This window comes from Eretmochelys imbricata, chromosome 3 (genome assembly GCF_965152235.1).
Source record: "Eretmochelys imbricata isolate rEreImb1 chromosome 3, rEreImb1.hap1, whole genome shotgun sequence".
Taxonomy (NCBI): domain Eukaryota; kingdom Metazoa; phylum Chordata; order Testudines; family Cheloniidae; genus Eretmochelys; species Eretmochelys imbricata.
The window spans coordinates 129,334,221-129,478,399 of record NC_135574.1 but is presented as its reverse complement, the minus strand read 5'-3'; the positions used below and the strand labels follow the sequence as shown (position 1 = coordinate 129,478,399).

Below are 144,179 nucleotides of genomic sequence, written 5' to 3'. Positions count from 1 at the left end.
TGGTCCACCAATGCACTTTGGGACTACATATGGACTATCTAGATCTGGTCTGGCTGCGTAGGGCTCATCATGGGTTACACCATGTTCAGAACTGGTTCCCTTCTCCTGTGGTAGGCACAAGAGTCACAGCACCTTATACACCTCTAGGTATCTGTTCTGACAGGATCTGTGCAGATTTGGGGTTCTGCCATCTTGTTCTTTTCATCATGCCCTCTTGTGGATATGGCATTGCTTTTCACATGGCCTGCTGTGCAGTTATTTCTGCTAGTGCATCTTAATATGCTTCTTGGCAGGATCCTTCCCCTCTCCCCCAAATGGCATCATACAGCTAACAGAAATTAGAGAGATAAAAGACCTGTTGGATTAATCTCCCTGTCAGGGTAAATTGTTGCCTGGAGAATATTTCCAAATGTTTTGTCCAGTCTAATTTTAAAATGATGCAAAAGACAGGACTTCACCTCTGCCCTTGGAAGACTGTTCCACAGCCTAGTAGTCCTAAGCAGACAACAGCTGAATATAATAAGAGCAGCATTAGATTCAAAGACTCATAAGGCCAGAAGAGACCATTAGATCATCTAATCTGACCTCCTCTATATCACAGGTCAGAGAATTTCACCCAGTTACTCCTGTACTTAGGTTTTAGTCAAACATTAGTTATTGGCTATCTTCCAGAGTTTATAATGATGATAAGCCATGTATTGTTATCATGGTTTAGTGAACCAATTTTGTCTGACCATCTCCTCTAAGATGCTTACACTTTAGCACCTCAAATCCCTGAGTGCACCTCATGTGTATGTTTCTGATCCAACTGAAGAGAAAACATTTCATGAAGAATCAGTCTGTGTAAGAGGCAAGTTGTCTTCTGTAGTAAGGAAACCTGATTTCAATTAACTGCCTACGTATTGCAGTATAAATGCTCAGCATTTTGGGAAGACAAAGGAGACAAACAGGCTGATGAGTGACTAAAATTTTTCTCGTAGAACTGCAGCTCTATAAGTTACCCTATTACTTCTACTATTTGTATTACGGTAGCGCTGAGAGGCCACCACTGAGATCAGAGCCCCATTGTGCCAGGTGCTGTACAAACACACAGAAAGACAGACAGTCCCATCCTCATACAGGTTACAGTCTAAGTAGACAAGACAGACAAAGGTGGGAGAAGGAAGGCTTAGGATCTCTGTTTTACAGATGGGGGGATGGAGGCACATTGATTTCAATTGGAGGTAGGCACCTAAATAACTTTGAGGATGAGGGCATAAGTGACTTGCCCAAGGTCACACAGGAAGCTTGTAGCAGAACTGGGAGTTGAGCCCAGATTTTCTGAACGCCAATTCAGTGCCTTAACCACAAAACCAGAGGCAATGCTGGGAGGAGGGAGAGAATGCACTTGGCTTGTACTGAGCATGTTCTGAAACATCTGCTGAAGCCGCTGCCCTCACTCTGCCCCCTCCCCCAATATTGGTGGGTAGGGTTGTCGTCTCTGCACAAAACTATACTATAAAACTCTAAGTAGCATAAATGTGCCTAGGGCTGTTGTGGGGAGGCCAGGGGAAGGGGAAATATGTGGGTATATGTGGAATGTTATACCTACCTTTTAATTTTCAAAACGAACATGTGCCTGCTTTTTTTATTCCTGCATGTGAATATCCACTGCCTTGATTTTACAGCAGGCTGCCTAGCCCATCAGCGAAGCATTTACCACAACTCCATAAGGAAACCCTCTGGCCAAGTCAGGAGTAGTGTTTGTGTGATGCAGTGGGTACAGCTTACAGCCTTCCTCAGCGAGAGGAATGGCTGGCACAAGAGAGGGCATTCCAAAGGTGGAAAGTTATTGGGGGCAATAACCAATCTCTCAGGGCTCAGGTGCACCCTCTCTTCCCTCCAAAAAAGTTTGCTGGATAACATTCTGTGTACGCCCAGTAGACGATTTTTAACTTCAGCATCTCAACCCTTTTTAAATGAATTAAAGTAAAACAGCAGAAGAGATTAGACCATATTAAGGGTTTATTATCTGGCCAAATTGCATTTTTGAAATTGAATCATCTGCAGAGTTACACAAGGGAAAAACAGGAGCAGTCAGAAACAGCTGAGTGATTTTGGCCAAAGGATTCATCCCCGACTCTGGTCTAAGATCTTGCGCATACCAGTCACTCTACCCTACCTGATACAGCTCATGAGGGTCTTGGAACATCAGCTACTGGGCTTGTGCGTGCATGGGGAGTAGCTTATGTTCCATGATAGTAACAGAGTGGAGCCAATTATAATGGTCACAATTCTGCACAAACTCCTGAGACACAGGGGACCTAATGAATGTGCTGAGAATCCAAGCTGGACTACAGAATCAGAGGTCAGTAGTTGTTTTGCTATTGATTTCAATGGGAGCATAATTGTCCAAGTAACTCAGGTAGCTGATTAAAAAAACCATTCAGGGCACAGCTTATCCCATTAGTTACTTGCATTCAAGTTTCACTACAGTCAGCAAGAGTCACATGTGTAAAACTGATGGGATAACTGGGCCTCAGGAATGCATCCTACTTGCAACACTCTTAAGAAGGCTTCTTTACTTCCTCTGAAGCACAAAGCATGGGCCATGGCTGAAGGGATAACATCAGACTCCATTATCCAGTGGTCTGAACTGGTACAGCCAATCCTACTTAGTCTGCATTTCATCCCCTTTTTTTCAGCACCACTGGTTAGTGTTTGATATGCAAGGCACTGGGATAATTATCACTGCATCTGTTTTCTCTGTTACAGCAGCATGTTTAGCCATGTTTATGATCATTTACAATAGGATAGAGGATTCTCAGACATTTAGTGAGAGGCATCTGTTTCATTTTAGCTTGAAATAATCATCATCATCCTAAAAAAGAAGTCAACATTGGAAAAAGGTCAAAATCAGATCGTTACCCAGGTGGGACTGGGAAATGCTAACATGAGGGCAGTGCACTAAATGGTCTACTACCCAATCAACTAAATTTTTAATATATAATTGTAAAAATGAAAATCTGCTTGCCTCACATATACCAGACATAACCAGATTTCATGAGCATCTTTGGCAACACTGCAAAGGAATTGATGCCAACCAAGAATCAAATGGAGCCCAATTTAATTCTCCAGCACAAAACCAGACTCTACTTTGCCATTTTGTATTAAGTAGTTGCGTCTAATGGAGCACACGAAATAAGGTTCTTCATCAAAATCCAACCAAGTTCCAGGAATGCTGGACATAAAGTAAAAAGTCTGCTAGCCAGACAATGCTTTATTTGATTACTTCTTGTTAAAAAAATAAATACTTAAAAAGAACATTCACATAACCCCGTGTCCATTTCAGAGTCTGTGGTTTTCTAAAATGAACTAAAAATACAAAACTTGGCTAAGGGAATTCCCACTATCTATCTGTAAGTCTTGTTCTTTTAAGAACAAAGAAGATTTGTTGAAGAAAGAAGAATGAATCTTTATAAGAGTCTATGATAAGGTACTTTATATTTGTAGGGAGAGAGACCATATAATCTAACACCTTTTCCATCTCTAACAGTTGTGTTTTTATGCTAACAAGCAAAGGAATACTCTTATACATGATGGAGTTTTTTTCCCTCAAAGAGCAACTTCACAGTAGGTAAAATTTACGCATCAGTATAGGTTTCCAGGCTGTGGAACCTGGTGGATCTGCTGTTGGAGGGAAGGTGTGACTTCACAACTCCTTTGTGGGTCAGAACATTGCTCTGTGTCAATGCCCCAGAGATGGTAGGGTTAAGGGTATGTAGCCACTGTATCTACAGCTTGAAGGATCACGTACCTACAAACCTTTGCATAGGAAGTATGCAGAGATTATGGTCCCGATTCCAGCTGAGTGCTCTAACAGCTGCTGTGGAGGATTTATGGAGCTTGTGATGCAACTGGATATGCTCTATAATAATTCATGAATACTGTATGTTCACCTGGTTATAGGGATGTTTACCATATGAATATGCTGACTTAGTTTAATTGGGGGCTGTATGGAAAAGCAAGCAGGAAGGAAAAAGAATGACTCAAAATAAGACACTTCTTGGCAACCACTTGAGGGTTGTTAAGAGAAAATGCCAGGAAAGGAAAAGGCCTGGGAAACAGAAGATCAAACGGACTTTCTGTCAAGAGAGATGGGAGTTGTTCGGGGGAATCAGACTAAAAGGCAGGCATCCACTGGCTGGGCTGAAGTAGACAGATTATCGTCAGGGTAAAATGCCTTTAGGTAATATAGACATGTATGTAGACTGTTGTTTTAAAATCCCTTTTTCTATCAAAGCTTTGTTCCTACTGCAAAATAACCAATACTTTGGTTTAAGAAGGCTGTCTGATCCCTGGTCACAGACTGCTGAAGGAAAGGACCACAGAGGTTGAACCCATTTTGACCTCTTGGATAAGCACAGTTGATATACAGGGTGTTGTAGCCCAGAGCTCAGCCTAGGAGTGGGAGAACTACAGAATTCTGCCTTGCAAAGGCTTGAGGCCTGATATCAGATGAATGCACTCAGAGAGGCCAGAAAGGGGACTGAGGTGAAGCTAGTCCTGTAACCATGAGCTCTCCTATGGGTTTGAATTGGGGGAAGAATCCACTCGGAGGTAGTTCTCCCATGCCCTGTTCAATCTTTGTAAGACTAGCTTTGTGGGTGGTTGGGGAAAGTGAGGGGTGAAGCAGAGTTTCACTATAACTGGAATTACAATTTGCACATTGAAATGCAGTGAAATCGGGGATCTCAGACTGGGGGTTGGGACCCCTCAGGGGGTTGTGAGGTTACTACATGGGTGGTCACGAGCTGTCAAGCCTCCACCCCAAACCCCGCTTTGCCTCCAGCATTTATAATGGTGTTCAATATATAAAAAAGTGGTTTTAATGTATGAGGGGGGATTGCACTCGGAGGCTTGCTATGTGAAAGGAGTCACCAGTACAAAAGTTTGAGAATCACTGATAAATGGAGTTCCACTATACCTGAGTTAATTATAAATGGGTTTCACTGTACTTACATAGTATTGCTAGGGGAAATTCCAGTCGACACTTTTAAAATCCTTCAGCTTGCCTCTGTTGGTTTTGCTTGGAGAACCAATATTATAACCTCCAGAATCAGCAGTGTGACTCTTGCTTTCTAGGTACATAAGAAGTCTTTGTACCTATCTGGTAGAGGGCAGGGCTGTGAGAGGACTCAGGATGGAGGCTCTTCCAGGGTGAAAGGCACATTCTGCTTTCTCTTTCATGGAGATTTTACATTCATTCATTTTTGGTTTTGTTGTTTTCCTTAATCTAAAGTAAAAGTCACATATCCAGGTTGAATGTGCTTGTTTTGCTTGTTGTGAATGGACAACGTAACACATAGCCCTAAGAACTTATAAATCACACTGTCCTGTTCAAAAACCTTGCTGGCCAACTGGGCTCAGGCTGAAAACATCCACATAGAATGTCCACTAGTGACACTGTTCATACATAGAGCACCAGGCACTACTTATTCAGTTAGGATTTTTGATCTTGGGATCAAGTGCTTCTTTCCACACTTGCCCCCCAGATGTGAAATGCATTTAAAAACAAAACCAGTTTCTGATTAGTAACAATTTGCCCCATCGAGCAGTTGTTTTGCAAAAGCCAATGGGCGTTTTGTGATTGATGACAGGATTTGGAGATATTTATCTCTCTCTAGATCAAGATATAATACATAATGAAACATTATATTCTATTCAAACACTGCTTCATGTTTACTTATACTATTAAAAATAACAGTATGGGGTGAGATTTAAATAACAGCACGTTTCTACTTCACAAAAATGACCAGCAGGGTTGACTTGTTTGACGCTCTCTCAGCTGGCTGCCTGTCAGTGTGAAAAACTCAGCACTTCCATCATCTAATGCCATGTAAATTATACCACTGTGTTGTGATACATCAATTAAGTTCTTTGAATAAATTAATCAGAAAATTTTGTTTCTTTGCTTTCAAAAAACATAAACACAAACACAAACCCAGGTTTTGTGTCTATCTGGTGGTTTGTTTTCCTCTGGAGTTAATTCATGGGTTGAAAATCTTTCATGCATATACATTCTCATATGTAAATAAGGAATAAAAAGCTTTGCATTCTGTGTGAAAGCCTCAAAACACTTCTCATAATTTAATTTAATAGACTTTAGCAAAATGCCAGCTAAATAAAGTGCCTCACACACATTTAGATGAAACATCAGCTTTGCAGCTGACTGACTACTGCTCCATTATTTCTACTAATTACATATTCATCTGCCTTAAGGAGCAGTTTTACTACTGATTCAACTGGAAACTGTTTGCATAAAGCCAAATATAAAAGCAATATTATGAAACTCAACTTTTAAGTGCAAATATGGGACCAAATTCAGCCATGGAGTAAAGGAGGTGTTGCTTTCATGAAGTCAATGGGAGTTGTGCCTGCTTGCTCCAGGGCTGAATTTGGCCCATATGCAGTATTAAATTAGCACAATATTAGCTAGAAAGCGAAGATCAGTCTAGCTTACATTTACTATGGTGCTCTGTGTGTTTATAGATGTACAAACAAATGTGCTAAACAAAAGCCCATAAGAGTCAGATCCTCAACTGGTATAAATCAGCAAAGTTCCACTGGGAGCTCTCCCAATTTACACCAGTTGAGGATCTGGCCCTATATTTCAAAATGAATCAATTTTTTCAAAGAGTAGTAGATTTTCCCCTCTGCCTTGGAAAGTTAAAACCCACTTAGTGCATACAGAGTGAGCTGCAAGAGGGGCTCAGTAAGAGAAATTCTTGCTTTTGCCTAAGTACATTTTTAGTAGCACAGCCTCAGTGACGATACTGACCATGGTAAAAGGTTAACACCTTCCCTATTTCAGCTTTGGTTGCTGCATTTAGATTAAATCGTATTAATTTTTAATTCCTATGGCTTTTCAGGAGAAGCTTTGACTCCTTGAATCAAAGAGTGTAATCTTTACATCCTGCTCTAAGCATCACTCTTTATGGGATGGTTTTCTTTTTCACTTTCAGATGTCACCTGCCTCCACGTATTATATTAAAGGTGGCCAGAAAGAAGAGTACACAGGCTCTCATGGGAATGGCTTGGGAAAATACACCATTTGACATTGTGAGCCTCATCCCCTGCTGGTGTAAACCAAAGTTTTTCCACTGAAGTCAATGGAGCTACACTGATTTACATCAGCTGAGAATCTAGCCTTTTCATGGTTGTAAACACAATTATGGTAAAGAAAATAGATCCAAAATATTCTCTAAAATTTGAAACCAAGCAACTGAGCATCACTCAAATAAAACAGGGTAAAGTGGATGTCCTGCCAGAGCTAATTTCATTTTACAGGCTTTCCTGCAGTAGAATGGGAAGCTGCATTGGGAGTTGGTTGATTTTTTCTTATTTGGTTCTTCATTTGTTTTGTCTTTAGTAATATTCTTACTATTCAGGTTTTCTTTATCAAAGGTCTGGCAGCCCTTACATTTCTCAATCTGTGTGAAACTACATATGGGTATTTTAAGGCTTCATTTTACGATACAAAACTATTGCTAGAATCCTTGATTGCTATCTATATCAATATATATGCGGGGTGGGGTGGGGTGGGGGAAATCTATAGATATAGATAATACCTAGCTCTTATATAGTGCTTTTCAACCATAGGTCTCAAAGCACTTTCCAAAGGAGGTCAGTATCATTCTGTAAATAAATACACAGATTCTTCCTTTTGGAAAAATCAATGCAAAATTAATTGCTAAAATAACAAGAATGAAAGGTTCTCTCCAGCAAAACAGAGGATGGTCTGTAACACATTTTGGCAAATAATAGGCATTAATGCTCTGAAACAATGTGTGTTTGAAGAAAAGGATTGCAGGGGGAGGGAGAGTTGTAAATATTGCCCACAAATTATTCAATACTCCTTTCACGGTTCAGTATTAAAGACAGGCTAAATTAGCAGCTCCCCTCCCCCGACACAAGTCATGTCTGTTTACCCTCGGTAATGACAAAATGTAGACAACTGTCTGCTAGGACTGTGGTGACATTGGCACAGAAATACCAGACAAGCAGAATGTTGTGGGAAACAGAGATTGAAGCATCTTGCTATTCGAGAAATAATTATCATGGGAATTGTTGTTTCGCAGTGCAACAGCTATAATAAATAGTTGCCATATGCTAAGCACAGATGCCTTCTTGAAAAGCAGCCCTGTGATAGTTGAGTCCACGTTCTCCAGAGTCTGGGGCTGTAATTAAATGATTGGCTCATTGCAATCTGAGCTACTGCCCCAAGGAAAAAGAAAAGGAGGACTTGTGGCACCATAGAGACTAACCAATTTATCTGAGCATAAGCTTTCGTGAGCTACAGCTCACTTCGTCGGATCTCACACTGCTAAAAGATTAGAGAAGAAGGGAGTCAGTAACAGCTCTGTTTTATTTGATTGGTTTTTCACGGAAAGGCAGTGCTGGACTGCTTGCTTCTTTGTGTTGGCATTGTGAGATGTTTTCAGTGCATTTGGGGGTTTCAGGCTCCATTTGATTTTGGGACTTGGGAGCGGGCTGATATACTGAAAAAGACCAAAGGATAGATTCACAAAGAAACTTAACTGTGTCAGCACTGATTCTCACCACGCTCAACTTTTAGGTGCCTAAAGAATCATTGGAATTCACAAAGTCTGGGTTAGGAATTTAGGCTCTCTACACAATGAATGGAGAGAGATAGGTATCTCACAATGGGATTCACAAAAGCCAGCATGCTAAGTGGCTTCCTGCCTAGGGGCTAGTCTACATTAGAAGTGCTACATCGGCACAGCTACACTGATGTAGCTGTGCCACTAGAGTGCCCCCATTGGCATAATAAATCCACCTCCGCGAGACATAGTGCTATCCACACTGGTGCTTAGGTCAGTGTAACTTACATCACTCAGGGGGTGGCTTATTCACAGTCCTGAGTGACGTAAGTTATACTGAAGTAACTGGTAGTGTAGACTTGGCCTAAGTTAGCTAATGAAACATGCCAAGGCAAGGGGTATATGCTATGCCCTGCCCCTTTCTCAGAGATAGGTGCCTTCTCTCTCACACACTCTGTTTGTTGCTCATCTTTTTAGGCCTGGTCTACACTGGAGAGGGGCGGGGGGAGAGCTTAGTATGTCTAAGTTACGCAACTTCAGCTACGAAAATAGCATAGCTGAAGTCAACGTACTTAGAGCTACTTACCGCCGTGTCTACACTGTGGTAGGTCGACTGCTGACACTCCCCTATTGACTCTGTCTACGCTTCTAGCTCCAGTGAGTACCGGAGTTGACATTAGAGCGCTCGGCGGTCGATTTATCGCGTCTTCACTAGACGCGATAAATCGACCCCCACTGGATTGATCGCTCTGGAGGTAAGTGTAGACATGCCCTGAGATCCCCAGCTCTTTAATGCAGGGACCTTATTATCCCCAAATTCATTTACATATATCCACAGTCTCTATCACCTTTTGTATGATAGTGTCCATAAATCATGTCAGCTGTATTGTGCCATAAGATGTTACATCATATACGACACTTATTAAGCTTAATAAATATCCTACATGACGTAACATCTTATGGCAAAATGGTAATACAATTGTAAAAATACACTTTTAAAAAAGTTGCTAACCAAACTAATAAAATGTGTTAGTAAAAACACCAGTTTGGATTGCTTTCCCTTTCTCATATGGTTAATATATGACAGTGATTTTTAAGAACAAAAAGAAATTTCCCAATCAAATTATTTAAATTTTCATTCAGACCATCACTTTTCACTGGAAACTTTTTCTTACCTAAATCTCAGTTGTGTCCTCTGTCATGACTCATAATAACAACTTTACTTAGTAACTTCTTTAATTACCCAACCCTCATTTAGGCAGATATTTTTGATGTTCCCCAAGATAATTTGAGATGTATGGTAGGAAGAAGTAAGACTATTATGATACTAAACTCTGCCACGTGACCTCTGTGCGTTTCAAATAGCTCTCTTGTGTATGTTTTCTGCATTCTTATTATATGAGCCTTTCACTAGGTAAATAATAAATCTGCATCTAGAGTATGTTATTAACCAAAAAACTAGACACAGACAGACAGTGCTGACCAGTTGGCTTTTTTGAACTCTTGTTCCATTTGCAATGACATTTACAAGGTAGCTTCATAAGAGACAAATTCCCAAGTGTGTAAGATTCTTCTTCAGCATATTAAAATCTTATGGGCTTGATGCCTAGGAATCCTCAGAAGTTTCTCTGTCTCCAGTGTCTTTTGGGACTTTTACTGACATCTCTCAAAACAAAAGAAAGAATTGTAAAAATTGATTTATTGGTCATTAATAATCACTGGTGTTGTTACTAGCCTATTAAAGTTGTATCCAGTAGTGACACACATAGTCATTTTTGCAGACAGAACAGGATGATGATAATAAATGGAATCCTTTAAAAGGGTCCACTATATAGCCCCTTTTACCAAGAAAGACTTACAAACTCAAACCCCAATTCTGGATATGGCTCTACACAGACAGACACTTTCACCCACATGGAGGCTAACTAAAGTCAATAAAGTTCTGTACCGGCACAAGCATCCACTGCATGGATCCAGTTCCAGGATCGAGGCCCTCGGGCCAAATTCTGCAGTTCTTACTCAAGTCTTCTTAGGCAAAACTCCCATTGAACTCAAGGGGAGTTATGGCCTGCATACCCACTGCAGGATTTGGCCCATAAACTGACAGTCAATCTGTATATGCTACACTCACCATTGAGATGTGGCCATCTCTGTCCAGAATGACACAGGGTAGCAATTCAATAGCAATATTACTCAACAGGTTAGAACAGGAAGTGAAGGAGGGATTTAAACTGCTGTGGGAATATAGGGGAGTAAATTCTAATGACCTGAAGTTGAAATTTGACTATGACACCAGAGCTAACACCTTGACAGTTGTGAAAAGTGCCATGCAGCCTTTAATAATATCAAATGGTCAGGATCTTTGCTTTCCTGAAGAATTAGTCAGAGAGGGACACTGCGGATCAATAATAACCATTCCTAAGCTGAAACACATACACAGTTATCAGGGGAGAAACAAGTTATGGGAATCAAAAGTCTAGACCGCCTCTGCTTACTAAGTAGGGTAACCAGATAGCAAATGTGAAAAATCGGGACGGGGGTGGGAGGTAATAGGCGCCTATATAAGAAAATACCCTGAATATCGGGACTGTCTCTATAAAATCGGGACATCTGGTCACCCTATTCCTGAGTCTATGTGCATAGATGGGTGAGGAGGCTCATTTCAGGTACAGAACATGCACTGGTTTGATGCAAGGGGCTCCCAGGAGTCCCTTGTTAAAATTCTGCCCCCCAGTAAATGTTGGTGAAATTGTGGTGAAAGAGGAGATTTTATGCACATCTGGTGGATGTTAGAGGGTATTGGAATGCGGTCCGTAACCAAATATCACAAATGCTTAGATATTTATTACCAAATCATCCTTTGGTAATCCTCCCACTGTTTCCTAGTGGAAATGGTCACACAAAAGGAGATGAAGAATCAATCTCTCATCTGCTAGTAGCTGCTTGGCTATTGGTAGCCACTCTTTAGAAAAAGGAAAACAGCCCAACCATAGAGGAATGGTTCAGAAAAATAGGGGATGTTGTGGTTATGGAAAAATTGACACACCAATTACTTACCCAGCAAAATAGACAGAAGACGGATAGATAGATATTTGGTTACCTTTTATTCAATACTCAAAGTACATTCACCCACCACAAACTCAGCACACCTGTCCAATTTTTTAAAATAATAACATTTGAAAGACATGCCTGGTCTGTTAAATGTGGATATCGAGATTTCCCTGAATTTAATAAAATCACTAGAAATGACATAGGTGTTGTAATGATGCTTATTCTATAATATGGTAATGGCCTGTGAAATAGAAAGATCTGATAACTATAATCCTGTATAATATCTCTTTAAACAAAAGGTAACTGTTGTAATGATTGTTTTGTTTCTGATATTTACAGGGCAAGGATTTGTAAACTTGTTAAAACTTCCTAAGTAAACAGTTAATAAAAAAAAATCTGCCCCCCAGCTCAAGGGAAAGTTGTGATCATCTAGTTCTGATGATGTTCAGCCAGCCTCCCAAATAATATGAAATCATCTGAGCATCAGATGAGTTACAAGAAGAACCCTGTTTTGCCTATCAAATGGGCAAGATTGCACTGAATGCCAGATATTTTCAAAAAATTCCCAGGGATATAATATGTCTTGTCAATCCCTCCCTCCAGGGTCTTCATTCCAACCCCCTTTTTCAGATTACATAAACTGGCCACAGTGCTGCACTACCAATATATCAGTATATTTTTCAGGACCAAAGTGTACACATTTCCAGCAAGGGGCTTCATATAGGTTTATCACCTCCTCCCCTTGATTGTGGTTATGAGAAGGCATAACCAAAAACTGGGAATGAGTGACAGGGAATGGATCACTTGATGATTACTTGTTCTGTTCATTCCCTTTGGGGCACCTGACATTGGCCCCTGTCAGAAGATTAGGTTAGATGGACCTTTGGTCTGACCTAGTATGGCCATTGTTATGTTCTTGTGTCCCAATGGGAAAACAATCACTACTTCTCCCCTCTCCCCACCTGCAAGCACATGCACCTCTAGAACAAGGAGATTCTCACAGGTTGAGACCTTTCATAAGGTATTAACAGCACATCATTGACAAAGCCAGGGAGTCCCAGAAGCCAGAGTATGGGACAGCAAATGTGAATACCTTGAATGGTTGACAACCTAAGTGCAAAGTGGAAAGCAATAAATTGAAGGGCAACAAAATGTGTGTGAACAACATCTAGCACAATGGGACCCTGATCCCAGCCTGGGGCCTCTAGATGCTACTACAATACAAACAAACAGATAAATAAATAAAAATAATTAATAATAAATACATTAAACACAGGACTAGGAGAGACAGTTTGGCTGAGCAACTATACTGACCTGGGGTTTTTATCTTTGCCTTAGTTACTCTTTACTGTTGCCATAGCCTCTTTTCAAAGTTCAATATCTCAGGCACTTTATCCACTTATTTTTAAATACTCAAGGCAACTTGTTTTCAGTGCTGTTTGTATTCTCCATTGGCAGACAAAATCTCATATGCGGAGGTGCAAGTCACTGGTGGTAGATGTCCTATAGCTGCTGTTCCCGTTTGGGAGCATCATGACTGATAATCTACATAGCCACAGGTGAATACATCCCTTACTCATTTCACTCACTGCGATTGCTGGATCCAGACGGGGGTGGTATTTGTAGTTCATCTCCTGGGCATTGGAACTGTTATTAACCTGTGTGCTAGGCAGTTCTGCTCTCTGATGGCAACTGTAATTGATTTATAGGACAATCTCCTAAAGGCTGTGTCTATATCCAGGTACAGGGGCCTTCATCTGATCTCTATACTGGATTCCATGGTCCTAGTACTTTTTTGTCCTTGTCCCTGTGCTTAAGCTTTGTCCCTTTGGGTTGGTATTCCAGCTAAATTATCAGTTGCAACGCAACCACTAAGAGTTAGGTAATTACTTCAAGTATTTACTTACACCTAGCAATTTTCCACAGCAATTTCATAGATTCTTTTAGCTCTTCTTTCCATTGGTCTGTGTAGTCAGCTGGACTAATTACCCTGGTTGTTCTGTACAAAGTGAAAAAAAGGTTATCTGTGCGTGAATTTGAAGATGGCCTATGCAGCAGGAAAACTGGAGACTATTGGTTTCCTGATTGGTGCAGTTGTAAGCATGCACTACGTGGTTTAAATAGCTTCTTCAATTTGACTTTTGTTCCTCAGTCAGTGTTCATAACATAGCTGATCGTGGTCTGCTGAATCTTTCAGCTGGGTTTCCTTGCAGATGGTAGGGATTAGTACAGAACTTTGCATCTCACTATATTCACAAAGGCCAAGATGTTAAAAAATGGGTATCTAAAAATTAGGTTACTAAATTAATATTTAGGAATATAAATCAGTAGCCAGATTTTCAAAAGCATTGAAGACAAAATTCTCACCCTGAAGTCAATGAGAGTTCCTGAATACTTAGTACTTGGACTTAAGACCCTTACTTTTGGCACCCATTTTTTAAAATCTTGGACAAATTCTCTTGAGCAGTTGATTCTCAGATTCCCTACCCTGGTCATGATGGAGCATTTTAGAAAATCCAAAGCAGAGAATAAATTCTCTGAATATTTTATCAGCAGCTGATCTGCTGTTTTACTGGTTGTTGGGTAGAGCTGTGAAAAGCTAGTGAAGTGGTCTATTTCCACTACTAAAACATATTCACAGCCCTTCCCTCCCACTGTCTAAATGCAAGTGATCACTCAGATGCATGGGTCATGGTAGTAATGTTCTACAAGGGTGATTAATTTCTGAATAGTAGGTCTATTTCATTTAACACACAGACAAACACTGCTGACTGGAGCAGAAATGAAATTTCACTTAAATATGCCATTTTGTCAAAGCTGAAATGTTTCACTGAGACATACTGATTTTGACAAAATCTTCATTGTGAAGGTTCTTTTTGGTTCAGGGCTCTCTGCTCAGTTCTGATTAGTGAGGGTGTGGGTTACGAATAAAAAAATCTCAATTTTTTAATATGAAAATAGATGCTTTGACACAATTCCATTTACTGAAAACATTTGAATGATTGTGGTTTTGTTCCAAGGAATGAAAACAAATTTTGAAAGCTTGAAAGTTGCTGTGAAATGAAATGTCGTCTTCCAGCCAGCTCCGTTCCTGAGAGAATGATCATTTTCCTTCTTCATTTGCAGCCAACAGAATCTCTTTTGTGCCAAATGAAATGTCCATTTGGGCCTGAAGGAAGCAAGGTGCTCATGTACTTATTGGTAAATCAATGATTTATATGGGTCAGGTTACACAAATTGTTTTTTGAATTTTACTTGTCTATAGAGGAGTCCTTCTCTGTGTCCTACTGAGCTGTTTATTTCTGCCCTCCATCTCAAATTACTCACCTGATCCTTAGAGAGACAAGATGGGGAGGTAATATCTTTTATTGAACCAATTTCTATTTGTGAAAGAGACAAGCTTTCAAGCTTACACAGAGCTCTTCTTCAGGTGATCTTGTTCACCTGACCCGTGTTCTTTTAGCTTTCTCTTGGCTAACAGGAGGCTGGGGTAGCATGAGGAATACCTGCCCTTCCTCTCCCATTACTGTTTGGGTACTTGCTAAAGAAGGTTTCAGAGTAACAGCCATGTTAGCCTGTATTCACAAAAACAAAAGGAGTACTTGTGGCGCCTTAGAGACTAACCAATTTATTTGAGCATGAGCTTTCGTGAGCATCCGATGAAGTGAGCTGTAGCTCACGAAAGCTTATGCTCAAATAAATTGGTTGGTCTCTAAGGTGCCACAAGTACTCCTTTTCTTTTTGCTAAAGAAGGGATGCAGAATACTTTCCCCTCTGACTGGACAACAGCACTCATTTGTACTGTGCAGGGACTGCCTGAGTGCCCCATCTTTTGCTGATGTTCCGTCTCATTACTAAAGGCAGCTTCGTAGTCTCAGGCAAGGTCTCCTGACTGACTCTGAGATCATCCAAACATTTCTTCATTTCAGCTTAAATATTATCACTCCATAGCCTGCCTAGAGCTGGTTGAAAGTTTTCCACTCAAAAATACAGTTTGATTGAAATCTAAACGTTTCACAGGATCATGTTGATTCCGACAACATTTTTGATGGGAATAAGTTTTATTTTATCTTTCTTGTTTCATTCTGATAAGGTAAAATGTTTTGTTTCAACATTATCATTTTGATTAATTTAAATTCAACTTGTTTAATAATTGAAACAAAATTAATTGACTTTAAATGAAACATTTTGACATTATCACAATTAAATGATTTGATAGCTCAGAATGAAAGTTTTTGAGAATTTCTATTCTGCAGGAAATTTCAAAATGTCTTTTTTTTTTTTTTTGGTTCCAACTGAAATTTATGGAATTTCCTGCAGAATGGAAATTCCAGTTTTAGATCAGCTCTAGTACTGCCTCTAAAAATTGGCTCTGGACCAACTGAGTGATACTTCAGACCTGATGAGCCTCAGTCAGTTTATATCAGGCTGATCCACCAGATGAACTAAACCTTCCAAAGGGTTTATCTGGGCTCTTGTTCCTTTTATAAAGATTCTGCTTTTCACTTCCTTATAAAACCTAATGATGGGCCCAAGTTTTTAAACTGTGAGGGCAAATTCAGTGTTTGGACTCGTGTCGAAATCCAGATCTGGGACTACATCCTCTGATGGTGTAAGTCAGCATTGCTCTACTGAAGTCAATGAAGTGATGCTGATTTACACCAGCTGAGAATTTGGTCTCAGATCGGGATTTGGATCCAAGTCCAAACTCTCCCATAGTTTGGGGGTGTTGAAATGTGGGATTCCAGCTCAAGCCAATTCAGATCTGAATCTAAACCTGCCCAAAGTTCAGGAGAGGAGAGGGAGCACTGTTTTGATGGGTGCTTGTGTTTCTGTCCCTTCTTTAGTTAAAAAACTAAACAAAAGCAAAACCGTCCCAAACAGCAAATGCCAAACTGCACCCTTTGTTATGCTGATCGAAAGCCCTCTGGAGCCTGGAAGGTGCTCTGTATTTTCTCCAAGCAGATTCATCAACATCTTTTATGTGAACACATAATAATGCTACTGACTCCACCAAAACTAAACTTTACTCTTATCAGGGAGCAAGGCAGGTAACATAAACCCCTCTGAGCCCTCCACGAGAACCCTCTCCCCGATGGGAGCGAATGTGAAACATTTTGTGGAAGTGACATATGTCTAATTGGCTGAAAGGTAATATTCAAAAGAGACACAGGCCCGCTGCTTCTCGCTGAACTCAGGGACTGCAGCTGGCAGAGTGTTAAATCAGTTAACAGTTGGGCCCGTTACTGTGCTGCTGCTACTGCTGCTGCGGTTCCTGGGGCTGTTGCTGAGTCTAGCTCAATGAGCTCTATAGTCAATGGAGAAGGCATCTCTATTGTGCACCTCAAAGCATGCTCACAGCCCCTGAAAAAGAAGCAGGCCCCAAACTACTGGCGCAGATCATATGACAGGATTACTTGCTTGTTGCTCCTCTTTTTTTTTTAAGGGACTTCTATTGGCACATAGGAGGGAATTACGTGAGGGGAGACCGTATTACATCGTGACAGCTGGAAAACTGGGGACTGAAGAATTGTAAAAGAGAGCTGGGTTCTTTTATGCCTCCTGCACACCTACCCAAAGTACCTTCTAATTAATTTGTGTGTTGGGGGAAGCTCCAATATATAGGCAGTATGGGGCAAACCCTGGTTTCATTGAAGTTCGTGGTAAATTCCCATGGACTGCAGGGAGGCCAGGATTATTCCACAAAAGCATACACAATAGCCATACTTTATAAATATTGCTTATTTGCTCTTATGCTTCTTGTGGGTTGTGTATTTTTTAAAGGCTCCAACTATACCAGTTCAGGAATTGTTTTAAAACTACATTTAAATATAGCTCCAACTAACCCAGCCTCGAAGGCCCCACCTTCACTAGAAGCCAGATTCTTAGCTCATGTAAAACAGTGCTTCCCCAATGGAGCTAATACAGCAATGCTGACTTACAAAGCTACGGATCTGGCCCCACAAGTACAAGTGTATTTTTGTAACCAGGTTGTGACACTCTCATCTGATCCAGTTAACAATGAACATCATTGATTTATGTCCACCCAGCAGCTTTATACAACCATCAGCTAAGTCTGTTTCCACACCTCCCACATCACCTTTGTATGAGTATGTTCTGAGAAAATCTGTGCAGCTTAACCTACAGTTCTTCAGAGGGCCACCATGCCCAGAGGACATGGCTAGAGAGCAACACCAGCATATGGTGGTGGTGACAACCATTTTAATGATGCTGATCAATGCAGGGAGGATAATGCTGCACAAAGCTTTGATGCCACCCTGCATAAACTGCCAGATGCTCCCAGAAATGTCCAATCAAAACAAGTTTCTGATAATCCGCATATAGAGGCTTCATCTAGTGTTAAGAAAGTTTTGTAGTCCAAGTTTCTGATAATCCGCATATAGAGGCTTCATCTAGTGTTAAGAAAGTTTTGTAGTCCAAGTTTCTGATAATCCACATATAGAGGCTTCATCTAATGTTAAGAAAGTTTTGTAGTCTCACCAAAACTTCTAATCAACAATTCCTTTAGTTCAAATGCCATTCGTTAATTCCATTCTGTGTTTTCTTTCAATGACTTTGGATAATTTAACATTTCAACCAAATGAAGAGGTCAGTACAAGTGTTTAATTTAGGTCTCATGCAAGGCATGGAGTCCTGTGCGCAAAACTCTGCGTTTTCAATTTTGTCCTGCAAATCTTCCCTTTGGTTTGGGTACAAGTTGATACTCACACTAAGTTTTACTTCATATTTTTGATCCAATTGAACCCTAACTCTCAAAGCAAAATGTTGAGTTTTGCACAATTGTGACTTGAAACCATAAACTGGCCCAAGTCTGCAAAATCCTGTATGAACCCAGGCTGAAAGTAAAGTGTGTAGTGAAACAAAGCAAGTTTATGAGCACAATCTTCAAGTAGCGCAGTTAGGAAATACGCACCAAATTCGGGCTCAGTATTGCAGGCATAACTCGATTGTATTTGTTTGCTGGGGCTGAATTTGACTTTCTATCTTTTGTGCCTACAGAGCTGGTGGTGAAGAAGATGGTGAAGGTTGAAATCATGGTCTGAGAGAGAGAGAGAACTATAGCTTGAACCAGGGTTTTAGTGGCAGAAATAAATGGAAGAGTTGAAGTTTAGAAATGTGTTACAGGGAGAAGTGACAAGATTTGGTGGGAACCTGGAAGTGTGGAGAGAAGAAAAGGTGCCCAATGAGAGTTAAGCCCAAGGTTTTGAGTACGGCTGACCGGGAGGATAGCGGAGCTGTCAGCTGTCGTGGAGGAAATAGGAAGGACAGAAGTTCACCTGTAGCAATCTGTAGATTGAAAAAGCAAGGGGACATCCAGGAGGAGATAATGGAAAAACAGGAAGAGATGCAAGTCTGGACACAGGGGGAGAGGCCAGGGGTGGAGAGAGACATTGAGATGCATCTGTATAAAGGTGGTACGAGAGCAAATTAAGTCAGCCATGGGCAAAAGAGGAAGGGTGGAAAGGGAAGGGACTGAAGGCCCTGAGGAACATCAACACAGAGGGTGAACTTTGAGTATCTGCTTCTTACAGAAGGCCCTGGATACCTCAGAGATTCATGGAGCATAAGGCCAGAAGGGACCATTAGAGCATCTAGTGTGACCACATGTATATCACAGGCCCTTAAAGTTCACTCAGTTATCCATGTATTGAGCACAACAGCCACCACACATTAACAGCTAAGCCTCATTAATCAGACACATCTCTCTCTTCTCACATGGACTGTCTTTTTGTTCTGTGTTTGTGCAGCACCCAGCACAATGGATTCCAGGTCCATGACTGACGCTCCTAGGCACTACGGTAATACAAACACAGAATACATAATAATAATAATAAGAAAGTAACTACAGGACATAGTCTAATCAACATCATTCAGTGTGTGCAACTCCTGTTGGTGTCAGTGGGGGCTCTCCAGGTGAGGAGGGGGAGATGTGGTCTTGTGATTTCAGCACAGGTCTTTGCAGGTGGGAAGCAAGGAACTTTTTGGTTCTAATCCAAGCTCTGACACCGACTCTCTCTGCAGTTGTGGGCAGATGTAACCGCCTCAGTTTCTCAGCCTGTAAAATGTGAATAATACCTGCCAACCTGATGGGGAAGTTGACTGATGAATGTTTGTTGAGAGTTTTAAAGAGAGAAAGTTCTGCACAAGAGATACACTATTATCGTTACTATTGCTTGAAATCGCCATCATTCCACAAGTGAATATAAAAAGGTAGAGAATAATTAAGTGAAATAAATAATTTAACTGTCCCTGAAATGTTTGCGATTGACCAGATCTTCCTTCCCCAAGATATAGTGACTACCGGAAAAATTAATCTCTTCTAGAGGGAAGGCTGCCCTCTTCTAAGCCCTGCCCCAACTTCAAAAATGTCCCTCTAGTTTTGTAGCACTACAACCCCACTGCCACCGTTGATAATCTGAACTCTTGCCTATGACTGAGAGTGTCCATCCTTAGATCGTAGAAGCCAGCCTTTTAATTTGGACAGTTTAACATGGCTATCACGCGCCCATTAACAAGGCTACAGTCTTTTACATTTGGCCTAAGATTTGTAACGTGAATTCTCACCATAACCACTTTGACCTGAAAGCTCAAAGAAAGGCTCTGGCAGCCTAACCCACACCACCCCTGGGCTGCCATTCCAGAGCACAGATAAAAGTGAAATTTGAGCAGAAAACGTTTGTGGTGCCACTGGCAATCAAGGTTTCCGTTGCCACAGTAACAGGAACACTTCATCAGCTCAGCTAACAGATGGCTAGTGAGCAACAGGCAGCATATGTTCCAATAAGCACTGACATCAGCACAGATGGAGGGTGGGCAGGAGGCTGGCCCTGAAACATAACCTGACATTTCCTTCTCATTTGGTGCTGCATTGTTATAGCTCACACAGGAAGATTAGCAGGGAAAAGTGAATAGCATTAGGGAATCTGCTCAAGAACCGATTACTAACACTTCACTGCAGTTTTAGATTTTTACTTAACCAGAGTGCAACATTGTTAACAACATTCAGTGGCACAAAGGGAAAATGCAGTGGGTTTTAACGACAGGGGCTTTATTTTCATCACAGGCAGGTTTTCCCAAGAACACTAATTAACAGGGATTGCCACCTTCTAGGTGTCTAGATCTCCAGTTCTACTGATTATTTCAGCTTTAAAAAAAAACCCCAAAAAAACCCCAAGTGCAACCAAAACCCCCACAGGATTACACAAAACCCCACAAACACATTGTGAGAAGGATATAACTTTACTCACCACACAAATACAGTTTAAAGATTGCTACAAAAGACAAAAAGCCTATTGTCACAGAAGAAAATCATGCACATATCCCTGCTGGTGAGAGCTCAGGCAAAGCTGGGCTTCTAGTGGGACTAAAGTACTCAAGAATCAGTAAGTAAATAAGTTATAGGCAGGGATCCCATTTTATATTTATGTACTTATGCCTGGGTCAGCTGGCAGGTTGTGTGAGGATGCCCCCTTCTGCCTTCATCCTTAGCTCCCAAACACCTTTGCATGACAGATGGCAAGGTGGTGACTAGATTGTACCTCATGAAGAGGAGAGTTTTGTATACAGATGGCTAAAATGTGTACAAATAATAAATACATAAACTGATCATGAACAGAAGTCTTCTGATATGTCATAATAGCTTTAGGGAGCCCTTCTTCCACTGATGTGTGGGAGATTTTCACAGGCGCCTCCCTTTAATGCTAATAGGACTTGTCTGTACATCCATCTCTTGTGTCAGTAGGAGAATAGACCCTTCAGTGCAGCCATTCTTCACCTGTGGATTGCAAACCCCAAGTGGGCTGCCAAGCTGTTTTAGGGATGTCGTGTCCCACCAGCCTGTTCCCAGTTGCAGGTCTTTTGCTGAAGTATATTTGCTCAGGCACTGGTAACTGTCCCCCTCAGATGCCAAGACAGCCCCAGAAACCCCAATATCAAGTCCTGTGGCAGCTCCTTTGAAGCTTTACGGGAGTAAATCAAAATACTTAGCATTACTACAGCACTTTTCATCTGAGGCTCCTCAAGCCTCTTTTTCAACATTAATTAATTCTCACAACACCTCTCGGAGGTAGACATTGCTGAATCCCATTTTACAGATGAGGAGAGAGCAGCTCAGGGAGTCTAAGGCTCACATTTTCAAAAGTGGCCTCTAATTTTGTTGTCTCAATATTTTAATCTCAGTTTTAGACTGCTATTGTTATTTTGTATATTACAGTGATAACTAGATGCCCAAACTGAGAGCAGGAGCCTATTGTGCCAGGCACTGTACAAACACCTAGTGAGAGACAGTCCCTGCCCCAAGAGCTTACAGTATAAATAGACAAGAATGGCAAAGGGTGTAAGAGGAAGCTGAAGCCCAAGGAAATGAGGTGACTTCCCCAAGGTCACACAGCAGGTCACTGGCAGAGCTGCGAATAAAACTCAGGTTTCCTGACTTCTAGTCCAGTGCCCCTATGCACTGGACCACCACCCAGGCAGGGCCAGATTTACACTTTATGCGCCTCTAAGCACAGCATCTTCAGCGCCCTGCCTACCTGCCGCTGACTTTCATGTTTTCCATAAAAAATGAAACAAAAATAAATATAAACACAGCTTCCCCTGGAAGGCACAAGACCCTCTGCCACGCACGGTGCTCCCAGCCTGAGCCAGGGCACAGCCCACCAGCCCCAGGAGAGGCATACGGGGGGGACTGTACCTTTCCCCACAAAGAGCTGTCCCCGGGTGTCTTCTGTCCCTCCTGAAGCCCATGCAGCAGCTGTGCTCCAGCTCTGCCTGGGCAAGTGAATGGGGTGCTGGCCACGCCCCTTCTTCTCCCTCTCTAGCAAGAGACAGAGGCAGCAGGGCGACCGAGATTGGGAAGGGGCTGGGACGCTCCCAGCACCTTCAGCAGCCGTCCTGCCCAGCCACAGCCCACAGCACCCCCAGGCGGGCTGACTTGGACGCTCACCCTGCTTCAGCCCCACAAGCTGGCCAGCCACCAACCTGCAACAGGAGCCCGGTCACCCACAGGGGAGCTGTAGGTATTAACTTTTTAACTTTTAACCCACTTTTAGGCACCCCTAGAACACCAGCACCCCCAGGCACGTGCCTACTGTGCCGAATTGGAAATCCAGCCCTATACCCAGTGGGCCTTGTTTTTAGAAGTGCTGAGTTCCTGCAGTCCCCCTGGACTCCAAGTGGAGTTATTAGTGCTCACTGAAAATGAGACCCTTAGCCCTGGTCTACACTATGGGGTTAGGTCGAATTTAGCTGGGTTAGGTCAATTTTAAAATGAATGCATCTACACAACCAACCCCATTCCGTCGACCTAAAGGGCTCTTAAAATCGACTTCTGTACTCCTCCCTGGCGAGGGGAGTAGCACTAAAATTGACCTTGCTGGGTAGAATTTGGGGTAGTGCAGATGCAATTTGACGGTATTGGCCTCCAGGAGCTATCCCAGAGTGCTCCAATGTGACCGCTCTCGACAGCACTTTGAACTCTGATGCACTAGCCAGGTACACAGGAAAAGCCCCGGGAACTTTTGAATTTAATTTCCTGTTTGGTCAGCATGGCGAGCTCAGCAGAACAGGTGACCATGCAGTCCCCCCAGAATCGCAAACAAGCTCCAGCATGGACCGAAAGGGAGACACTGGATCTGATTGCTGTATGGGGAGAAGAATCTGTGCAGGCTGAACTCCAATCAAAAAGAAGAAATGCTAATATATATGCCAAAATCGCACAGGGCAAGGTGGAGAGAGGCTACACCAGGGACACACAGCAGTGCCACATGAAAGTCAAGGAGCTTAGGCAAGCCTACCAAAAGACGAAGGAGGCAAACGGTTGCTCCGGGTCAGAGCCCCATACATGCCGCTTCTATGATCAGCTGCATGGCATTCTAGCGGGGGACCCTACCACTACACCACCAGTGTCCATCGACACCTGCAAGGGGGGAGTCTCACACAACAGGGAGGAGGATTTTGTGGATGAGGAAGAGGAGGAGGACGAGCAGGAGAATGCGCAGCAGGCAAGTGGTGGATCCGTTCTCCCTGGCAGCCAGGACCTTTTCATCACCTTGGAGCCAATACCCTCCGAAGGCGGGATCCCTGACCCTGAAGCCGGAGAAGGCAGCTCTGGTGAGTATACATGTGTAACTACAGTACAGGGTTTAAAAGCAATAGTGTTTAATGTTTGATTTGCCCTGAAGAATTGGGATTCATTTGCAGCCAATACAGCTACTGGAAACGTCTGTTAACGTGTCTGGGGATGGAGCGGGAATCCTCCAGGGACATCTCCATGAAGCTCTCCTGGAGGTAGTCTGAAAGCCTTTGCAGAAGGTTTCTGGGGAGGGCTGCCTTATTTTGTCCTCCATGGTAGGACACTTTACCAAGCCAATTCAGTAGCAAGCAGTCTGGAATCATTGCAGCACAAAGCATGGCAGCGAATGGTCCTGGGTTTTGGTCGCATTCAAGCAACATTTGGTCTTTATCTTGTGTTAGCCTCAGGAGAGTGATGTCATTCATGGTCACCTCGTTGAAATAGGGGAATTTTTGTAAGGGAACAGTAAAAGGACCCCGTTCATGCTGGGTTGTTTGCGCTTGGCTAAAAGGGATCATCCCGGAGAATAGCCATGCAGTGGGGTGGGGGGAAGTGTGTGCTGCACATCCACCCAAAAACCGCAGCCCCTCCTTTTAAATGTGAAACCCAAGCGGCATTGCTCGCTATGGGAAAGGATGGTGCTGCAGTTTGAAACCATTCCCACATGTTATGAAGGCGGAAGAAGCCAACCCCATGTACCAAAAGGCTTACCATGGCTGCCTGGAAACCAAATTCTGTTGCCCAGCCATATGTGATGTGTCACCATACTGGTAGGCACTCAATACAAAAGGCAAAATGCGACCTTGTACCTAAAGCACATGTGCTGTCTGCTGTGAATTGCTTGATTCATTGTGAAAGAGTCTCCCTTTTGTTCTCAGAAATGTATCATCTTAAATTTTACTCTCCCTTTTTATCTCCCTCCAGGTGCAAATGTTTCTATGCTCTCCCTATCATCTCCGTCCCTGAGGTTATCGCAGATTAGAAGGTGAAAAAAACGCACTCGCAATAACATTTTCTGAGCTCATGCAGTCCTCCCGCACTGATAGAGCACAGCTTAATGCATGGAGGCATTCAGTGGCAGAGGCCAGAAAAGCATTAAGTGAGTGCGAAGAGCAGAGGCAGGAGGTGATGCAGAGACTAATGGGGGAGCAAACGGACATGAAGCGTCTGTGGGAGCTGCAGAAAAGCCAACAAGAGCATAGATCCCCGCTGCATCCATTGTATAACCGCCTGCCCTCCTCCCCAAGTTCCATATTCTCCTCACCCAGATGCCCAAGAAAGCAATGGGGGGGGGGGGGCAAGGCTCCGGGCACCCAGCTGCTCCACTCCAGAGGATGGCCCAAGCAACAGAAGGCTGTCATTCAGTTTTGATTTGTAGTGTGGCTACAGTAAGCAATGTGGCCTTGTCCTTTCCTCCTCCAGCACCCCACCCCACCCAGTCTACCTTGTCAGTTATCTCACTTTTTTTTTTAATTAATAAAGAAAGAATGCATGGTTTCAAAACAATAGTTACTTTATTTCCTTTGCCAGCTGTGATCGAAGTGGGGAGGGTGGTTGGCTTACAGGGAATTAAAATCAACAAAGGGGGCAGGTTTGCAGCAAGGAGAAACACACCCAGCTGTCACACCATAGCCTGACCAATCATGAAACTGGTTTTCAAAGCCTCTCTGATGCGCGGCGTGCCTAGCTGTGCTCTTCTAATCGCCCTGGTGTCTGGCTGCTCAAAATCGGCAGCCAGACGATTTGCCTCAACCTCCCACCCCACCATAAACGTCTCCCCCTTACTCTCACAGATATTATGGAGCACACAGCAAGCAGCAATAACAATGGGAATGTTGGTTGCACTGAGGTGTAACCTAGTCAGCAAACAGCGCCAGTGAGCTTTTAAATGTCCAAAGGCACATTCTACCACCATTCTGCACTTGCTCAGCCTATAGTTGAACTGCTCCTTACTGCTGTCCAGGGTGCCTGTGTACGGCTTCATGAGCCAAGGGAGCAAGGGATAGGCTGGGTCCCCAAGGATAACTATTGGCATTTCAACATCCCCAACGGTAAATTTCTGGTCTGGGAAGTAAGTCCCTTCTTGCAACTGCTCAAACAGCCCGGAGTTCCTAAATACGCGAGCGTCATGCACCTTTCCCAGCCATCCCACGTTGATGTTGGTGAAACATCCCTTGTGATCCACCAGTGCTTGCAGCACCATTGAGAAGTACCCCTTGTGGTTTATGTACTGGTTGGTAAGGTGGTCCGGTGCCAAGATAGGGATATGTGTTCCATCTATTGCCCCACCACAGTTAGGGAACACCATTGCAGCAAAGCCATTCAGTATGACCTGCACATTTCCCAGAGTCACTACCCTTGATAGCAGAATGTCAGTGATTGCATTGGCTACTTGGATCAGAGCAGACCCCACAGTACACTTGCCCACTCCAAATTGATTCCTGACTGACCGGTAGCAGTCAGGTGTTGCAAGCTTCCACAGAGCTATCGCCAATCGCTTCTTAACTGTCAGGGCAGCTCTCATCTTGGTATTCCTGCGCTTCAGGGCAGGGGAAGGCAACTCACAAAGTTCAAGGAAAGTGGCCTTATGCATACGAAAGCTTCACAGCCACTGTGAATCATCCCATACCTGCAACACTATGCGGTCCCACCAGTCTGTGCTTGTTTGCCAGGCCCAGAATCGGCGTTCCACTGTATGAACCAGCCCCACTGCTGCCATGATGTCCCAATTGCCACAGCCCGTGCTTTCAGGAACATCTGTGTCTATGTCCTCATCACAATCGTCCTCGTGCTGGCGTCTCTTAGCCCAGTTCTGCACATACTCCAGGATAATGTGCGAGGTGTAACAGCAGCAGTGAGCTGAGCGGGCTCCATGCTTGCCGTGATATGGCGTCTGCACAGGTAACCCAGGAAAAAAGGCACAAAACGATTGTCTCCCGTTGCTTTCACGGAGGGAGGGGCGACTGACGACATGTACCCAAAACCACCCTCGACAATGTTTTTGCCCCATCAGGCATTGGGAGCTTAACCCAGAATTCCAATGGGCAGCAAAGACTGTGGGAACTGTGGGATAGCTACCCACAGTGCACCACTCCATAAGTCGATGCTAGCCACGATATTGAGGACACACTCTGCCAACTTAATGCACTTAGTGGGGACATATACAATCGACTGTATAAAATCTATTTCTAAAAATTGACTTCTATAAAATCGACCTAATTTCATAGTGTAGACATACCCTAAGTGTCTCAAGTTGAGCACCTAATCACTGGGCCAACCCAAATTTGTGGACATTTTATAATTTTGGGGCCTTAAGTGCCCAACTTTAGGCATTCAAGTTCGAAAACTTTTCCCTCCGGGACTTGTCTGAGGTTAACTTCAAATCAGTGGCACAGCCTGAATCCCAGGACTCCCACGCCATTGCTCTAACTGCTAGACCACACATGCAAGCATTAGAATGAGAGGAAAGACTTCTGGGGACACAGCAGCGGAGAACTGCTTGTGCGTGGCTGAATTATTTATGATTTATTTTGACTTATAAATTGATGTCAATCACTTAAAAAGTGCCCAGTCCATGCTCTGGGCTTCCTGACAATTTTTTAACATTGCATTCTCCTCTTCAAACATTTACGGAACAGGGAACTATGGCCTGAACCATTTAGGACTTGAAGGGGATGTCTACACTGCAGCTGGGAGTGAGCCTTCTAGCCCAAGGATGGAGACAGACTTGCACTAATTCTGCTGCAGCTAGCGTGCTAAAAATAGCAGTGTGGACACTGTGGCTTGGGCGGCAGCTCAGATTCTCAGGCCCATGCAACCCCCTGAGCCTGAGCTCAGGTGGGTAGCCAGAGCCACACTATCCACACTATTTTTAGCATCCTAGCTTGAGGAAAGCTAGCATGTGTCTATCTACCCAGGCTGGGAGGCCCGCTCCCAGCTGCAATGTAGACACACCCTTAAGGTTAAAACCAATACCTTGAATTTTACCCAGAAACATAAAGTGAACATGGGGACACATGTAAGGAACTGCCTCCTTCAGTGTTAATCTTTGGGGCTTTAGAATTCAAGCCTTTCCTCCAGTCATTAGAGACATCTTTCTCCTTTCCACCAATGTCCATGTAACAATCAATGAACAGTTACGAGCAAACCCTCTGTGGAAATACGCTTTCTGTACAGAACATGCATTGTAGCTGCACCGATTATACACCGATTATGCTGATTGGTATATGCTTAAAGCTGCATCACATTAAACCCTGTGGGTCAAATTATCACCTGATGTAAATCAGTGTTGCTCCATTGCCATCAAAGTAGCTGTGTTGGTAGACACCAGCTGAGGATCTCGTCCCTTTTGTTTTCAGGCATTTCAAGCTCAGCAATAATGATTTGAAATTAAAAATTGAAGGGCTGGATTACTATAACAACAAAGTGAATTTGCCTATAAAACAGCTGCTGTCTATATGCAGTAGGCATCTTTCAGTCAAACACATTTCATAGCGATGTCTACTAGGCAGACTCCTTAGCGCCCAAGAGAACTGGTCTAGCCTATTGGTTTTGTATAATGTACGCTGTATCTGAAAAACATCTTTTGTGTGCATATTTGCACAATTTGTGTACCAAATACTTATTTTCATAGGAGACAAGCTAGCCAGTGGGACAAGCAGTGAGCCTTAAATCTGAACAGAGATGGACTTCTTCAATGGAATCTACAGTAAGTATCTTGAAGCTGGTGCATAGTTTTCCATCAGATTATCATATCCATACTTAACAGTATTATGTGCAGTACTAATTACTTTAACTGGCCTAATTTCAATATTTCCTTCATTTCCTAGGGAGCGGAATAAATGATTCTTTCTTCTCTTTCTTCCCTTCTTTCTCCCCCGATTCCCTCCCCAGATCAGCCATGTGCTATGACCTATCCAAGCAATCTTCCTCCTTCTATCCCGTCCCTACCCCACAAACCTGACTTCCAGTTCCTCACTGTGAAAGCAGAAAACAAGCACATGCATCTTTGCCAAAAGCCAAAATGATTTCCCTGACCCTCTTCTCATATTAGTCACCGCTGGTTGGTTTGTTTTTGTTTTTTACAGTCATCCCTCCGGCTCTTAGCACAAGTCACCCCATTAACAAAAATTAATCTTCTTTCCCTAGGTACACATGGATTTGGGATAAATGGTATAAAGCAGCTTTGCAAAATGGTAATTTTATCATCATCATTCATAGGCCTTGTCTATACTACGAAATTAGGTTGAATTTATAGAAGTCGGTTTTGTAGAAAGCGTTTTTATACAGTCGATTGTGTGTGTCCCCACACAAATGCTCTAAGTGCATGTAGTCAGCGGAGTGTGTCCACAGTACCGAGGCAACCATCGACTTCCGGAGCGTTGCACTGTGGGTGGCTATCCCACAGTTCCCGCAGTCTCCACCACCCATTTGAATTTTGGGTAGAAATCCCAATGCCTGATGGGGCTAAAACATTGTCACGGGTGGTTCTGGGTACATATCATCAGGCCTCCCTTCCCTCCCTCCCTCCGTGAAAGCAATGGCAGACAATTGTTTCGTGCCTTTTTTCCTGGGTTACCCGTGCAGACGCCATACCACGGCAAGCATGGAGCCCGCTCAGCTCACTATCACCATATGTCTCCTGGATGCTGGCAGATGCGCTACTGCATTGCTACGCAGCAGCAGCTTATTGCCTTTTGGCAGCAGACAGTGCAGTATGACTGGTAGCCATCGTCGACGTAGTCCAGGGTGCTCTTTTAACCGACCTCGATGAGGTCAGGGGTACCTGGGCAAACATGGGAGTGACTCAGCCAGGTCATTTCCCTTTTAAGTTTTGTCTCATGGTGATTCAGTCCTACCGGCAAGGAGAAGATGATGGCCAGCAGTCATACTGCATCGTCTTCTGCCGAGCACCCAGGAGATGATGATGGCTAGCAGTCGTACTGGACAGTCTGCTGCCAGCAAGATGTATAAAGATAGATGAAGTGGATCAAAACAAGAAATAGACCAGATTTGTTTTGTATTCATTTTCTCCTCCCTCCCCCTGTGAAATCAAGGCCTGCTAAACCCAGTTTTGAGTTCTATCCTTGAGGTTTTGAGTTCTATCCTTGAGGGGGCCATTCTGTTTCTCGCAAAGCCACCCCCTTTGCTGATTTTAATTCCCTGTAAGTCACCTGTAAGCCATGTTGTCGGTCGCCCCAACCTCTGTCAGAGCAGCGTCAAACAATCGTTTCTCGCCCTTTTCCCTGGATTGCCCGAGCAGGAGCAGACGCCATAGCACAGCAAGCATGGAGCCCATTCAGCTCACCACAGCAGTTATGACCATTGTAAATACCTCGCGCATTATTGCGCAGTATAGGCAGAACCAGCACCTGAAAAACCAGGCGAGGAGGTGACGACAGTGCGGTGATGAGGACATAAATACACTTTTCTCTAAAACCGCGTTCCCCCGCAATTTGGAGATCATGGTGTTAATGAGGGAGGCTCATGCTGTGGAACGCAGATTCTGGGCTCGGGAAACAAGCACAGACTGGTGGGACCGCATAGTGTTGCAGGTCTGGGATGATTCCCAGTGGCTGCAAAACTTTTGCATGCTCAAGGGCACTTTCATGGAACTTTGTGACTTGCTTTCCCCTGCCCTGTAGCGCAAGAATAGCAAGATGAGAGCAGCCCTCACAGTTCACAAGCGAGTGGCAATAGCCTTGTGGAATGCCAGACAGCTACTGGTCAGTCAGTAATCAAATTGGAGTGGGCAAATCTACTGTGGGGGTTGCTGTGATGCAAGTAGCCAACGCAATCATTGAGCTGCTGCTATCAAAGGTAGTGACTCTGGGAAATGTGCAGGTCATAGTGGATGGCTTTGCTGCAATGGGACTCCCTAACTGTGGTTGGGCAATAGACGGAACGCATATCCCTATCTTGGGACCGGACCACCAGGGCAGCCAGTACATAAACCACAAGGGGTACTTTTCAATGGTGCTGCAAGCACTGTGGATCACAAGGGACGTTTCACCAACATCAACGTGGGATGGCTGGGAAAGGTTCATGACGCTCACGTCTTCAGGAACTCTGGTCTGTTTAAACGGCTGCAGGAAGGGATTTACTTCCCAGACCAGAAAATAACTGTTAGGGTTGTTGAAATGCCTATAGTTATCCTTGGGGACCCAGCCTACCCCTTAATGCCCTGGCTCATGAAGCCGTACACAGGCACCTGGACAGTAGTAAGGAGCTCAACTATAGGCTGAGCAAATGCAGAATGGTGGTAGAGTGTGCATTTGGATGTTTAAAGGGTCGCTGGCGCAGTTTACAGACTCGCTCAGACCTCAGCGAAACCAATATTCCCATTGTTATTGCTCCTTGCTGTGTGCTTCACAATCTCTATGAGAGTAAGGGGGAGACGTTTATGGTGGGTTGGGAGGTTGATGCAAATCGCCTGGCCTCTGGTTACGCGCAGCCAGACAACAAGGCAGTTAGAAGAGCACAGCAGGAAGCACTGCGCATCAGAGAAGCTTTGAAAACCAGTTTCATGACTGGCCAGGGTACTGTGTGACACTTCTCTTTGTTTCTCCTTGATGAAAACCCACCCCCTTGGTTGCCTCTAAATGCCCTGTAAGCCACCGGCCCTCTCCCCTTTGATCACAGCTTGCTTGCAAAGGAAATAAAGTCACTATTGTTTAAAAAACATGTATTCTTTATTAATTGATTATAAAAATAGGGAGATAACTCACAAGGTAGCCCGGGTGGGGTGTGGGAAGTGGGTAGGAGGGAAGGAAAAGGCGACTTTAAAACTTGTTGAATGCCAGCCTTCTGTTGCTGGGGCTCTCCACTGGGGTGGAGTCGTTGGGTGCCCGGAGCCTCCCACCCCGCGTTCTTGGGCGTCTGGGTGGGGAGGCTATGGAACTTGGGGAGGAGGGAGGGCAGTTAAGCAGGGGCTGCAGCTGCATCTGTGATCCTGCTGCCGTTCATGAACCTCCACCAGACGCCGGAGCACGTCCGTTTGATCCCGCAGTAGCCCCAGCGTTTCCTCATGCCTCCTCTGATCTTCCTGCCACCCCTCGGCTACTGTCCTGTACTCTGCTATTGTGTCCCTCCACACAGCTCTGTCAGTGCTGGATGACTGCATGAGCTCAGAGAGTATGTCATTGCGCATGCGTTTTTTTCGCCACCTTATCTGAGATAGCCTATGGGATGGAGGAGGGAGGCTTGAAACATTTGCAGCTGCTGGAAGAAAAAAAGGGAGTGAAGTATTTAAAAAGATACATTTTACAGAACAAGGGCTATACTCTTTCACAGTGAACAACACTATTCACATTACATAGCACATGTGATTTCGGTACAAGGTCGCATTTTACATCTTATAGTGAGTGCCGGCGGCTTTGGAGTTAGAGATCACACACGCAGGGCCGGGCAGCAGAATTCGGCTTGCAGGCAGCCATGGTAAGCCACTAGTCTTTCGGCTTCTGCAATCTTCATAACCTTTCCCATACCAAGCAAAGCCCGTTGAGTTGGCCATTTACTGCTGCAGTTTTCCTGTTAACATGCAGCAGCAGAAACCAAACTAACCCCCCCACCACCCAATTCTCTGGGATGATCGATTTTCCCCTCCCCCCACCGCCTGACTGGTATCAGGGAAGATCCCTGCTAGCCAGATGTGAACAGCTCAGCGCCAATGCCCCCCCCACTCCCCGCGTGGCTAACTGCGGGGAGGATTTCTTTTCAGCCACAGGCAAACAGCCCAGTAGGAATGGGCACCTCTGAATGTCCCCGTAATTAAATTCCCCTATTTCAACCATGATACCATGAACAATATCACTCTCCTGAGGCTAACACAGAGAGATAAAGAATGGATGTTGCTTGAATGCCAGCAAACACTGGGACCATACGCTGCCAGGCTTTGTCATACAATGATACCAGATTACTTGCTACTAGCATGGCATGGTAAAGTGTCCTACCATGAAGGACGGAATAAGGCTGCTCGCCCCAGAAACCTTCTGCAAAGGCTTTTAGAGTACCTCCAGGAGAGCTTCATGGAGATGTCCCTGGAGGATTTCTGCTCCATCCCGAGACACGTTAACAGACATTTCCAGTAGCTGTACTGGCCACAAATGCATCCCAAGTCCTCAGGGCTACTTAATCATTAAAAACGCTTGCTTTTATAACATGTATTATATTAAAAAGGTACACTCACCAGAGGGCCCTTCTCCGGCTTTGGTGGGTTGGGAGGGTTTTTCAATCAGGGTGATAAAAAGATCCTGGCTGTCGGGGAGAACGGTGTATTGTGTGCACTCCCCAAGCTCGTCCTCCTCCTCCTCATCTTCCCCATCCGCAAAATCCTCAGGCATGGCGGAGAGTACCCCATCATCGGAGTCCACAGACAGAGGTGGGGTAGTGGTGGCGGCCCCCCCTAGAATTGCATGCAGCTCAGCGTAGAAGCGGCATATCTGGGGCTCTGTTCCAGAGCGTCTCTTTGATTCTTTGGTTTTCTGGTACGCTCGTCTGAGCTCCTTAAGTTTCACGCGGCACTGTGTTGTGTCCCTGATGTAGCCTCTGTCCCTCCTGGCCTCTGAGATTTTTTGAAATGTTTTGGTCTTTTGGAACGTAGTTCTGATAGCACGGATTCCTCTCCCCATACAGCGATCAGATCCAGTACCTCCCGTTCAGTCCATGCTGGAGCTCTTTTTCGATTCTGGGACTTCATGGTGACCTGTGCTGATGAGCTCGCCTGGCCAAACAGGAAATGAGATTCAAAAGTTCCCAGGGCTTTTCCTGTACACCTGGCCAGTGCATCCGAATTCAGAGTGCTGTCCGGAGGTCACAATGGTGCACTGTGGGATAGCTCCCAGAGGCCAATACTTTCAAATTGCGTCCACACTAATCCTAATTCGAAATGGTGATGTCGATTTCAGCACTAAGCCCCTCGTTGGGGAGGAGTACAGATATCGGTTTTAAGAGCCCTTTATGTAGAAAAAATGGTTTTGTGGTGTGGATGGGTGCAGGGTTAATTCGGATTTAACGTTGCTAAATCCCACATAAACTCGTAGTGTAGACCAGGCCATAGTAAAGAACAGGCAAGGAGATTTGTGTCCAGGCTGATACATTTTCATGACCATTTTCCAAGCTTTGTTTAAACCACAGGGGAGTTTGAAGGTTCCAATAAACATTTATCTTTTAAACAGCAGCCTTCCTCACACTCCACAGCTTCATGTTCAGCCACACACATATTGCTTTTGTGGTCTAGCGCAGTGTGGTCCACAGATCTCTGGGGGTCCGCAGACTATGTCTGAGATTTCCAAAGGGGCCTGCACTTCCATTTGAAATTTTTTAAAGGTCCACAAATGAAAAAAGGTTGAAAACCACTGGTGTAGAAGGAACTGATGGGTAAGGCTAAGATTTAGTCATGGGTATTTTTAGTAAAAGTCATGGACAGGTCACGGGCAGTAAACAAAAATTCGCAGCTGTGACCTGTCCATGACTTGTACTATATACCCCTGATTGAATCTTGGGTGCTATGCAGGGTGGGCTCCGGGGGTGCTATGGGTGCTCTGGAGGGGGACCTCTGAGGGCACCGTGAGTGCTCTGAGGCAAAGGGCAGCCTGGGGGCACCGCTGGAGTGGCAGTGGCGCATGGCCCAGGACTGCAGCTGGTGCTGGGGGAGGGAGGTAGGTGGTGCATGGCTAGGGTTGTCAACTGTCTAATCACACAAACGCAAACACCCTTACCCCACCTCTGTTCTTCCCTTTTTCCGAGGCCCTGCCCCACTCATTCCATCCCCCCACCCACACTCACTTTCACCGGGCTGGGGCAGGGGGTTGGGGTGCAGGCTCTGGGCTGAGGTGTTTGGAGTATGGGAGGAGGCTCCAGGCTCAGCCTGTGGCAGGGAGTTGAGGTGCAGGAGGGGGTGTGGGGTGCAAATTCTGGGAGGGAGTTTGGATGCTAGAGGGGGCTCAGGGCTGGGACAGAGGGTTGGGGTGTTGGAGGGGGTGTGGGCTCTGGGAGTTGGCTCAGGGCTGGGGCAAGGCATTGGGGTGCGGGAGGGGGTGAGGGGTGCAGGCTCTGGGAGGGAGATTGGGTGCAGGAGGGGACTCAGGACTGGGGTAGGGGGTTGGGATGCAGGAGGGGTTGTGGGCTCTGAGAGGGAGATTGGGTGTGGGACGGGGCTCAGGCTGGGGCAGGGGGTTGGGGCAAAGGAGGGGGTAAGGGGTGCGGGCTCTGGCAAGGCAGCATTTACCTCAGGCAGTGGCGCAGCAGGGCTAAGACAGGCTCCCTGCCTGCCCTGGCCCTATGCCACTCCCAGAAGCAGCCAGCACATCCCTGCGGCCCCTGGGTAGGGGAGGGGCTCCACGTACTGCCCCTGCCTGCAGGCACCGCCCCTGCAGCTCCCATTGGCTGCAGTGATCCTGAACTGTGTTTTGTATCTTAGGTCCACGTCTGCTCACTGTGGGGGTATCTTGAGCTACCAGGTCAGGGGGAGGAGGGGACTCTTTCCTATGGTTCCAACTCTGAGAAACTAAGATTTATCCCTCCAAAATGCAATAAGCTACTTCATGATATGTTATGGCTGACACACAAAAATGTCAGGAAATACAAAGTTATAGTTCTCACAACACATTTGCTTGGGCCCACCTTACATATATATATGAACCATTCATATTAGCAGAGCTTGAAGGGAGCCGGTAGAGCTGGCACACCACCTTTTCCACTTCTGCAAATCTGACCAATATTCGTGCACTCCCACCAGCCACTGCTGTGCTAGCATGTTGTGGGACATGTGATTGAGGCACCGATTCTACATTTCTCAGCACATCTATTCAGTGTGGGGCTTATAGGAAATTTTGCACAGTATTGTGGGATTAGAAGAGTGTTCTGTGAGATGGCTGTGAATATCCTAGAATCCCCCAGGAATTGCCACCATTTTACATGACGTTGGGCAGGTCATGTCACCACTGTCCCTCAGTTTCCCCATCTGTAAAATGGGGATAATGATACTGAATTCCTTTGTAAAGCACTCCGAGATCTACTAATGAAACCAAATATCTGACTGAATCCCTGGCCTCACAGAATCAGTGAAGGGAATGGGCAAAGTTCAGTATATATTAAAGGGGTGTCTGTCCTCACTGAGACTCTGGAAATAATTGAGTAGGAAACACCTCCCTCATCTGCCCCAGAGGCTGTGTCTATACACCAATAGTGATGAAAATCAGTTCAATGTGTTGTTCCAGTGTTCTGCTTGTTTGTAGAGTGAGTGCAGAAGGGAACATATTAGCAAACAGAAACTTTCGGGGTCCAGTATATCTCAGCTGCTGCCACTACTAGGTAAGCTAGCATTAGCAGCATGCCCTCTGCTATTACTTTGCCAATGATGCAGCTGGCAATGGCAATGCTGACAATGATGACCCTGCCGACTGACTCTGTATGCTGGCAAATAGTGCTTCGTTCACGTTTGGAGGGTTATCTCAACGATCTCATGGAAATTGATGTCGGTGACCGGGAGACACAGGCCTTGTTTGCAGAAGGATTGTAGCCAGTGCAGCTGAACTGATGTACAGACCTTGCGTAGACATGATTTACATCAGGCAGAACAATTTACACCAGTGCAGCTACACCATGGGATAAAATCCCAGCACAGATACAGCCATAATTAGTAAAGACAATTCAGGGACTTCCTGAGCATTTGCCCCATGGGCTTCTAAGGGCAGAGGGTAGAAAACAGAGTGGGATCCTTGTTCAGAGCAGTTCCTGAAGCACGACAGGACCAAGCTGGGAGAGCTCACTGCATTGGTGCAGCTGCCTTGCCTGCAACCCCTATCACTATTACAGCTGTAATGGTATTAATCGAACTCCTGTGAGTGGGGGCACTGTCAAGATGTGCTTGGACACAGCACAATCATAATGGAACTAGGGATGCACATGCAACATTAGGAGCACAAGGTAGCCTTCCACCATATCAAGAGGAGGAAGCTGGATGGGGGTAGGGGGAATGCTCTGCAACTGCAGGGCCTATTTCTGATCCTCCCTCAAGTTACATCTCCGGGCAGAGTTCCTCTGGGCCATGTCCACTGCTTCCCTATAAAGAAAAGGAGTACTAGTGGCACCTTAGAGACTAACCAATTTATTTGAGCATAAGCTTTCATGAGCTACAGCTCACTTCATCGGATGCATTCCCTGTACACTTTCGAGGGCAGTGGGCACTGTCCAGGATTCTCTGCTCAGTGTCCCGCTCTGAATCCCTTGACTTTACACCTGTGACCCTCACTCCCGTCCCTGTTTTTCATTTGTTGTCCCCTGAAATTATTAGGAGCACATTTGTGCATGGAGATGGAGAGTTTTATAAGCAATTGCAGGTGCCTGGCCCAGTGCTGACAACTGCTTTTTTCCCCTCTAGTGTAGGCAGGGCTTGTGAGCATGAGAGAGATTGAATGCTTTGTAATGAAGGTATATTGTAACATTTCTCTCCAGGTGGCACTTTGTTAACAACAATCAGATCCTGATTGATCTTTGAAGGGCTAATTCTTATGTGGCTTGCAAGGATCCTAGAAGAAGCAAGTGTTGAGTAGGGGTACTTTAAAAGTATCAGTGAAAAAAAGAATAGTGGCATAAGAAATTTGCAATACAATGCCTGTGTCTCCTTCGCACCCCACAGTAATTTGTTCTTATTCCTGTTATTATCCCCTCAGGCACTAATGGTCACTTTATTAATTAGTTGAAAATTGCATTCTAGGTCAAATGGTAGCCCCTCCCACCATTGTTGCAAATTGCTACTGGTAGGGCCCAGTAAATGGCAGTGTTACTGCAAAATGGGAATGATCCTTTGCTTTTCAAAATAAAGCCCAAGGGCCAGCTGCACTTTCCAGGGCTGCAAAAGGGATTTTAGAATTTCTAAGCAGAGCACTTCCCCAGGCCTGCTTTTAAGCAGTCAGAAATTAACAGGTCATTGTTAAGATTTCTAATCACAGCTGATTATGTTACTGTATGTGCTGATTTTTAAAGCCTGCTTTCTAAGGTGCACTGCTTCAGCACCTCCCTGAAAACTGGGGCTGAGGTTTTCAAAAGGCACTAGTAACTTTGGGTTGCTCAATTTTTGGGTGCCCAACTTGAAATGCTTTAAAGGTGCCTGATTTTCAGGGGGCAGATGCTCAGCAATTTTTAAGAACTACGACCCCCTTTTAAGGCATCTCAGTTTAGGTACCCAAAATCACAACTCAATTCAAAAAACTTGGCCTGGTGTCACTTGAAAGATATTTATGCTGAATGTAGGAATGAAGCAACATACATTTCAGAAAACAAGTGTAGAAATATAGGAATCTCTCAAGTCTTTAGAAAGGGAAACTCCTAGGGTTGCCAAAACTGTATTTAAAATAGAAGGGACTCTTTTCTTAGAACTCCCATCCCACCCCACCTCCCATTATTATTAATTATTATTATTATTAATAATAATACACAGTACCGACCTACAGTTGCCAGGGATATTTATTGCAGCTTTTTGCAGCACTCAACTCCTCCCAATCTTGTTGTACAGAGTCATAGGGGTGCTGGAAGAATTTTTATAGTGGGGGTGCTGAGAGCCATTGAACTCAACTGTAAACCCTGTATATGATGGAAACCACTTCAAGCCAGGGGGCGTGGCAGCACCCTTAGTTCCAGCACCTATGTGCAGAGATGAAAAAATAAGGGACGTTCCTTGTAGTAAGGGACTGTTGGAAACCCTATATGGAAGTCGTAGGTGTTTGGCCTGTGCAGGAAGTAAAGGAGCAGAGGAGGTGAACATCAGAGGTCAAGCAAAAGATTTTCCATTAATCATTTTCTGCTGCCTAGTGTGCTAGATACATTGTGTCAGGACATCTGTGGTCTGGCAGGTAGGGAACTGACTGGAAGTCAGGAGGCCTGGGTTCATTTTCTAGCTCCTCATTGCTAGTATGAAGGAAGTGGTTAACATTAGAGTTTTGCAGATAACTCCCCTACCATCGTGCAAAATATAGAGCTCCTGATTTCTATTTTCTATATGACCATGGCCCTATGTCCTCTCATTCCCTTTCTTGCATAACAATTGAAACGCTTTTCCAACTGATTTCTATTCCGCACGAATTTACTGAAGCTCAAGTTGCCTTTCTTGCTTTCCCAAAGGCCACTGAAGTCAACAAAAAGACTCCCTTGGGCTTTAGATGAGACCATAAAATATCAGAGAAGATGGAGATGAAGATGATCACAAGACAGGGAGAGAGAGAGGTACATTCAGAAAGCAGTAAAATATTCATATCTATAAATCCATGACCACAAATTGGTGAATATTTTTCTGTTCTCACTTAGCCAGTTTTATGAAACTCACGATGGCTCTTATAAGTACTTAATATTTTTTCTCTTTGATTTTTTTTTTAAACTTACCAGAAGCAGTAGTTTCACACCACCATATCCAAAGCCAGAAACTGATACATCACTCAATGATGGAACGCAATAGAAGCCTGTCTGAGCCTTGCTAAGCCTGGTGAATTTGGAGGATTTTATTTCCCTCATGTTCTAAAAATGCTCCAATAGTTTGTTTGTTTGTTTGGCCATCTGTAGAAATAATCAAAATGTAACTTCAGTGAAAAGTGTAAACTAAAGCAGCCACTTTAGGAAAGCAAGCAAAACTTAGCAAAGGAGTTAAACACATAATATCATTTAATGTTCTAGTTTTACTTGTGAAATCATATTTAATAAACCTAAGGGTCAACACAGAAAGAATAATTGGAGCAAATATATTGTAAAATTTCTGATAGTCAGTAGATCTTGAAAGATTCCTGAATTATTTTTGAAATATGGAAACCTTGGCCTAAGCTTATTATTTATCTGTCTTAAAGTTGTATACTGCTGCTCATCACCATACTATCTGAGTGCCTTCCATATAAAATAAATACAATAACAAAGTTCCTAGTGGATTTCAGAGTCTCTGGCACTGCTTTATGGGATGAAAACTCTGCGTAGGCTGGGGGGGATTTTTTGGGGAGGCAGGTAGGGAGTAAAAGGAGTGTTTGAATTGCAAGTGTCACTCAGGGTGGAAAGGCTTTCTCAGAGGGGAAGGCCATGCTAACATTTCCTCAAGATGGTCAGACTGTGTCAGTCTTATTATTGTGCTCAGCAAGCTGTATAATTATACCTGATGTTTTTTCTGTATAAATATACAATGTAGGTACAGTTGTAATATAGGCATACCTCAAACACTGAATAAACTTTACAAAAAACAACACCTCCCCCCCACCCAGAGTGGAATGTAGATCAGATGATAAAGAAAGGAATCAATGGGCAATTAAACCAGAAGGCAACGATGAATATCAAAAGACATCATCGTCTACATTTAAATCCTACTAGATGAGCTGCATCTTAAACACAAATGAAAATTAAATGTCCTCAATGTAAATACAGAGCCAGCTGGGACTCCTGAATAAAAGGAGTTCAGATCTGATAAACTTAACTCCCCCCTGGTTACTTTGAGTTCAACCATCAGTGTTCAAAAGGGGATAAAGAGCAGCAACATTTCATAGCAGAGTTTTAAAAATTAGGGATGATTTTACCAAAACATTAAGATATTATGCAGTGCTGAGCCACCTATAACATAATATTTTAAAGTCACAACTGGGGGTAACGCTGCTTTTACATTCCAGTTTTGATCTCCTAGTAAAAGAGTCAAAAGGTCAGTCAGCAGTTGGATGCTGGGTGCTGCCTCCATAATCTTCTAGACATCCAAAAGCGTTTGATCACTGTGCATTGCCAAATGGCATGTATCCAAGCTGCTTTTTGTGTTTTACATTTTTCACAAGCCAGAGGGGTGTTTCCTGTGTAACCTAGCAGAGAGAAATGGAGATCCATACATTTTAAATATCAACTTTGACTGAAGTTCAAATGGCTGGTCTGGAAATGAAACCAAATGTATTTTATGTGATGATTCACACCTATTCAGTACTAACATACTGAATCAGACTCCCTTAAAATGGTATTTTATTTGCTCTGCTCCTTTGTGAGCAGTTTTCAGAGTAACAGCCGTGTTAGTCTGTATTCGCAAAAAGAAAAGGAGTACTTGTGGCACCTTAGAGACTAACCAATTTATTTGAGCACAAGCTTTCGTGAGCTACAGCTCACTTCATCGGATGTAGTACTGATAGCTTTAATACAAAATCAGCCAATTAATGGGGTAATTGCTAATTATGGGCAGATGGAAATAACTGACAACAATACAAAAGAGGAAATGTACATAAAAATTGTATGTATCCCTACCCTCATCCCCTTTGAATTCCTCTTTTCTCTTTAAACTGTATGCTCTTCAGATCAGGGACCATATCCTTCTATATGTGTACAGGCCTAGCACAATGAGTCTCCAGCCCTGATGGCACCTTCAGGTGGTACTGCAAAACAAGTATTATATGCTAATAGTAAAAGAGGAGATGAGATTTTATTGATGATGTTTATACAAAACACATCTTGCCGACTAGTGAAACGTGACTAATACCAAACCTAAATAGTCAGTTTAGGTTCCAGCTTTACCATCAGAGATACTCAATCCTGTACAGGGGAACACACTATCTTCCCATTTCCTGCAATGTTTGTAGCATATTGATATAAATAAAGCATAAAACAGAAGTTAAGATTACTACAATTGAGGTCCTTTCCACACTACAACTGCAATCATGTTAGAGTACCTAGTCATAACACTGTTGTGCTCTAACCATGTTATAACACAGACTCTACTCTCGCAATGAGTTCTGTGCAGGCAGATCCCTGCACTCATGTGGAGGTTACTGCAGGATCAGAGCAAGCATCTGGTTTTACCTGTGTAAACTAGACAAAGATATATTTATTGCTCATTCATTTACTTTGATGTATACTCTCATTTCATAAAAAGAAACCACCTGTCCTTTACTCTGGGTATTCCTTCACTCATTAAAAAATAATTAAAAAATAGTTATAAAATACAGTTATAATTAAAAAATTAAAAAATACAGTTATAAAAACAAATTACTCCAATAACAGCACTTTGCTCAATTATTTACAGAGAGCAAAATGCGTACTGAAGATCTTTATGGCCTCTCACCAGAGTCCTCATAATCCCACACAGCCAGGGAAAACAAACAGGCCTTGCAATATGCCCTGAAAGTCAGTAAGGCAGGACTATTTCACACCAGCAGGGAGCGAGTTACAAAGCTCACAGATTTCAGAGTAGCAGCCGTGCTAATCTGTACTCGCAAAAAGAAAAGGAGTACTTGTGGCACCTTAGAGACTAACCAATTTAGTCTCTAAAGCTCACAGAGAATGTCCTGGTAGCGGCCACCCTCTCTTATACAAGTGGGACTCCAGCACACATCCCCCTGCTGATAATAATTGTGGCAGTAGGGTCCAGGAAGACAGGTGGTCTTCTAGATAAGTAGGTTCCAGGCTGTTTAGGGATATAGGTCAAAACCAACACCTTATGTTCTACCTGTGTTCTGGTCAACACTACCAACTTAGGTCGATGTAAGCTGCCTTGCATTGACCTAGTTATGCATGTATCTACACTTAAATTTGACGTAAGCTCTCCACTACACTGACATAGGAACACCGCTTCCCAGAGCGGCATTGAGCCATGGTTGATGTACTGAGGTCAACATTGAGGTGCAAATGTAGAAGATCCTACCTATGGCTACCTTAACAGCAGCTGTCCCACAATGCCGGACAGTGACAGCTCTGGTCACAATTGTGAATTCCACTGCCCATGGGTCACGGAGACAGGAAACAAACCCCAACTTTAAAACCTCCTGTGAATTTTTGAAATGCTTTTTCCCAGATTGATAGAGCCAGAAGAGTTCCCAGAAGTTACCTACTACAGGACAGGCCTAACAAAGAAAATAACAGAACGCCACTAGCTGTCACCTTCAGCCCCCAACTAAAACCCCTCCAACGCATTATTAAGGATCTACAACCTACCCTAAAGGATGACCCAACACTCTCACAAATCTTGGGAGACAGGCCAGTCCTTGCCTACAGACAGCCCCGCAACCTGAAGCAAATACTCACCAACAACCACATACCACACAACAGAACCAGTAACCCAGGAACTTATCCTTGCAACAAAGCCCGTTGCCAATTGTGCCCACATATCTATTCAGGGGACACCATCACAGGGCCTAATAACATCAGCCACACTATCAGAGGCTCGTTCACCTGCACATCCACCAATGTGATTTATGCCATCATGTGCCAGCAATGCCCCTCTGCCATGTACATTGGTCAAACTGGACAGTCTCTACGTAAAAGAATAAATGGACACAAATCAGATGTCAAGAATTATAACACTCATAAACCAGTCGGAGAACACTTCAATCTCTCTGGTCACGCAATCACAGACATGAAGGTCGCTATCTTAAAACAAAAAAACTTCAAATCCAGACTCCAGCGAGAAACTGCTGAATTGGAATTCATTTGCAAATTGGATACTATTAATTTAGGCTTAAATAGAGACTGGGAGTGGCTAAGTCATTATGCAAGGTAGCCTATTTCCTCTTGTTTTTTCCTACCCCCCCCCCCCAAGATGTTCTGGTTTAACTTGGATTTAAACTTGGAGAGTGGTCAGTTTGGATGAGCTATTACCAGCAGGAGAGTGAGTTTGTGTGTGTATGGGGGTGGGTTTTTGGAGGGGGGTGAGGGAGTGAGAGAACCTGGATTTGTGCAGGAAATGGCCTAACTTGATTATCATGCACATTGTGTAAAGAGTTGTCACTTTGGATGGGCTATCACCAGCAGGAGAGTGAATTTGTGTGGGGGGGTGGAGGGTGAGAAAACCTGGATTTGTGCTGGAAATGGCCTAACCTGATGATTACTTTAGATAAGCTATTACCAGCAGGACAGTGGGGTGGGAGGAGGTATTGTTTCATATTCTCTGTGTATATATAAAGTCTGCTGCAGTTTCCACGGTATGCATCTGATGAAGTGAGCTGTAGCTCACGAAAGCTCATGCTCAAATAAATTGGTTAGTCTCTAAGGTGCCACAAGTACTCCTTTTCTTTTTCCTGATTGTCCATGTTGGGGAGCACACCTAGCAGCTCTCCACTGTTGTGTACAACTACCCAGCTCACCATGGTGGCTACATGTTCCAGACGCTCTCCAGCCTGGACAGGACATATTGGATCTCCTGGGCCTGTGGGGAGAAGAGGCAGTGCAAGAGCAGCTATGGATCAGCCACAGCAACATGGGTATCTGTGAGCAGATTGCACAGAGTATGCAGGAGAAGGGGTATGACAGGGATCAGCAGCAGTGCCGCATAAAAGCAAAGAAGGCCAGGGAGGCCAACGGTCGATCCACTGCCAAGCCGCAGACCTGCCGCTGTTACAAACAGCTGCATACCGTACTTGGCAGAGGCCCCACCACCCCACAGACCACCATCGATACCTCTGAGGAGTCAGAGTCTCAGGCCCCTGCCGTGAACAGCAAGGAGGAGGATGGGGGACATGCGACTGTGGACTGCAGCTATGCCATGATCCCAGACTTGTTTGAGATTCCAGTGCAGTCCAGTCAGTCCCAGTTGTCGAGCATGGGAGAGCCTGATGCAGGGGAAGGTCCCTCTGGTAAGTGTGTTATTGTATTTCCCATTACAGTGATGTACTGATGATGCCTGCACGACAGTTTTCATTACTTTACTTGTACTAGAAGAGGTAGCTGTACAACAAAGAGAGGTAGTGTTATCTGCTTTTCATTCCCCTGTGGAGTTAGGCTGGAGGGGGCAGGGTGGGGGGCGGACGGGCATATGGAGCAGTATATTTATGTACACAGGGCTGTCCCTTGAATGCTTCTGAGAGATCTTGATGAAACTTTCATGGAAGTACTCTGTAGTCCTCTCCCAAAGGTTTCTATGGATGACAGCCTTATTTCTTCCTCTGTGGTAAGACAATTTCCCATGCCAGTCAGCAATAACTTCAGCAGGTACCATTACAGTACCCAGGCTAGCAAGATATGGGCCTGGGCAGCTTTGGTTCAGAACTCCAATCTTGTGAGTAAACAACGCCAGCAGCATCCCTTCAATCTATCAAAAGCACATTCAACTGTCATTCTGCACCTGCTCAGACAGTAGTTGAATCTTTCCTTGGTGCTGTCGAGCTGATTGTTGTACGGCTTCATGAGCCAAGGGAGCAAGGGGTAGGCTGGGTGCCCCAGGGTCACTACTGGCATGTCAACATTGCCAGTGGTAATCTGCCGGCTGGGAAAGAAAGTCCCTGCTTGCAGCTTTCTAAACAGTCCTGTGTTCTTAAAGATGCACGTCATGCACTTTCCCTGAGCAGCCAACACTGATGTTGGCCAGCATTCCCTCTGAGTCACCAACGCTTCACAAATATAGAAAAGTAGTTATTTCTGTTGACGTACTCTGTGGCGAGGTGGTCTGGTGCCAAAATAGAGCTATGCGTGCTATCTATTGCTCCACCATATCTTAGGAACCCCATTGCTGCAAATCTATCCATTATGTTCGGCACATTGCTGAGAGTCACAAGTCCTGCATAACAGGAAACGATTACTGACCCTGCACACTTGCATGATAATGACTCCCACAGTGGATTTTTCAACTCCAAAATAACCAGTAGCAATCTGGTGTTGCAAGTTTCCACAGTATAATTGCCACTTGCTTTTCCACTGTCATGCAATCATGCAGCAATCATTTTGTTGTCCCTGTGCTGGAGGGCTAGGGAGAGCTACGTACACAGATCCAGGAACATGGCTTTGTGCATCCAAAAGTTCTGCATACACTGCTCGTCATCCCAGCCTTGCATGACAATGTGATCCCACCACTCAGTGGTCATTTCCCGGGCCCAGAAGCAGAGCTCTACCATTTGCAGCTGCTCCGGAAACACCACCAACAACTTGAATTGTTTCTCCCTATGTCCCACAGCAATCTCCCTCCAGGAAATCGTCATATTCCCCGCGGCTCTTCTTGCAGCTCTGCACATACTAGAGGACTGTGTGTCCTGTGCTTGCAATGCTCATGACAATAATGCATAGCTGTGTGGGTTCCATGCTTTTGTCAGAGATGGCAGACAGCAACATGTCTTGCATGAGTTCATGGGATTTTAAAAATAGGTGCAAAAATTATGGGGTAGGGATGGCATTATGGGGTGGAGAAAGTTGCATGATGGGAACTTGACCTCACAGTCCCAGCACGACTCATTTCTGCCCCATCACACATTGCCAAAATTTCCAAAAAGGCAATATGCTGGATGGTGATGAGTTGCACACTGGGATACTTATCCATGGTGCACTGCACTGTGCATCAAAACAAGCACTACTGGTACAGCACCAAAGCAAAGAACAAAGTATACACGCGCACACGTGACATACTCACTGTGGAGGTTTTATGCCCATGTAACTTGTGTCTGCAAAGTCCGTAGTGTAGACATATCCTGAAAGTATGTCTATGCTACTGCATCACAGCTACAGCATTACAACCACGTTATTGTAGCACAGAGGCTGGAACTAGGGGTACTGGGGGTGCAGCAGCACCTCCTGGCTTGAAGTGGTTTCCATCATATACAGGATTTACTGTTTGGTTCAATGGCTTTCAGCACACCCCTACTATATAAATTGTTCCAGCACCCCTGTACTGTAGTGTAGATGCTTGCTACAGTGCTGGAAAGGGGTTTTCCATTGCTGTAGTTAATCCATCCCCTCAAGAGGTTGTAGCTAAGTCGACGGAAGAATTCTCTGATAGACCTAGTGGTGCCTACACCCCAGCTTAGGTCGGTTTAACCACATCTCTCGAGGGGTGTGAGTGTGAATTTGACGTAGTTAGGTTGACCTAAGTTTTAGGTGTAGAGCAGGCCTGAGAATTAATAGGCAGCCAGTACAGAACCAAAAGCACTAGTTTAATGGTATCTCCAAAAGATGTACCCTGTAACATTTCAGTTCCTTCAGTTTCTCGATAGATTTAAAGTGTAACCCCACATAGAGTGCACTTCAGTAGCCTAATCTGGAGGTGACAAAGATGTGGATGACAGCTGCACACTCCATATCTGAAAGAGATAAATGCAATCTCCTGGCCATACAGAGAGGAAAAAAAACTGATCTATCTGTAGCTGCGAGTCCAACCAGTCTCTTAGATTGCACATCTGCTCCACCAATGGCAGGGAAGCTCATTCCAAACACAGGGAGTGATATTAGAGAGCAAGAGAAAAGTTTGTCTTATTCAAAGAAATCTTATTTATATAAAATTGAATAAATCCAAGAGTTTAGAGACAGTCATAGTTAACAGGTTCAATTGCAGTGAGATTTAGATGCAATGGAACAGCACTGTATCTTTCTAAACATAATTTTTGAAATTAGGACTGTCAAACAATTTTAAAAAATTACAATTAGTCACAAGTTAATCACAATTAATGGCCATTTTAATCGCACTGTTAAACAATAATAGAATACCATTTATTTAAATATTTTTGGATGTTTTCTCCATTTTCAAATATATTGATTTCAGTTACAACACAGAATATAAAGTGTACAGTGTTCACTTTATATTATTTTTATTACAAATATTTTGACTGTAAAAAGATAAACAAAAGAAATAGTATTTTTCAATTCACCTCATACAAGTACTGTAGTGTAATCTCTTTATCATGAAAGTGAAAATTACAATTGTAGAATTATTAATTTTTTTTATATAACTGCACTCAAAGAGCCTACAAGTCCACTCAGTCCTACTTCTTGTTCAGCCAATTACTAAGACAACCAAGTTTGTTTACATTTGCAGGAGATAATGCTGCCCTCTTCTTATTTACGTCACTTGAAAGTGAAAACAGGTGTTCGCACAGCACTGTTGTAGCTGGTGTTGCAAGATATTTACGTGCCAGATATGCTAAACATTTGTATGTCACTTCATGCTTCGACCACCATTCCAGAGGACATGCATCCATGCTGATGACGGGTTCTGCTTGATAACGATCCAAAGCAGTGCGGACCGACGCACGTTCATTTTTAACATCTGGGTCAGATGCCACCAACAGATGATTTTCTTTTTTGGTGGTTTAGGTTCTGTAGTTTCTGCATCAGAGTATTGCTCTTTTAAGACTTCTGACAGCATGTTCCAAACCTCGTCCCTCTCAGATTTTGGAAGGCACTTCAGATTCTTAAACCTTGGGTCAAGTGCTGTAGCAATCTTTAGAAATCTCATATTGGTACCTTCTTTGCATTTTGTCAAATCTGCAGTGAAAATGTTCTTAAATTGAACAACATGTGCTGGATCGTCATCTGAGACTGTCCTAACACAAAATACATGGCAGAATGTGGGTAAAACCACAGAGCAGGAGACACAGAATTTTCCCCCAAGGAGTTCAGTCACAAATGTAATTAACATATTATTTTTTAAACGAGCGTCATCAGCATGTCCTCTGGAATGGCGGATGAAGCATGAAGGGGCATATGAATGTTTAGCCAGGACTGGCTACAGGCGTTGTCTTTGGTGTAAGATCGGGGGCAAAAATTGGGGATTGGTCCTTCTTTGAGCAGGGGGTTGGACTAGATGACCTCCTGAGGTCCCTTCCAACCCTGATATTCTATGATGCTAAGAACTATGGCACCAATTGATCTGGGATAAGTAAACTGATCTCTTGGGACTGGAAGCAACCTGAATATTTTGTGATTTTTGGTGTAAGGGACCATTTGTCACTAAGTACAGCTTGCCTGGGTAGCAAGATAGACTGGAGAATCTAAGGGAACTGTCTGTGACTCCATGGTAAGACTGTTATAGTGATCCAGGAGTTCACATTGTTATTGGCTTGGTGAAATCTAATTACAGTACATACCACCAGTTTGGGGTGTCTGGCATGTTTCTTATAGTCTGCCCTGAGGTACGCACTCACTGTCATAAAGCCATTCCAGACAATTGGTGTAGCCTTGGCAGGATTCACATGACTCACGGTCAGTTGGGTTTATACTGCATAACCCCAGAGCTGTTAAAGTAGAGATTTGATAGTGAACGTTTTTAAGGGTTAAATGTTAGTCCCAATGAGTGAATCACAGTCATATGAGGGTCTTGATACAAAAGACCTGGAGCATTTGTGCTCACACAGGGGACTATCCTTTAAAAGGCAAACCCCAGATCAGGAACTGAGAGCTTTGCTCATAAGCTTTGACCAAGCATCCAAAGGCCCTGCAGCCCCAGACATTGCAAGGAAACTGGCCAGACTGGAACACCTGGAAGCCCAGAAAGAATGTGAACGTGAAATAATGATGGTGCAGCTGTGGTTCTGGGAACTGAGGCTGAGGAGAGAGCCAACCAATGATGCATGGAACATATGGCAGCAGTCAAAGCCAAGGCTGACATGGAGGAGAAAGCCCACAGCACTAAAGATGCATGGAACAACTAGTGGCTGATGAGAGAAATCACGCATTGCAGCTCAAATACTGCAGCAGCCTCAACCAGTGAGTCCACCCCTACCCAGCACAAGGGAGTGGGGAGAAAGCTTGCCCCATTTATCAAGAGACTGATTGTATTGTAAGAGACCTTTGAGAGACCATGTGGGGGCTACAAGATTCCAGAGGATAAGTGGATGTGAATCCTTCTGACCAGATTAACTGGGAAGGCAAGACAAGTTTTTAATGATATGGTGGAGAGTGATGCTAACGTGTACAAGATAGTTAAAGGAAATGTACTGAAAAGGTTTAAGATTACCCAAGTCCTATTGATTGAAGTATAAAAATCTTAAGAAGTTTGACAAAATCACTCTTGTTGAATATGTGCATAAGATGTATAATTTTATGAGTAAATGACTAATAGGGGTGGGGCTGAAGATAACTATGAAAAACTGCTTGATATGAAGGTGCAAGAACACTTGCTGTGGATAGTAACTGATGAGGTACGAGTGGCCATCTGTGACAAAAAACCTTCCATGGTTTTAGAGGCAGCAGAAATTGTTGATGAATAAATAGAGAGACAGCATGACAGTAGTATCTAGCTCTTCTATAGTGTTTTCATCCATCAATCTCAAAGTGCTTTACAAAGGTGGACAGATTCATTATCCCCATTTTACAGATGGGGAAACAGGCACCAGGAGGAAAGTGACTTGCCTAAGGTCATCCAGCAAAGTAGTGGCAGAGCCAGGAATTGAACCCAAATCTCCTGAGTCACAGCCTAGTGCCCTATCTACTAGGCAACACTGCCTTAAAGAAGGCGAACCTACCCAGCAAAACCAGGGCTCTTACTGTGCAATTGAAATAGCACTAGTGCAGCAGTCCACACACATGCTATCGGTTGCAGAATTGGGTCCTAAATGCCTACTCTCCTTATACCTAATGGACCCAAGTCACCACTGGGTTAGACCATTTTTATGCTGGTATAACTCCTCTGACCTGGTATAAAACTGGAGAAAAGCTTTGGTGCATCAGGCCCAATCTATCCAATTTGCTACACAGAGGAGTGAGAGAGAGGAGTAGGAAGCCTTACAGATCACAGAATCTTCATTATGATGAAAAAAATCTTAAACTGCTTGAAGTCAAGATGAAAAATTAATTTTAAAAATGGACCCTTCTCAATAACATGTTGCCAGGGCTGGCATTAGACTTGCGGGCACCTGGGGCCAAAACCGAAGCCCCACAACCAGGGCTGAAGCCGAAGCCCAAGCCACACTGACTGGGGCCAGAGCCCAAGGGCTTCAGACCTGGGTGGCAGGGCTCAGGTTACAGGCCCCCTGCCTAGAGCTGAAGCCCTTAGGCTTCAGCTTTGCCCCCCCCTGCCCAGGGCAGTGGGGCTTGGGCACCCGCTGGCCCAGGGTAGCTGGGCTCAGGCGCCCCCAGGCCCAGGGTAGTGGGGCTCAGGCTTCGATCCCCCCCTCCCGGGGTTGTGTAGTAATTTTTGTTGTCAAAAGGGGGTCGCAGTGCAATGAAGTTTGAGAACCCCTGACACACAAATAAACTGGGTGCCATCTGCTGGTGCTTAAGAGTATTCAAATGCCAATAGTTTATGATGGGCCACCAACAAACAAAAGCTTTTAAAATGCTTGTATTTTGAGTGAAGGTAAATTATGGTAACTATTTAGTTATTTACCTCCTTAACAGCAGTAATGTTAAAAAGTTGAGCAACCTCAAGTTAAGATGAACTTGGTGCTGAATTGTGTGACTGGGAATCAGATCTGGGTCTATTCTTAGCTCTTTTCCAGTGTTACCATAGGTGCTTCATATCTCTGAGTGGGAGTTTCACAATTTGTAAAATGGACAATGGTGGGGTGAGGGCTAACTCAATGTTTTACAACACTCAGATTCCTACTTTGACGGTGCTATACATGTGCAAAGTAATGTAATAAAATAGAAATCACCTAGGTAAAGTAAGCGATGGCCAATGAATTCATGACAGTTTGTCTGTCTGTCATTATCAATGACAAGACCTCCTCTCTATTAAAGATTACACAGGTACAAGCTGACTCAATCACTGATGATCAGTAGTATATTCTTCTCCCATTTACCACTAAAAGTACAGTAGACATATAAGAAAACAATATCAGTGAATGATTTGTTTATTTCTTAAAATACAGCTGCATATTTTAGACTTGTTGAAGTAATTAGCAATTTAACAGTTTGTGGAATAAGAATTTTTTTCCTTATATTTTTCTCCTCCAGAATTACGCCTCCTCAATTCCAGCTCAAAACTGCTATGTCAGGGATGGTCTAGACAATATTTAGTCTTGTGTCAGGGCAGGGCACTGGATTAGATGACCTACTGAGGTCCCTTCCAGTCCTATATTTCTTCGATTCTATGTCTTTCACCTGTGGTACAGCTCCTTCTTCCTCCCAAGGCTCAAGGCATCCCAGGTGGGGCAACACTGTCAGGTTACAAAATCTGTCTTCCAGGCACTGAGGGGCCCAGTCAAATGTGCATCTTCAGGAAGGCCATTTTTTCCTTGTGTGATTACCTTTTCTTGTCCATAGGCCTCACATAGCTATGACTAGCCTTGGCCAGGAGGACAGAAACAAAGCACTCTAACACAAGCTAATACTCTTTGGACAGGAGCACAGCACCTGCATGGAACTCCTGATCCAAACCCATGATTTCTAAGGAGAAAATAATTTTTTGCTTAGAAGTCTGGATAATTAGCAGCTTCTGGCTATGGTCCAGCATAAGAAGAAAAATGTCTGACCTAAATATCTATGAACCTATGAAAAATGTCAACAGAGAGTGCCTTTACATCTCATTGGCAATTCTTAAAAAGTGCCCAATCCTAGCACAGCAAAAGCTCCCACTAAATTCATATTTAATTTTAGTTTACTACCACTTCATGTATTGAGGCCACGAGAAGTCCCGGAAGACCCTGATGTAAGACAAGCTACAAAATGCTGATGCACAATTAGAATTTTTTTAAAGCACCATTGCATATAATGAGGTTTCTGAAACTAGTGGTCTTTGAATAAGCCCACATTTCTACGTTCTCCCAAAAAGTTTGAAAAAATAGCAGCTAGTACATTTACACATAAAGTGAATAGCTGGTAGGAAAATATGGCAGGACTACCCCACCCATACTCGTATCATCCTCAGAAAGCAAATCAGACAAAAATAGTGTCCTATTTAAACAAAGTGAAATCAGCACCAGTTTTTTTTTTAATAGAATTAAAAATGCTGGGCTACTGTCAATTATTTATTTAGCTGCGTTGTAGCTTTGTATTTATGTCACAGTACATGTATTGTATTTCAGACAATAAAAATACATATGAGAAAATCATAGTACCACATTATGTACAAATGACAGCATGTTTATGTTTAGAGAATTCAGAGATTAGATGGGAAAAACTCGATGGATAGTTGGCTCAAAAGTGGACATCTGCACAAGACCTAAGGCGTGAGAGCAACCGAGCTAACTAGTACCAGAATTAATGAAAAACTAGCAACTACTAATATGTAATCATTGTACCATAACGATAAATCAAGCTTCTACAGTGGCTATGGAATTCATTTGTTAATAATCCTTAACATTAGAAATAAACCTATTCTTTGAGATACAAGAAGAATTTATGTATTTTCTTCATGCCAAAAATTTGTACACACAGATTTAATCTACAATATATGCCCACACATTCTATACACACTACCCTACATGTAATAGGGAAATCCGTATGACAAATTGTAGGCCTGTGAGAAATTAATTTATGGTACATGATTGGTTGCCACACCTGTGCACTGTCCACTAATCTGTATCATTTTGAGCATTCTACACACATGGTACAATCATTTCAACTGTTGTGCTTCAAATTGCTGACAAAAAAAATGAATTTATGAGAGAAATATTTGTTTTGTCCCCTTACCCCCATTTGGAATGTCCCCCCAAACTACAGAGGCCCAAGGCCCAGGATGAGCAATATTTTCTTCTCAGCCAATGACCGGTTTAAGGTTTGATGTATAATACTGCAAAGGGCTAGAAATGGGACCATTACACTACTGAAAAGGGAAATACTAGGTTTCCCAATAGGGAACACAGCTCTCCTTTTGCTCTGGAAGATCTAAGAATGAGACTTTAAAGCTGTGAGCAGTTTTGCGTCTAGAAAAAACATAAGTGAGCTTAAGGGTATTTTTAAAGATTTCTAAAATGTTTTAGCTATACTTTTCTTCTTCCTTTGAGCCTTGCATAGATGGTCTCATGTAACTAAGCCACCTGACTTTACAGGTAGATAGATACTTAAAAAACACAGCTTTTGTATTTAAAGCTATCTGAAATACTTCTAAAATACTTTTTCTGTAAAAGATGTGGCATTACATAGAATGTGTGTATATGTGGCATAAAGGTTTATCCGCACTTGATTGGGATGACTTCTTAGGGTATGTCTACACTGCAATTAAAACCCCACAGCTGGCCCGTGCCAGGTGATGTGGGCTCACAAGGCTTGGGCTAAGGGCTGTTTAATAGCAGTGTGGACGTTCGGGCTTGGGATTGAGCCTGTGAGGTAGAAGTCCACATGTCTAGAGCACAGTTAAACAGCCCTTAGCCCATGCCCAAGTCAGCTGGCAAAGGCCAGCTGCAGGTGTCTAACTGCAGTGTAGACATACTCTTAAGCTCACTCACGTCTTTACCACTTTAGATTTCCTCTATCTCCTTCACCACATAAAAGTGTCCTCTGTTTCTGTACACATTTCCTTTACTATTAGATTTCATAACTGTCTGCCTTAGGCTTTTGTAAAGTGCCATCACTGTGGTAAATAATTCAAAATTTGCCTCAGAACAAACACATACTCTTATAAACATTACATTAGCAATGAAAAAGAAGTATCAGAGGTACAAAATGAAATGGGATTGGAAATACCGAGTGAAGTCAGGGTAATGTATTTGTAACTAAATCCTTCCCACCACCAATTTTAAAATGTGTATTCAATTTGACATTTTCTTGATGGTACAATAGAAATACTGAAGTGATTTTTATTATATTCAATGTATAGTACTTTATAAAAACATATCTTGTCTTCTTATCACTTTTCATTCAGTTCCAGTCAAGGACAAAGTCATCTGGGCCATCTAAAATACAAACAGCCTGTGATGAGCTAAGCAAGACACTCAAGTATCAACATGTAAACAATTTCAAATAATAAAAATCCCTGTGAAAAGATATAGCAGACAAATGGCTCCTGTGGCCATACAAAATGAATAAAAGTGTGTTTAAAACTTCAAAGAGTATTTAGGGTAAATTTTTCAAAAAGGCTTAGGAGCTCAAGGCCTGGTCTATACAAGAAAATTAGGTAGTTTAACTAAGTCAGTCATGGGTATGAAAAACCCACCCCACTGAGTTGCGTTGTTAAGCCAACCTAAATCCACGTGTAGCCAGGGCTAGGTTGACTGAAGACTTCTTTCACCGACCTACCTATCACCTCTCTGTCAATGGGAGAATCCCTCTCATTGGCATAGGTAGTGTCTACAGTGAAGCGCTACAGTGGCACAGCTGTAGCATAAAGGGTTTTGGACCCAGATTTTCAAAGGTACTTAGGTGCTTAAAGAAGCATATAGGATTTAAAAATCCCACTAGTGCAGTGGTTCTCAACTGTTACCTGGGCCGCAGGTTGAAAACCACAGCACGTTCCCCTCTAACTCCCCCCCCGCTGCTCCCCAGACCCTTATACCCAACACCTCCCACCCAGAAACCCCTCCATAGAGTGGGCCCAGGCGCAGAGCTCTGGATAGGTGACTGGGTGGCCTTTAGCACGCAGCTGGGCCGTTTCCTTTAAATACCATCTACAGTATTTACAGACTGGAGTGGATGAATGTAAGATTCCTTGTGGCAGTTTTTACTGACATCTATGATAGAATCATTAGTCTGACTATGAGTTTAATATTTTTACTCATCCTTCAGTGATGACATTATATAGAGAGGTTTTCATAAAAGAAGATGACAAGGCCACATGTAATCAGAAAAGCATCTAATGGCTGAATAGTATTTACCTTGATTCCCTCAAACTGTTTTAAATAAACTAGTATATTTGGAGAAAGGAAAAGAGAAGCATAAGTCTCTCCAGTACCAACAAGCATTATATGACTAATGTAAAAGTCATGTTAGGTAATCAGTTTTATGGAATTATTGCCTGGATTTTAGTGACAGTCTATGGGACTTAAAATATAAATAATATTATTAACAACAACAACAACAAAGGATTCAGGATGTTCTATAACTTTCCAAAGATTTTTCAAACATCCGTAGGAAAATGTTGCTCTCATTGCTATCATACTTGCTGGATATTATCATTTCTTTTGCTTTAAAACAGACCCGTTGAAAGTCTCTGGGTCAAGATAAAAGGGGGAAAAAATGGGGGCAATGTCATGGTAGGGGGGTCCACTGCAGACCATCCAATCAGGAGGTGGCCGAGGCATTTCTAGAACAAGTAACAGAAATATCCAAAACACAAGACCTTGTAGTAATGGAGAATTTTGACTAACCAGAGTTCTGTTGGAAAACATACAGTAATACACGAATTTTTGGAATGTGCTGGGGACAACGTCATGTTTTAGAAGAGTGAGGAAGTAACTGGGGGGCAGCCATTTTAGACTTGATTCTGTCTAACAGAGGAATTGGTAGAGGATCTGATGATTGAAGGCCATTTGGCTGAAAGTGATCATGAAACTACAGATTTTATTATTCTAAAGAAATGAAGGAGTGAGAGCAGTAGAATAAGTACAATGAACTTCAAAAAAACAGTCTTTAACAAATTCAGAGAACTGGTAGGTAAGGTCCTATGGGAAGAAAATCTAAGGGGAAAAGGAGTTCAGGCAGCTTCTCAAGAGACATTAGTAAAGACACAACAGCAAACTATCCCAAAGCAAAGGAAAGATGGGAAGAAGAGGCCAATATAGATCTATCAGTAGCTCTTTAATGACCTGAAAATGAAAAAGGAATCCTATAAAAATTGAAGACATGGACAAATTGCTAAAGATGAGGAAAAAAGAACACAAAAGGACAAAATCAGAAAGGTTAAGGTACAAAATGAGTTGCACCTGGCAAGGGACATAAAAGGCAATCTGAAGAGGTTCTTTAAGTACATAAGGAGCAAAAAAAAGATAAAGGAAAGTGAAGGAGCATTATTTAGTGGAAGGAGAGCTAACAAATCCAAGGAGGTTGAGGTGTTTAAAGCCTATTTTGCTTCAATGTTTACTAAAAAAGTTAATTGTGACCGGACGCCTAACACAATTAACAACAACAATGGGGAAGGAACACAAGCCAGAACAGGGAAAGAACACTTTAGAGAATATTTTAATAAGTTAGATCTCAGAAATACTTAGGAGGGAGACATGATAAGATTTAGAAATAGCCTCGATGTGCAGAGTTATTCCCCTCCTAAACTGCAATGAAGTGCTGTTGGCACTTATAAATCAGCACTGCATTCCAGCAGGGAAGTACCAATGTTTCACTGGTAAGTGAAGTTTAAAAAAAGTGATGTCATCTTCCAATTTTTTCATCAGGCTACAGTAAGAAGAGTATGGCATAACCAACAGTAGCCTCCTAATTCAAGAACTGACACAGCATATGTACTGTACACTGTTTTTAATGGGCACACTAAGTTCTCGTCTGCAATGTAAAACAATATTGGGAAGTTCTAGTTACATTATATGAGTGCTCTAGCACCGTTAAAACTTGATTTGGACTTTCCTGTATAAATGGGAATGTGTGTTTTTTTAACCATAACTGGATAGTGCCAAGCAGTAACCAGATCCCCCGACACTGGTTTTACAGCAGTTAGTGAAACCATTCTCCACATAAAGTTAGCTCAATCTTAGTGTGGAAAGGACATAATGGGCTGAGCACCAACAGCTCTGCATGAAATAATTGGAAGCTGCGGGTGCTCAGCCACTCTGTAAAGCCCCTTGACAAGAGTGGCAAGTTGTATGGGCCTGTGGTGCCCACGCTCCAGGAATATTCAGGGCCTGGGGGCCCAGCTCCACCAATGTTTGGGGCCGGTCTCTCCCATAGCCCTGCCTGCCGCCCCCCCACACCTCCACTGAGTGTTCCTCCTGCCCCCACGCACCTCCCCAGCCTGCTGGAGCAGAGGGACCCTGCCTCTCCCCTGCAGCTCCACGCTGACTCCCGCTCTGCTGGCTTTCAGCATCAACTGCCGCTGCAGGGTCCTAGTGCCCCAACCATTACTGCCAGGGCAGGCTGCCCTGACCCTGCCCTTCCCCCTCAGACCCTTCCCTTTTCCAGCAGGATCCTCCACCAGCACAGGGGCCCCCCACCCGCAGTCACCGCTCCTGCCCCACGCTGGGCAAGGGGCAGCCCATCCCCCACCCCCAGTGAGGCTACAGTGAGGGGCAGCAGCAGGGGAGGAGGCACGCATCTGATGGAGCCCCCCCTCTCCCAGCACCCACCGCAGGGCAGGTGAGGGGGCTTCCTGGACCTGAGAGGGGCCCTAGGAGCACATGGAGTGACAGTGGTGGGGGTGAGTATGCTGCCGGGGCGAGAAGGGGGCCTTTCCCCCAGAACTCACTGCTGCCAGCGGGGAGAGGGCTGGGGGGAGTCCTCCTCTCTAGCCCCAGCCCCGGGGCAGCCTGCCTGCACCCCACACTCCTCATCCCCAGTCCCACCCCACCCCAGATCCTGCACCCCCAGCCTCCCCCCTCCCACACACCAAACCCCTCATCCTCCATTCCACAGCCCTCACCCCTGCACCCCCTCCCATCCCCAAACTCCCTCCCAGAGCCTAGACCCCCTCCCTCTTCCCACACACCACCTCCCACCCCCAAACTCCCTCCCAGAGCCCAACCTCTCACCCCTTCTGCACCCAAACTCCCTCCCCGAGCCTGCACCCCTCCTCAACCCCAATCCCCTGCCCCAGCCCAGGGCCTGCACCCCAGACCTCCTCCCCTCACCCAAACTCCCTCCCAGAGTCTTAGGCAGGTGGGGGGCGGAATTGTGGGGTAGAGTTTGGGAGGGGGAGGGTTCTGGGCACCACCAAAATTTCTACAAACTTGCCACCCCTGCCCCTTGAATCCTGGCTTTTGTAAGTAAAGATGCTATCTGTGGGAGGAATATTATCCTTTCATTCAAACCCATTATAGTCCTTCTGTAATCTTTGTAGTTCTATTATTTACCGGGGAGCAAGCTGGAACCTTCTCCTCTGGCCTTGATGTCTCCTCTGGTCTCGATGTCCTTTACCTGGAGTGTGGAAGGGGAAATAAAATATTTTCCTCTTAACATTCAAACAGGAAAATAACTTATTGATGATAGTATTTAAGAAACAACTCACTGAGGTGTATTTTGAAAAAAGAACATTTCCCCCTTTGTTACTGCCACAACCCCTCACTATTTCTTATTCTACATCCATTTCAAAATAATTCAGTTGGTATTCAATGAAGGCCAATATTTTTTAAATTTAGGTGGCTAAAGTTAATGGTGGATTGCTCTTCTTAAAGACACTACGCCAGCTATCTGCATAAATCTTCACTTTTAATACTAGTACAGCCAATTACTTGCAACTGATGGACATACAGTATGGTCCGCAGACCAGGTTGTACCAGTTAGGGAAAGGACAATGTGATACTTAGGACTTATCTACACTGTTTTTCGTATTCCTTTAATCTACATCTTAATTTTATCCTAAATGTGAGTAATAGTGACATAAGAAGCACCCTTATATCAGTACAACTGCATTCACTGTAGGGGATTGTACTGCTTTAACTATATAGGTTTCTATAGGCAAAACAGTATAAAAACAATGTGAAGACCAGCCCTTACTTCAATAATGAAGCATAATCAGATCTGGTCAACACTACAGTTCAACCTGTGTTAGCCAGAACAATGTTTAAATAATTCTTGTGAGCAAGACATTACCATGGTGGTGGCCTTGGCTAGTGTTGACAAGATCTAAATATGTCATAAAACATTTTACAAAATCATGCTATAAACTAAGGCCCTGCAGTACAGCTGTTGCATGTTCTGGAATGTGATTTGTTGAGTTTGCACAGGTGAGTGTCTTAACTACCAGGCTATAGACTCATTCTCACTCTTTTTCCCTGGCCCAATGACGATCCACTGTCGTTCACAGTAACAATTCAGTCATTCACCTAGGATGTGGTAGACCCAAGTTCAAGTCCCTGCTCCAAAGACTACTTAATTATTTATAAAAAGTGGAACAGCTTCAAGAGGAGAGAATGAGAAAGGTCCATGCCAGAATATCCCATAGCTCAGTGGTTACAACATTCTCCTACAATGGGGAAAGACCCAAGTTCAAATTCCTTCTCCACAGCAGGCAGAGGGGGGAACTGTACCTGGGTCTCCCACATCCCAGGTGAGTGCTGGTTAATAACCACTGGGCTAAAGCTTATGAGGGAAGTGGGCACTTCCTCATTTTGTGATCCTTGGCTTGCTTTTGTCAAAACATCTGACAGTCACAGCAAAATTTTTCAACATTAACAAAAAGTTTTGATGTTTTTGGTTAGGTCAAAACTATTTGATGAACTTAAGACAAATTTGCAAAGAATTCCTTTGGTTGACCTGAAACTACATTTTTCAGAGAATAAACTATTGAGGCGAAAAATGTTGCCCAGCTCTACTCTCAATTCCCTTTCCCACATCTTTGGCTCACTGAGGCACTGGCCTTTTCTGTTTCTTTAGACAAGCTTCCCAATACCAGCGCAAGAGTCACTATACATAATGAAATTGTATAGTCAGGGCCAGACACAAACAACACAGAAAACTGTTGTGACTGCATAAAAGATCAGACTGTGTATAACCCTCATATGAATAAAAGGAAGCTATTGAAGATTTTATATGCTGTTATAAAAGAGTTGAGTAATGGACGGATAAGTTTGATTTAGATTTTGTTAATTGTGTTTTGCACAGGGATAGAATTAAGGTTGTTTGGAAAGTGGTTTGTATACTGATCAATGAGAATTTTTCTGTTTATTAGTGTGAGTACTGAGGTTAGTGACAGAATTGTTGATGTATCCTTCGCTTGTGATTTCTATAGTTCTCAGTGTTTTGTTTATTTTTAGTGATGTGTGGAAAGGTACAGCGTGTCCTGTTTTGAATCACATTTGCAATCTTAACAATTAATGAAGTTTTGTTTGGAAATATGCCATGTGGTCCTGTCTACATAAAGCTAGCAACTCTGTTACCTAAACTGGTTTATGCTAACTTAGTTGAATGGGGTCAAACTATGTTTAAAGAAAATTTAGCAACAGCTTCAGTTTTAAATGGTGTGTTTTTTAAACAGTAAACAACAACAACAAAACAATATAGGTAGCACAATTCCCAACCGAGAGTAGATGGAGACCATATCTAGGGTGCCCAAGATTTGTTCAACTAAGTACTGCTTTGTGTACACCTTGGGAGCCTGGAGCTCACACCAAATATGTGAAAAACCTGTGGCTGACTTTAGTATGGAGGTGTGACCCACCGAGACTATTACTACCATCGTGCAACATTCTGTCTTAATCTGAGTGATTGCCCTCAGATCAGGCTGGCGCATTGCTTGCTGGGACCCATAGTCTCCATTAGCTACATCCCTAAATTAAAGAGGAGGCTAGAAAGCTACCTTCAGTTCAGGACTCTATGGGTATGTCTACACTGCAATTAGACACCGGCTGCTGGCCCATGTCAGCTAACTTGGGCTTGTGGGACTGAGGCTGTGGGGCTGTTTCATTGCTGTGTAACCTTTGGGCTCTGACTAGAGCAGAGGCTATAGGATCCTTTGAGGTCGGACGGTCCCAGAGCTTGGGCTCCAGCCCAGGCACAGAAGTCTACACAGCAATGAAACATCTCTGAAGCCCAAGTCCTGTGATCCTGAGTCAGCTGGCACAGTCCAACTGCGGATGCTTAATTGCTGTGTAGACATACCCTGTGAGATGCACCTGAATTATACATATTGTATAACTGTATGGCCAAAACAAATTTGCAAATATGGGATTTAAAACTAGACTGGACAATACAACAGAACATGTACTGCAGGGAAAACCCCTACACGTGTAGGAAGAGAGCCTGAATGGATTCATTAGGTATTATATAGAGGAAAGATGGTACTGTGGTTTGGGTGCTAGCCTGTGCCTTTGGGAGATCTGGGTTCAAACCCAGGCTCCATGGTAATGGGAGGTGAAAAGACTGGAAGGGAGGGGGAGATATGGACTCAGATACAGAGCTTGAAGAGGAAGACTAGAACTGGCTAGGCAAAAAGACAGGGAAAAGAACCTGAGGACTGGGACTGGGTAGGTAAGGCGAATGGGACAAGCAGCCTGGATGGAGAAGGAACAGGAGCACTCTCCCTTCCCTCCAGAGCCTGGAATGGCACCCAACACTCTTGAGTCTCACCATTTCCCTGCTGTCAGCAAACATCTGTGAAACCCACTGGCAAAATGTATACCTCATCCCCCTAGTGCTGTTCCACACAGAGAATGACAACTTCCTCTTGCTATCAGATATGCCATTAGCTCAAGAGGCAGAGGTGTGAGTGGTGGAACTAAAGGTTCCAACTCTGCTGATGACCCATGTGGGTGTCTATATGATGCCACATGATGGAATTTTTGTTGTTTGCAGTTTTTTAAAAAAACTATGACATGACACACACACATACACACACTCCAAAAGAACTTTATCAAGTTGCAAACTTGAAAGTCAGGAAATATGCAACCTTAATTCTGCTCCCACCACCCCACCTTTGAACATGCATTTTGAGTCTTTATTTACATGATCTCAAACCATTTTTTCCATAGGACCCCTCACTCATTTCTCTAGTAAACCTATTTTATATATACATAGGAAATTTGATCACACTGGAAAATCATGTTATTACAGTCTCCTGGGAGTGTTAGAACATGGTTTGGTTTCACCTCTATAGAAAAGGCCAAACTGGGTTTTAATAACACTACTGCATCATGTTTTTACATGACCCAGTGCTGTTATTAAGAATACATTTTGCAATAAGATCTCTGTGGGGCTGGACCCTGAATTACATGCTTCCTAGAACAGAATCATTAAGACAGAGGGTCAGTTTTGACTCTGTTTATAACCAAGTTACTCAGCAAGGTCGTATGTTTTGGCCTCATCCACACAGGCCATGCCAAACAATTTTACTCGAGGGTCTAATAATAGGTATCACATTGTCTATCCTGTGCCCACAGGAGACCAACTATATTTAAACGTTCTTGTTTTTTTTTAAACCAATCACTTCACCAAACTTCTTTAGAAAGCAAAACTAAAAATGTAGAAGAAACTCAGGGTTACATTGCTGTACTGCAGCCCCAAGAAAATATTTAGTCTGTTTTGGATGATTCTCCTTCTTCTTATGCTTGGTTCCTCTAAACTCCACACAGATGCCTCCTGACCCTGGCAACATTTTCCCTCCTTCTTGTAATGTCACCACAACCTGTTTCCTACCAGGGGCATTGACCTTAGCTTCCTTTAAATGTCTCTTCTGTTCTACCAACAGGTGTTGCTGGTGAGTGATTTATGGTCAACTCTCACCAAGAAAGAGCACAGCTTGCCTTTAAATCTTAACATTAAGCATGTGCTCAAGTGCTTTTCTCGATTGTGGTATGAGTTAGGATCTGAAACTAAAGGCATTAGCTAGACATTTCTATGCTACTGTGGTAATTGAAAACTACTAAAACTTTCTAAAACTATTCAACTGAGACCAAAATGAGAATTTTCAGACCCACCGAAGAATTTTTCCAAAAGTTACAAATGAGTGAAAACACTGGGTCATAATGGAACTATATGTAACTTGCAGGTTTAGCTTCAGCTAATACTAATACACAAATCTCACTGATGCAATGGAGTTTTGCCATTTATGACTATGGGTGCAAGATCATAACCATAATGTACAAATACATGATGTACGTTCAGGCACAGACACAGTCATATACCTTTGGCAGTGTCAAATCTATTTTTTTATATTGATTTTTTACCTGAAGGTTGTGCTTCAGACCCATAAAAGTAAGGTTGAGAGCCTCTCCACTGGAATCCCCTGTTCTGACTATGATATGGTGGAACAAAAGAAGTTGTGTATGCTTGCTGGAAGCTACGTTCCCTTCCTCCTTCTTGCATTTCTAAGGAACAATATTTATCAGTTGATATTGATTATATACACAATTTTATGAACAAAAGATAAATCATATTCTGCATTTTTTGGAAATAACATTTTATAAGACAAGTGCCACAGTATTCATGTGTGACTTTGATTCCTCCAAATGAATTAGCACCCTCCCTCTCCCAGGTAACATAATTAACTACGGTTCTGTGCATGTGCTTATAGCTCAGTTTCTATCCACACTCATCATGGTTACAAGCCGTATAAGAGTGCTTAGAAACCATGCTGAAACTCTATTATGGTGGTAGTCAATGGTACAGTTTTGGTTAACACAGCTATGTTTAAAAAAAAAATCTTTGTCCACATTGGAGCCTTAAATCATACTGGAAACAGTTAAACATGAATCCACAAGTCATGGTAGATGCTAATGTGGTTTGATGTGCCATTGATGAGAGGATCTTATAGGGACACCTTACTCCATTTTCATGCATCTTTTTTTGTATATCTAGTATCAGGTCTCCAAAAAGCATGTACCCCCAAATGCCAAACAATGTGGCAATGGAAAAAAGAGATGTACCAATAAAAAAACCAAAGCACCCAATACAGAGGACATGACATATATCTTAAGACTCCATACACTTATCAAGGTTATCAAGAAGCTTCCATCCACTTATATAAACAGCACAAAACAAAGAGTGGGGAGGGAAAGAAAGGATTCTTCTTACATTCGTGTATAAATATGATCAAAAGCCTGAGACTTGATTAAATCTTTCCTCTTGCTGTCTGGATAACATATAAGATTAAGAGAACCATGCCCATTTCTATTATCTGCATTTCATCAACAAATAGGCACAAAGGCTAAGTAATTGTGCAGTAACAGTATTTTAAAATGCATCAATTGTCATTAGAACTCATGCTGACTCAAGCTTTAAATTGAGAATAATTACAAAGGATTTTGAAGCATCAGCATTCACAGACTGAGCTGTGAAAAAATATAAATGTGTGTTCAAACCCCTTCAATGTTGTTAACCCTGAAGAACACTTCCTGAAAGCAGAATGGGAAATCCTGAGTCATCTAATTGCTAAGGAACAAAAATAGCTTTAGTCACTAAGTGCAAGAAGAGTTATTAGTCTGACAGTAATCATGATTGTATTTATTGCATACATACATTTTATTAGCTGCGCAACTGGAGGGAAATATTATTTCACCTAAGTTTGGGAAATCATGAAATTTTCTAAAATCAGGAAGCTTTGACTCAAATTCTTCCTTCAGTTAGTGTCAGCAAGTTCTCCCAGGATTTACTTAATTGACAAATTCCCTGGGGGAATTGTTGAAAGGTAATAGATATCATCAATATAGTGGCTTTACTGTAAAATTAACATGATGCCAACCTGTGATAAATCCGTTCCCTCGCCGTCTGCTCTGAATTGTTCTTTTCTTTACCATGCAAGCCTCGCAAATGAATGACTTCAGATTCTGGAACTGCATGTGCAAAGATCCCTGCAGACAGTGGGCTTAAATCAATGACTGTTGTACGTTCTTTTTCTCTTTTCAAGAGTAGCACCACTATAACACCTAAATAGCAATCAAAAGAATTTGGCAAGTCCTGCCTCATAGTATCTTTTGGTTTGTCTTCCTCAAGACCCAAAGCTAAAAATATTCCATAATGAAAGAGGATTCGGGGGGGAGGAGGGGAGAGGAGGGGGGGAGATGGGGTATTTGTTCCTCCTCCTTTCTTGATAAAGTTTGCTTTTCTTGCTCCATTCATCTCTGTAAATTGCTTTGCACCCCTTGCTTTCTATTACACTGACCTGCCGCTACAAACAGATCTGACTAGACCTACCTAACCATTACCTTAGGCAATGATGGCTAAGGCAACTTGATAAGGACTGATGCATAGATGCCTGTGTTTATTACAGTATTACAGTGATGGAAACTGAATCAGTGAGAAACAAGTCTGCACATTTTACTTCATATACCCCAAGAAACACTTGGCAGAATAACTTCAGCCATATTTTAGATATTTGTTGATTGACAGAATATAACCTAGACTAAAGATGAAAGGAGGGATATAAGACAAAAGACTTGATTTGTTTTGATCCTATGGAATCCTGTTTTGATGGAAAAATCCAGTTGTCCAGAGGACAAATAGAACTAATTTAACTAAGGTCCCAATACAGCAAGGTGCTGCATTTCCTGAACTTCCACTGATTCAAATGGGATTTGCAGACACTAATTACCTTGACATGATCAGGTCCCAATAACTTATCCATTTTTTTTTATTTTTGGAATGCTGGTAGAGGTTAGGCGAGTATTCAAGGCTGGGGATTCTCTGCCTGACTACAAGCTAGTCTGCTGATTTTCACAAAGCCGAACTGATTTTCATTGGGACAACAATTCCATCAGTATCTAAGAGGAGACCCAAATGGCTACTTGATAAGGTTGAAAGGTTGACAAGATAGCCACTAACTAACTAGAGAGGTTTAACTAGCTCCTGGTGGAGTTCAACTCACTCAAAGTTTCAGTGAATTTTCCTAACAAAGTTTCTAATTTGGCAAACCTGATTATCAATACAGTTTTGTTCACAATTTGTAGCTTTATTTTTCTATCTATGCTGACAAGTTTCTGTGGATAGATCCCATTAATACTAAAATACTCCCCTTGCATTCTTGGGAGAAGACGCTCAGAAAGTACTTATGAAGAAGACAGATTGAAAGGCAGCAATACAAAAGAGGACAAAACATATAATTTACGTTGAGTCTGTCAGTTAACTTATTTTTAATTTAAAAATAAAGCATGAACATATTTTATTAGTGAGAGAAACAATAAGAAGTCAATTAAATGATAATATCATCGCTTCTCTGTTTTATGAAGTTATTATATCCAGTTTCTGTGTGGATAAACAAACTAACTGGATTACTGCTAAAGAAAACAGAGGCCCAACATAAGTTTAATTTATAAAAAAAATCAATAACTGTTTTCATCTGTAACAGAAGCCCAAGTCTTGTCCTTCCATTGCTATCCATAGTGGCTGTTGATATCATTTACAGCTGGTCTACACAAAATTGCACTAAAATAACTAAACTGGTTTTAATTCCTACCTTTTTCTGTTTTGGTGCACGTCTCTGTGTGGACTGGCCCTTAGAATGTGCAGAAAGTTGCTAACCTGTGCTATGACTGGACCAGATAAAGTACCTCTATTATAGTTTACTTAAAGCTGTTTCTTGTACTTAATTATATCTTTATGATTAAAACAACTCTGAGACTGCATCTCCTAACTCACTGAAGTTACATGGACCCACTCCAAAGCACCAGTAGAGAAGTGATACCTAAGAGTGTAGAGATAGAGAGCAACAGTGAAAAGAGCAATTTTTTCAACTTTTCAATAGCAGATCATCATCCATAGAGTAACTTTTCTGACTACAATACGGTAGCTCTCAGTAGATCATATTTACGATGTTTATAGGAAGACTGCTAAGAAATAAATACTGAAAGATCTTGGCTCCCAGCACTACATCAAGTTGTGCCAGGAAATAAGTACCAATTGTATCTATAAAGCTAACTTTATAATAACAGCAACAACCAATCACATAAGTTTGTTGCGTTGCCAATGTCCGCAGCTAAACTGGCATCTCTAGGGAATGCATCTGAAAACAGATCCTTGCCTTTCAAACTGAAAAGTTGGAAAACTATTTCATTAGTCTGGGAGCTCTTTCTGCCATATATGTAGCATAAAACCCTAACTAAAAAAAGAAGAAGATATTCAAACTACTCTAAATATTCAAGAGTCTAGACTGACTATTTTTCTACAACAGAACTGTTCACTTAGGGAAGGTTTAGACTATGATAAAGGGTGGCTTAAAAAAAAAAAAGCCCTACTGTAGATATGTTAGTTGGCCAAGGTGAACCTTGAACTCCCTTCTCGGGTTGACTCAGTTAAACACTTGTTAAAATACAACTTGCCCTATCTACACTAGGGGTTTACCTAACATGTTACCTAACATGTTTTAAAAACACAAAACAAAACCCCAACCCTTTATCCTAGTCTAGATATTGTTTGCAAGAGTCATCAGAAACTTGGAATCTACTAAGTTTCCCAAAAGAAAAACATTAGTTAACAAGTAGTTTCAGATCCACCACCTGTCTGTGACCTCTTGCCAATTTTTTGTGGTTTTAAATTAAACAGGAAAATATAAATGTATTTTTTTAATCTCCCCTGTTGCTGTGGGAAAGGTGCATGCAAACAACAGGAGAAACTATCAGCCTAATCCAAAACCCATTGAAATAAAAAGAACAATTCTCATTGACTTCAGTGGCCGATTTGGATAAGGCTGTGTAGACCCAACCTGCAACTGACTCAGCTTGGGCAAATCCCTACGCCTGTATGGGATCATGCCCATGGGGGTCCACCCACATAATAAATTCCAGGATTGGGGCCTAATTGGCTACAAAGGAAAAACAATGAAACCAATTGGGCCAAAAGAAATCTGATGAGGTTCAATAAAGATAAGTGCAGGGTCCTGCACTTAGCACGGAAGAACCCAATGCACAGCTACAGACTAGGGACCGAATGGCTAGGCAGCAGTTCTGCGGAAAAGGACCTAGGGGTGACAGTGGACGAGAAGCTGGATATGAGTCAGCAGTGTGCCCTTGTTGCCAAGAAGGCCAATGGCATTTTGGGATGTATAAATAGGGGCATAGCGAGCAGATCGAGGGACGTGATCATCCCCCTCTATTCGACATTGGTGAGGCCTCATCTGGAGTACTGTGTCCAGTTTTGGGCCCCACACTACAAGAAGGATGTGGGTAAATTGGAAGGAGTCCAGCGAAGGGCAACAAAAATGATTAGGGGTCTGGAACACATGACTTATGAGGAGAGGCTGAGGGAACTGGGATTGTTTAATCTGCAGAAGAGAAGAATGAGGGGGGATTTGATAGCTGCTTTCAACTACCTGAGAGGTGGTTCCAGAGAGGATGGTTCTAGACTATTCTCAGTGGTAGAAGAGGACAGGACAAGGAGTAATGGTCTCAAGTTGCAGTGGGGGAGGTTTAGGTTGGATATTAGGAAAAACTTTTTCACTAGGAGGGTGGTGAAACACTGGAATGCGTTGCCTAGGGAGGTGGTGGAATCTCCTTCCTTAGAAGTTTTTAAGGTCAGGCTTGACAAAGCCCTGGCTGGGATGATTTAATTGGGGATGGGTCCTGCTTTTGAGCAGGGGGTTGGACTAGATGACCTCCTGAGGTCCCTTCCAACCCTGATATTCTATGATTCTATGAATTATACACAAAATCCTGTCAAATGTACTAAGTCAGCAAACTGAAAAAGCAGTAAAATAATTTCTCTAATATCTTTTAGTTATTGTGATCTTACGTGATACTTGCAATAACATCAGGTAAAACATTTCAAATAGAAGTGTGATTTTTAAGTGGATGATGAGTAATATTTTCAAAAGCTCCTAAGTGATTTAGAAATGTAAGTCCCACATTCAAAAGTGACAGGCAATTAGGAGCCTAAATTACACTAACTTACACTGAGACAGCCTCCCAAGTGCCCAAATCACTTCTGAAAATGTGATTTGGGCTCTTAAATTACTTAGGGTCAGATTTACAATGTGCCTAAAGATGCAGATAGGCACCTACTGGGATTTTCAAAAGCACCTGGTGTCTAACTCCCATGGATTTCAATGGAAGTTGGGTGCCTAGATGCCTTTTGGAAATCCTACTAGATGCCTATCTGCATCTTTAGGCACCTAAATACCTTTAAAAATCTGGCCAAAAGGCGTTTTCAAAATTTTATCCACTATGTTACTTTAAGGAACCTTTATGAATTCCTCTGAAATGTTTATGGCAGAAGTTCTCAGAAACACTTTAATATTAGAAACGGCAACACATTTTGTAATTCTCATTTTTTTTAAACAGATGACCAATTTTGTATTTGTTATTGTTTTTGAAGCAGCAAAAAACTATAACAGTAAAACTGTAACCTCCCCAATAGCCTCAACATTAATTTTACTTGTATGGGGGGCCACAGGCAGGGGAGGTCAGCTGGGGAAGGGAGGGGCAGGGAAAAGGATGAAATGAGACCAGTGAAACCCTCTATTTTAAAATAAAACAATGTTTGTAGTTGATGGTTACAGTTTTTCAGGTAAGAATGTATGACTTTTGCAAGGGATGTATATACTCACATTGCCCTCCAAAAGCTCCTCCAAAGAACAGCCTCTGTGTGACTGCTGATATTTCTCTTGAAAAAGTTTTCCATCAAACACCTTCCAGGGCATCAAATCATTCATATTCATTGGAAAACCAAGGGAACTATTGGCCATAATCAAAGTTGTAAGCCCACGAATGAAGAGAGAACCAAGCTGTACAGCTCTGGAATCAACCTGGGCAAGCTGTTGAAATTAAAAACACAGACAACAGAGGATCCAAATGAACTTCTGAGTGATGATTCCACCATAACACAGACTATACCAGGCAGAGGCCACTTCTGCACCAAACAATAACAATGACTCTTGATGCTGGCTCTAGGCCAGGGGAACTCTGATATTGCGGTCCTCTACCCCCACAGGTGCTAAAGAGCTTTGTAGCATCATCATGTTTATTAGTATATTGAGGTTTTAATTCACTGAAATAAAGGAATTTGTGAGATTTGTTTACAAGAAATTAGGAGTTTAAAAACTTGATACACTTAAAACTAAAAATTGGCTCAGTGAAAGACCAAAGAATGAGTAAAGTTAATTATAATCTCTACAATACTCCTTAAATACTAGCAGATCCCCCAGGGATTCTTTTAGTGTAATTTAAAACTTTAACTGAAATGATTAATTGATTCATAAATTTTTCATAATTGGGTCAAATGAGAAATGTTACCACACTTGATGGAGACCATACAAGCTATAAGATTTGAAGGAACAGGGTTAATTGTGTTCAAACTGTAGAAATATTGTAAACACTGTAAGACTTCCTCTGCCAGCAGTCAAAAGATCAAATAATTTCTCTTCAATGTGGATTTATTCAGAAGAAATACTGGAATGGTAGCGACATCATCTAAGAAATACAAAATTAACCTAAAACCTTGCAGCCAGGATAAAGTTGTGGTGAGGGATTTAACCAGCTGCTGTGCCAGAGTACAAAAGCCATAAAAGTTCTGGAGCCAGCAAGGGGACAATTTCCCTGACGTAGGCGTTGCATGGGCAGGTGGATGCTGCCTTCTGAGTAATGCCACCTCCACAGGCCCTGGCACAGGAGTCTGCCAGGGGCAGGAGGGCTTCATTCTTGGCAATGCCACCATTGACAGAACAGCCCCTGGAGGTTGCCATAACTTAAAGCAATTGCCCCGGCTGCGTAAGTTAAATCAGGGGCTGCACTGGCTCTGAGAGTAGCCCATATTACGGAGGGCAGAAAGGTGGCTTAAAGCCCCTTTTGTCTACCTTCTATTCCACATGGCTGCGAGTTCTCTGCTTAAGGTGCAACACAGAATCTCAGTCATTATCACTAACAATAACAGCAGCTTACAGCTTGAAGGATCCCAAAGACTAGAGATTCAGAAACTATGTACATACAACACCTCTGAAAAACACCTACAGAGTGAAGAAAACAGTATACAGCACACTGAACCACATTCGATTTTTGCCAAGGGACAGCATAGCAAAACCAAAGAGGCATGGACTCTTTACCGGTCACTTGGGGCAAACCAGGCCTCAGATTTTAAGGTCTCATCCAAAGGATCAACACACAGTAAATTATAAGGAACATAATGTATCTAGCTCCCTAGGGCGAAGGATTTCTAAGTAATCCCTATTATTATTCTTCACTAAACTGAAGGATGTTGTGTAATTCATTTAGATGAAATAGAAGTTTACCCCATTCTAATACCGTACTCAAGATGAAGAAAAACAAACAAACATACAAACAAACCTGTATCATTTAGAACTAAAGTTGTCTCAGTGACATGCCAAGGAAATGAGTATAGCTCCTTGTAATTTTTTTGAATGATATATACAGTAATTGTACTTAATAAGATGCATCTTGTCATCTTCAAAATGAAATCTGCTTGGTTTGTGATTATGAAATAAGATTTAGTAAGAGGGAGTACAAACAGAGCAAAAACATTGATGGGAATCTTCAGAACTCCCTCTGGGGTCAACATAATTCCTGCTGGGGGAACCTTTCAGAATTCTACCATCCTTCAACAAGCTTTTAAGCCCCTTAAATACAATTATTTTGTATTACAGTATGCGATGTGTGAGCATAAATCAAGTTCCTAGCATCCGAGTTATAAACAGAATGGGAATATTGAACCAAATTAGCAGAATCCCAAAGGCTAACATTGTAATACACTATACTCCAACCAACTACAATAGCATTACCAAAATTTATAATGACGCATGCCCTTCACTGTTGTTCTATTAATTTTAGATTAATGAGGGGAAAAAAAAAAAAAAAGACAGTATATTTCAGACAGATTCTGAAATGCCATCTTCCTAGAGGACTTCCCAGTACTAATGTTCAGGAATTTAATTGTAGAACACATGAAAATAGCCTTCAATAAACTAAACAGATCAAAGAAGTAAACTTCTTGTTTAGACCCAAGCAGGACAGGTTTAACTTGGCTCAACTCAAAATAATAATAGTAAACACTGTCATATGTGAGGGACAATCTGTCATCTTCTTACTCAACAGATCTGCTCCTGTGTGGATTCTGATTAATATCTGCTTAATTTACTTATCAAAATATACTGTTATTGATTTTTACTCCTATTAGCACTGAAGAGCTAGAACAGCTACTAGGGAATATTATTAGTACAGTGTGAGAGCTGGATTCCATTTTGGCTCATGTTTAAAGAATCATAGAATATCAAGGTTGGAAGGGACCTCAGGAGGTCATCTAGTCCAACCCCTGCTCAAAGCAGGACCAATCCCCAATTTTTGCCCCAGATCCCTAAATGGCCCCCTCAAGGATTGAACTCACAACCCTGGGTTTAGCAGGCCAATGCTCAAACCACTGAGCTATCACAGAATACATATTTAAGGTCTTGATCCCACAAAGTTTTATGCATGTGTTATCTTTTAGGCATGTGGGAGTTCAATGTAACTACCTATGTGACTAAAAGTTAAGCACATGTTTAAGTGTTTGCAGGATTGGAGCATAAACTTAAATTGGAGATTCTTTATGACTGTTGATGATGCACAAGTCAGAAAGAGCACAGACTGACTTTGAGGTCCCAGGCTGAGTTTTTAGCACTCACTGTTAGAATAAAAATCTTCACCCCACAATTCTGTGTGTATGTATGTTCATTTTCCAGAGTATAACCACACTTTTGTAATCAAGAATTGGGGATCTGTCCCCACCATCACTGGTACACAAATTTCACCATACCAAAAGCAGAACTGATCTACAATTTGCCCATTGTTCTCACCCCTGGCCCTGCCCCTTCTGCCTGAGGCCCCGCCCCTCCCACCAAAGCCCAGAAGCCTCAGAGTGCTGGGCATGGCTCTCCTCCCCTAGCTCCACGTGGGTGAGTGGGTGGTGTGCCCTGGAGCATCGAGCAGGCTCCACCCCAAGTGTGCCGGGTGGGCAGCACAACCCCTTTCCCCCGAGCAGTGGGTGCGCAGGCAGTGTAGGCTCGCCCTCCCACAACTGCAGGCTGGCCCCCATTAGCCCCAGCCCCAGCCTGGGGCCCCAGGCCATAGAACCTCACCTACCCACTCCTGTAATAGACCCCCTAACCTCTGGCTGAGTTACTGAAGTCCTCAAATCTTGATTTTAAAACTTTATATTACACAGAATCCACCATTTATTCATGTTCAAATCAGCAAGTGACCAATGCCTTATGCTGCAGAGGAAGGCAAAAAACCCCTAGGACCTCTGCCAATCTGATTTGGGGAAAATTCCTTCTTGACCCCAAATATGGCAATCAGTTAGATCCTGAGCATGTGGGCAAGACCCACCAGCCAGACACCTGGGAAACTCAGAGCCCTCCCCAGTTAGTGTTCCATCTCTGGCCATTGGATAGATTTGCTAAGTCACTGATAGGCCATATGCCATAGAAGACAATCTCATCACACCATCCCCTCCATAAACTTAACAAGGTCAGTCTTAAAATAAGTTAGGTTTTTCACCCCCACTGCTCCCCTTGGAAGGCTGTTCCAGAACTTCACTCCTCTGATGGCTAGAAACCGTCATCTAATTTCAAGTCTAAACTTATTGATGACCAATTTGTATCCATTTCTTCTTGTGCCTACACTGTCCTTAACTTAAATAACTCCTCTCGCTCCCTGGTGTTTTCCCCCTCTGATGTACTTATAGAAAGCAATCATCTCTCCCCTCATCCTTCATTTTGTTAGGTGAAACAAGTCAAGCTCCTTGTGTCTCCTCTCGTACTGTAGGTTCTGATCATCCTCGTTGCCGTTCTCCCATTCCAGTTTGAATTAATCTTTCTTAAAATGGGGGACTGGAACTGCACTCAATATTCCAAATGAGATCTCACCAGTGCCTTGTAAAATGGTAGTAAAACTTCCATATCTCTACTGGAAATACCTCAGCTGATGCATCCTAGGATTGCATTAGCCTTTTACATGGCCACATCACATTTGCAGTTCACAGACATCTTGTGATCAACCAACACACTTAGGTCTTTCTCCTCTTCTGTCACTTCCAACTGATATGTTCCCAGTTTATAACAAAAATTCTTCTTGTTAGTCCCTAAGTGCATGACCTTGCACTTGGCACTATTAAATTCCATCCCATTTCTGTAACTCGTTTTTAAGGTTGCACAAATCGTCTTGTATAATATTCCAGTCTTTCTCCATAGTAGCAGTACCTCCCAACTTTATGCCATCCACAAATTTTATTAGCACACTCCCACTTTTTGTACCAAGATCATTAATGAAAACGTTAAATAAGACTGGTCCCAAGACTGATTCTTAAGAAATTCTACTAATAATCTCCCTTCAGCCTGACAGTTCATCCTTCAGCATGACCCATTGAAGTTTCCCCATTAACCAGTTCCTTACCCATCTTTCAGTTCATTTATTAATCCTCACTTTCTCCAATTTAACTAACAATTTTTCATGTGGAACTGTATCAAATTCTTTACTGAAATCCAGGTCGACTATATTGACTGCATTTCCTTTTTCGAGAAAATCGGTTATCGTCTCAAAGGAAGAGATCAGGAGGAAAAATCTGCCTTTTGTAAAACCATGTTGTATTTTATTCTAATTATTGTTTACCTCTATGTCCTCAACTACTTTCTCTTTCAAAACTTGTTCTAAGACCTTGAATACAGCAGAGGTCAAATTAATGGAGTCAAACTGTAGGTCAAACTGTACTTTCTTGGATCACCTTTTTTCCCTCCATTCTTAAATACAGGTATTATATTTGCAATTCTCCAGTTCATAGGGTACAACCCTCAAGTTTATGGATTCATTAAAAATCCTTGCCAGTGGGCTTGCAATTTCATGTGCTAGTTCTTAAGATTTTTAGATGGAGATTATCCAGGCTTGTTGATTTGGTCCCATTAAGCTGTTTGACTTTGGCTTCCACCTTCTATTTCCATATCCTTCTTCCCATTAGCTACCCTACCAATGACCCCAGGCTCATCATTACCCTTCTTAACAACTGAGGCAAAGCATTCATTTACATGTTGGGCCATATCTAGATTATCTTTAATCTCCATCCATCCTCAATGCTTAGTGGTCCCACTTCTTCTTTCTTTGTTTTATTTTTATTTATATGGATAAAGAACCTTTTACCATTAGTTTCAATTTCCTTTGGAAGATCCAATTCTGCTTGGCTTTTGGCAATTCTCACTTTTCCCCCTATGCTTTCTGACCTCAAAGAGGTAGCATTCCTTGCTGATCCATCCCTTCTTCCATTCCTTGTAGGCTTTCTCCTTTCTCTTCATAACCTGTTTGAGATGCTTGTTCATTCAGTTTGGTCTGCAGTTCCCTACAATTTCCCCCCCTTTCTTGGGATGTAGGCTTCAGATTGTTTCTGCACAGATTGTAAGCACAGATGATCTTCAGTGGGATTCTATACCTCCCTAGAGGAGAAGAGTGAAGGTGAGACAATATTATGGTGATCAACAGGTGGGTCAGGCTATGGTGCTATAAGTAGGGCTTTCGGAGGCATTCACGGACAAAGCACTGTTGTCATGGCATGGACTCCACCTGAGAGGGCAGGGAAATAGACTTCTGAGATGGAGGATGGCACAATTGATTGAAAGAACTTTAAACTAGGAATCCAGGGTAGATGGTGGGGAGAGTCTCATGTAATTCTAATATTAGGTGGGAGGAAAATCAAGTAAGAGAAGATACAACAATGGAGAAAGTAACAACAGAAGATAGGAGAATGGACATCAAGAGGAAAGGTAGTGCCAATACTAATGACACTAACAGTCAGGTATGTGATAGTGGCAGTAAAATGACAGCACCTAACTGGGCGAGGAACCTGGGTGAAGCCAAGTAGAATCAAAGATCTTTGCACACCAGTGTAAGGGTACCCGGGGAACAAAATGGAGGCACTAAAACTACTGGTGCAGGAAGTGAAACCAGATATTACAGGGATAACAGAAACATGTTGGAATAGTAGTCATGACTGAAATACAGATATTGAATGGTATTTGCTTTCAGGAAAGACAGAAATAAAGGTAAAGGTAGCGGGGTAGCACTGTATATTAATAACAAGGTTGACTGCAAATTAGAAGTGATGGAATGAATACAAGGAAATCTATTTCAGTCAAAATCACTTCTGGGAAGAAAGGTTACAAAGGCTCCACTGGGATAGTGTTTGGGGTCTACTGCAGACCCCCATGGTCTGATCTGCATATGGCTAGAGACCTCTTTTTAAATATTTTAATGAAATAAATACTACTGGGAATTGTGTGATTTGTGGTGGACTTTCATTTCCTAGATACAGATTGGAAGACAATAAGGGTAGAGCTCAGATATTTCTGGATGTGATAGCGCATAAATTTCTTTGCCAAAGTCACCAAACCAGCAAGAGGTGATGCCATTTTAGATTTAGTATTTGTAAGCAGAAGGACCTCATAGAATATCTGGTTGTAGAGGACAACCTTGGCTCAAGTGATCATGAGTTAATTCGGTTTAAACTAAGGGAAGGATAAACAAAAATAGGCCTACAACTAAAGTCCTTAATTTCAAAAGGTCAAACTTTAAGAAATTAAGGGAATTAGTTAGGGAAGTGGACTGAACTGAAGAACTCAAGGATATGACTGTGAAGGAAGCTTGGATTACTTTAAGGCATGTTTCTGCAAGTCTTGAGGTTTCCCTTCGCCTCCCCTGCTATCATCCACACAAATCCCCTTCATAACTCAACTGTAATTTGTAGCTGCCTCTCCAAATCTTGGATCTTCTCTTCCATCAGATCTATCAGGCGACACTTCAGACAAATGAAGTACCTGTCAGGCAATCTCTCCAGAATAACGTACATCCTGCAGCTTCCGCATCCAGTCATCTTCATTGTCTCTTCCATTCCTCAGGTCACAACCACTGCTGCCTCTGTAGCTGTCATAGCCTTCCATCCTCAGCTCCTGTTTACTGTCCCTAAGGAACAGGGGCTTGCTCCCTTCTCCTCCAACAGCTCTCCACCCAAACTCCTCTGTTTTCAGCTCTGTTTGTTGGCTCCTAAGCCCCCTGCTCTTGATATTCAGACTTCTGAATTCTATTTCCAGTTCTGCCTCTGTGACATATAGCAAGTCATGCTGTGCTTCAGTTAACCCATCTGCAAAATGTATACAACTACTACGCATCCTTCTCAGAAGGATGTTGTGAGAATCAGTGTCTGTAAAATGCTTTCAGATCCCTGAATTAATGGTGCTGCAATATTACCTATTTGATAAAACTACAGATTGGCTTTCAATATTTAAAAGACTAATAACTAATAACTAAGATTTTGGGTCTCAGTCAAGGTAGAAAGCAGACCCACAGATTATGTCAGGAAAAAAACCCTTCAGTTTTAAATTTATTTTTCAATAGTATAAATCTTGGACGTCACTGTACGTAGAGGACAACAAGTAAAGAGACTTATTGTGTCATCAGTTTGGGAACGGAGAACCATCATCATTACTGACAGCAGTGTTGACAGTCTCAGAGAGGCACCAAGGACTGCACAAGTATCAAGTTTGCAGATGACACAAAATTGGAGGAGTGATAAACAGTGAAGAGGACAGATCACTGATACAAAGCAATCTGCATTGCTTCACAAGATGGACTCAAGCAAATCATATGGGTTTTAATATGGATGAAAGTAAATGTATGTATGTAGGAACAAAGAAAGTAGGCCATACTCACACGATGGGGGACTTTATCCTGGGAAGTAGGGACTGAAATAGATTTGGGGGTCCTGGTGGATAATCAGCTGGACATGAGCTCCCAGTGTGATGCTGTGGCCAAAAGGATTAATGCAATCTTTGGATACACAAACAGATGAATCTCAAGTAGGAGTAGAGAGGTTATTTTTGTATTTGGTACTGGTGCGACCACTGCTGGATACTGTATCCAGTTCGGGTGTCCAAAATTCAAGAAGGATGTTGATAAATTGGAAAGGGTCCAGCAAAACGCCACGAGAATGATTAAAGGATTAGAAAACATGTCTTAGAGTGATAGACTTAATTAGCTCAATCTATTTAGCTTAGCAAAGGAGGATGGTTAAGGGGTGATTTGATTACAGTCTATAAGTATCTACATGAGAAACAAATATTTAATAATGGGCTCTTCAGTCTAGCTATAACATCATCCAATGTCTGGAAGCTGAAGTTAGGCAAATTTAGACGGGAAATAAGGCACACATTTTTAACAGAGAGAGTAATTAATCATTGGAACAAGTTACCAAGGGTGTTGGTGGATTCTCCATCACCAGCAATTTTAAAATCAAGATTGGGCGTTTTTCTAAAAGATCTTCTCTAGAAATTATTTTGGGGAAATTCTATGGCTTATGTTACACAAGACGTCAAACTAGATTATCACAAAGGTCCCTCCTGGCCTTGGAATCTATGAATGACAGAACTACCTTGTAACCTAGCTGAACCCGTCCTCACCATGGCTCAGACACAGTGTTGGAAAGGTTAAAGGAAGTTCATGCTGCTGTTGATGCTGGTGGTCCTGTTTTGAAGGTAAAGGACTTCACTCTCAAGGGATGCCAATCCAGTACCTTTCTTGCATGTTAAAAATAATTGTTTGCGGCTTTTTTTTGTTTTTAAATTACAAATGGAAATCACTATTGATAAGAATGAGGACTACAGTTAGCACAGTGAGTTCTTTATTTTAATAAGCAGGAAATGCAGTCGCTCAAGAGTAGGGTTTCTTTTCCCCCACGTCTGGAAACTAACAAATAAAATGAAAGCACAGTGAGCCTGCAATGAGTCAACACACATGGCAAACCCATGGGAAAGCTCAGAGCTGCTTGGTGTCAGCAATGCAAAGATGTCACAACGAGGATAAACGGAAAATTCCAAAAGAAAAGACAGGCTTGCCTTTGAGGGCATTACACCCCACAGATTACTTCTTATTGGAAATTGCATTTGTCCTTTTTATTATTTTTATAAACACAGGACTCCCACGCATGATGTGAGATAGAGTACTAGGATTCTGCTGCTGCGCCTACCACCAACTGATAACATTTGTAGGAAGAAGAGGGGAAGTGTGTGAGAACTGTTCCACCTGCTTGTGCTGTACTCTTGTCACTGCTCTTACCAACAGCACCTTCCCAACCCTTAACATTTTGGGGAAAAGATTATTTTCCCAATTTACCAACATTAATTGAAGATTTAAAAGTGAACTTAGAGTTCACTCACTTTTTTTATCACTGTAATTGAGGTTGTTGACACTACTCTTAGGGGGCCTACTCCTGAGCCACGCTGTATATATAATCTAATTTTAAAAAGAGATACAAAAATATTATGGTATCCAGAATCAGTAAGATAGAACACTCATTTGGTCAACTTGAGAAATCTGATCTCTGTCGCCATCTCAGATCTTTTTCTGCTCTACAGACACAAGCCTTGATCCTGCAAATTGTTGGTGTGGGCAGATACCTGTGTCCATCTGGAGCGCCACTGACCTCAGAATTGGGATCTGCCTAGGAGCAGGGGCGCTCACATTGAGCAGTTTGTGGGAGGAGAGCCATCGATTGTAGATCTTTCTGAAGTTATTCTAAAAATTTTTTGGCTGATTTGCCCAATCTGTTTGGGGAGGAAGGGAGAGTCTTTGATTCGGAATGTATACTTCCAATTCAAACTGTATCAGACTATTGAATTCCTGAACCAAGTACTAGTGTCACAGAGGTAACTACTGATAACGAGATTGTCTGGGGGAGGGGACCGAAATCTGTTGATCAATGTGGAACTCATTACCTTTCAAGTTCTAGCTCAGAAAAAATAGTCACATGTGTAGGGAAATTCATCCATCTGTGACTGACATGTCTAGATCAACTCAATTAAGGAACAAAACAGAATTAAGTTTATTAAATTTAGTGCAGACATAGCAATATTTTCATCCAGCCAAGTTAAAAGTAATTTTTAGATGGTAGTCAATATTTTCTTGTTCAGATTTTGAGGATGCAAACATGTCTTAAGATTTTTAGGGCCAGATTTTCAGCTCTCAGCTTCTTCTTACATGGACATACGCAACCATATTCTTGCCCATGCAGTTCAAAAACTGTACTATACGTGTGCATTCAAGTGACAGAATATGAACTCACAAAAAGCATTTACTTTAATGGGTTCTGTGGATGCAAATTCTAACACATGCGTGTGCAGATTTTAGCATTTTTATAGTGCAAGGGCAAGTGTTTGAACATGCACAATGTGGCTGCATGTATGATCACGCAAGTGGAGGCTAGATAGAGTCCTAGCTGAGACCAAGAAGATATGATGGGAATATTTAATGATTTTACATTCATTTACCTGACTTGATTAACTGTTTAACAGAACTTCATTGCATACATATTAATATTATGCAATTGTGCATGTTGATTGGCTACTTTAATGGGGTTTTAACATTTTATTCTATTCAGGTTTATACTATACCCATCATGGTGGTATAAAAATAAATTATGGTTTATTTTCTACACTGCAACAAGCAGAGGTGTAGCATTTGATCTTGTGCATTTATCTTTTCCTTATTTTGTGTTTTCTTCCTCTTGGCTTTAATTTTTAAAATTAAATATACACTTAAATAAACAAGAGATTACAAAATTACCTGAATAGTCTATAGTTTTTATTCACATTTTTACGGACATGAAAGCATTGCCCATAAAGCAGCATGCTTCTGTCTATATACAAAACAAAATTCAACAAAAGACATCATTCAAACAGATTCCAGGACAGGTTAGTACTTGCTAATTCCTGATTCACTCAATCAATGCAAGAGAAGTAATTAAAACAAATGAAATCTGATCCAAGTAACTTAAACTGCTGGAACTCAAACCAAATGATGGTGATCAGAATCTGAAGCTATCGCTTTTCTAAACAAACTGGTTCTTTTAGATTAATCTGAGCTGGACCAGTATACTATTAGAGCACTGATTTTCAACTTGTGGTCTGTGGACCCCTGGGGATCCACAGACTATGTCTAAGATTTCCAAAGGGGTCTGAATTTCCATTCAAATTTTTTTTAGAAATTAAAAAATGAAATTGTTCCACAAATGAAACAAGGCTGAAAACCACTGTACTAGAGTTTTCATTCTATTTTGCCACTTATGAAAGATTACCACATATCCTACGTTTCCCATCTCGAACATAAGTCATTCTATATTTAACTGTAGTGAAAATATGCTTAGGCAAATACACCGAAGTAGATCATATCTTAAAACTTGCATTAAAGAAAAGCAAACCTTAGCTTCGCTCTTCATGGAAATTGCTGGGAGGGATAAACACAAATCGTGTTTGAAGTACAGATACACAAACTCTACCAACTGATACCAAAGAGACAACCCTTACTATAGTTAAAGTCTCAACACTGGAAAACACCACAGAGAACAAATTTTATGAGTGTCAATATGAAGTTAATCTTCCCCTGACAGAGGCTTTATTTGCACTTGGAATTCATCCTAGTTTCCATCATCACAAATCCCTAGTGTAGACTGGTATAGCTGAAATAACCAACACCTGTGGTGGGGTAACTCACCTTGTTTTCAAGCAGAGATAAGCTACAATGGTGTGTATGGCGGTTTGCCCTATCTACACTAGGGGTTTGCATCAATGCTGTGTTACACTACTGGCTGGCAACCTATGGCTGAAATTCCACATAGACAGGGATGAGAGAGAGTCAAGAAGACACCCTCCACCTGAAAGAATTCTACTGCAAACTGCAAATCACTTGGTAATGGAGATAAAGATGGCACAAGGGAACTTCAGATCTAAGTATCTATGGCCTTATCTACACAAGATTGTTTATTTTATTTATTTATTTTTGGTTAAGATATCCAACTGTTGTTTCCATTGGATCAGCTCCACAGTAGGAGCACTAGATGTAGACAAGACTCTGGTGGCCACCAGAACTTAAAATACCATGACATGTAAAGCTAGTCTGAGCAGAGTCTGATGACCCAAGGCCAAGTCCTCAACTGATGTAAACTGGCATCATTCCATTGAATTCAATGGAATTACATCAGCTGAGGATCTAGCCCATGGCACTTTAAACACCAATAGCTGCCTGGAGCCTAGTCTATACCAGTCGGAGCACTGAACTAGGGATAGCAATGGCAGGAAATTTTAGTGTACAGACAGCTTAATCAAGGTGAAAAGGAGTACTTGTGGCACCTTAGAGACTAACCAATTTATTTGAGCATGAGCTTTCGTGAGCTACAGCTCACTTCATCGGATGCATACCGTGGAAACTGCAGCAGACTTTATATATACACAGAGAATATGAAACAATACCTCCTCCCACCCCACTGTCCTGCTGGTAATAGCTTATCTAAAGTGATCATCAGGTTGGGCCATTTCCAGCACAAATCCAGGTTTTCTCACCCTCCACCCCCCCACACAAATTCACTCTCCTGCTGGTGATAGCCCATCCAAAGTGACAACTCTTTACACAATGTGCATGATAATCAAGTTGGGCCATTTCCTGCACAAATCCAGGTTCTCTCACCCCCTCACCCCCGTCCCAAAAACCACACACACAAACTCACTATCCTGCTGGTAATAGCTCATCCAAAGTGGCCATTCTCCCTACAATGTGCATGATAATCAAGGTGGGCCATTTCCAGCACAAATCCACGTTTTCTCACATCCCCCCCACCCCCATACACACACAAACTCACTCTCCTGCTGGTAATAGCTCATCCAAACTGACCACTCTCCAAGTTTAAATCCAAGTTAAACCAGAACATCGGGGGGGGGGGGGGAGGAAAAAACAAGAGGAAATAGGCTACCTTGCATAATGACTTAGCCACTCCCAGTCTCTATTTAAGCCTAAATTAATAGTATCCAATTTGCAAATGAATTCCAATTCAGCAGTTTCTCACTGGAGTCTGGATTTGAAGGTTTTTTGTTTTAAGATAGCGACCTTCATGTCTGTGATTGCGTGACCAGAGAGATTGAAGTGTTCTCCGACTGGTTTATGAATGTTATAATTCTTGACATCTGATTTGTGTCCATTTATTCTTTTACGTAGAGACTGTCCAGTTTGACCAATGTACATGGCAGAGGGGCATTACTGGCACATGATGGCATATATCACATTGGTGGATGTGCAGGTGAACGAGCCTCTGATAGTGTGGCTGATGTTATTAGGCCCTGTGATGGTGTCCCCTGAATAGATATGTGGGCACAATTGGCAACGGGCTCATGCTCAAATAAATTGGTTAGTCTCTAAGGTGCCACAAGTACTCCTTTTCTTTTTGCGAATACAGACTAACACGGCTGTTACTCTGAAATTAATCAAGGTGGTAACTTTAGTTGGCATCAATCAGCTTGATGCAACAGCTTGTTGAAAGAGTTATATTTCACCTGCTTCCTTGGCTTGTCTGAGTGAAAAAAGTCAGTATTTTGAAAACACGCTTATGGTGTATTCTGATAAAGGACTACAGCGTCAGATTAAGCTAAGCTCTTCCTGCTTAGACAAGGTGGGTGCAAAGGCAATGTGACTGAAAAGAGAAGGAGGCATCTGGTAGGACAGAAAACTAGAAAAACCAGTTCTTAAATGTTCCTAATACTTCCCAGTAAATATTTAACAGTAAACAGCCCAACTGTTTGGTGTTTATATGCTAAGGAAGGTTTATTTACTGGGTTTTACTGGCAGGTTGGTATAAACGGATACTTCTGTTGAGTAAAACTGCTATTTACATTAAGCCAAAAAAACACAGAAGTGAACCTAAACAAAGCTTCAAATATTGCTTTACCTTTGGGTGTTCTATAAAAAATGAATATCAAAACAAAGCAAGAAACACACTACAAATATGGTACTGTTTATTAAAAACAACCAGTTAAAATTACTTCTAGAGTTCAAAAAAAGTTTGCTTGTAGTTTCTGATTTCATGCTCAAAAATGCATCTTCCTCAGAGAGCTCCCTCTCAGATAGACCATAAGTACTTATTATAAATAGGATTTACTGCAGTTGAAAAAGGCAGATGTTTGCTAGTACCCAGTTCAACTCTAGAAACTCAAAGTGATAATATAGTTATGTAATGAAATGGAAAATATCATTGCTTTCAGAGCTTATATCAGAAAAGATATAAGTACAGGTTCTTTTCCTTTTCCACTTTATTACAATTGTAGAATCAAATCTTGCTCAGCTCTGATCCAGAATTTGTATTGGGTTAGTGACAGTTCAAAACACATCTATATAATATTTGCATAACCTTTCACAGATAACTTAAATAGGCAAACCATCTGTTTAACTGTCACAGCTATACCCATAAAACCCATAAAAAAGAGCAGATTCACTCTGTATTTAGTTTTACTCACTCTCTCAATGGGCACTCTTCTGTACCTTCTGACAGCTTGTCATGGAACACTCTCACCCACTATACTCACTTTATTACACCTGCTTGCTAATAAAAATTACAGTTGATATTTTACTGGGGCTTTCATTATAACCATCTCCACGCCATGTTCTATATGTTATGATTTTTTTTCCTTTTTCAATGCTTGGTTTCAGCCCAAAGTTTGGTTCTGTTTTGTTTTAACTGCAAAAAAATTCATTTGTCCCTTTCTGAGCCATGAAAACACGGGAGAAACAAAAACAAAACACTACACTCCTTTTCCTACTATAAAAACATCCACTATCTCCTCTTTTTTCAGTTCCAATAACTTCCTACTACATGCTTCAAAGACTAACATTCTTCTCTCAAAGTAAAGTATTTTCTTTGCTATACCTTCCAAACACAGGTATCACACTCCTTAATTCAAACCACAACTTTCATCATAAGGCCTTGGAGACCCTGCAGTCATCTTTTATACTGAAAATTTTGTTTTCTTCATCATCTCCCTTGTATTCAAGACTGTATCTCATCACCTCTAAAACTAGAGGCTGCACGTGCCAGTATTGTATCTTGACCCTTCCTCCCCTTCTAAAATTCTTATTCATGCCTTATTTTAACAGTTTTTGTCTTGCTCAATCATAGGCCTTGTCTACACTAGAATATTTTACCAGCAGCAGTTCTATTGGCATAGCTATTTGGATGTTCAAACTTGGCTGTTTTTAATGGTACAGTATGACCTTACATCATCGTATTGGGAAAAAACATGGCCCTGTGGGTATGCATCCCAAGTGTCCCCCAGGACCACTATCTGGTGCACCTAGTTGTGGGAAATTTTTGCAGTGCATAGTGGGGCTGCTGCCATGCATTGTGGGATGCCATCAGTGCTTTCAGGGAATTGTGGGAGTTTGGGATTTGCTGATAAAACTTTCAAGTTTAGATCAGGTAATAATATGTAATCAAGACTGGAACCTAGCAACCTATAGTTTCTCTCATGCCTACTTATGCTTATGATTAAGTGTCTCAACAGATTACAATTCTCTTTTCTATGCTTTTAAAGATCTACTTTCTAAGGCTGCAGCACCCCTTGACTTCAAAGGGAGCTGTATCAAACACTAACTGGACATCCAGAAAGATCTACAGCTCCAGAAAACTGAACCATATTGTTTGGCAACTGGTGTTAATGTCATGTGTGTTATGAAATGGCTGATGTATAAGCTCTCAAGCTGAAACCCTCCTTGCACCCAACCAGTTGTGAAAGGGATTGTATGAGGTAACGCACCCCTTGCCTAGGATGTCAAACTTTTTCTTAAGTTTGTTTGTATTGCAAAGTAGCTATACAAAAGGAGCGTTGACACCCAGGCTCACCTTTCTAGGCTCTGTTGTCCAAAATTAGCAGCTTTGGGCTAGTTGATTTCCCAGAAGACATGTCCATGAGTTGTGTTCATGCTGTGAGATCCCAGATTCCAGGAGAGTCTAGAGGCCCAAGACAACTCCTCCTTGGGACAGGGCACTGGTGTCTGCAAAAGGAAGTTGCCTGTGTACAGCTTTTGGCCACCTCTGTTCAAGAAATCAAGACTTGTGTACTTTTTGTAAATAAACAAATTACAACAGAAAACACCTGACTCCATATCACCAATTTCTCCTCCAAAGGGAAACCTACTTGCAAAATCTCCTACCTTTTGGCAAAGGAGCTACAGCACCTCTATGCTCTGAATTCCTGTTGCTGAATTCAATTCATAACTGCATCTTAGTTTTTATTATTTCTCCACAGTCTTGCTTCCACCTACATTGCTGACCTCATATACCACTTTCTCCTCTACAACATCATCTCCTCAGATATTTCCTATAGCTAGAAGTTGTTGCCTCTCTTGTGTTGCTCTGTAATGAACTCTCTGCTACCCCATGAATCACTCTCTCTATGCAAATCTTGAAGCAAATATTTACTGCTTCCATTCATTCTTTTCTTCCTGGAAGTAGCATGAACTATTGCTTACTTATAATACTGCCATTGTAAAATGTCTCTTCTTTTTCTCTGTCTCTGTACTTATTGTCCTTTTGTGCATATATAAATTGCTGTACCTTACTCAATACAGAGTTCACTCTCTAGTTTATTCTCAGTGTAAAATGATTCATGTGTGCCTTCTACAAAAATGAATTATATTGAATGTATGATACATATGCTATACAGCCCAATATTGATGGAAAAGTAGCAAATTTAGGAATGAATATTGGTCTGTGTGTGTGTGTTTATGTATATACTTCAATTAAACATCTAAAACAATTATATTGGCAAACCCTCACCTCTTTGGGGCAAGGAACTGGAGAAAAAAACTCCACTTAGGATGTTTGGAGTAAGGAAGACTACATCAGCTCTCAGAGGAGTGACCATAAACAGAAAATGCAAGGAAATTAATGCTGTGATTTAAATGTGGCATTTTTTTAATGTTCTGCAATGTCACCAGTATGTTAGTATGAGCTGAAAATACAAGTGCAAATAGGAAAGAGGTTAACTTGGACTTCTTCCTCATTCACAATTTTAAAGACTTACCTTAACATGGACTGGGATGGCTCTTCAAAGCAAAACCACATGGCAATGGGTGGAATTTTGAGCCAGTGTTTGGCTCCTTAGGAACTTTGCTGAGGAAATAAGGCTATGTCCACACTACAAGAAATATAGACGCACTACAGTTGTGCTGCAGCTATACCACTCTAGCACTGTAGTGTAGACACTTGCTATAGCAACAGAAGGGGTTTTTCTACCACTATAGTAAATCTACCCACGCAAGAGATGGTAGCCAAGTTGATGGAAGAATTCTTCCATCGCTGCAGCGGTGTCTATACTGGGGTACAGGGTTGGCTTAACTGAGTGACTTAGCTAGGTTGACCTAGGGTTGGTGTACACCTAAAATCTAGGTGTCTCACCTACATTCAAGCCTAAGGAATTGCTTGACTGATTATACACAGGCGTCCTGGGGAAACTGTTATATATTTATAACATATGCTAGAAAGAATGCCTATCCACACATTAGGTGACCTTGCTATAACTTAAAAATGCATTATGTGGAGGTGCTGAATTGTGTTCACTGTAATGATGTCTAATAAAAAAAACCAATGTCAAGCTCAATTAAGCTGTTAACTGTAATGTAGATGTGGCCATGGATCATTGGAAGAGATGACAACCCTAAGAAGGATGGCCCAGTGGTTAGAGCACTAGCCTAAGACTTGGGAGACCAAGGTTTGAGTCCCTTCTCTGACACAGATTTCCTGTGTGATCTTGGACAAGTAACTTAGGGCTTGTCTACACTTACATTTTATCGCACTCTAACCTGCAGGCTCAGGGGTGTGAAAAATCACCCCCCTGAGCGCAGCAATCAAAGCACTTTAAAGCGCTTGTGTAAACAGGTTCCGAGCTCTGGGAGAGCTCGCACTTCAAAGCTCTGCCACAGGAGCACTCCCGCGACAGCGCTTTGAAATCTCCAGTGTAGCCATGCCCTTATTCTCTCTGTGCCTCATAATACTATTTCCCTATCTCCCAGAAGTCGTGTGGGGATAAATACATTAAAGATTGTCAGGGACTCAGATACTATGGCAAGGGGGGGAGCATATAAGTATGTAAAATAGATAGACAATTTCAGTTTTCATACTCGTATATGAAAAGAACCATTTTACTCTTTTTGCAAAACCAAAGTGCCATAGTACAGGCAAACATCAAACAAAACAGTCAGAAAATAAAGAGCGGGAAAATAGCAATGTAAAGAAAACCCCTTTAAAATTTATTAATTTAATATTAATAATACTTTGCATTTAATGGCATCTTTCAAGTCCAAGATCACATTATTATTAATTAATAAATAATGCCAATAAATATTTTAACCATTTCAAATGGGCAAACAGAGGAAAAGAGAAGTTAAATGACTTCCCCAAAGTCACAAATCAAGTCAAAAACAGGAACAGAACATAAAAGTTTTGTTTCCCAGTTCTGTACTCTTACCTAGTAAACAATACTTCCAACTAGCAACATATTTCACAGAGAAAAGGTGAGCAAAGATGTTCATTGTTATCCTGGCTGTCTTTTGACATCTTTAAGGTAACAATTCCATTAAACACATTCCAGCACATCCTACAAAGCACTGCAACCGTATGCCTGAAGGTTTATTTTATCTTTGCCATCCACCTATAAATGACTTGTTAGGATGATTACGCAAAACATTTTTAGCTCTCTTCAGCTTCACACAACCACCTGCTTTTGCAGTGAAATCCTGGGCAGATGTGAAACTAGCACTCCTGGTCGTGCAAAACAATGGACATGCTGACGGGTGCAAGGAAAAGCAGATGACAGGCAGGTGCGCATGCCACTGCTTACTTAACACAGGCTCCCTTCTCCTTGAGAGACCCCGCCCTCTGGGCAACTCGTGCCACTTAAGGACACGGGTCAGCTCTTACACGTGATGGAGTGCAGCCACATCACAGCTAGGCAAACACGTTATCTCCAACCTTCATACATTTATCCTCTCCTTTAACAATCACCTTTCAAGACAACAACAGAAAGGAGAACTCTTTCTTATTATGAACAAATGTAGACTATGATCAACATAAAACTGGCTGGATCATGTCAGTCCAAACTAGAAATTAGTATTTCCCTTGCATGTTAAAAATTACCCCTGATTCTTTTACAGTTGTATTCGGTGACGTTGTAGCCATGTTGGTGCAGGATATGAGAGACACAAGGTGGGTGAAGTAATATCTTTTATTGGACCAACTTTTGCTGGTAAGAGAGACAAGCTTTCAAGATGATACAGAGCTCTTCTTCTAAGACAAGAGCAGCTCTGTGTAAGCTCAAAAGCTAATCTCTCTCACAAACAGAAGCTGGTCCAATAAAAAATATTACCTCACCCACTTTGTCACTTCTATAGTTGTCAGTTTCTGTTAATCAACCTTTTGGGAGGGGTTTTATTCTCCTTTCTCTGCTGCTTTGCCAGCAGGAATCAGGAAGGCTTTTCCTATATATAAAACCTTCCATACTGTTATAGATTATGGCTTGCATCCACGTGAAAGTAGCAATAATTATCCTATCTAACATTTCCATGTCCTTTATCCTGAAAGATCCTAAAAAGCATTTACCAAATTATTCACAGAATGGAAATACTTCACAACTGAAATGCTGCTGCTATTAGCCAGGTGAACAACCAGTAAACAAGCAGCTATACCATAGCAGAGGAAGAAAATATTTTGGCCCATGATTTCAGGGAAAACTCATTCCCCTATGAAAAATACAAAAATATATTTAAGGTTCACAAAGGGAAGCCAAATCCTCACTTTTAAGGACTTGCTCGAAAAATTTGCACACTAGTACACTGCACAGAACTAAATGCATCTACCTCAAAATGATGAAGGGCTGAGTCCACCCTGCTAAGATTTGTACCTGTGCTTCCCAGGAATATAAATATTTCAGTGCTGATATCTGGACCTATAACAGAATGAATACTGTCCATCAAGAAATTACAATATTTTATATCTATAAATAAATTATATAAGAATGTGTGGAGATGACATACTCTGATTACACTAATAATTAAATCAGAAAATGCAGAGGCATCTGACAGAAAGCAACAAGGTGGAGAGAGAGAATGCTAATCTACCTTTAAAGATTGATGTATCAGATTGGGCTAAAGAATATTTACATGTTAATGGGCCATTGTCAGCTGGGGAAGGAGCTGTTTGGGGAAGGCAAGTGATTGTCTATGCAACAGGATCAAAGGAGATTTTTAAATACTAGGGGGCAAAAGATAAAATCAGAAAAATGGCTACAGTTCTAGAAGGTTTTCGTTGTTAAATATAGTAAACAATAGGTAATTTCAGTTCCTAAGCTATGGCACCTGTGCAAACATCATTTTATCTATGTAAGTACAACACAGGATGCCATGGCTAATAATGACATAGGGACATCATACCTGACCACTTAAAAGTCCCCAGACTAGAATATAAACAGTCCTGCAGTACAAAAGAGACACATGGAAGTGGGCATGCTGAATTGAGAGACACAGCTTGTCAGAGAGACAGAAACTGACATTATATATATTAAATCTACCAGGCTATTAATCAGGATACCTAAAGAGAATCCTTTTAATTCTCTGGTTTTCTGCAGTGTAACTCCAAAGGTTTAGACCTACTTTGGCAAGACCAAATGCCCTCAGAACTAAATGCGTTGATATAATTTATTCTTCATAAATAATTTAAGGTTGGTTTGACTCACTTTTTTATTCTTACTTTATATCCATTAGGACTTGGACAATTTGGGGGATACTGTAATTCACTTTGGGCCATCTCAAGAAAAGGTAGAGACATCTAAGCTTCTGAGGACATGGAGCGGTGTGAAGCTATCTCACCCCCATGGGGTGTTATCACCACTTTTGGTCCAGTTAGTTCAAAGCATTGAGAAAGACTAAAGACCACAGATGAGAGAACAGACTGAGGGGCAAGGATCACAAGACCACTAAATCCTTCCTACTCCCTCATATTTGCAGTTTTGCTCACAGGTTTTAGAAGACTTTTGGCAGAACCAAACCTAGCTGGAGCATAAGAATATGCTTAAATCCCATTGCAGTCAATGCTTAAGTGCTTTACTGAACCAGGTCCTAAGTGAGCAATAAAAGCTTACCCAGGAAATCTTACATTTTTCTTTGCATTTTATTTTATTTTTTTTGTTTTGTTCAGGCTTCAGGCAAAATTTTATTAGTAACAAGAAGAGTCACATAGGCAGAGTCAACAAAGAGCTTTGTTTATTTTCCATGGGTGGGGAGTAAATTTTTGAACCGCAATTAATTTTATTTTGAATAATGTAGCTAGTTCACAGAGGCTGCTTGGAATCTGTCAGAAAAACATTACGTCTAAGAGAATTGACAGATGAAGTTTTGATTTGCCAAACGGGTCAAAGGACTCTGAAGTTCTGGTATGTTCAGAATTAGCTATTTTTTCCTTTCTTTTCTGGTTGAATGTAGGGGGGGAAATGTAGTGGAGCTCAAAAGGAGAGTATTCTGTACTCTACAGTATTTTGCCTTGCCTGATATTTGAAGCCAATCACCTAACTCAGGCCACTTTTCTCATCTACAAACACACACACTACAAGCTGTTACATATCACTTGATTTATGTGGATATTGGTAGGATCAACAAGGCATGTCCTAGAAATAGATTCACAGAAAAAAAAATGTGGTTTTAAGTTGATGTTATGGTATTACCAACCTATCACAAGTACACAAATTCATTTAACAACATCCATGGCTCTGTATGGCACAGAATTCTGGGAACACCCAGATAAATTGCAACTGTTGTTGTGATTACATTTTCTTATCATGTAAGAAAATATTCTCTTCCAAGAGGTGATAAAGCAATTAATTATTTACTAAAAAAGAGTTTTTATCTGACTACCTATGGAGCTGAGCTGAAAGCAGCTTTTATAATTCCATTTGTTGTATTTATTTTTTCACACTTTTTAGCATAATATTCTAAAATAACTGTACCAAATTGAATTATTTCATGTCAATATGTAATTGTTTTCAACAAGAGCTCTCAAAACAAAAGTATATTCAAACAAGTACATTTCAGTGTTTTACTTGCTTGTACATCTAAATAGCCAAACTGAGCATTTTAACATTGGTCAAAAAAGGTATATTGTTCCAAAGCAGATAATTTGATGGGATTTTTTTTTTTGAACAACAGTTATAAAGCTCTGAAAAATATTAATGTTGGAAATGGTGCCACTATAAGTACTGTGTATTTCTACATATGCCATCTGCTCCTGTTATAATACTTAAATTCATCCCAATTGTTGTATATTTCTGCAAGAAATCAGACATTGTACTAAAACAAACTTGCTCTAAAAGTGAGAAAAAAGCAGAACACAAGAGAGTGCTGAGATTCGTCTGTCAAATCTAATTCATACTTGCTTGCATGCTGTTCACTTTAAACCACATTCTGCACATTGCATAGGACTCAAATGTCAGCCCAAGCATATTTACTTTGAACATAGTACTAGATTTCCTCTACTGATTTTTAACCTCAACTTTAAGAAGCTTTTTGTCTCCAGTGTGAATCTTTCCACTCCTGTACTTTACAGAAATCTTACAAGAACTGCCTTTCAGCTTGAAGGGACAGTATTATAGGGTGCCCCTTTTTACAACTTATTACAGCCACTATTGTTTGGACAGTATTCTACATACATTGTGTGAAAGATAAATTATGGCTGCACTTACTGCAAAACAACTGTGAATGGCACAGTGTTAGAAAGGACACTGCAAACATGACTGCTGGTGCCTCTCTTTCTCTGCAATGCCTGCAAACTTGTGATGTTGGCTCTCTGGGCTCTTTGCCAAAACCACACATCAGATTAAAATAGAAAGAATGGAAATAGGCAACCTGGGGTCCAAAATCTTAATTCTGACCTTATGTACAGCTCCATGGGAGGCCTGCGCAAAACATAATGTTTATATACCATAAAAGGGGAAAGGGGGAAGCTGGAACAATCTTATGGAAAAAGAATGAATAAAAAAATCCTGCATATAAAGAGCACTTTTCAGTATTTTGAAGCCATCAATCACGAAAAATAATCAAATGAGCACTTATAAACATTCCATTAGTTCTAAGAAAGTAACAATTTAATGTGTGTGTTAGTTCCATATCCACAGCCTGGTTTCTCTCAACTTCAGACAAACTATATTTTGACTGGATTTAACTTATTTTATTCAAACCACAGATACATTACATAAATCTATAGCGTTATTACTCTAATTAAATATAGATGACCTATTAGCATAATAAGCAAATTCAGGGTGGGAGTTGAGAACATATATTTATCATATCAAAGATGTAGCCTGCTTACTTACTCCAGTGCTTAACAAAGGGTTTTCTTCTACTAAAAATAATGGACTGAGATTCTTGCACTTCTGAGCCTTCAGAATTGGGCCAAATGATTTTGTACAGAGGATACAAGTTGCTCATAAACTAATCCCCAGGTAAATGATTTTGATGAATTAAATACATGTGATTAGTCACAAAAATGTATATTAAAATACTGGCATCACAGATATAAAGCTTGGACATACTTAGGACTAGTCTACACTGGCAGCGCTTTAACGTGGCGTGTGTAGTCACGGCAGAGCGCTGGGAGAGAGCTCTCCCAGCGCTCTAAATAAACCACCTCCACGAGAGGCGTAGCTACCAGCGCTGGTGCACTGTTTACATTGGCAGGGGGTTATAGCGCTGAAACTTGCTGCACTCAGGGGGGTGTTTTTTCACACCCCTGAGTGAGAAAGTTGCAGTGCTTTAAACTGCCAGTGTAGACAAGCCCTAAATCAGCGGTTCTCAAACTTCAGCAACCCGAGGACCCCCATTTTGATTTTAAAATTTTCCCGGATCCCCAAGCCCCCCTCCCATGCTCAGCGCAGGCTCCACCCCCACGCCATCCCTGCCCCTCCTCTTTCTGCCCCCTCCCCCGAGCATGCCCCATCCCTTCTCCAGCTCCTCCATCACATCACTTAAAAGCTGCTCCCTGGCATGCGGGAGGCACTGGGAGGGAGGGAAAGGAGTTGATCACTGGGGCCAGTGGCCCCAGACACAATTCTACCCCCTCCCCTGAGCACGCCTCATCCCCACTCCTCTCCCTCCCTTCCAGCGCCTCCTGCAGGCTGGGGAAAATGTTCCCCAGCCTGCAGGAGGCAATGGGAGGGAAGGGGAGGAGTTGATCAGCAGGGCCTGCAGACCCCCAGGAGTACCCTCGCAGACTCCCAGGGGTCCACGGACCCCAGTTTGAGAAACGCTGTACTAAATGATTCTATAGCATTCTCATAAAATTTCCTATGAGCTGAAGGAAGTTAAGTTTGGCTTCAGTTCTTAGAAGGCTCTTCGTTGTGTTCTAGAGTCCATATTTAACTTTTGCTTTTCCACTGAAGTTATGTCACTATGATAAAACACTTGAGCTCTGCTCCCATGGTGTATCTTGTTACCAAAACCTTAAATTCAAATTACGTCCATTTTAGACAGTGTGGTATATTCATTGCTTTTGAAGCCACCATCTGATTTTAATTTATAAAATATTTAAAATTAACATATTAGTGCAAGAACTACATTAAAATGTAGTGAAACTATTACATTAATATATTAGAAAAACAATTGCAGTTACTCTCAAAGTAAAGTGCTTTAACATGAAAGGTTTCAGAGTAACAGCCGTGTTAGTCTGTATTCGCAAAAAGAAAAGGAGTACTTGTGGCACCTTAGAGACTAGCCAATTTATTTGAGCATAAGCTTTCGTGAGCTACAGCTCACTTCATCGGATGCATCCGATGAAGTGAGCTGTAGCTCACGAAAGCTTATGCTCAAATAAATTGCTTAGTCTCTAAGGTGCCACAAGTACTCCTTTTCTTTTAACATGAAAGTCACTTGAACTACAATTCCCAGAATGCTCATGTTACCGACAATTATGAATACTTCAAAACTAATTCTAAATTATTCTATCTAGGTACGAACATGGCCTCCATCACCACAGTATTTGAGCAATTCACAAAAATTAATGAGTTTATCTTCACACCAGCTTTGTATTTGTAGCCTCATTTTACAGATAGAGAATTGAGGCACAGGGAGATTAACTGACATTCCTAAATTCACACAGGAAATTTGGGACAGTCAGGAACTGAACCCAGATCACCTGAGTCCCAATACAGTGCACAAGACTACACTTCCTCTCTCACACGTCAATCCATAGATTATGACTTTATGTCAGAAGTACCACTTTTAACAATTACGCTATAGCTGTGGTCCACCTGAGTGAAAAAGAATGTTATTTCATGAGTATTTTAAATAGAAGATTTAGTGAAGCAAGGCTAAGCAGGTCTGGCATCTAAACACACAAAGACCAAGACCACATTCATCCAGTATAATGCGACACAATCATACGTAAAATGAGGGTTTTTTCTGTAAGAGGTTTGTGATTGACGGAGAGAGTTACAGTCTGTGAGGGGGGACGGTATTAAAGGAAAAAAGGATGGCAGGATTATCAAGGAAGAACCAGAGAGAGAGAGAGAGAGAGATTTACAGCCAGCTGCTGCTATGGTTAGAACAAAGAACTGAGACAGCAGTGGCTCCACCTTTTACACCCTCACCTTCAGAACATTCAGGAACACAGAGGGTAGAGGTAGGAGGGATGAGTAAGTACTCTAACAGGCACTGCTTTGAGATGGTCACATCATTGAAGCTGCAATGGCTGGTGCATCCCACAAGCAGGAATATGCAGAGCCTGAGGATGCTAGAAGAAATGGAGGAACATTCCAGCAGCTTCCAATTTAAGAAAAGTCCAAGTCCAGCACAAGATTAGGGCAAAAGGACATTGTTTTAAAATGATACATGAGAACTATTAATTGGCTGTTAGTCTGGCAAGGATTTAAACATGCAAGGCAACATATCTGTATATGGTAGCTGCTAATAAATGAGGACTGTATATCATTAGTGCTCAAGACTTCAGCCATTTGTCTAACAGCAAGACTGTTGGTTAAGGACTCACATATGTAGGAGAAAAATTTAATTTCAATGTCACAATGCTCAGGGCCTGTCTACAGTGAAACGTGGCAGTGGTGTGCTGCCGTAGTGCTTCAGTGAAGACGCTACTGATGCTGATGGGAGGGGTTCTCCCATTGGAATAGATAATCCACCTCCCCAAGAGGCAGTAGCTAGGTCAATAGAACTGTCCTGTGGACCTAGCTCTGTTTACACTGGGAGTTAGGTCAGCTTAATTGAGTTGCTCAGGGATGTGGGTTTTTCACACCCTGAGGGATGTTGATATAATTTCCTAGTGTAGACCAGGCCTCAGAGTTGGCAGGGTTTTCCGGATTCTGTTCAGCTCTGCAGTTCCCAAGGGAAGAGAAAAAACTCTTCCATAATCAAATTCCAGATGAAAATTCCAGACCCCTCTTATTTTGAGCAGAGGGTGCCTCTCACAGTGGAACAATGTTTGTAACTACAGACCATTCTCTGTATTAAGATGGGGGAAGGGAAAGAAAAGAAAGAATTGGGACATAGTGCTGACTTATTACTACTGATCAAGTATATATTTTTAAGTACACTTGTAAGAGCACAAGACAATACATTTATAAACTCGTCCCATGTTCAGTCTCTGTAGGAATTAAGATTTTCTCAGTCATGGCTCCAAACATCAAGATAGAATGGTGCTGCTGCACTGTGTGGTTCCATAGCAAAATGACAAAATTCTTCCCTGTGTCCTGACCACAATGGGAGCCATGTACAACATCCAAGAGCAGTATTTGTCCCAAAAGATTAAACTGCTTACACAAAGTAACAACTAATTCAAACGGAAGTAATGTGACAGCAGTTTACAAAAGCACATAAAAGTACACCTAAGCATCCTCATAAACATGAAAAACTCAACACTTTATGTTCATGCTCTATTTGCTTTATGTTTTTATTGAATGACTGTGATAGATAATATTAGGCTTCAGAGCACATCAAAATTCCAGATGTTAAGTACTATACTATATGTAACAGGATTTCTGTATGGGAGTAAACGCTTTATTTTTGCTAGGAGCCACATTGCTTTCAACTCAGTGTATGCTTTCTCTCTTATGTTATGCAGATTTAATGTTTGCTCTACAATACAACAATTCCTTGATGAACTCAGCAGAAATAAATTTTTTAAAGTTTGGATTTCAGCAGTTAGGACAAGACAAGAAATGACAGGATACAGGGCAAACTGAGCATTTTTGGAATTCCAATTCAAATACACCAGTGATCAATGGGCAATGACACAAGGAACACTACACACAAGTGGCTCATTTACTTTGTTATCAAGAGAAGGCGTTTTCAAAAGTGTGCCCTGGCCTGTTCAAAGTAACAAAGCATTCCACAGGTGTGTGAATAGATTATCAGGATCTGGAATAAGGCTCCACCCACTCCCATGCCTCCTCCCCTTGCATTTTATCTGTATCCAAACCTCTTAAATAGGTTAAATAAATAGGCAGATCCAATACACACCCTGTTTACCTCTAAATAAAACCCAGACTCCAGAGTGATTAGAAAATAACAGACACATATATTCTGACTGTGCCACAGGGCATGTTACAACATCAAGTACCTTTAAAATTCTTTAAAAAAAAAAAAAGGAGTACTTGTGGCATTATAATTAGCTTTAAAGTTCTTACATTATCACAAATGAAAGAGACCTGAAGAAGAACTCTGTGTAGCTCAAATGGATGTCTCCTTCACCAACAGAAGCTAGTCCTATAAAAGATATTACCTCACCCACCTTGTATCTCACATATGAAAGAGGCATAGTTCATGTTCCTCTATTACAATATATCAAAGGTTAACATCTGGTAAATTGTTTTTATACGTTGATTCAAAAATATGAGAAAGAATAAAAGTTACATATTTGCTTTTATAAAGAATGTCACAGTGAATCCAAGTTACAGGTTTCATAAGTGTTATTGATTCGATTCTTAACAGCTCACTTGAGCCACCAAAACTCAGTTTCAGAGTGGTAGCCATGTTAGTCTGTATCAGCAAAAAGAACAAGGAGTACTTGTGGCACCTTAGAGACTAACAAATTTATCTGGGCGTAAGCTTTTGTGGCCTAAAACCCACTTCATCAGATGCATGCAGTGGAAAATACAGTGTGTGTATGTATATATATATATATATATATATATATATATATATATATATATATATATATAGAGAGAGAGAGAGAGAGAGAGAGAGAGAGAGAGAGAGAGAGAGAGAGAGAGAGAGAGAGAGAGAGAGAGAGAGAGAGAGAGAGAGAGCATGAAAAAATGGGTGTTGCCATACCAACTCTAACGAGACTAATCAATTAAGGTGAACTATTATCAGCAAGTGGAAAAAATGTTTGTAGTGATAATCAGGATGGCCCATTTCAAACAGCTGACAAGAAGGTATGAGTAACAGCAGGGAAAAATTAGCATGGGGAAATAGTTTTTAGTTTGTGTAATGACACATCCACTCCCAATCTTTATTCAAGCCTAATTTAATGGTGTCCAGTTTGCAAATTAATTTCAGTTCTGCAGTTTCTCGTTGGAGACTGTTTTTGAAGTTTTTTTGTTGAAGAAGTGTGACTTTTAGGTCTGTAATTGAGTGTCCAGGGAGGTTGAAATGTTCTCCAACTGGTTTTTGAATGTTATAATACTTGACATCTGATTTGTGTCCATTTATTCTTTTACGTAGAAACTGTCCAGTTTGACCAATGTACTTGGTAGACGGGCACTGCTGGCACATGATGGCATATATCACATTGGTAGATGTGCAGGTGAACGAGCCTCTGATAGGGTGGCTGATGTGATTAGGCCCTATGATGGTGTCCCATGAATAGATATGTGGACACAGTTGGCAACGGGGTTTGTTGCAAGGATAGGTTTCTGGGTTAGCGTTTTTGTTGCATTGTGTGTGGTAGCTGGTGAGTACTTGCTTCAGGTTGGGGGGCTGTCTGTAAGCAAGGACTGGCCTGTCTCCCAAGATCTGTGAGAGTGATGGGTCGTCCTTCAGGATAGGTTGTAGATCCTTGATGATGCGCTGGAGAGGTTTTAGTTGGGGGCTGAAGGTGACAGCTAGTGGTGTTCTGTTACTTTCTTTGTCAGGCCTGTCTTGTAGTAGGTGACTTCTGGGTACTCTTCTGGCTCTGTCAATCTGTTTCTTCACTTCAGTCAATGGGTATTGTAGTTGTAAGAACGCTTGATAGAGATCTTGTAGGTGTTTGTCTCTGTCTGAGGGGTTGGAGCAAAAGTGATTGTATCTTAGAGCTTGGCCGTAGACAATGGATCGTGTGGTGTGGTTTGGATGAAAGCTGGAGGCATGTAGGTAACTGTAACGGTCAGTAGGTTTCTGGTATAGGGTGGTGTTTATGTGACCATCCCTTATTAGCACTGTAGTGTCCAGGAAGTGGATCTCTTGTGTGGACTGGACCAGGCTGAGGTTGATGGTGGGATGGAAATTGTTGAAATCATGGTGGAATTCAACAAGGGTCCAGATGGTGAAGATGTCATCAATGTAGCACGAGTAGGGGCGTTAGGGGACAAGACCTGAGGAAGCGTTGTTCTAAGTCAGCCATAAAAATGTTGGCATACTGTGGGGCCATGTGGGTACCCATAGCAGTGCAGCTGACTTGAAGGTATACGTTGTCCCCAAATGTGAAATAGTTGTGGGTAAGGACAAAGTCACAAAGTTCAGCCACCAGGTTTGCCATGACATTATTGGGGATACTGTTCCTGATGGCTTGTAGTCCATCTTTGTGTGGAATGTTGGTGTAGAGAGCTTCTACATCCATATTGGCCAGGGTAGTGTTTTCTGGAAGATTACCAATGGATTGTAGTTTCCTCAGGAAGTCAGTGGTGTCTCGAAGATAGCTAGGAGCGCTGGTAGCGTAGGGCCTGAGGAGAGAGTCTACATAGCCAGACAATCCTGCTGTCAAGGTGCCAATGCCTGAGATGATGGGGCGCCCAGGATTTCCAGGTTTATAGATCTTGGGTAACAGACAGAATATCCCTGGTTGCGGTTCTAGGGGTATGTCTGTGCAGATTTGTTCCTTTGCTTTTTCAGGGAGTTTCTTGAGCAGATTGTGTAGTTTCTTTTGGTAATTCTCAGTTAAATAAATATTGTGACAATCATTTTGCAAATGGGGAAACTGAGGCATAGAGCCATTAAATGACTTGCACAAAATTATTTATTATTTCTGTTACCATAGGGTCTATAAGCCCCTGTCGTGAACCAGGACACCACCATGTGCAAGGTGCTGTACAAACATAGAACAAAAGGTTGGTCCCTGCACCAAAAAACTTACAGTTTAAGTACAGTATGAGAAACAAAGAGGGATAGACAGGCAGACTAGTACAAGGAAACAATGAGATAATATTGGTCAGCAAGATAAGCTGTGGTCTTAACAAACCAGCAGTCTAACTTCTGTCAAATTTTTTGTAGACATCACTGCAAAGGAGTTTAAAGGAGGGATCTGAAGGAAAACAATGAAATGGCTTTGCAGATGTTTACAGGGAGTACCCTCCCAAGTGTAAGGGACAGCATTATAGACAGCACAAAGGTGCTTGTTTGAAAATTTAACAAGAGGGTGATAGAGGCTGACATCACAGGCCAACTGACCAACTGGAGGCAGGTCTCAACCTTTCACTACTAAATGAGAGATGATAGGCAGAGTGGGGACAGGCTATGAAGGGCCTTGAAAGTGAAGACAAGCCATGGTTGATACAATACAGAAATGGCACAAGTAATCAGTGGCACAGCTGAGAAAGGAACCCGAAAATCCATACATTTCCCACCCAGTTCCTTGCAATATATACTGTATATGACTGACTGTTTTTCCTATTTGATCATCCTACCACATGATATCAAACCAATATTTCAACACAAAATTCTAGACTATAATCCATACTTCATATGTTTGTAGTGCTTAGCATAACAGGCCTCTGATCCTGACGGTCACCTCTATAAATATTAGGAAATCTTAACTATAGGAACTGCTATTACTCTGCTAATAATAGACTATTTGACCTCAGTACTTCATCTAACATTGGTTAACTGTTCCATACAGACACACTCTACATCTCAGGCTGATTCCATAAAAAATCCATCATTACAGGACATATTTTCAATGTTATTTAGTTTATACTTTCATTCTCTCTTCCAAATTTTAAATAATAAAGTCAAACAAGTACTGTAAACCACTTTTGTGGATCTTTCTGATTATATTAAAGGCCTTGCCCACATATCACAAAAAGAGAACTTGTGTCTAAAGGATTCCACAACACCTTAAACACTGTCTTGTGTCCCTAGATACTGCAGTATTGGATCCCCAAAGAGGGTCTTTACAACACTGGAAAATGTAAAACAACATGTGATTCTTTACAAGTAGGCTAACACTTTAGTACAAATGGTGTAACGACGCACTATTTTGTACTGTGTCTTTCATACAATTTGTATTCTCAAATGTGTTAAGAGTTCTCAGAAAAATAGACTCTCTCGTTAGACAGGAATGTGCATTCAAACATTTCCTTTACACATTAAAAAAATAATTTTTGAACATGGCATGTGGAATTAAACAAGTTTCTGTCTAACATGATCTGAAATAGATTAGACACTATCATCCCCAATTCAAAGTATAGAAAGGGAACTTACCAATTTCTGACTGGAACTTATGGGAAGAGTGATTTTATTTTTCATCTCGAGTATCTCATAAAAACTCAGCTGATTTTTTTCAAAATTCCATACAAAGGCCCCCAATCCTGCAACTGACTGCACATGTTCACCCCTCCTCCTGCACTAGTCAACCAAATTCATCTTTATACTTAGACCCAGCATGGAAAATTTCAACCTGAAAGGAACTTTTTTGAGAAAGCTATGAGCAACTGGAAAAGTGGGACTATTATGGAAACAATTCAATCTTAACTGCAGCACTGGCTATGATGATACTTGGCACTTATCTAATACCTTTCATCCAATTATCTCCAACTATTTTGCCATTGTTATTTAATTACAGTACCCTTGCAACATCCATGTGAAACAGATATGTATTAGCACTATCTTTTAGGCCTTGTCTACACTACAAAGTTTTTTGTCATCAAAACAGCGTACACACTGCAATGCAACTTTTGGCAGCAAAAATTTGTTTTGGAGACAAAATAAAATCAGCCCAACGAGAGACAAAAGTCTTTTTGTGCAAATTTTTGTCGACAAAGTGCCAGTGTAGACACCATACTTGATTTTATCGCTTTAATTGGCCTCCAGGAGGTGTCTCACAATGCCAATCGTGACCACTCTGGTCAGCAGTTTGAACTCCACTGCCCTGCAGCCAGGTAAACAACCATCCGCCCATCCCCCCTTAGAAGCCCAGGGAATGTTTGAAATTCCATTTCTTGTTTGCTCGGTGTGGAGAGGTCTCATCACATCTTCCCAGGTGACCATGGCAGGCTATCAGAGCAAATGATCTCCAGCTTGGATGACTGCGGAGCTGCTGGAGCTACTCAGGATATGGGGAGAGGAGGCTGTACGGTCCCAGCTGTGCTTGAGCCGTAGGAATTTTGATACCTACGGGCAGATTTCTTGAGGCTTGTGTGAAAAGGGCTGTGATTGGAACACGCTGCAAAGAGAAGATAAAGGAGCTGAGGCAGGCGGACCACAAGGCGAGGGAGGCGAACCGTCGCTCTGGTGCTGCACCTAAGACCTGCCAATTTTATACGGAGCTGGATGCGATCCTCGGTGGTGACCCCACCTCCACCACCAAGAGCCCCGTGGATACTTCAGAAGGCCTGGGGATGGCAGAAAAAGGACCTAACCCAGAGGATGAAGTCACTGAAGAAGAGGTGGACAATGATGTGGAGCTCCCAGCAGGGTCACCCGGTGGGGCAGGCAGCCAGGAACTGTTCACCAGTCCAGAGGTGTCTAGCCCGTCTCAGAAGTTACTCTCTGGTGAGCAAGAAGCAGGAGAGGAGATGCCTGGTAAGTGGCTGCAGTTTGTGTAGTGCAGAGGTGGGTTCAGGGTAAGAAATGTACAAGGCTGTCTGTGTTTCTGTATGCTGGACATTTCCCTGTGTAGCTAATCAGTATGGCAGAACAAAGTGTTGATGCACGCCAAATCTCACAGGAATCTTCCAGAGAGATCTCTAGGAACGTTTCCTGGATGTACTCTGCAATCCTCTGCCGAAGGTTCCTTGGCAGAGCTGTTTTGTTCCTCCCCCCCATTGTAAGAAAAACTTTCCCACACCATTCAGCAATCACTTGTGCAGGTACCAAAGCGGCACAGAGGTGAGTAGCACAGGGACCAGAGAAGAAGCCACAAGTGTGTAGTAGATGTACCCTTGCTTCCCTGCTTACCCTCAGCAGTGAGATATCTGCTACAATGACCCCTGCCTGTCGAAAAGTGTGGGAGAATTTTATAATTTTTTCCCTAGTCGGCTGCACCGCAACCCTTGCAGAGTGCTCTTTTCCATCATGTAGAGCGCCCCCCATCCTCCCAGCCAACACTCACCGTGCTTTGGGTGTTCGCAGAGATGTGTGCTTGCCAAGGGTCAGTGAGAAAGTGATTGTTGTGTTACCAGAAGTGTATTTTACTGAAATGTTTCAATGCTGTTCATGAATTTAATAATCATGCCTCTGCTTCGACAGATGTGGCCTTCAGGAACACCGCACACACACCAGCCAAGAGTTTCCGCCAGATAAAAAAGCGTCCAAGATGGAGCAAAGACGACATGTTCCGGGAAGTACTGCATTTCTCCAATGCAGAGAAAAGGGAATTTAAGGAGTGGAAGGAAGACGAAAGGCAGGACAGAAAAGAAAATCAGGAGTTTGTTAAGGATGCTACTGAATGGATGATTACAGTCGTGGAGGAGCAAACGCAGATACCAAAGTCCTTAATAATGCTGCAGACTGAGCAAATGTGTGCCCACCCTCTCCTACAGCACATTCAGAACTCTTTTCCATGCCCCCCACCAAACTCCACCCACACATTCCTTTCCGTTTTCCGGGACTTCTCAGTTTCCCCTTCACTCCACTCCCTCGGACAACTTTCAAAATGATAGCTGAACCTACACACAGCTCTGAAAGTCTGCCCTTCCCTGGTACCTCCTTTCCCAGCAAGCGTGTGTGTGTGTGTGTGGTTTCTTGTGCAATAAAAGCGAAGTTTTTGAACAGTAACTCATCTTTATTTGTTTCCTACAAATTGAGATAGCAGGCATTACCAGTACATACACAGGCAGTTTAATAATTTGCTTACTGGAATATAAGGCCCCAAATGTCACCATTGCTTCCTAGGAAAACTACATGTAATGTAACATTGCAGGACCAATCACAGTGATATACGTTACTGGTTCTCATTTTCAAAGCGTTGCCTCAAAGCCTTCCTGATTTGAATTACCCTCATCTGGGTGCCCCTCTATTAGCCCTGGAATCTGGCTGCTCAAAATCAGAAAACAAGCAGTCTGCCTCAACACTCCACCCTGAGCAAACCTTTCACCCTTAGCTTCACAAAGATTACGCAATGTACAACATGTGCATATGACCATGGGAATATTATCCTCACTGAGGTCTAACCTGCCATAAAGGCATCAACAGCGTGCCTTTAATCTGCCGTCCAGGTTTCCTGTGTAAGGTTTCATGAGCCACGACTATAAGGGGTATGCTGGGTCTCCCAGGATCACTATGTGCATTTCAACATCCCCCACTGTAATCTTCTGGTCTGGAAAGAAAGTTCCTGCTTGTAGCTTTCAATATAAGCGAGTGTTCCTGAAGATGCGTGCATCATGCACCTTCCTGGACCACCCCGCGTTGATGTCAGTGAAACATCTATGGTGATATATAAACACCTGCAACACCATGGAGAAGTACCCCTTCCTTTTGATGTATTCCTGTAACCTGCATGACGATACCATCCCACAATTCAGTGCCTGTTTCCCAAGCCCAAAAGCGACAGTCCACTCTCTGCAGCTCTTCTGTGAATGCCAAAAGCAATTTAAGGTTGCTCCTATCCATATCACACAGCATGTCAAGCAACTGGGAGTCTTCTTCAGTTAGGAACTTCGCAATTAACTGCACTGTCATCTGCGATGTCTTCATGACAGTTAGAGCACTGGATAGCAGAGCAGGATCCATCCCCTCTCATAAAAATGCCAGTGCGCACAGCAAAGAAGGGGCATCAAAAAATGCCACGACAGCAAGCCAGAAGCCCATGGAATGCTGAGACAGAAAGCCAAATCACACCTGGAGTTGCACCTAGCAAGAGATGTTAAGAGTAACAAGAAGGGTTTCTTCAGGTATGTTAGCAACAAGAAGAAAGTCAAGGAAAGCGTGGGCCCCTTACTGAATGAGGGAGGCAACCTAGTGACAGAGGATGTGGAAAAAGCTAATGTACTCAATGCTTTTTTTGCCTCTGTCTTTACGAACAAGGTCAGCTCCCAGACTACTGCACTGGGCAGCACATCATGGGGAGGAGGTGACCAGCCCTCTGTGGAGAAAGAAGTGGTTCGGGACTATTTAGAAAAGCTGGACGAGCACAAGTCCATGAGGCCGGATGCGCTGCATCCAAGAGTGCTAAAGGAGTTGGCAGATGTGGTGGCAGAGCCATTGGCCATTATCTTTGAAAACTCATGGCGATCGGGGGAAGTCCCAGATAACTGGAAAAAGGCTAATGTAGTGCCCATCTTTAAAAAAGGGAAGAAGGAAGATCCTGGGAACTACAGGCCAGTCAGCCTCACCTCAGTCCCTGGAAAAATCATATATCAGGTCCTCAAGGAATCAATTCTGAAGCACTTAGAGGAGAGGAAAGTGATCAGGAACAGTCAGCATGGATTCACCAAGGGCAAGTCATGCCTGACTAATCTAATTGCCTTCTATGACGAGATAACTGTCTCTGTGGATGACGGGAAAGCAGTGGACGTGTTATTCCTTGACTTTAGCAAAGCTTTTGACACGGTCTCCCACAGTATTCTTGCCAGCAAGTTAAAGAAGGATGGGCTGGATGAATGGACTATAAGGTGGATAGAAAGTTGGCTAGATTGTCGGGCTCAACGGATAGTGATCAATGGCTCCATGTCTAGTTGGCAGCCGGTATCAAGTGGAGTGGTACAAGGGTCGGTCCTCTGGCCGGTTTTGTTCAATATCTTCATAAATGATCTGGAGGATGGTGTGGATTGCACTCTCAGCAAGTTTGCAGATGACACTACACTGGGAGGAGAGGTAGATATGCTGGAGGATAGGGAGAAGATACAGAGGGACCTAGACAAATTGGAGGATTGGGCCAAAAGAAATCTGATGAGGTTCAACAAGGACAAGTGCAGTGTCCTGCACTTAGGACGGAAGAATCCCAGGCACCGCTACAGACTAGGGACCGAATGGCTAGGCAGCAGTTCTGTGGAAAAGGACCTAGGAGTGACAGTGGATGAGAAGCTGGATATAAGTCAACAGTGTGCCCCTGTTGCCAAGAAGGCCAATGGCATTTTGGGATGTATATGTAGGGGCATTGCCAGCAGATCGAGGGACGTGATTGTTCCCCTCTACTAGACATTGGTGAGGCCTCATCTTGAGTACTGTGTCCAGTTTTGGTCCTCACACTACAAGAAGGATGTGGAAAAATTGGAAAGAGTCCAGCAGAGGGCTACAAAAATGATAACACATGACTTATGAGGAGAGGCTGAGGGAACTGGGATTGTTTAGTCTGCGGAAGAGAAGAATGAGGGGGGATTTAATAGCTGCTTTCAACTACCTGAAAGGGGGTTCCAAAGTCCATGGATCTAGACTGTTCTCAGTGGTAGCTGATGATAGAACAAGGAGTAATGGTCTCAAGTTGCAGTGGGGGAGGTTTAGGTTGGATATTAGGAAAAACTTTTTCACTAGGAGGGTGGTGAAACACTGGAATGCATTACCTAGGGAGGTGGTGGAATCTCCTTCCTTAGATATTTTCAATGTCAGGCTTGTCAAAGCCCTGGCTGGGATGATTTAGTTGGGGATTGGTCCTGCTTGGAGCAGGGGGTTGGACTAGATGACCTCCTGAGGTCCCTTCCAACCCTGATATTCTATGATTCTATGAATGCATCATGGGACATTGAGCCCTGTCCCAAGATGCGCCGCGATCTGCTCCACCTTCTCACAACACCTAGCGACAGAAGGTGTTGAGCTGGACTGTGGGATAGGTACCCACAGTGCATTGCTCACACTGTCGATGTTAGTGCCCCAAGTGTGGACATGCTCTGCTGACAGAGGGAGTGAGTGTGAACATGCATTACCGATTTTTATTACAGCGCTTTTTGAGTGTCGAAATAACTTCTGTCAACAAAACTCTGTAGTGCAGACAAGGCCTAAGATGGGTAAATTAAAAGAGGTTAAGTCACGTGCCTAAGATCAAATGGAAAATCAGTGGCAGAGCCAGGAACAAAATCTAGATCTTCAGATGCCCAGTCCTGGTTTCAAATCTCGAGAAAATGCCCCCTTTTACGTTTAACACTGTATGTCATTAATGAACACAAATGAACCAGACAAATTATAGAAAATGAAATGCCTGTAAATGTTACACTAAAAAGAAAAGGAGTACTTGTGGCACCGTAGAGACTAACCAATTTATCTGAGCATAAGCTTTGTTGCATCCGATGAAGTGAGCTGTAGCTCACGAAAGCTTATGCTCAAATAAATTGGTTAGTCTCTAAGGAGCCACAAGTACTCCTTTTCTTTTTGCGAATACAGACTAACACGGCTGTTACTCTGAAACCTGTCATAAACGTTACACTGACGCTCAATTCCCAAACCTTGAGTGAGTAACTGTAAGAGAAGAATGCTCAAAAAGAAAGCCAAACTTTGTTTACCCTAGTTATCAGCCTTATGTTAGCAGATCAGTCATGTCTTTACCTGCAAACCTGCTAGCTGAGCAGCTGACTTCCCCTGAAGGCACAGAGTGTGAGCCACAAACGCATTCAAGTCCTCCAGAGAGAGACTGTCCACCTGAAACCGAGATAAAAAAAATCTGAGCTAGGAGCTATGGAAGAAAAACCTTTCTGCAAATTGGTCTTTATCATTGTGTGAAGACATACATACAAAATGAGTATGGCAGTGGTGAAGGAGTGACATTCCAACAACTTAGATAAAGAATCTGGATAAAGAAAAAGAACATGGTACTTAATTTCACAACTCCATTTGTGTAGCTTTGTATTAGCTCCACTCTCCCCAACAGCTAACTTTCACATTCTCCCTCTTCTTTCTCTTTTAGGACCTTTATAAGTAGTACCAACAGGATATCTATCAGTAACCACAATATGAAGGCTACTTCAGAGGTATAAAATATCTTTACAGTAAAAAAATCAATCTACAACTATGGTCCCAAAACGAAGACTAATTGAAGCAGCCATAGTTGATGGCTATTATGATTTATCTCCAGTACAAATGCTCTACTGACCATCAGTAGAAAGATATAAAAAATTAGCTACATCATTAAAAAATGGGTGTGTCAGTAAAAATGACAAGATAATTTAGAACAAAAATTTCTTACTTCAAAGTAAATTTCCAGATTACATTAATACTTGGTTGTTTTTGTGGGGAGGGAGGGGCAGGGTTGGCTCTTTTTTTGTGGGAGGAATTTAAATTTTTGAAGAAAATTGGGGAAAATCACCCTCTTATGAAGAACAACCCAAACGACAGAGGAAAACTCTGAGTTTCATCTAATTGTTTTCTTCAGATGCTTCTGTAAGGGAACGAGAGATGGGGTCTGCCCCTGTGGAAGAAGCAGACGGTCTGACTCCCTGAAATCCATGGGTCTCTGGGATCTGACAGAGAAAAAGGGACATCTGTGTGTCAGACCTATGGTTTTGCACCAGCAACTGCTCCCCCACACCCTCTGTGCTCTTTCTGCAGCATGGATCCAACTAAGTTATGATCTCCAACTTCTCCCCCAAAAAGACTGCACACTTAACCTGTGCATATATGTCAATGCTGAATATTTGCTAATATTGCTGAGATTGTAATAAGGTTTTGAATTATACTCTGAAGGAGATCCATGCAGTGTGTACAGTGTGTTTCCTTATCAGCTGGAAACAGAAGGAAGTGTTTTGTGAATATATGGAATCTGCATTGTCAATGCAAACATGCTGTATAGGGGTTCAGGTACAGTTAAGAGGTGTTCCACAATTTGGCATTTCCTTGCTTTTAAGGGTTTTCTTTGGGGGCGAGGGGATGTTACACTTATCCAACCACAATCCATTTTAAACAAAGAGTTTGTTTATGGAATTAACACTGTTTTATTGAATTTCAGAGCGAAGTGGAGGAGGGGGAAAAAGGCAGGTAGGTCAATGGGAAAGAACCAGGGAAGAGGAGAAACACAGAGAGAAGCCATCTACTGTAACTTCATTTACTCTTCTTAGATGATAAAAAAAACATTTAATCCACCCACCCTAGATAAAAATGACACCATCATAAAACTGGAAGACTTTGCATTAGGGACTTCTGCTCAACCCCCCTTTCCCTCATTGAAAACCCTCTTTCTTTGGAAGGTCTTTTAAACTTTGCACAAAGCAGGATTGGGTAATAGATATCAGAATAGTGTAACATTGCAAAGTACTCCTGCCATTCATTAACTCCACCGAAGCATGAATTATTGATTGCCTGCTAAAATTTGACAATAATCTTACCAACCTCAAATTCACCCTCCCCTATTTTTATTTTCAAGGCAGGTGATACCTTTGTGTAAATGGCAGCAAGAGAAAATTACTAAACCTGAAAACCCTAGTATGTGTGGCCAACAAAAAGAGTGATTTTAACCTCAGAACATTTATTAATGTTTCCAGAATTTTGTTCTAAAAGACGGAGCCTCCTCAGCAAACCTCTATATTTTGCTTTTTGGTGTCTGTATTTTTTATTGTGCTACACACAATCATCCAAAGAATTTAAGAGCTTATTAAAATGTCAAAATACTCATTTCTAAGAAACACTTTATTTAGCATTTCTTCCTAATTTGATCAAGCATTTATCACACACCCATTATCAGAGCATTTATAATTTCTTAATAGCCTCAGAAGATAAGTCTGGTTTCACCTACCCCAAAGACCGTTCATGACTTCATCCCATTTGTCCTATTCAGATTTTTAAGAGTAGATTTATCACTTGGATCTTTATCTTTTAACATTTTATTCTTAATTCAGAGACATTTAATTGATGCTCACACACAGAGGAGTGCTGCATTTTGCTTTCTAAACTGGTTCCATTGATTTAGAGAGACAAGGTGGGTCACGTAATATATTTTATTAGGCCAACTTTTGTTGGTGAAAGAGACAAACTTTTGAGTTTACACAGAGCTCTTCAGATTTGGGAAAGGTACTAGTGTCACAGCTAAATACAAGGTGGAACAGATTGTTTAGCATAATGAGTTAATACATGTTGCAATAAACCATTCAAGGTGAAATGGGCGGTTAACACCTCTGCAGTCCTAGGACGAAGGGGAGAGGGGTTAGTGGATTACAGATTTTTGTAATGAGCCTTAAATCCAGTGTCTTTATTGAGTCCATGATTTTTAGTGTCTAGCAAAGTTACGAATTTAAGTTCCCAGGCTTGTCTTTTGAAGGTGTTGTGCAAATTTTCTTTGAGGGTGAGGACTGAGAGGTCAGATTTGGAGTGAATGTTCTGAGAACCGTGTTCACCCACAAGTGATATGGTGTTTTTGTCTGTGTGATAAATGAAGTGGTGGTGGGGTCAGGGGGGGAAGAGCTCCCTTTTATGGGAGCTACCCCCTAGAAACCAGATAGGAGGTGGGAGTGGGAGGACCAGGTTTTGGGGTGACAGAGGTAAACAGGTGTGTGAGAGAGTTCCACCTATAGAACTGCCCCATAGGTTCCAAAGAAACAAAATATATGATATGGTTGTCAAATGACTACATAGATTTATGAATGATGTATACTGGCTTGTCAGCAGAATGTTTATTATATGAATAGTTGAAAAATGAAATTAGGCAAGGTAATGGCAGAAATGCCATCCAAGGAATAAGTCCATGTGTTTCCCTAGGATGCTGGTCAAGCAGCCCAGTTACACAAACCTCTTATAAGGGAGATGTGACAGATATTGCAAACCCAGAGGCACACAACATTCTATTAAGTTTATAAAAAGAAAAGGAGTACTTGTGGCACCTTAGCGACTAACCAGTTTATTTGAGCATAAGCTTCCGTGAGCTACAGCTCACTGCATCCGATGAAGTGAGCTGTAGCTCACGAAAGCTCATGCTCAAATAAATTGGTTAGTCTCTAAGGTGCCACTAGTACTCCTTTTCTTTTTGCGAATACAGACTAACACGGCTGCTACTCTGAAACCTCTTACGTTTATGTATCACTATGAGTTAGGGATTGTATGTGTATGCAACTATGGGGAGAAGGTTACAACTTCTCCAGAAACCAAAAACACTGGGAGGTGATTAAGATAAATCACTCAGGTTATAACACCTCCAGAGAGATACCACCATCTGGGGAGGATCACATATACTGGTTCAAACTGAACTGCCTAGAGACCATCAGACAAAGAAAAGACTTTTGGATAAAAAGCTGGGTTTTTATCAGGGCTGACTCAGGGCTGACTCAGGGCTTCTTTCTGATCCAGCAAACGGACAGGACCTCCTATCCAAGGGCCCCAACCCTTAGACTTTGGTCTAGTAGGGCCCCATAAATGACAGATGACCTCTGATAAGCTTTTAGCATGTGCATGGGAACATTTTTTTTTGTGTTTTCTCTGTAATACTTTTACTTTAAGAATAAATGTGCTTGCTTTGTGAAGGTTTTTTGATAAACTGTATATACTGTTCTAGCCCCTGGAGAGAGGTTAACCACAGGTGCCAGGCCTCAGTTACACCTGGTGGGGAAACCATAGTGAAGTGCAGAAGGACTATAAGCCTAAACCTTCAGTCTGGAGGGAAGGAGACACAGGTCTCTGCCCAAAAGAGGTGAACAGCTGGGACCTGGAAACCTAAAGAGGCTGCCCTCAAAGAAGACCCAGAGGTGGGGTGGGCTCAAAGGTGCAGTTAACACCGAAATTGCGACACAGGATTTTTTTTTAAATTGTGTTTTCTGACCAAGCGGGAGGGGAGCCCAAGTTTCTTCAGAGATTATTTTGCTATCCCTTCCCTCAGTCCTACCCCCCAAAAAACCCTACAGATATTAGTATGCAATGTATGAAGGGTATCCAGGATAAAGTGATAAATAGTTAACACTGTCAAAATCATGTCAGTCACAATTCAGCAAAGCACTTAAGCATGTGCCTTTGTACTTTCTCATTAAGAATCTGTGCTGTAAATGCAACCACTTAAAGGGAGGGAAAAAGTGATTACTGTACACAGTTGTACAATTCCCACATGTACTTTCCAAACGCAGAAATCTTAGTTTGGGTTAATTCATGTGGCTAAGAAGAGTAAGAGAAAATTAGGAAGATCCTATTTTCACATACAAATAAAAACCCACTACTGAGAAAACAAGAGTCAGAGAAAACAAATTATATTTTAATCAAAAAAGAGTTCATAGAAACAGGAAATACAAAAAGCTAATCAAATTAGATGAAGGAAATATTTTTTCGTTGTACTAATAAAACAAGATATATTTGTGAGTTCACTCTTTTAAAAGGTGACTAAAATTGTGAAGAATGTGTTAAAAATCTCTTAGAAATGGAAACAATTAATTAATATCATATTCAGTCCTAAATTTCTTTTGGTTTTCATTGTTTTAGGTACATAAGCAGCGAATATTTTAGAGTAACAGCAGAAATACGTACATGACTTCTTATTACAGTCAGATAAGAATTCGTATTTGAATGTGAGAATTGCTATGGCCACTCATCGTGGCTTTGAACTGGGGGAGCTGACAAGGGGTGGTGTGAAGAAGTCATGGGAGCTGATGAGAAGGCCTAGAGTAGCCATAGGAACAGACAGTCTCTGTTAGCAGAGAGGGTTTTTTCTTTTCCTTTTTTCAAAAATCATGACATGAAAGAAACACAAAAAGAACAGCCACAATTTACAAATGAGCCAGGTATAGGGGGAAAATCCTAAGATTACATTTTTAGTTAGTTATTTTTTGTTAAGATGCGCAAAGGTCTTTTGCCAGAGGTATTCAAAAATTAAGACGTATAATTTAGGAAACACAGTATTTTCTCAGACAGGATGACACGAGTTAACTGGAGTAATAAAAAATACTGTAATATAATACTATTAATGTAATCAACTATGCTTGAGCTAAAGATGAAGAGATACATTGACACAAGTGTGAGCTGCAAGAGCTGGTTACATAGTAACCATTCACTTTACCTGCAGAGTAAGGTAAATCAGCAGACAGCAGACAGCCGCAACAGATGGGTCCAGTAACTGGAACTCCTCCACCATGTCCTGAAGGTGAAAGCATGCCAGAAATGTCCTATACCGTAGTGTTTGCACCTCTGGTCCTTTAGTGAGCCACAATATTCTCAAACTAGGTGTTCCACCTACAAAAGAAATCCATTATTTTATCTTTGCAATAGGAAGACAAGACAAGTTTTGCCTATTAAATTAAACCAGTGGTTCTCAATCTATTTACCACTGTGGGACACATATGCAGCTCTCTGTGTGCTATGTGGACCACGTCCACACAATATATATACTACCCATATGAGCCTGAAGATGTCACATGGGCCGCAGCTGTGTGCTGACTGTGCCGCAAGTGGCCCATGGGCTGAGAACCACTGAATTAAACTTTAAGAGGAAACACTTGTTCTGCTCTTTAAGTTTGCAAGGAACAAAATGTGAAAATTAACTGAATTTACACTTGTAACAAAGTTTGGTTTTGAAAAAAACAAACAAACAAAAAGGCTGCAATCTAAACAAGTTTCATTGAAGAGAGCTACACTTTTATACCGGGGCTAGTATAGGCAACTCTGAGACAAAGGGGATTCATCCCTTGGGACAGCAGGCTTTGTCTTCACTACTGCCCTTCCCGCAAGAGCTCCAGTGTACAAGGAGAGGTCAATATTAACCTGAAACAGAGGTCTGATAGGAATCAGCATATCCCCCAGGTGGTAAATCAGTGCGTCCTTGGGAACCATGGTCATGCCCCTCTCTGGGCCAGCACCTACTTTTAGGAATGACACTGGTATTCCCCTGGCAGAGTAGTGGTTGCAGGTGACTTCTGTCACGGCAACTCCTCTTGAGCACCCCACTACTGTCAGCCCCCTACATTAAGTCCAGTGACATAGTCCAGAGCTAAATCAAACCCACCAGGGCCTATTTATTCTCCTAGACTACAGTATGATAATGTCACTACTAATGAACACACACGCATTATGAGACTAACTATGTTTCATGTTATATCAATCTAGGCATTTTTAGTGGACTCTTCAGTATGGTAACTAGGGAGATCCACAAAGGTAGTTAGGCTCCTAACTCCTATTATTTTCAATGGAACTTTGGAGCTCTCCACTTACATTACATTTAATCCGCTGTCAACATAAATATTGTGAGTGAAATGCCAGGTGGATATCTAGACAGCTGCACCGAAAAATCCCAATTAAAGATACACACCTACTGTAAAGCAATGTTGCTTTTGTTGTTGAATAAGCAGAGAGGTGCTAGTTTTAAGACTGGACAAAGCTACATTCGGTAACACATCTTCCTATATGATGAGCAGCAGCTGCATTCTACAATTAGAGCCACTTGGCAACAACAAGTGATTAAAGTGTCAAGGTGCTGAGATCTAGATGGCTGACGTGTTTATTTAGCAAAGAAAGCCATTAACCAAATGGTACTGTGCCTAGAGAGAGAGAAGTTAAAAAGCAAATCCTTAAATATTTTCCTCCCTCACCCTCCAGAATGTTTACTTTAATATTCTCAAGACTATGGTTCCCATCAACAGATGTCAATCATAGCAACAAGAACTGTTCATGCAACCCTGACAAAGTTCTTTGCTTTTACCATACCAAATAAATGGTGATTTTTCAGTCTTCAAATCACTTTGCAGGAAAAATATGCATACTCTTCAGGAAAACATTAATCATTTGACATTAATTAGCAAAAAGAATAATTTCTGCTAAAAATACAGACTAATACCACCACAGACAACAGAAGTGATAGTGTCACTTTATACAGTACTGATGAGACCTAGAATATTGAATCCAATTATGGGAATCGCTGCATCAGAAAAAAGTCAACAAACTGGTAAGAGTTCAGAAGAGCAACCAGAGAGAGTAACTTGTGGGGGGGGGGAATAAAGATAAAATAGTTATGCAGCTGCCCTCTGGATAGGCAGATACACTCCAAGAGTCAGTTGTTACAAAATAATCTCTTTCATCTCTAATTTCTAAGATTTTATAAGTGAATTTTATTTCAAGAGCGTAGATAATATTTTACTATCTTCAAAACAACACTGCTTAACAACTGCAGTGATAATGGAAATCATGTTATATGAAACAGAAATGAAGATCCAAGGATTGATTCCTCCAAAATACACTCCTTGAACAAGTACAATGTACAAGCATGCAGGTGTGCTGAAAAATCTCAGCAGAAAAATCAATAGATCTCCCCTGTAAAAGATTGCTGATTCCATCGTTAATTAAAATCCACATGTGCGGTGGGAAAAAGATGGACTTGTGAATTACGAATTATTTGTACTTGTAAAGGAAACATAATTCTATCTTCTATCTACCAACCAATAACAACACTTCCATCCAAGGATCTCCAAGCATTTTACAAGTAATTAAACTCACAATGGTCTTAGGAGTTAGCTATTATATAACCCTCATTTGACAGACAAGTAAATTGAAATGTAGCAAAGTTTAATGACTTACCCAAGGTCTCACCAACAGTTTATGGCAAAGCCAAGATTAGTACATCGAAGTCCTGATTTTCAGTTCTTTGTTCTAACCACTAAACTACACTGTCTCTCTGCTAGATTTAACAATAACTATAATACATTCCTGAGGAAAGAGAGGGGTTTACTTGGATATGAAAGAAAAATACATTTTTCTTCTAATACTTCTGGATATTCTTATTTAGGGCTTATCTACACGGCACCACAGTCTGAATTACAAGAGTGTGAACTATAGTGCACTCTAACGTATTATGCTCCAACTGCCCCATGTAGACCCTGCTAGTGTGAACTAAATGGTATCTAGTTTGCGTTGATGTCGTCCCATTTGAAAAAGGACTACATTAGTGTGCACGAGGTACCTTTTAATCTGTCCCAGCAGGATCTACTTGGGGCACTTAGAGCACAACATGTTAGAAATGGGACTACAGCAACACAAACTAGGTACCTTTCAGTTTGTGCCAGCAGGATCCAGATTGGACAGTCAGAATTCAACATATAGAGAGCTCTACAATTCACACTCCTGTAATTCAGACTGCAGTGCCATGTAGACAAATCCGCTGATTCACTTTTGAAAAAAATATTTAAGAAACAAAATGGGAAAAAATTCATAATTGCTGCTTGAGCAGTTGCTACTAGAAGGATTATTCAAGGGAAAATTAACGGTCCTATCCGAGATTTAACAATTACAAGTTTATGTAAATCAAAGAAAGATGCCTAAAACTTTACATGATTTTTGTCATTTTCAGTCTTCCTTTATTATGCAATAAAATTGTGTGAAGAGCTAAATTTAGGAGTACTCATGCTTATACTCCTTGTGCATTCCTAGAGTGAGACTATCACCAAGATGAGTGGCCTGGTCACCTCAGGGATATGAGTTGATAAGTTTCTAACAAGAAAGATACTTTTTAGTCAATATTGTGAAAAGATCATTGATCAAATTAATTTTTCCTTTTAATTCATGTGCTAGAATAAATGTTGTATTTAAATGTGATCATGTATGAATAAAAAACAAGAAAACCTCACATGCATAGTAAGTCTTTATTTTGGTTGGCTGAGCTTCAATAATTGATTTATAATAAGCAAGTAATGCATTCAGACACAAACTGGTGGAATGCATTAACACCTCAGTGTCATTAAACTCTAGGTTTACATGAAGCTGCTGTATAAATTTACACCAACCTAAGTCAGGTCACCACATGGTACATGCACTGCATGTGTAATATACAAGCCGCACAGTTTAAAATAAAAAATACAGCTTCCCAACCTGAAGAAATAAATAATGAGAGCTGAGATGTGGCTTTATAGTAAAGAATGAAATAAATAAAATTATAAAAATATAATAAAACAAACATTTTAGCTCTTTTACATGTATATGAAAAAACAACTATAAGAAGGGTTTTAGAAGACTGCTTATCAGGAATGCTTAACATTAACCTGTCAATAGTCTTGGCCACTTTCAAAGGTTTACTACTGCAAGCCAGAACACTTGTTAAATCTGACTCTTAAAAATAAATCTTTCAATTACCCTCTTCTGAAACCAGGTATATCCATTACATATGCCTGTAGTAACCAATGATTGGAACAATGAAAGTACATCCAGACTCCTCCAATATGAAGTGACTGATATTTAAATTCACCAACAGTATCTGAGATACTTTTGGCAACAAAATGAAAAGCAGTATCAGAATATGTTTGTGACAGCTGAGGCTGCCAAGTATCTCTTTAATCAGTAGTAAAATACAGACCCTGAATACATCAAATGGATCGGCTATCTTCAGGAGATAAGAATGTTTTCAAACTCATTAAATGGTACATTCCTAATACACTTCACGTCTCTGTTATCAAATCTAATCTCCTTTAGAAATATTTTATCAGCATTTTATTTGCTAGATTATTTCTGGAAGACAGAACATATTGATTAAATCTACATGCATTTTCCTTAAACAGAATTATGTATCCTAGGGTTGCCAACTTTCTACTCACACAAAACCGAACACCCTTGCCCTGCCCCTCCTTCAAGGCCCTGTCCCCCGCTCACTCCATCCCCCCTCCCTCTGTCACTCACTCTCCCCACCCTTACTCACTCTTTTTCACCAGGCTGGCTCAGGGGGCTGGGGTGCAGGAGGGGGGTGAGGGCTCTGGCTGGGGATGCAGACTCCAGTCTGTGACCGAGGGGTTCGGAGGGCGGGAGGGGGATCAGGGCTGGGGCAGGGGGTTGGGGCACAGGGGGGAGTGAGGGCTCCAGCTGGGGGATGCAGGCTCTGGGGTGGCGCTAGGGATGAGGGCTTTGGGGTGCTCTGGGCTGGGATCGAGGGGTTCGAGGGCAGGATGGGGATCAGGGCTGGGGCAGAGGGTTGCAGTGTGGGAGGGAGTCAGGGATGCAGCCTCCAGGGGGTGCTTACCTCAAGCAGCTCCCGGAAGCAGTGGCATGTGCCCCATCCAGCTCCTACGTGGAGGCGCAACCAGGAGGCTCTGTGTGCTGCTCCGTCAACAGGCACCGCCTCTCCCCCGCCCCCAGCTCCTATTGACCATAGTTCCCAGCCAATGGAACTGTAGGGGCAGCATTTGGGCCGGGGCAACATGTGGGGCTCCACTGGCTGCCCCTACGCATAGGAGCCGGAAGGGGGACATGCCGGCTGCTTCCTGGGAGCAGCACGGCGCAGAGGCTAGCAGAGAGCTGCCAGCCCCGCTGCGAGGCACTGCCAACTGGGCAGTCAACGGCCCAGTCAGTGGTGTTCCGGTCGAAAACTGGACACCTGGTCACCCTAGTATATCCCCATCAATAGCATGGGGGATGGACAAGATAGCCTAATAGGTCTTTTATGTTTTTATGGCCATCTTTGCTCAACCTTTAAATTAAAGAAAACAAAAGTCATCTAAGGGTTTAAATTTAATTTTGGTCTGTTAAGATGTGTGCGGGAGAGTAAGGGAAAATCCATACCCTAGTCATTCAAATGGAAGGGAAAACTCCAAAATTTCAGACGGGACTCCTTCAGTGGGCTGGGTCATATACGGATACGTACGTATACAGGCACACACACTATATCTTAAATTATTGTTCTTGAAGCCTTAACACCAGTTATTTTATAACCTAATATTGCATCTTCCACCAGCTGTAAGATTTTCAGACAATCTTACTGTCTTATGTCCTATAACAAGTATATTTTAGCAGTCTTTTTCCTGCGTGTTTTTTTTTGTTTTTGGTTTTTTGGTTTTTTTTTTTTTTGAAGATTTCTGATATCTGCAATGATCCAGATTAAAGTTTAAAACATATGTCAAAATATTAGCTTTTTCTTTAACCACTTCAACAAATTAAGAAACCTGAAAAGATATAGGTGAAAACTTATACCTAGTGAAGTCAATAGCAAAACTCACACCGATTTCAACAGGGCCATGATTTCATCCATAATCTCTTAGTACTCTTCTTTGAGAGAAAGTGATGAAATGTTTATATAATATAAAATTTTCCAAAAAGACACATATTTTTATCAGAATCTGCAGCAGAAAACCAAAGCCACACAAACAAAAAACAAAAACCCATCACACATATTACAAATGCCTGTGGTTCAAATAATACCTTCTATCAAGATGCCTCTTTTTTGTTGGTCTGACTTTGACTGACAGATTTGAATTCTAACTTCCTATAACAACATCTTTAAATTTATCTCCAAATAAGATTCCCACTTGAAAACTGTGATGTGCTGCTGACATCCTTATTTGGTGAATCAGAGTCATGCAGTGGAAAATAAAAGCTGCATGAGGGAATTTAAGTCATACAAATATGGACAGCAAAAAATTCAGAAAAATATTTGTTCTCTGAAGGAATGAAAACAGAGCACTAAAAATAAACACCAGAAGTCATCCTCCCTTTCTGTAATAGTCTGCTCTGTGAGTAGATCAGCTTTTTATTACTGAGTTAGTACTTATTAGGGATGAATAAACTTCCACTTTTAGGTTGCACATACTTTTAAAACTATATTTTGGACTTGAATTCTTCATGGTTATTCTCAACACGAAGATGAATGGTGTAGCCAGAGCACCTGCCATTTTATGTAAGTCCTTTTCCGACTCTACCACCTGGAAGGGAAGATTTAACCATAGTACTCAGACTGAGTGTTCAGGGCAGATTTGGGGCTAAGATTTTACCTCCCCCAAATTTAAAAAAAAAATTAAAAAAAAACAATACGTGAAGGTGTGGTGCTCTGTAAATGCATACTCAAATGAAATAAAGTGAAAGCTGTATAAGACAGACCAACTGATTTTTATACCATGGCTTCATATTATCCTAGGCATCTCCAGATCCATCTCATTCCCCAGCCAGTTGCCTGTCTCCTGAATTCCCCTAACATCTGTATTTGAATGTGCAATCATTACATCACTAGATTCCTAGAGAAGGAAGGACAGTCTCTGGGACAGAATACTGGATTTGGGCTCAGGAAACCTGGGTTCAGTTCATAGCTTAACTACAAACTTCCTTTATGACCTTGGGCAAGTCATTTAATATCCTTTGCCTCAGTTACCCACCTGTAAATTGGGATATGTTGCTACCTCACTAGTGTTTTGTAAGAATAAAATACATTCATGATTTTGAGGTGCCCAGATACTGTGAAGAAGAAGGGCATATAAGTAGCACATGCTTTTCAAATTCTTCATGTTTTGGAGTGCACTGACAGTAGGGAAAATGTGAATTTGGGACTAGGGGTGCTGGAACAAGTAGAAAGGTCACCAGCTTTAATGGGCATCTTCTTATTTCATCTTAAAAGACTTGAGGGGTCAAGGAAGAAGGTAGGTCTTACCAGTTATTTCCTTTACTGGATTGTGTGATAGTCAAGTAAGCTCAGAGGCACATTTCTATATCCTATTTATTTTAAAAAGAACCAAAATAGAAAAAATAAACACAACCAATTACATAAATGCAGTAAGAAAAGTAACAGCAGTATTTGGTGCCAAACAGTTCATGGGAGCACTTGCTACTTCCAGAAAGAGGCAAGGCAGGATAACTATTACAAATATTCTGTGTTTTAAAATAATGACACAAGTAGAAAAAAATGGCAGGTTAGTCAATGACTCATAATCCCCCTTTAACTCATGATGGCTGTGCATTTTTTCCCTCCACTATGTGAACTAAAAATTAAGGACCAAATTATCCATGAGGTAAGCAGACACAACTCCCATTAAAGTCAATGGGAATTCCACCTGCTCATTCCAGGTTGGAAACTGGACCAAAAGGCCAATTTACTAGTATCTGGTCATTTTTGTCACAACTTTATTGTTACAACATAGGCCCCAGCCATGTAATGAGCTCTGCAGGGGTCCCTTTGTACATAGCTCAGTGCCAAAGGATTGGAGGTTGGGACCAAAGTTTGGCATTTTATTAGGGGGTGCTGCGCTAATGGAGATGCCATATTTTGAGTGAGAGATAAAATTGAGCTCCTGACACACTTGTGATAAGGGTAAAAGGTGTTACACTAAAAATATTTTGGATAAATTTCAGCTAGGTAACTGCTTTTGGCCAATCTGAATTCCCTTTGAGAGTGCAACTGGATATGGTATTGTTCACTTCCTATCCTAAACTATCACAGTGCAGCTGAGTGCCATTAAAAAGATGTCACACTCAATCCCAGGGGTGACTGCACTGCAGTGGTAGACAGGCAATTCATATACAGTGTGACCAATCATGTAGTGAAAAATGTGTTATAAATGTAAAACGGTCCTCTTAATATTACAATCACAATGAGATAGCTGAAATGCTGGTGGTGCAATGTCTCCCTTTTCTTAAAGCAAAATAAAGACAGAGAAGAAACAAAGTAGTGCAAACATCGAAAGCAGACAGTGTATGGGCCACAAATAGTAGAAAAGAATTCACACGCACCACATAGGAAGTCCAATTATATTTTTTTGAAAAATGGGACAATTTTTGGATTTATGTATGGTTTGGTAAACCAGCCTCTTTTCACTTCCTTGTCCTCAAATGCAATATACCTTTCAAACTCTTTAAATAATTGTTCACATCTGCTTCAAATGTCATTTTCTCAAAAACGGTGTAAGATTTTAATTTAATACAGTATTAATATGAAATTCTGAGATTAAAACTGTTAAACACACAGTGCAATTCCAAGCAGCTATGGAGATACAGCACTAACATTTTAACAAGTGGTCTTTCATAGTCCTCTTTGACTGCACCACCAAATATCTGATGAAAGATTTTCTAAACAGATTTGTAACCAAATATTCAAATAATATCATTAATCGGTTGGGAATTAAATATAAAGATGAGATTTTATTCTACCTGGGATGTCAAGCTGCATAGGTTGTACGAGGTCTGGTTGCTCCATTGGATTCCCAAAGTACACAAACCATTCCTTTACTATAGGATAGGCTCCGCAGGTGTCTAAAGGAACAGACAATTTGATCAATAAACGAAGTACAAGTTTACATAAGGGTTAAGAAGAGTGGTGGGAGGGGACTGCAAAGCATTAGTAAGCACTAGATTACAAGCTGGTTGCTCAGATCCTTTAAAAATACAAGAAACAGTTTAGAGCATCTTTTCACAAATGATCAGAACAAATGGCTACAGGTTTAGTTATACATTATGACAAGAGTTCAGTGTTGGAATCGCAACTGAAAACTCAAGGCAAAATTTTGAGCTGTGCATGTGGCAATGAGGAGGAAGGGCTAAGTTAGCTTTTTGTGCCCTTCTCATCCTGGGCTGCCCTTTGGTGTAACTTAGCCAGTCTTTGGAACCTATGTTGTGTCAGGTTTCAGAGTAGCAGCCGTGTTACTCTGTATCTGCAAAAAGCATCCGATGAAGTGAGCTGTAGCTCACGAAAGCTTATGCTCAAATAAATTTGTTAGTCTCTAAGGTGCCACAAGTACTCCTTTTCTTTTTATGTTATGTCAGCCTCCCGATGCTGCCTGAAAGACCACAACGCAGCCCAGACTCTCCACAGTGCTGCATGCTCCAGCCCTGCCCCTAATGTTCCCTGCCTGCTCCCAGACCTGACCGTGGCACACATGTTGTGTCAGGTCTTGCAAGGGGTCATTACAGGGCAGCCTATACAGCTATCTGCACCAGTGGAATCCTCCTATGGCTTGAACCGGGTCTTTTAGGGCCCCTTTACACCACTCCAGCCCTCTTACCTGGTGTAAAGGGACCAGCATGGGGGGCTGCGGATCTCATCCCAAAGTATATTTTTGAAAAATGCTTGATGTGATGATTGAGGTAGCTAGCAATTTAGGCTGAGATTTTCAAAAATGGGCTAAGGGAATTAGGGCCCCCATTTCCCATTGACTTTCATGCCCAGCTCCCATTGAAATCTAATGGGAGCTGGGTGCCTAATTCTCTCAGGATCCTTTGCAAATCCCAGTTTAAAGGCAAACCATTTGTGACGGGGGGGGGGGGGGGGGGGGCATGGCCATTTGTCCTTTTTAAATTATGTTGTATAAAGAAGGTCTGAAAAGCCTCCTGGTCCCCCCAAAATAAAGTTTTTTTTCTTCCTTATTTTTTACCTTAGTAGTATTGGGCATGCCCATGCTTTCCTGATGTTGTTGGAGGTCGCAGAAACCTCTTTTGCTCAGCACACATTCCTACATATTTAACTAGATTTATTAGTTATTATTACCTGACAGGCTTGCCCTTTTTTTCTGATATGGAAATAGTTATAACCATTTTTTCCCTAAAAGTATTTAAATGTTACATTTGCTATTTTTATGTTCTAGCTACTTGAAGCTTTTTTTTAAAACAATACAATAACTAAGTATTTAGAAAAGTATCCTAATTCTATTTGGCGTATTCAACACATCATCTTCATGTTGTAATTTGATTTATAGAAACTTTTCCGGATCACCTCCCATCATTGTGAAAAAATACTAAAATTAGTATTATTCCCCCTGTACATGGTACTCTCCCTTTCGGTCCAGAATCTGCTTGCATCACAACCATCTCATACAGCTCAGTGGAGCATGTCCTGAATTTTCACTTCTGTGTTCCAATATGCAATATGAAGAAAACAGATTTGTCAATCTCCAAGCAGATGCTAGAGGATAAAAAAAATCCTACATTAAAAAGATACCCTGAGATTGTATAGCAATTGAATTGCTGAACAGTCTAACATCTTGTTTTGGAATAATAATTGATAATTATTGGATTGATAATCTTTCATTAACAGGAATGTCTAACTTAGAATTCTAGTGTCACTTTTTGAAAAGATTTCAGAGTAACAGCCGTGTTAGTCTGTATTCGCAAAAAGAAAAGGAGTATTTGTGGCACCTTAGAGACTAACCAATTTATTTGAGCATGACCTTTCGTGAGCTACAGCTCACTTCATCGGATGCATACCGTGGAAACTGCAGCAGACTTTATATATACACAGAGAATATGAAACAATACCTCCTCCCACCCCACTGTCCTGCTATTCCACGGTATGCATCCGATGAAGTGAGCTGTAGCTCACGAAAGCTCATGCTCAAATAAATTGGTTAGTCTCTAAGGTGCCACAAGTACTCCTTTTCTTTTTTTGAAAAGAGTTCTGCAATTTGTATTTATCTTTAAAAAAAAAGACTTATGAGCAAGTCAGGATACTTCAATAAAAAATGAGATGCTGGGTTATAAAAATGTTATAATTAAGATTATAAACTGTCATTGGGTTCTAAATTTGGGTAAAAAACCATTTTTACACTGAACATTTTTCTGGTACTTACGCTGCTCAAGCATTAACATACCAAAAAGGAGAGAGTAGTCATAGTAAACCTTTATTATTATTATATTTATGTATACATGTGTATGTGTTTATATATATTTACAAAACATCAAACATCTTGGTGATGATAATCCATCAATTATATAAATACACGATTATTCAAGTGAGGTAGTCAAACAAACAATGACTGTTAAAAGCACGATTCTGCACAACTGACAACACAGAAATGCAACAAGAACAGGACAGGGATGTGAACGCCGAATTCAGTCTCTCCCCAGTACTGGAAATAAGGGTTCATCCTGGCTACTGCTCCGGTGGCATAATAAAACCTGCTGCACTAATTAGACTGAAACTCCTTAAATGCCACAAGACTGAAAGCCTCTGCTTGCCAACAAGACATTCGTATTACCTTTGTTCACATCCACTACATATCCTGGCAAAACACTGATGACAAATCTTTTTAAGCAGCATGGCTCCCAGGGTGCCAGGAAGTGAGCCATTCAAAGGAATATATTTTAAATTCTTTACCATTCAAAGATCAAAATGTAACACCTGAGTGACATTTGAAGGAAAAAAAACACCCTGCTGATTTCTCTTTGATCAAGTAAAATGTCCACTGAAATTGTGCATTAGTGCTTCTCTTTTGGGTATGATTCCAAAATACACCAAGTTAAGAATTAATAAAAAGAGATTTTCATGGAAAAACTTAATGTGAATATTGGGTGACCTCATATTCACCCCAAATCTTATACCATAATCTAAAATGGCTGCACCTTTGATCCTGAGGGATCCCATTAAATTCCTAACTCCCTTAGAAACTTTTGATAATCCCAGACTACATTTTCAAAATGCTTCTGCACTATGTATACAGAAATCACCACTGAAATCCAGACACATCTGGAGTGGAAAATGGCAGCTATTTAAAAAAAAAAATAAACATTTTTGTGAACGATCTGTGAATTACTGTTGTCTATTAGTATAAACAAAAATTCCAAATTGGATAGGACCCCTGTGTGCAGCAACATGCATAACTTTAGACTTCTATAAATTATGTTATGTTACATATACTCCTCCACATCTGTGAACACTTCAGCTCTACAGAGTGCACACTGGTGACAAGGAGCACAGAATCCTCCACACAGGATGTCTTTTGGCAGTGTCAAAGCAGTTTGGCAGGCTAATCTTAGAACTGGGAGTAATTCCATGATCTCTAGGAGTCAGCCAAGTATTTATGATACATTACATACTTTTTAAATTAGCAACAGCAATACAGGTGCAGACGTTTCCATGTAATGAGTGAATTCTAAAACATAACTGCCAGCTTTGTTCAGAATTACTACAAAAAATAATCTGTTTGGGTTATCGAGGTGGGGTTAACAGAAGCATTATCCACTATTAACTTTTTCTCTATCTAAAATACTTTTACCAGTAGTATTATTAAAAGAAAGATGATAGAAGCTCAATGCTGTATAGGTAGTATGTCTGCTAAATTATATTTAAGTAACTAATGAAGCCAAATGAACTACCTTTATTTTAAAAATTTAGCCAGTACCTGCTGTCATGGGCAAGACCACAATCAAGCCTGTACTTTTTAATGAGTCTCAAAATATGGCCTCTATCTTGCAAACACGTCAGGACTTGTGTGACTGACTTTACTCATGAGCAGCCACATTAGTAAAGGTGCACACATGCTTAAGTGTTTGCAAGATCAGAGCCTGAGGGAAAAACATCATGGTTTACTAAGGTGGAGATTAAAGGATCTAAAGGTAGCTAGGCCCCCAACTCCTACTGAATTCTCAATTCCCTTAGGCACCTTTGAAAAAAACAGCCTAAATTCTCAATCCTGAGGAGCTTCTGGGGGGGAGGGACCCTGAGGCAGCAGTTTGTGTGACATTTTCATCTATTCTGAGCTAACTGTTTTTTAAAAAAATATCAAGCAACTAAAAGGTTTCAGAGTAGCAGCTGTGTTAGTCTGTATCCACAAAAAGAAAAGGAGTACTTGTGGCACAAATACTCCTTTTCTTCAAGCAACTAAAAGAAATCAGGGTATGTCAGATGACTGCAAAAAGAAGAGGCCAATTTCTACGACAGGAACGTCAAACTGATGGACTTTAAGGATTCAAAAAAATTAAGTACAATATTTAATAAAACAATATAACACTAGCTAAATGATTTCACTTGCTCCCTTCCCAATTCTCTTTTTAAACTGAGAGGTTTTAAGAAAAATCATGATTACAGAACAGAACATGCCACCTGACGGCATTGTTTGAGGGAGAAATTGGAAAGTGATGAACACCAACAATCCTTCCTTAAAGCTCTAAAAATAATTTCTGGAAAAACAATGCAGTATTGTCTATAACAAGGTTCAAAAAAGAACTAGATAAATTCATGGATGATAGGTCCATCAACGGCTATTAGCCTGGATGGACAGGGATGGTGTCCCTAGCCTCTGTTTGCCAGAAGCTGGGAATGGGCAACAGGGGATGGATCACTTGACGATTACCTGTTTTGTTCATTCCCCCTGGGGCACCGGACACTGTTGAAAGACAGGATATTGGGCTAGATATACCTTTGGTCTGACCCAGTATAGCCGTGCTTATATTCTTATTTTAATTATGAATTGCCACACCAACAGCTTGTACACAGTTATGACTTATATTGGTAAAACTTATGTCAACCAGCGGTGTGAATAAGCCACGCCCCTGCGCAACGTAAGTTACGCTGGCGACCGAAGCGCTGGTGTGGACAGTGGTATGTCAGTGGGAGATGGATTTATTACACTGATAGGAGAAAACTCTCTCATCAGCATAAACAGTCTTCACCAGACACACTGCAGCAGCACAGTGCAACTGTGCCAATGTAGCGCTTCTAGTGTAGATCAGCCTCAAATTTGACGAGTGGTCTGTCTTGTCTAGTATCCCATCTACAACAACAGCTAGAACCAGACATATTAGCGGAAGATGCAAGAAAACTTTTAACAAACAAACATGGAATTACTTGCCCAAAGTGGTTAGTAGCAGGCATATGCTTAAGAACCTCAGAAGACATACCCCTTTAAAATTTTTATTTTGGTTCAATAGGACTTGACTTAGGCCTTGTTTACACTACCACTTTTGTCAGCAAAACTTGTTCCTCAGAGGTGTGAAAAAACACCCCTCAGAGCAACATAGGTTTCACCATAGGCGCCAACTCCATGGGTGCTCAAGGGCTGGAGCACCCACGAGGAAAAATTGGTTGGTGCTCTGCACCCACCGGCAGCTCCCCGCCGCTCCCCCCACAACTCACCTCCGCCTTGCCTCCTCCCCTGAGTGCGCCACGTGCCCACTTTATCCCCCTAGCTCCCAGTGCTTGCGCTGCAAAACAGCTGTTTCGGGTGGCTGGGAGGGAGGGGGGAGGAGGGGGAACGTGGCGTGCTCGGGGAAGAGGCAGGGCTGGGGCAGGGGTTTGGGGAAAGAGATCCAAGACTGGCACGTTACAGCGCTGAAACTTGCAGCGCTCAGGGGTGTGTTTTTTCACACCCCTGAACGAGAAAGTTGCAGCGCTGTAAAGTGCCAGTGTAGACAAGACCTTAGTTGTGTGTGATCCTGCAGACATCACTGAAGTCCTGCTTCTCAGAGGAGTAAACAAAAGCCAACCAGGCTGTTGTCCTCAAAAACTGAGAAATGATGGGCTGAAAAATGGCTGTTGCGCATTATTTTTGCTGAAACCTATGTTGTTCTCTCCATATGCCTTTTAAACTCTGAGTCTCCTTTTCCTATTTTTTTTCCTTTTACTGTAAGACTTCAATCTTTACTAGACAAAGGAAGTCAGGTGCCCAATTACGCGATTTCTCAGTCTGTAATAAAAACATTCGTTTAATTGATGTCGAACTTTCATGGCTAACCATACAAAGTAAATAGGACGAGAAAACATATTACAAAACATAATAAAAGTGCAACAACAGTTTTTCATTTTCAATCCATTGTCTAAAAACCTTTGGAAGCTTGAGGCAAAAGACACATAAAAATACAACAGTTATGAAACAGAAGACTTAAGATCATGAATTTTCCACTCAGATCTGTACAAATAGACTCTTGCACTCATGCAGAGTCTCACTGAGTTCAACTGGATTCCACATAAGCAAATCCAGTTACAGAATTGGGTCCAAATCAGGGGGGAAAGAAATGATATTTTCTTACTCACAACTGGATAAAAGAAATACAATTCTCAAAAGTGCTTCCATTTATTTTTATTTATAGTTAGCTCAATAACAAGAATTGCCTAAACCTTCCTTTTATTTGCAAACAAAAGATCACAGTAAAATTATTCAATTTTATAACTATTTTTTTAAAAGTACGTAAATGATAGTTACTTTAACCTCTGAAGAAGCCTTGTATTAAGACCTAGGACTGTCGTGGAAGCAAAAGAACGTTCCCATATTTCTTAACCAGAACATTCAAAACTTAAATGGTTTTGCTTCGTCTTCTGATCACTAATAACTTTCACATGTATTCTTTTAACAATAAACGAAAAAACATTCAGTTATTTTTTTAAACTTAAAAAACGTAAAAGGTACTAAAATTCAACAGTATGTAGAAACATTACAACATTCTAATTTTCATGATTTCTGATTGATTCCTCACTAATTACATGTATATTGCCCACAGTATTTATCCTAAATGTGATACAGATGTGAGCCACTGAAACTTGGAATTAAAGAATTTAGATTTCCAAAATATAATTTTAAATGTCCTCAAATAATTAAGTGTAGTTGTAGCATTGTCGGTCCCAGGACATTAGAAAGACAAAGTGGGTGAGGTAACATCTTTTATTGGACCAACTTCTGTTGGTGGGAGAGAGAAGCATTCAAACCACACAGAGCTTTTCTTCACGTCTGGGAAAGGTATTAATAAGAACATAAGAATATAAGAACGGCCAAACTAGGTCAGACCAGTGGTCCATCCAGCCCAGTATCCTGTCTTACGACAGTGGCCAATGCCAGGTACTTCAGAAGGAATGAACAGAACAGGCAATCATCGAGTGATCCTCTGTCACCCACTCCCAGCTTCTGGCAATCTGAGCTTAGGGACACTCGAGAATGAGGTTGCATCACTCTTCATCTTGGTTAATAGTCATTGGTGGACCTGTCCCCCTGTTCTTTTTGAAACCCATTATAGTTTTGGCCTTCACAACATCCCCAGCAACAAGTTCCACAGGTTGACTGTACATTCTGTGAAGAAGTACTTCTTCTTTTTGCTTTAAACCTGCTGCTTGTTAATTTAATTTAATTAATCAATTGGCTGCCCAATATACCAGCCTCTTCATGAGTCACCCTAAAGAAGAACTGCTGGACTAATGCACCACAAAACCCGAGATACATGGATGATATTTTCATTCTCTGGACAGACAGCTTTAAATTCCTCATAGATTTCCACCACAACTTCAACAACTACCACCTGTCCATCAAACTCTCTGGAACATTCCCACACTAGCATCAACTTCCTAGACATCACGATCAGCTTCAACAATGGAACCCTAGAGGCAACCATATAAAAAGAAAAGGAGTACTTGTGGCACCTTAGAGACTAACCAATTTATTTGAGCATAAGCTTATATAAAACCATATAAAAGAAACCCATGGCTCACCACACCTACCTTCATAGGTCCAGTAATCTGCCCAAACTCATCAAGAAATCTGTTATCTACATCCAGGCACTCACACACCACAGAATATGCTCCAAGATGAAAGTCCGGGATATACACCTTAGCATACTCAAAACTGCCTTCACCAAACAAGGACACTTCACTAGAGATAACAATAACAATAACAACTGTCACTACGCTCTGAAATGAACATACACAGGAAAATGATAAAAGACAAAAACACCCTATCATCTGTGGGTGAACACTTCTTGCAAAGCAATCACGCTGTTTCTGACCGATCAGTCCTCATCCTCAAAGGAAATCTGCACAACATTTTCAAAACACACGCCTGGGAGCTTAAATTCATAACTCTGCTAGACACTAAAAATCATGGACTGAACAGCGACACTAAATTTATGACTTATTACAACAATCTGTAACCCACTAACCCGCTCTTTTTGTTCTATAACTGCAGAGGTGTTAATAAGCCACTCTACTTTGAATAGTCCCTTACAATATGTGCAAACTACTTATGCTAAACAATCTGTTCCACCTTGCATTTTGCTGTGAGTCTGGAAGCACCTTTCCCAGACCTGAAGAAGAGCTCTCTGTGGCTCAAAAGCTTGACCCTCTCACCAACAGAAGTTGGTCCAATAAAAGATATTATCTCACTCACCATGTCTCTTAAATAATTCAAGTATGTGGTCCAACCTGCATGCTCTAAAATTACCTGTCTCTGACACTGTGCAATGAATGCAGGGATAACCCTTACCTTTTCCGGACTCCAGCAGAACAGAATAAATATGTTGTCGAACAGGACGGTAGATAAGTGCCTGTCCAGGAAGTTCTGTATCAAGTTCATCTTCCAATGTATTGCTGCATTCAACCTCTCCTTTACTGAGGACATTGTACACCATATAATTTTCAGCTCTGACGTGTTGTTCTTTAGCTAGCTGTTCAAATGGGGAAGAAGTCATTTATTTTCTACTTTAAAATTAAGAAAACAAAAAATGGCAAAATTAACTTATTTATGAAATAAATATTTCCTCTGATCTCGGTAAAATGATGTCCAAGAAGGAAACAACTGATATTTCAAAATATCAGAATCCTACATTTTGCTTTAAGGAAAAAGGAAATAATATAATCTCATTGGTGTGTCATTTTTTTGTGGAGAGGACGAGTCCACAAAAATTCCGTCATTCTCTTCCTATTATTCCCCCACTCTCCATGGCAATTAGTGCCAATGTCTTTGCTACCAGTAACTCCCATCAGAGAAAATCAGTACCACTCTTTCGTCAGCTGAGGCCTTGTCTTCACTGCTAAAAATGTGTATTTTTTTAATTTGGGGGAACTAATGTGTGAGCTATCCCAAGGTGAAAACTCAGAGAAGACAAAGCACTTTAGTTTTACTGTGCAGTAAACTGGATGAGGTCAACCCCAGGCAGGGGTACAGTACTGACCTCACCTTTTTTAGCAGAGAAGACAAGGCCTAAAGACTGTCACTGGAAAGCAACATACTACAAGGGGCCAAGCAACACTGCAACACTTCCAATCTCTAAAAGCCTAGGAGCTCAGGAACCCACATTTGGAAGCAAGCTTTGCTGATGCGAGACTAAGGGACGAGCATAGCTTGTTTTACAAAAACCATTTCAGGTTTTTCCCTGATTTGTACACTCAGAAAATAGCTATGTAAATTACAAGGCCATAGATGCCACAATATCAGTAGCAATATTTCACATTTATATAGCATCTTTCATCCCAAAGGATCCACATACCACCACTGAAATGCAGCTATCAATCAGTGCAGAGCACGCGGCACAACAGTGGGGAAGGAAAAATTTTGGCTAAGCATAAAAGGACATAAAAATCTTTACTGTCCAAATAAAGTAAACAGGGCTTCAGTTTACAAAATCAACTCTATATTAAGTCAATAAATGAAGGGCTTGTATCAGGTTTTTTATAGCACTCATTGCTCTAGCAGTTAGCTGCAGCACTCATTAGCATAGTGCCGATGGCTACTCCAGAAGAGGTGTTTACAGCTATTTTACCAATTTATATCCTCAATGAAGTAATAAATTTTATTCCAATAGCCCATTTTAGATGCTACAAAATTGGCACACTAATGGATACAAAATATGCTACACTAACAATATACTTCATTTCATTTTAGGCATATAGTTTGCATAGACATGAGTTCACAAATTTTGTGAAATTGCAAGTTTGGTTGCCACAATGTACCAGAAATCCATGATTTACAATACACTGAAAAGTAAAAACATAAGCTGGGCTCCATACTAACCATGGACACAAGTGTAATTGACACTGCATCCTGAAAAATGTTTCCACTGTATATAAATAGGCAGACACAAGAGGTGCAAACTTTTCAACAAAAACAAACCATTTATCTACAAATTAGACGGTACGTTTTTTTGGAGTACTTTGGCATACTTTACGTTTTTTTGGGGCAGGGACTTCTTTACTTAGGGTTTATAAAGAAACAAGTACAACAGGGCCACAATCTTAAGCTGAGCTTCCAGACATTATCATTTATTAACTGATTTTATTATATTACCTCATCATCTTAGGAAATACATCCTTTCGCATTAAAGATCAAACCGAGGTAATGATCATGATGACATCTCAAGGTCCCTTCCAGCCCTACACTTCTATGATTCACGGTATGTTCCATAAGAGAAGGAATGTTAACTCTGATGTCCTGGCCATATTCCAACTTAGGGTATGTCTATATGTACAGCGCTACAGAGGCACAGATGTATCAATGCAGCTGCGCTGCTGCAGCACATCTGGTGAAGACGTTCTATGCTGATGGGAAAGAGCTCTCCTGCTGGCATAAAAAAAATCACCTCCGCAAGCGGGAGAGAGCTTCTCCTGCCAAAACAGCACTGTGCACATGAATGCTTTATATCGGTGTAACTTATGTCGCTCAGAGGGGTGGAATATTCACACCACCTGAGCGACATAAGTATTGTCGACATAGGTTGCAGTGTAGACATAGCCCTAGATAATTAAATTTTACCTACCTAAATTTCCTTCACGTTTTCAATCAGAAACAGTATTCTTCTTCATTTTGACTTTACCACTCTAACAGGAGTCATTACAATCAATTATATGTGGATGTGTATCTTTAAACAGTTGCTATATTTTAACTCAGTGATGGCTGCATTTTAAAGGTGGACTAAGTGAATACTGTATAGTTTTTATTTCAGTTTGTAAGTTTGGAATCTTTTGTGATGGAAATCATACTGTAAATATAAATATACTTTCAAATTATACTCAGAGAGACTTTTTTTAAGATAACTAAGAGAGGTAGAAAGAGAGATCCTATGTTCAAAGCCTATGGGCACCTAACAAAATATGGCTCTTAAATTAGATCCTACACACAATTTCTAAAGGGGCATTTTCTTGAAGTCTCAAAATTCTCTCTTAATACATTGTCATAGATTTAACATTGTCATGTAAATGAAAAGTCTTATAAAATATATTAGAGAATTAACAAATCTCTGTGTTTCTGGTTACCAAAAAAAAAAGACTTGGTTCATTCAAGGAAAAAGACTATTCTTAGCTTGATCCTGAAGTACCATTGCCTGTAAAACTCCAAACCATTTCAGGATCAGCCTTAACATTCAGTAAGGAAAATAATATTTTGCTCGGAAAAAAAAGACATATATGAGTGCACTCATTATCACGTGTCAGTAAACGTTTACAGCAAAAGGGTGATGGCGAAGCTTTAAGAGATGAGATACCTGAAAGATCTCCTGATCTGGACATATGGCTGTTTCTTGCTTGACCAGGTGTATCTGAGAATTTGATACACCGGGAGGAAGCCATGGAGACTGTTGGCCAGGCAAGATATAGGACTCCACTCCCCTATAAAGCAATTTCTTGTCAGATGCCAAAGGTAGCATTTCTTCCAAGTCTTTCAGGCTACCATAACAGCATGGAACTCTTGATATGTAGCTTGCTACAGCTAGAATTGTGTTAGCCCTTTTGTCATAGCTCTGGCTCTTTGGAGGACATGAAGCTACACATTTCTGCCAGAAACCCTCCAAAACGTCTTCTGGAACTATATCATTCCCAAGCAGGCAAGCAAAAAGAGGGAGGTCTGTTATGTTGAGGCCCAGTGCATGACAGAGGTTCTCTCTAGAGTACATAACAGTGACCATCCTGTCCAAGCAGAGCTTATCAATAGAAAAATAGGAAGAGGTGTTATAGATGAGGTAGTCGGTATCTTGTCCAAGAATTCCCATGCAATTATTTTGCAGCCCATAAGAGGCCACCTCATAGTCCGCCTCTTGCAATGAACATATTGTTTCTTGACCAAGAGACTTTAAGGCAAAGCGTGTAAAAGTTGCCAACCCTGAAGGAATAAAGAACATCCCTCTCCCTGGTTGTTGTCTATAGGACTTGAGGAACTGAAAGATTCTGGCTATTTCTTTGTTGTTCTTCAATCTTCGTTTGACCCATTCATCTCTCTTTTTCTGCTCTACCACACCATCAAAGCAGAACACCAGCTTGATATCAGCTGCCATAAAAGCTTTAATAAAATCCTGCAAATTAGCAAGGTACTCTTGCCACTGGCCACCACAGACCCAGGATTCTGGTGTGTACCAGTGTCGAATACAGCCCATGGCATCTACCACAATTACAGGAGGGGAGTCAGGATGATTGATGTGATGTTTTTCTGCCATTTCCTTCAGATTTACCATTGTACATGCATCAGGGCAAGTGTTTGCCACAAACCACTGCAAACCTTTAATGCCCATAGTTGATCTCTTTTTAAGCCGAATTCTCTGAGCAATCTGAAAAAGGAAACACAAAACAAAAATGTTCTAAACCACAATATTAAGAGAGAAGCAATGTTCAATGGTTAGACAAGGGAACTGGGAGTTCAACGAATGGGGTTCTGTTTCTAGTTTTGCTCATGGTTCCTTGTGTTATCTTAGGCCTTAGCTCTCTGAACCTGTTTTTCCATCTCTAAACTGGGGATAAAAACTCTGTGATGCATTCTGCCTTCCATCTTTAGTTCTCACTATATCAGCACAAAACATTATAATCTATGCTAAAAGTATTATTTTAAAAAATCAAGATGAACAAAGCTCAAATAAATGGATTTATTTTTAATACAAAAACACAAAGTCTACTTTAAAAATTCAGTGTGTATGTTTATAGGGACTCAAACAGATATTGAGAGTAAAAAGTGTGTAACTTTTCCCGTGCCAAGGGGGTTTACAACATAGAGACTACTAGCTTAATTTTCAGGGGCCCTCAGCGCTCACAACTCTAACTGAAGTCAGTGGAAACAGGGGCTCAACAACTATTAAAATCAGCCCACAGCCTTGATCCTGCAATTGGATCCACGCAGGCAATCCTCCATGCCTACTTGAAGCTTCAGTATAGTCAATGGTCCATCCTCATGAATCCAACTGCAAGACTGAGACCCATATTTCTGCATGCTGTTTTAGTTGCTTCCATTGTATTTTGATTTTAAAATATTATGCATTTTACTATCATGTATTTTCAAGACTCAAAAACTAAATTTCAGAACACATTTAAATAATTATGTCCCTAGTTATATGTAGTAAGTTTATGATAACTTGACTGTTAAAAGGATTAACAATTTTAAGTGGTCACTATAGTGCGTGTTCGTTTTGAATCAATTAATCTAAATAGAAAAAATGATACATACTGACTACAATCTTAATACAAGGAAGGGATTAAATCAGATTTTTCTGTATTAAACTGCCAAATGATAATAGAAATATGGATTCCCCCATCATTTTCTGTGTTTAAAAACATGCAAAGGAACCCAAGTTATATATTGTGAAAATAAGTATGGGAGAAGAGTTAAAATTAAAACCTTCAACCACCTCCATTTTTGTTGACAGAAATCCCTGCTCATATTAAATGATTTACATAGCTTTAATGATAGCTGTCTTTTTCTACTAATACAAAGGCTTTTTATTTCAAAGGATTTTCTACCAAAACCTGCTGGTGGCAATACAGAATTTTTTATGCAGCGAGACAAGCTTGTTTTTCTTTTTACTTTGACTTTATTCAAAATTGTCCCCTCCTTTCTCACACAAACAGTGAGGAAATTCACTGCCTGTTTTAATTAAGCAAGTACAAGTATTCCTGTCTTTCACACTGCTCATTTCTCACATTTTGAATTACAAACTACCTCAGGAGTGTTTAAAAAAAAGGAATTGAATACGAAAAGTATCATGAATTTACAATTCTGAAAGGTGCCTATGAGCCTTTCTTCCTCCTCAGAGTTGTAACACCCTTCACATGCAGTTTTCAAACACCTTCTTCAGTGTGAAGTGAGATGAAATGTTTAAAGCAATCTAGAACTACACTGTGGATATTACCTTTTGTAAAAATAGAAATATTATCCCCGTCACTACCACACAGGTGTATACAGTACAGGGTTGCTTTCCCAAGCACTATTTCTAGGGCCATGTGGGTGTCCTTCAAATTCCAGCTGTTTGTGTCATAAATCAGAGGTTTTCACTCCGTTGCACCTGTGATCACGAGAGGAGTCACACATCTCTTTAGATTGAGGACTGGTGTATACAAATGCACCATAAAGAGTTCCTTAAAAGGAAGTTATCACATTTCTATGGAGACCCAGCAACAGTTGGACTTGTGAACTGAGAGAACCCCTCCACCACCTAGGTACTGTTGTTTGCAGTTACACCAAGTGATGTGGTGAGGTCTGCCACAGGATTTTTGAAAGGAACCCACATGGTTTCTGCAGAAATGCACTGGGTCCAAGCAACAGTTTTAGCTATGAAGATCCAGGAAAAGGAGACACTCTCTCCCCATCCAGGTGCTGAAGGAAGAAGCTGCACTAAATGATTTAGAAGCAGCACTATCTAAAGGTGATGCAAATACTCTCCAGCCTTCATGGCTATATCAATATCTGAAACATTCTCTCACATAACTAAGGCCAAACTATGCTAGGGACATTTTCACAAAACTTCCCACTATTGCCTGTACTAGTTCAGTAACATCAATAACAGCAATGCTGGGGAACCTAGCGTAGACAGACTGCTGGCTGTCATCAGTATTTTCAGCACTATCATTTAACCATACTCAAAGCAGATGTAATCAACACAATGCTATTTTTGTGCATTAATTTTAGTGCTGTTGAAAGATAACAGACAGTACCGGAGGTTTAAGTCTTCTTTTTAACCACAGAACAGATACAGCCTGAGCAACAGCAGCAGTGCAAGCTTCCTGCATTGCCCCACCTCTACAATGGGCCTTAACCATGACCTGGCAGATCACCTCTAATAAATCTGTCAGTCTCTAAGGTGCCACAAGTACTCCTTTTCTTTTTGCGAATACAGACTAACACGGCTGCTACTCTGAAACCTCTAAGAGGTAAGACAGTTCAGTCTCCAGGTGCATTCAGTCCTCAAACTCCCTGCTGAGACTGACAAGAGTACCAATTTGGGGTTGTCTACATCAGAGATTCTCACCAGAGCTCAGGGCTTCTGACTTGTAGGACACCAGGGCTTGTGGCTCTGGATTTCAGCCCCACAGGGGGCAATGAGGCTCAGAGCTTCTGGCTTTTGGGGGGAGGGGGAGGATTCTGGGGCTTGGGACTCTGGGTTTCAGCCTCGTGGCTCCAGGCTTCTGCCCCACGGGAGCACCAGGGCTCATGTTTCCGGGCTTCAGCCCCACAGCTCCGGGCTTCAGTCATGGGGCCTCGCAGACCCCTGGTTGAGAAGCGATGGTCCACATAACAAAATCTGATCATGTTTAAAACACAACTGTGAACAATAAAATAAGATATGATAATGACCATGACTAAGTCATCAGTGTAGACCAGGACAAATCATGCTCAGCTTCATGTCAAATAAGAAGATACTGAACCTGTTTTTTCCTGGGCTACATTAAACACTAAATTATAGTCAAAATCTAACTCAATCATTTACAATCATGTTTAAATGTAACATTTTGTAATGTAGACAAAAAGCTTAAGTGTTAAATATGATGGTTTTTTCTGAGGCTTGTGGGATCTGGGCTGAGACCACTAAATTACTTTATGTGGTTCAGATAGTCCTCACTTTTAAATAATTTTTGAACATTAATGACCTAGGCTAACTTACAACTAAGAGACGAATGTTTCTATACTCTATAGCCAATCTTGTGAGCCACTAGTCCCCCTAAAAAACAAGAAAACGGATCCTGAATCTGTCAGTTATTCAGGTTCAGTAGCAGATTATTATACAAGCAGACCCATTGATTTCAAGACTACTTAACCTGAATAAATGTAGCAAAATTGGGCCACAAATGCTTTGTTCTAAAATTCTGGGTAGATTTCTAACAGCCTTTCCATCCTCAACAACAGAAAATACATACACAAATATCATTTGTTTACATCGAACACAAAATAAATCTAAACATTTATTTTTAACATTATTTCCTCAGGTAATTAACAAGTTAACTGCTATAGAAAATACAATGTTCAGCCTATCATGGTGTCCTGAATACCAAAATATCAAGTGTGTACACCTGCATGGAAGCTCTCCTATTCTCCAAGGAGCAGTATAATCAGAACTATTTTTTGCTTCATGTTTTGTATATAGATACAGATGTGCATGGCCCACCCTTATTTTGGAATGGTGGCAAATCATCAGTCAGATATAACCTACATGTATGTCAGCACCAAACAGCAAACCTATCATTACGCAAATTTTATTAGACTCATAGCTAAAGTGCAGTCTGTCAGTAGCTGAGAAAAGCCTGCCATTCAACAACTAGACATTATGCTGCTAGATGGCAAAAATATTTAAAATAAGTATTTCCAGTCCCCATCAGACTCCTCCATTCAAGGCACACAGAATGAAGCCTTGTCTACACTATGGGCACTACGGCAGCTATGCCTTTATAGTCTCACAGCATAGACTCTTCTTACAGTGACAGAATGGGTTTTTCCACCACTGTAGGTCAGTGGTTCTGAACCAGGGGTATATGTGCCCCTGGGAGTTCGCAGAGGTCTTCCAGGGGATACATCAACTCATCTAGATATTTGCCGTTCTTTACAACAGGCTACATAAAAAGCACTAGCGAACTCATCTTCCCTTCCAAATGCAAACAGATGGAGATCATACCAAAAGGACTGAAGGTAAAAAATCCATTACAATCTACATACCACACAGACTATGCTGACAGATTCTGCCACACACTCTCAAAGAAACTGCGGAACTACCTGATCAACATCCTATACAGCAAACAGGGAAAGATTAAGAATGAGTTCTCAAAACCGGATACTCTCATAAAAAACCAACCTTCCATACAAAAACTAGACAAGCCATTTGCAACACACACTTTGCTTCTCTACAAAAGAAAAAGGACACTAAACTATCTAAACTATTACATGCCACAAGGGGCCACAACAGTGGTTCCCTTAACCCACCCAGCAATATTGTTAATCTATCCAGCTATAGCTATACTCTAAACCCAGCAGAAAAATCTGTCGTATCTCGGGGCCTCTCCTTCTGTCCCTCCACCCCCACAAACATGATACAGTTCTGTGGTGACCTAGAATAATATTTTCGACGTCTCCGACTCAAGGAATATTTCCAACACACCTCTGAACAGCACAGAGACCTTCCTACCAACACTCCAAAAAGAAGGATTCTGGGTGGACTCCTCCTGAAGGTCGAAACAACAGACTGGACTTCTACATAGAATGCTTCCGCTGACGTGCATGGGCTGAAATTGTGGAAAAGCAACACCACTTGCCCCATAACCTCAGCCGTGCAGAACACAGTGCCATCCACTGCCTCAGAAACAACTTTGACATCATAATCAAAAAGGCTGACAAAGGAGGTGCTGTCGTCATCATGAATAGGTCAGAATGTGAACAAGAGGCTGCTAGGCAGCTCTCCAACACCACATTCCACAAGCCATTACCCTCTGATCCCACTCAGGGTTACCAAAAGAAACTACACCATCTGCTAAAGAAACTCCCTGAAAAAGCACAAGAGCAAATCCGCACAGAGACACCCCTAGAACGCCGAGCAGGGGTATTCTATCTGCTACCCAAGATCCATAAACCTGGAAATCCTGGACGCCCCATTATCTCAGGCATTGGCACCTTGACAGCAGGATTGTCTGGCTATGTAGACTCCCTCCTCAGGCCCTACGCTACCAGCACTCCCAGCTATCTTCGAGACACCACTGACTTCCTGAGGAAACTACAATTCATCAGTGACCTACTGAAAACACCATCCTAGCAACTATGGCTGTAGAAGCCCTCTACACATTCCAGACAAAGATGGACTACAAGCCATTAGAAACAGTATCCCCGATAATGTCACAGCAGACCTGGTGGCTGGACTTTGTCCTCACCCATAACTATTTCACATTTGGGGACAATGTATACCTTCAAATCAGCGGCACTGCTATGGGTACCCGCATGGCCCCACAGTATGCCAACATTTTTATGGCTGACTTAGAACAACGTTGCCTCAGCTCTCGTCCCCTAATATCCCTACTCTACTTGCACTACATTGATGACATCATCATCATCTGGACCCATGGAAAAGAAGCCCTTGAGGAATTCCACCACAATTTCAACAATTTCCATCCCACCATCAACCTCAGCCTGGACCAGTCCACACAAGAAATCCACTTCCTGGACACTACAGTGCTAATAAGCGATGGTCACATAAACACCACCCTATACCGGAAACCTACTGATCGCTATACCTACCTACATGCCTCCAGCTTTTGTCCAGACCACACCACACGATCCATTGTCTACAGCCAAGCTCTGCGATACAACCGCATTTGCTCCAACCTCTCAGACAGAGACAAACACCTACAAGATCTCTATCAAGCGTTCTTACAACTACAATACCCACCTGCTGAAATGAAGAAACAGACTGACAGAGCCAGAAGTGTACCCAGAAGTTACCTACTACAGGACAGGCCTAACAAAGAAAAAACAGAATGCCACTAGCCGCCACCTTCAGCCCCCAACTAAAACCTCTCCAGCGCATCATCAAGGATCTACAACCTATCCTGAAGGATGACCCATCACTCTCAGAGATCTTGGGAGACAGGCCAGTTCTTGCTTACGGACAGCCCCCCAACCTGAAGCAAATACTCACCAGCAACCACACATCACACAACAAAAACACTAACCCAGGAACCTATCCTTGCAACAAAGCCCGTTGCCAACTCTGTCCACATATCTATTCAGGGGACACCATCACAGGACCTAATAACATCAGCCACACTATCAGAGGCTTGTTCACCTGCACATCTACCAATGTGATATATGCCATCATGTGCCAGCAATGCCCCTCTGCCATATACATTGGCCAAACTGGAGAGTCTCTACGTAAAAGAATAAATGGACACAAATCAGATGTCAAGAATTATAACATTCAAAAACCAGTCGCAAAACACTTCAATCTGTCTGGTCACTCGATTACAGACCTAAAAGTGGCAATATTACCAAAAAAACCCTTCATAAACAGACTCCAACGAGAGACTGCTGAATTGGAATTAATTTGCAAACTGGACACCATTAAATGATGCTTGAATAAAGACTGGGAGTGGATGTGTCATTACATATTTCCCCATGTTTATTCCCCCCCCCATACTGTTCCTCACACCTTCTTGTCAACTGCTGGAAATGGTCCACCTTGATAATCACAAAAGGTTTTTTTTCTCTCCTGCTGGTAATAGCTCACCTTACCTGATCACTCTCTTTACAGTGTGTATGGTAACACCCATTGTTTCATGTTCTCTGTATATATAAAATCCCCCTACTGTATTTTCCACTGTATGCATCCGATGAAGTGAACTGTAGTTCATGAAAGCTTATGGTCAAACACATTTGTTAGTCTCTAAGGTGCCACAAGTACTCCTTTTCTTTTTTCAGTACAAACTAAAATGTCATATAGACAATGATTTGTTTATACTGTTCTATATACTGTATCAGCAGTTCTCAAACTGTGGGCAAGTTTGTTTTAATGGGGTCCTCAGGGCCAGTGTTAGATTCACTGGAGCCCAGGGCAGAAAGCTGAAGCCTGAGCCTTGCAGCATGGGGCTGAAGCCGAAGCCAAAGCCTAAGTTTTTCAGTGAAGTGAAACTTGCAGTATGTAAGACAAATCAGACTCCTGAAAGGGATGCAGTAGTCTGGAAAAGCTGAGAACCACTGCTGTAGGTAACCCAGGTCCGAGTGGTCTTCCATCAACCTAACCACATTGACACCAGCAGTTAGGTTGGGATAGCCAGAGCACTTGGAAGCATGAATCTTTCACTCCCCCACCAGCCGCGGAGTGACACACTTATGTTGATCTACATTTTAAGTGCAGATTAGGCCTGAGGGAATAGGCAGCCGGTCTACGCTGTCCTGCGCATTGTGTGGTCATTTACACTAGCAAAAAATAGGTGTAAACCATAACCATTCTTACTTCAGTTTGCACTTAATTAATGACTAGTCAGATGCAGCAAAACAGAGAATCAGGCCCCAACTGTTTCTTGCTGTTCCCTGAACTCTGTGGTATCAACAGTGCTCACAGTGGCACTGGTTTCACTCAAAGTATGGTTTTTTACACCAGTCTAGCTGAGCCGGTGCGAGCCTGTACGTAGACAGTCTTGTTCCAGCCAAAGCCAAACCACGATGAACCCCTGAAATGAGAGCGTCTACACACGGACCCGCATCACTGTATCTAAACACACCTGTCGCTGGTCCCCGGGCGCAGCGGCCAGGAAACGCGCTATGGGGGCAGGCGGGGGCAGGGTGGAAGCGCTGCCAGCCCTCTCCGCGGCGAGAGCACGGGCCGTAAGAGAGACTGTGTGTGTGTGTGTGGTGGGGTTCTTGGCCCTGGCTGGCCCCGGGGGCGGTGGGAGACACCCCGCCCCCGCCGCCGCCGCCGCCGCCGCCGGTACGGCTCCCTGCCCGCTCTGGGGATGGGGTCCCTGCCCCCTACAGCGGCAGGACGGACTGTCCCCCGCCCCCCGCCGGCTGTGGAGAGGCCCGCTAGGACGGGGTGGGAGAGGGAGGGGGAGGAGGAGGGACACCTGCGCCCAGGGCCCTACCGAGCGACACACCGGCGACCCCCGCCGCGCACCACACGAGCTTCCGCTTCCGCCCAGAAGGCGGGACTGCGCACGCGCACTGCCGCCGCCTCGCCGCTTGCACGTACCTCGCCGCTGATTGACAGAGGAAAGTGCAGCGGAGCGGCACGTGACTCTCCCACCAGCCAGGTGCTCGGGCCCCCGCCTCCCCAGAGCCGCAGATAGTCCGGGGGCTCCCACACGCATGCGGAGAAACAGCCAGACACGCTTTGTAAACCGCAAGGCACCTCCTCCCCCAGTGTAAATCCCACCTATTGCTACCATGTGACGCCAGTATTTATGCATATATAGCATCATTGCACCTGGTGCTGTTCAGACATGCCAGAGCACCTGCCCTGGGGTGTTTACGGTACATCGCAGTGTCTGTGTTATTTCGTATACACATGGTACTCCGATACAGTATACCTCTTAGCTCTAATCTGTTACATCTCACCATGTCCTCCCCAGTTATATATATACTGCGTCCCACTGCCTACAGTATGCCTATTACCCCAGATCGGTACATTACCTTCTCGCGGTTACCGTAGCATAAAGATATCTTTAATTATTTTTCTGTTGTCCCACTGTTATCCCCAATTGTACCCCCCCAAATATATCTGACTGTTATCCCCAAATTATAAAACCCCAGTGTGCACGTCTCTCTTTCTTCTGAAAGGCAGCACTGTGTTTCAAAACAGTTCTTACTACTGATCCTGTTTGCTTGCTGTACCCCTCACATGAGTGGTGCAGAGGGAAGGGGTAACGTTATAAAAGATGTATTTGTTTTCTTGGACATTTTAGGATTTCAGAATCTGCTGAAGTGAAAAGGACTTGCTTAAACATGTCTTCCCCCTTTACTAACACTTTAGGTTTTTTATTGGGGTCTCTTTTTCTATGTCCATTTATTGGACTTGGGCTTTAAAAAAAGCGTTTCCTAGCAGCAGAATGCAGAAGGCCCATTCATATTACAATGGGCAGAGAGGAAAGAAAGAGCCTGGTTTGTTTAAACTGCTTCTGTCTTCATTCACAGCCTGATATCCATGCGTATTGTGCTGGCTACAATGGGACTAAAGGACTCATTGTGGTCGAAAACAAATCAAAATAGAATAAGAGATGATAAGATAAAAGAGTCATGCAACAAAATTGTTCAAAAAATCTAAGTCTTACATTTGAGATTTATGTTACCTATTGGCTGCGTGGCCTATTGACCGATGTTTATAATAACCACTAGAGTTTAATAAACAAAG

General features: G+C 41.8%; 1 protein-coding gene across 4 annotated transcripts; it reads right to left on the bottom strand.

Moving 5' to 3' along the window:
• Positions 1–52,333: 52,333 nt before the first annotated feature.
• FAM120B (family with sequence similarity 120 member B) lies at positions 52,334–142,965 on the bottom strand. Of its 4 annotated transcripts, none has more exons than XM_077813360.1 (11): positions 142,915–142,965; positions 133,587–134,642; positions 130,595–130,775; positions 121,791–121,892; positions 112,972–113,144; positions 107,559–107,651; positions 69,386–69,592; positions 64,592–64,700; positions 63,078–63,218; positions 58,269–58,332; positions 52,334–54,212 (listed from the first exon to the last, which is right to left on the bottom strand). In XM_077813360.1, the coding sequence occupies exons 2-11, from the start codon at positions 134,604–134,606 to the stop codon at positions 54,200–54,202; spliced, it is 2,103 nt and encodes a 700-aa protein (XP_077669486.1). In that variant the 5' UTR covers positions 134,607–134,642; positions 142,915–142,965; the 3' UTR covers positions 52,334–54,199. The 4 variants fall into 4 exon arrangements, with proteins under 4 accessions (XP_077669486.1, XP_077669489.1, XP_077669487.1 ...); XM_077813363.1 differs by lacking the exon at positions 142,915–142,965 and adding an exon at positions 142,555–142,827; XM_077813361.1 differs by lacking the exon at positions 63,078–63,218.
• Between the last annotated feature and the right edge of the window lie 1,214 nt (positions 142,966–144,179).

Bases quoted from the DNA above. Each gene is read 5' to 3' on its own strand.
- FAM120B (XM_077813360.1), bottom strand. From the start codon at position 134,606: ATGGGCATTAAAGGTTTGCAGTGGTTTGTGGCAAACACTTGCCCTGAT. The intron at 130,776-133,586 runs GTATCTCATCTC...CCATTTGAACAG, and splicing joins CAGATCAGGAGATCTTTCAG to CTAGCTAAAGAACAACACGT. The intron at 69,593-107,558 runs GTAAAGACATGA...TAATTTCAACAG, and splicing joins CTCAGCTAGCAGGTTTGCAG to CTTGCCCAGGTTGATTCCAG.